Below are 144,179 nucleotides of genomic sequence, written 5' to 3'. Positions count from 1 at the left end.
GTTGAATTATACTAATGAGAGTCCTGAGAGCTGGCCGGCTCCTCCGTGGCTTCTTCACCCACAAAATGAGAGCAATAATAGTACCAAGATTGTGGTACAAAGTTGCTGTGAAGGTGAAATGAGTTAGCACATGAAAAGTGGCAGTTCCTGGCACATAGAGAGTGTTGTTCTCGTGAATATCATTATCATTATTACCATGGAAAAGCACTGATTTTAGATTCAGAATAGACTGGGATCGAACGCCAGCTGCATCACTTACTGGGTGGGTGAATTAGGCAATTAACTTGTGTCCTTATAGATTGTTCAAAGGTTTAAATTAAGGAGTACATGCAAAGCAAATCATTTACATTGGCCCTGTGGTGGACAGAATTCTAAAATGGCCTTTAAGGTTTCTGGTACCAAGTTATTCACTTAAACACTAATCTATAACCTATTACCTATAGTCTATAATGCTTTATAGGTGCTGTTTATAACGCAATTTTGCAAATGTAATTAAAGTCCTAAATCAGTTAACCTTAAAATACAAAGATAACTGGATAGGCATAATCTAATCACACGCCATTTAAAAGTAAAAATTTTCTCTGCTGGTCGAAGAAGAGAAAGTCAGAGAGAATCCAAAAGGGAGAAGGATTCAATATGCAGTTGATGTCTGAAGATGAAGGAGGCCACACGGAAGGACCCGAGAGCAGCCTCCTGGAGCTGAGGTGACCCCAGACCACAGCCAGCAAGAAACCATTCCTACATTCCAATGAACCTACACTCCAAAGAACCGAATTCTCTCAGCAACCCACATAAGCATTGAAGTAGACTTCCCCACATCCCACAGATGAGAGCATAGCTTGGCCTATATCTTGATTTCAGCCTATAAGAAGGCAGCCAAGCTCCCCTCCACCACCACCCTCCCCTGCCACCACCAACTTCTGACCTACAGAACCGTGAGATAATAAATGAGGGTCGTGTTAAGCCACTACATTTGTGGTCATTTACTATGCATCATTAAAAAACTAACACAGTCCATTAGTTACATAGGACGTTTCTTTTTTTACCCCAAACCTCTTTTAACCACTGTCAAACCCAAATCAAAGGTGGATCCAGGGGCAGCTATGTAACACACTTTTTCCTGGGTGCCAATATCCCCTGACCAGAGGTCAAAGTACTACATTATCCCCCAAAGGACACCCTGGACGCACAGGCGGATGTCCTGGTTAAACGTATAGGGCGGCCTCAAGAGTGCCTTTGAAATTATACTTGCTTTTCAAGTCTCAGCACCAGGGCGCTAAAGAGATCAGACTGTTTTCAAAATTGAGAATCACAAGCAAGTCCATTTGTGCCTTTTTATTGACATTTCTGATCTTGCTGGAAAACATGTTATGTTTTGCTATAAAAATTATCAAAGAGTACAGCTTGCTGAGTGATATTTTATATTAAAGGACAGAGCACTCAAGGCCACTCTCCTTGAAGGAGCCCTACTGCCACTAAAAATCTCTAGGATCTTGGTGAGACATTTTTCCCCCTAATGTCAAGTCCACCTTTTTAACTGGGCCTCAGTGTTAGCAAGTAATTCAGTAGATGGAACCATAGTGTGATATTTTCTTGATTGAATCTCTCCAGCAAGCTTAGGTGCAGTTTTAAATCTAAAAGTAAAGTCTTAGGTCTTACAAGAAAAAAAAAGTTATTTATTTTCTAAAAGTTCTTGGTGGATATTGAGGATACCTGTGAACATCGGTTTTGTTTAAATGTTAATTCTTTGGACAAGTCTCAAAACAAAATTAAAATCAAATTAGGATCAAATAAATACAAATCCTCTGGGCTGTACATTATCCTGTTCAGATTTCTTGTGCTAAGATAAAAAAATATTTCCGTTTAGGATAACTGTGCTATATATCCTTTATCTACTCTACTCTACAATGGCAGAATGTCCATGTTGGCCAGTATTCATTCAGAATTCAATTAAGCATTTACTCATATATGTTAGGGACAGTGATAGGTGCTGGAGATACAAGTTTGAAGGAGACATAGTCCATATATTGAAATAGGGAAAGCAGATATTAAACTTTGTAAGGAACTCAAGCTGTCCTTTCATCCTTTCCTATGGATGGATCAAAATAAAAAGCTGTGTTGTGTTTTATTAATAAGACAGTTGGACAACTGGGGGTCAACCCTTCCTTGCCTACCTACTAGCTGTGTAACCTTGGACAGGTCATTTAAGTTCTCCAAACCCCACTAAGGTAGGTTTTTAACCCCTTCATTGGGTGGCCTCAGTAACCGGTTGCTCTGCACCGGGACCACTGTGCCAGGAGGTGTGAAGAAGGCACCCTGCTAAGCCCTCGAAGGAAGAGCTGCTCTCCCTGGGTGGGGTGTGGGGGGATGGTGAGGTGACCCAACCACAGGGCACAGACAAGGCACATAGCACGGCACACAGGATTGGAGAAAGGAAGGCTCTCTGGTAAAATTCTAGTCACTGGGAAATTATTCTTCTAAACACCTGCAGGTCATCCTGGATTTGCACTCTCTCTCTCTCTCTCTCTCTCTCTCTCTAGATCCTTTTGTTTCATCAACGACCAAATACTAAAGATTCTGCCTTCTAAACAAATGGCCTCTCCTCTCTACCTGACTCGGGTTGGACTCTGCAGTGGCTTCCTTCCTTATCTTGCTGCTTTCAGTCTCTGCTCCTTAACATGGTTTACAAAGCCCTTCACTGTCTGTCTCTCGCCTAACTCTCCAGCCTCATTTTCCACAGTGAAGTCTTGCACTTTTTCCTCCAGCACACATGCTGGTCCTTGGTCTAGAATGCTCTCCCCAAACTCTTGCTCATCCTTTGAGAAGAGATAAAGACATTACCTCCACATACGGTGACTAACTTGTCCAGATCTGTGTGGGAATTGCTAGGGTTTACACTGAAAGTCCCACATCCCAGAAAATTCCCCTCAGTCCCCACCTTTTCTAAGCCCTCCTTGCCCCTCGCTGGTCAGGTCAGTACCCCTCCTCTGTGCTCCCAGAGTGCAGGTGTTCTGTCATCACCACACTGTAGTATAATTATATATGCATTTATCTTGACCCACCCTTTGGCTAATTATATATGTATTTATCTTGACCCACCCTTTGGCTCTGAGCTCCTTAAGGACAGGGATTACATTCATTTATTTTCTTCTTGCAACACCACAGGCACTCAGTAGAAAGGAAGGGAGGGAAAGAAGGAGAGAAGGATGGAACAAAAAAAGGAACAAAAGACTGAAGGTATGTTATACTAAAATATGTTGTTGAACTCCAGCAGACAAAGACATCATGGGCTTCTCAGTCACCATGATATGGAATATCTGTTGATTTAGTTTTTCTTCGTGAGTGAACTTCTTTCTATAACAACACATGGAAGTAGAGAGCAATGTACTATTCAACAGTATATCTTTTCCAGGAATATACTGATTGGGGACTATGGATAAATGCTAAAAAGCTGCTATAACAAATAAGCAACAACATTTCAATAGCGGGACATAATAGAAGTTGATTTCTCACTTAGATAGAGTTGAGTTTAGATACAATGGAGTATTACTCAGCCATAAAAAGGAATGAAATTGGGTCATTTATAGAGAAGTGGATAGACCTAGAGACTGTCATTCAGAGAGAAGTAAGTCAGAAAGAGAAAAACAAATATCGTATATTAACACATATATGTGGAATCTGAAAAAAAAATTGGTATAGACAATCTTATTTAGAAAGCAGAAATAGAGACACAGATGTAGAGAACAAAAGTATGGATACCAAGGGAGAAGCGAGGGGGTGGGATGAATTGGGAGATTGGGGTTCACAAATATACACTATTGATGCTATGCATAAAATAGATAACTAATGAGAACCTACTGTATAGCACAGGGAACTCTATTCAATGCTCTGGAGTGATCTAAATGGGAAGGAAATCCAAAAAAGAAGGGATATATGTATATATATAGCTGATTCACTTTGCTGTACAGTAGAAACTAACACAACATTGTAAAGCAGCTATACTCCAATAAAAATTAAAAATAAATAAATAAATAAAGTTTATCCTGTAAGCATCACTTTAAAAAAAATAGAAAGCAAGTGTTTATCACTGTCAGGCTGCTCTCCTCCATGTGGTCACTCAGGGTCTCAGGCTCTTTCGGGCTAGTATCTCTGCCATTCCTTTGAGTTTAGAGTCCTTTAAGCCTAGACAGTGGACAGTAAAAGAGCCTGGAAGATAGATTATGGGAGGCTATATAGGCCAGTCTTGGTGAGCTTTCTGCACATCACTTCCCTCTCATCCCATTGGCTAGAACTTGGTCCATGGCCACACCTACCTGCATGGAAGCTGGGAGATGCAGCATAGCTGTTTGCCAAAGAAGAAGCAAAATCAGGTTTGATGAGTGACTAGTCACCTTCTGCCACTCCACTGAAACAAAATTTTCTCCTACTAGGTGGGCCAACTTGGGCAAGATAGTTAGTCTCTCTCAGACCCAGTTTTCTTACCAGTAAAATCAGGATAATAATGGTGCTTAACTCACAGGGAGGTTGTGAGATGAGGCTTAGATGAGATAATGCATGTAAAATGATAAGCTCAAAGGCTGGGATAATCTATGTGCATTATAATCATAATCATAACTATTATTATTACCTATTACTATTATTACTGGTATTAAAAATACCCACTTTTATGCCAAGGTCATTCTAAGCAAGAAGTTATCATTAAAAAATTTTTTTCTGGATCCCTTGGGTCTCTGAAAATCCGCAGCTGCCTTCATAGTCTGCCATCCCCACCATTAATTCCACCCTCAGTTTCTCTAGCTGCCTTTTAAATCCTAAGCCACTAGGAGGAGAGAAACAAAGAGTTCAGTTCTTTGACCACATATATATTAAATGTCAAGTTTTACAAAAGACAGTATTATCCATCATCAGACAATGATAAACCATAATGAAATATAATTTCACTTGTACTCAACCACGCATTTTATGAGAATACCGTAAAGCTTTACCATTGGCCTCAGAAAGCAATAGCAAACCCCTATGATTCCTTATGTTCTACTTTCCTGGGTGACTTCAACAAAGACAACTATTGATTTTGAGTTGTCTGAAGTACACTCTATAAAAAAATTTTCCTCAGTCCATGGCTTTCTTTTTACCAGACTCAAATAATGGGGAAAAATAGTGGGGGGTACCACAGAAATACACATCCAAGACAGTTGTATGGAATCTTGTGGTTAACGGCAGCCTCCATTGTAATTGTGCTCAAACCTGAATCCAGAAGCCAAAATCCTAGCAGTGCAGATCTGTCTCGAATAGAAATGCACATTCTTTCTAAAACCAAACTGAGTCAAAACAGAGACCATAGAGATGTATTACTTCAATCGCACAGAGGACTCCAACCTTCATAGGTTTTTTAATGATCCATTATTGTATTTGATCCTCACGACACCCCTGGGATAGAGACAATAAGCCCCATTTTACAGATAAGTTTTAAAAAATAAATAAATAAGGCTCTTAATTAAAAGAGATTGCCCAAGGTCATAAAGTTGTGGCATACTTGTGACAAGAGCCCAATTCTTCTCTTCTGATTCCTGGAGCATCGCTCATTCCTAATTGCTGACTTCTCATCATGCACTATCAAAAACCAGGATGCACCCAAGTAGAAGGGAATATATCAAAGGAGCCAACTTAGAAATATGTGGGCTGGGGGAGGAACAAAGAAGCGAGGGGCTGTGAAAAATGTATCACAAACTCAACACAGTCCAAAGTCAATGACCCCGAATGAAGCTGGGAGAGATGAAATCCTTAAAAAGTCAGGAGCATTTAATTCTGGAATGGATGCAGGGATGAGATGCTAGCTCCAGGGGTGGCCCCCTTAGAACCAAGGCGACACAACACCCCGACTGGATCATACTCCAGTGGCCCAAAGGAATATGGGCAGCCATGGAGCCTCCTGCATCCTTAGAGGAGAAAGATTCCCTTAAGTCTTCTGAAGTCCCTGGCCTTCCACCTTCACACAACTGAATGACTACGGTAAACCACCAAGCTGCCTGAGGTGACCATGGCCAGAGGACACGACGGTGTGTATGAAAGGAAGCATTTCAAACAGTGGGGGTTTATTTCCTCTCTTGCTTATTTCCCCAAAATGCCTGCAGAAAAGAAAGATAATCAGCATCTGAGCAGCTGTGGACAGACAGTTCACAAGGAGATGCTTTGTTCTCCCTAACCGACGGGAATTTATTTTCAGATTTTAATTTAAAACGCAGAGCTAACCCCAAACCCATCATTACAGCTGCTTACTAATCCTCTCTAGCTTGTGTATTTCCTTCATCACTGCGTGAATTTTTGTTTTGTTTTGTTTTGTTATGTCATGTTTTTTCCCCGTCTCTGATTGCCCTGCTCAAGCTTGCTGTAAGGTATGCAGGTGGGTGCGGTGGGTACACATGGAGACATTTGCACTGCCTCTGTCCCACCTACAGCACTGTCACCTACAAGCAGAGATTCTACTACAGAGGCAGTAAAACCACCTGCGGGAGGCACAGAGGCTCCAGGGCGTCCTGGAATCATTTGGAAACAAGGTTGCCTTGTGCGTACCCATAATTGCAAAAACTCATCTGTAGCCTCCATTGCCCCCACCAACCTCCACTGCCTCCTCTTCTACCCCAAATCCTCCCCTGAAAATATAAGTTCCTCCCAAGCACATGTTACCCAAAGGGTAAATGCAGTCGCCTTACAGAAGCATTTACGCTTGAAGACAATAATAAGAAATGACTAGAAGAAACCGGTGGTGAGTCAAGAGCTAGTAGCAGCTGATAGCTTTTGTACAACCTGTCTCAAGCAATTGGTAAGGGTGATTTCAACCCACCCATGGGAGACACCCAGCTGGTTAATGGTCTGCCCCAATCTGCATCAGATCTTTCTGACGACAGCCTCCTCTCCAAGTCATCTAAATGAAAAGGCAAGTGAGTACACCTTTGCCATCAGCTGTTTGCTGCACTGCTGTCTTGTCTTAGGTGAACTTCGTCATTTGGAGCCTGACGTTAGGAAAAAAGGATAAAAGGCTGTTTTCACATTTTATCTAGGCTGCTATTGGAGTCTGAAAGGCTTCTGTTCTACACCAAAGCCCTCAGTGGCTTGGCAAATATGACAAGTGTGATTAGGCTGGACCCTTATTCTAACAGTCATCCTCGAGGTAGTGCCGAATTTCATATCAGGACAAACATTAGAGCCTTTCCTCCATCACCAGGTCCTTGAAGAGGGCTGAGTTGGACTGTGATATGCATTCCCAGCAACACCCTACTCAGAGATCTTCCGGGCACAGTGAATGTTTTTTCCAGCTGAATTGAATGCAAAGGAGTTTATATTGAAATAGCCAAAGGATCCCTTTCCTCTCAAAAAGGTCTCCTGGGGGGTGATTTTCATTATCTCCTTGACCTTTTATACACTTTTTTCAGGTTCTCTGACACAAAAACATTTATTACTTTCATAAATCACTTACTTGAAAAGCAGTTGTATAAAAAATGAAGACTCCTTAGAAGCCCTAAGACACTGCCTCTGAAGAGGGTAAATTTCTATTCTGAAAAATAGATAAAATGCCGGCTTCGCATGATCCCTACAACCTTAGCTTTATTGAAATGATCATCTGCACATAGAGTGGAAAAATCTGTGTTGGACCAAGTCTTACACATCTCTGAAGCTACCAGGATACAGATACCGTATACATACGTCATGTACCTCATATACGTATGTGCGTGTACACACACATGTGTAAAAGCTCTGACTACAGCTTCAGGGTTTCAGGTTAGGCATTTAGGTAACATTTATTTTCTGGCTGGAGAGGCAATTTAAGCCCTAGATTCTAGAGAGTGGTTGTAACCTTCTTTCTGGTTAAGTTTTTTAGCACAAAGACTACATGTGTCTTGGGCTTCCCTGGTGGAGCAGTGGTTGAGAGTCTGCCTGCCGATGCAGGGGACACCGGTTCGTGCTCCAGTCCGGGAAGATCCCACATGCCACGGAGCGGCTGGGCCCGTGAGCCATGGCCGCTGAGCCTGCGCGTCCGGAGCCTGTGCTCCGCAACGGGAGAGGCCACAACAGTGAGAGGCCCGCGTACCGCAAAAAAAAAAAAAAAAAAAAAAAAAAAAAAAAAAAAAAAAAAAACTACATATGAAGCTCCAGTTTTCCTCAACCCCCAAAACTTTAGTTTTTTACCACACTGGAAGGGTCAGGGTTGCTGCCACCATCTAAAAGGATTCAAGTGCACTGGAGCAAGCTTTCGCCGAAACCCTGCACTACATTGGAGTGCTTCTCCCAAACGTCTGGGGGCTCCACAAGTCAAGAGGAAAATGTGTACCTCAAATTCAATGGAGAGAAGAGTGTTGATCCCTCCTCTGCTGTGTCTGGACAGTGGCAGGGATGCTGCCTGACTTCTCTCTAAAGTTTCCAAGATTTCTTCCATTTCTCTTTTGATTGGAAACAAAACATGAAGAGAGAAAAATTCACTTGTGCCCTGCCATCCTTTCATTTGCTGAATTGCTAGCTTTGTTCTTGCCTCCCTGTATTCGTCAAAGGCTACTCCAGAAGCACAGACAGGTACCTGGCTCTAACTAGCTTCTTTGAAAGAGCAGGCCACGGAGGCCAGTGGAGGGTGCTGGGGTCACTGATTCAGGTAAATCATGAAGGCAGGGAAAGAGCCTGGGTAAAGGAGACCGAGGGACTCACTGCCTCCAACCCTCGCTCCCTCTCCCAGATCAGCTTCTTTCTGCGTATCAGCTGTGTTTTCTCTTAACTTCGGTACAAAAGGTTGATGACTTTGCTCCTGGAAGCTCTTATACATCACGATGGAGATTAAGGCTTCAGTTTGAAAATCTAGGGAAGGACTCTGACCTCCTGGCTGGGGTTGTTGTGAGGTTAGGATTCCAAAACAATACTACGTTCATTATCTCATTTGAACCCTACAAGAAAACTATTTACAAATATTATCACCTTGTTTCAAAGATGAGGAAACGGAGACTAAACAGGCTTAAGTGGCTTTCCCAGTGTCTCAGAATTCAAGAGTGAGAGCAGAGAGGCCCCTGTAGTAGAAGATAGAAACAGAAGGTAATAAAAAAATATGCTGTAATAGTTAAAATCAATGTATTGTTTTACAATGATTGCTTTACAATCAATAAAAATCAATGTATTTGTTTCTGTTGTTTGGTGCTAAGCGCCCTTTATGCATTACCTCATTTATCCTTCCATGAACCGAACGGTGAAGGTTCTGTTATTATCATCGTTCTACAGAAGAGAAAACCAATAGGTGAGGAGGTTTAATAGCTTGCCCAAGGGTACGTGGTAAGGGGAAAAGAGTCAGCCACATGTGCACTCTGAGCCACTAATCTGCAATGTGGTCCCTCTGCCCAAAGATCTGTTAATCTATTAGCATGAAAAAATCCACTTTGTGAAACAATAATGACAGACAATATATAATTCAATGGTAAATTGTGTAGGATACAGCATGTGTTCTATAGGAATTCAGAGCAGGAAGAAATTAAATCCATGTGACCTAAAGTAGTCAGGAAAGACTTGATGAAAGTTCTGGGGTCCAAAGGATGTAGAGGAGATAGCTGAAAAAGCATTTAAGGAAGGAGGACAGCATAAAAAAGATAGTCAAAAATAACTTTGGTGTTTTTGAGATAGAGAGAAGAAAATGAGTAGAATGGAAAAGCCAGTCTCTGAATCTTCTTTGTTTTCCCATTACTTCACCTTAGGTATTATCATTACATTTTTTAATAATTCAGAGCCCTCCTTCAGAATCTGATAAAGCCTATGGCTTCTCTTTCCTCATTAAAATGTACATATACCCTGATATCACTTATACGTGGAATCTAAGAATACAACAAACTAGTGAATATAACAAAAAAGAAGCAGATTCACACATATGGAGAACAAGCTAGTGGTTACCAGTGGGGAGGGGGGAGGGACAATATAGGGGCGGGGAGTGGGAAGTACAAACAGTTGGGTGTAAGATAGGCCATAGGGACTGTATTGTACAACATGAGGAACATAGTCAATATTTTGTGAAAAAAATGGTAAATTTTGTGTTATGTATATCTAACCACAATAAAACAAGGAATAAAAAAATTATGCCATCCTCAAAATAAATAAAAAGTCAGCATTCTTAAAAGGAAAATTTTTACATGCTCTCTACAAATTGTATTGTGCATAAACGCTACAACTGACAGTCCCCGCACCCAGCCATATAGAACTTCCTTCCCCAAACAAGCCTATCCATGAAATTCTGCTGCAGAACTTCTGCACTAAAATGTCCTAGGTTGGATTGATTTTTTAGGTTACATAGAGCCAGGCACCCGGTTGTATGGGAACTACTTAAGACATGAAAACCTGGACTCTATGTGCTGGTAATTTCAGCCTCAGTCTAGGTCCTCAACGTCCATGTCCTGAAGTACTCTACTTCTTCATTTGGAAAATATTTATGGAATACCAGGCATCTGTGCTGGGCTCTGGCAGGACCCAGTCTCCCAAGAACTCATGACTGACTCCCTTGTGTTGGTTTTCACCCTGACATTTCTGTCCATCATCTAATCTTGCCTTCCTCCTTTCTCCGTGGATTGTAGGATGCTTTAGCATTTGGAAGGGTTCAGGATATACTCCATTACCCTAACGTTTCCTTTCTCCAGCCTACATAGTTGATTCATCTCACATTTGCCTGCTAAACAAATCCTTTATAGATAATTTCACTCTCATCTCTAGGTTTTCTAAAATACAACTCTCTCTTTATAAGTGGAGGCTATTATGTATCTAGAAGGTCGTGTGGCTTCTTGGAAGCCAGGCACTTTAAAGCCAAGTTCAAAATTTGGCTCAACCACTTCCTGGCTGCAATGTCTTAGGGAAGATGAAACTCATTGGCCTTGGTTTTTGGATCTGATAAGTGGGAGTAATAATAATGTCTGATCTCGGATGGCCTCGGCCTGCAGCAGCTTGAAGCAAGATTTCAGTTCCTCAGCCAGCGACTGGAGTCCGGCCATGGCAGTGAGAGCATTGAATCTTAGCCACTAGACCACAGGGCCAGTGGCCAGTGGCCAGTGACAAGGCCCTGGCCCACTGGCTTTGTAGAAATGAAATTTCCAAACAATGATGGAAAGTAGTGAAACAAGTAAAGTGTTTATTAGGAAGAAAAAAGGGTACATGGTACTAGACACACGGGAGGGCTCAGAGAAAGAGTCACACCCTCGTGGTAGCTTGAATCACTTAAGGCATTTCTCTGGGTTTCCTATTGGCCAAATCTTGTTTGTCTGTTCTGAGTCCATAGTTGGTTTATCTCAGGGTCCTCCCATGTTCTGCGTGCATCTCCTAGCCAAGATGGATTACAGCACAGAGGCTTATGGGTAGGTTGATATCACCTACTATGGGGTGGTGCCCCTCCGCCTTTTGACCTCCAAGGAGCCTTTCTGAGCACATATTAGTGAGGAAGTTCTCTTTGACTTCAAGAATGAGGAATATGTAGTCTCTTTATCTTTTATCTGGGCAGGGCTCAGCTCTCTCTGCCCTGCTATAAACTTTATCTTCGAGCATCTGTCCACAGGGGACAGACTCCAGCCTGGGGCCCACCTATCTCCTGCCTCATGTCTACATTTCACAATTATCATACAGGAAAGAAGTAACTGATACCTGGTGTTTGGCATTTAGTAGTTGTTCAGAAAATTAAAGTATATGTATTTTTTCATACTTTTCAACTTGTGTATTGCTTTACCTTTAAACTCTTGGAGAGCAAAACGAATCAACAAAAAAGCTAGAATCATGTGTCATTTAATCTTGAGAGGGTGAGGAAATTTCTTGTGGCGACGTTAAAGAAGTAATCAGAGCTTTCTTTGTGTAACTCAAAGTTTAGAATTATTCCTGAGTTCAGTTATTAGATAGTGTTGCCCAAATCCAGTTTCCTACTTCAAATGAGGTACATGTCCTAATTATTTGGCTAACCATGCAATAAGAGACTTTTTACTTTAAAGCATCAGTTTTGAATCCCTGTGTTGCTAGGGATATATTTCAGTGCCAGGGGACCTTGTTAGACCACTTCTCGTAATCAATTAGTCTGCATATAGGCAAGGCTATAAATTCTTTAACTATCCTCTCCCTATAGGTTTTGATAATCTTCTTTCTTCTTTTTATTGAAGATAAAACACCCAAGAAACATCCTAAGCAGTTGACATCGCATTTCAGATAGTTTAAAAGTTTTATCCTTTTCTGGCTCAGCTTCTCATCCAACAGAAAGCAGGGGTCCACTGCAACCCCTCCCTGTCTCAAGGCGAAAAGCAAGCCCACCCTTGGCTCCCCGAGGATTCCAGACAAAAGCACACAGTGCCTTGGAAAGTAACTGTGGATGCAAAATACCACCATTAAAGGAACTATTTTAAACTAAATTGATTCTTTGTTCTTTCGCCAATTGGCTAATCCTCCTCTTGAGACTTGCTTCCATTTCAGAAAGCTAAAAACACAGTTCTCGGACTGAGACTTAGAGGAGGTGTGGGATGTGCTGACACAGACATTAAGTAGGATTGAGACAACCGGCAACTGCATCTTGATTAGCTACTTGAGTATTTCTCCAGGCTCTGCACTCTTGTGGCAGAAGCATACCTGAGGAAGGGGGAGAAGTTAAGGGAAAACTAGAGCAAGGTCTGGGTGTCTGAGTCAGTGATGATGCTGACCAGGGTGGTCCATTACCTGCACCCGAGCCACTGGATTCCAGCAGTGACCTTCTTCCCTGCTGGGATTTTTAAATAGTTCCAGCTTCCCTGACTTTCATGAGAAAACTCTGGTATCCTGGTCTTCATCTTCACAATATGGTCCTGGGGAGAATCCTTAGGTGTAGGCAACAAAACTATTCAATCTACCACATGGGGTTCCTGTTGCATTCCCCTTAAGGGAGGATCAAGGGTGGGAGGAAGGGGAGACATAAGGGATGGGGGTATGATGGGCTAAGTCTAGGAAGACAGGGGAGTGACCAGAGCCTCATGAAGATCTCTCTTGAACTGAGTATTTATAACAACTTTCTTTTTTTATTTTTAAGCTTTTGCCATTATTTCATCATTACATGGTGTCTATTCAATGTACAAATGTAGATAGACAAAATAGAAAAAAAGAATATTCATAACCCCAAACTCCTTAATCCTTCCAGTCATTTATAAGCATATATATGTATATATACATCCTTTACATAAATGAGATATACTATAAATGTTTACTTAATTATACATCATTCATTCATTTGGGGCTAATATATTATGATGATTAACTTTATATGTCAATTTGACCAACTACCAGGTTCCGAGATATTTGGCTAAATGCTATTTCTGGTGTGTCTTGGAGGGCATTTCCAGATGAGATTAGCATTTGAATTAGTAGATGGAGTAAAGCAGATTGCCCTTCCCAATGTGGGTAGGCATCATCCAATCCCCAAATTCACTCTCTCTGCTTAACTATTTAAGCTGGAACATTGGTCTTCTCCTATACCATCAGCTCCCCTGGTTCTCAGGTCCTTCAAACTGGGACTGGATTATACCAGTGGCTTCCTGAGGCTCCCAGGCTTGCAGAATATATATATATATATATATATATATCATTATATATATATATATCTGGAGAACCCTAAATACATAAACATACATTATGTTAATATTTTTAGTGGTTGCATAGAATTTCATCGTATTAGTAAACATGATTTAATTTTTTAGTTTCCTCACTGGGGCCATTTATATTGTTTTCAAATTTTTAGCTATTATAAGCAACCAAGAAAAGCATTGTTGAACACACATTACTGCACATCGTTCTAAACCTCCTGGTGGACATGTGGCTTAATCATCCATCCCACCCTCCCCAGTTTTCAGTGCCTGGATTACGATAGATGATGTAGGGCCCTGGATTACGATAGATGATGGTGCCTGGGGTAAGGAAAGCACAGCACCGCACACTCCATCCAAAGAACTGACAGGAGCTGGGTCATTTTAGGCCTCCTCAGAGGTTCTGACACCACCGTCATCCTCAAATTATGATTGAACAGTTGCTTTGTGGGGAACACACAGAGCACATATCTCTCAGACAGATCAGCTAATTCAGCCCTACTAAGCACAGCGTGGGGGGCCACCTGATAAGATAAACTCCACCCGAACCTACAAAGAATCTAGGTCAGAAATGACACTTTTCAGTCCCTTAAGGTGTTAAGGGACTTACAACAATAGGATCGTATCGTATAGTCCTTTCATTCTCACTCTGTTTTGAATGGTTTTAGAATAATTTTTAAACATAGCAACTCTAAGATGGATGGAGTTGGGAGGCTGCACTGGGGAAACAGTGAATTGGAGCAGGTAAGTATATCTGTCTCCAATTAGCAGTGCTGTCAGTACACATCATAAAATATTCAAAGGCTTCCCAGGAATGTCAACTTATTCATAATTGACTTAAATGAATCACTGACAAAAGGCCTTTAATCTCTCATATAACACATCTCTAAAAAATTAAAACTGGGATCACAGTTCAGTAAAAAAAAATATCCAGCAAGGGTTCCACTCACCTAGATGGATTTGTCATTTGATGTGCTGGCTTCGTGAAGCATCCCATATTTGAAGCAGCCCAGGACTTGGTCTCAGTGGTCTTTAGTGTAAGACATATCTGGGAGGATATAAATGGTATTGTCCTTCATGTTATCAGTGGAGTCTTAATTTATTTTTCATTTGGAAAAAAAAATCAAAACACGAAAGAAAGGAAGAGAAATCCTCAAACAGCTCACCTTCCCTGTATCTACAATGTTTTAAAGTCCAAATGCAGGTGTTTAGAAGAGCCCCAAATGGAAACAACTTCTGTGTGTCTTCTGTCCCTGAAAACTCTTTAAAGGGATGTGCCATGTTGTACCAGCTGATGAGAGCCAACGGGACACATCCCTTCCCAAATCTGTATGAAATGACATTCACTGGGTAGCTTGAAATTGGTCATAGTGGGAGTTTTTACCATGGAAATTGGCAAATGCTGCTAATCAGGGCATTTTTTTTACCCTGAGAGCCGGTTGTTACACATTTACTAGCATTTCACTGCTTCCTGCCCTTGCCCACAGCCCAATAATCCTCTTTCTCTGACCAAGCATTGCCAGTGCAGAGGTGAGCCTCTGGCTGACCACACACATACTCTTTGGAACATTCAAGAAGTATTTCTTTATTAATTAATAAATAAAGATATTAATTATTTATTAATTATTAATTAATTAATAAATAAAGACTAATCTTAGACTCATGAATAATGGGCATTTTCTTCTACCCTCAGAAAAGACTGAAATTCTACTTACAATTCTCATTTTCACTTTAATATTCCCAAGACACATTGACACCCTGAACTCTCACAGTAGTTAAAATAAGAAATTAAATTAGGAACTCTTGAGCAGCTTATTATAAATTGCTCATATGTCCATTTATCAAACCATTAAAGCTTTCAGAATGGCTGTGACTCTTTCCCGGGTTGTTCTGGCCGGTGAGCAAATTGTACAGGCAAGTGTGTCCCTGAAGCCTGCCCCGGTAAACATTTAGTATTCAAGTGCATTGATCGGTTCATATTCCACAAGCCCCAGAATTGGATCATAAGTGAGAGCTGCTGCCTCTCTGTTATGAATTAGCATCTTTTCACATGAATGCATTAATAGCCATCATTAATAATTATCTGAGCATGAAACTGACAGACAAAAAACTTTCAGGTTATGACTCTATCACACCAATTTCATTTGTTGACTGATTTATTAAAATTTCATGGTTAAGATAATACAAATTTTAGCTATGTTAATGTACACGGATCTTAATTCTTTCTCTACCCGACTGCATTACCAAACAATATCCTTTTCGAATTTTTAAATTTTTTTAGTGGACAAGAAGGATTGAATAGGGACCAAGATATGTAGAAAATGCTTAAAATATCCCATTAGCGACCAATAGCTCATAGATGCTTTAGTGGAATACTAAACTACTCTCTGTGCTGACCATGCATTCTAGTAAAAACTTGGAAACTCCAACTGGCTGCTTGGACTCAAAAAATAAAAGAAGAAGAAAGAAAGAAAGAAAAGGCAATGCCGATGCCACCTTTGTTTCTCTGAGTCCAGATGCTGTTGGGAATCTCTGAACTCAAACTTCTAACTATTTGAACTCCTCAATGGGATGGATCCAACCACTCATTGTAACAAATTACCACATACTGAGTGGCTTAAAACAACACAAATGTATGGTCTTACAGTTCCTAATGTCATAAGTCCAAAATGGGTCTTACAGAGCTTAAATCAAGATGTGGGCAGAGCTGCATTCCTTTTTTAACATTTGCCAGCTTCTAGAGACTGCCTGCATTTCTTGGCTTGTGGCCCTTCAACCATTTCCAAATCCATCAGGGTATCATCTTTCAATCAGTATCTATCTCTCTTCCTCTCTCTCTCTCCTTCCCTCTGCCTATCCTGCCTCCCTCTTCCTTTTCCCTTATAAGGATGCTTATGATTACATCTGGCCCACCCAGATAACCCAGGACAGTTGCCCCTATCTCAAGATACTTAATCACGACTGCAAAGTCCCTTTTGTCAGGTAATGTAATATATTCACAGTTTTTGAGGATTAGGACATGAATCTCTTAAAGGAGTCACTATTCTGTTTATCACAGTGTAAAAGCTGCCTCTGGAGGCTGGGAAGATAGTGGCTCATGGTTTGTAGTAAAGTCAACTGGCAACACTCTTGCCTGTATTAATTTGGAAGATAGAACATAGACTTGTGCATCTCACTAAGGAGACATCCAGACAGAATGTTAAAAGCGCCAACTGGGGGCTTCCCTGTGGTGCAGTGGTTGAGAGTCCGCCTGCCGATGCAGGGGACACGGGTTCGTGCCCCGGTCCAGGAAGATCCCACATGCCACGGAGCGGCTGGGGGCCCGTGACCCATGGCCGCTGACCCTGTGCGTCCGGAGCCTGTGCTCCGCAACGGGAGAGGCCACAACAGTGAGAGGCCCGCATACAGAAAAAAAAAAAAAAAAAAAAAAAAAAAAAACAAGCGCCAACTGGGTCTCTTGTGTAAGGAAGAGAGAGATTAGTTACAGAGCGAACTGTTCAGTTTGTGAGCAGAATTTCAAGGAAATACAGAAGAACCAGGATGTAATGGGTTGAAAAACAAAACTGTTTCACATTTTCACCATCTTTAGTCAGTAAAAGATTCAAAAAGTGAGAAATGACCTCAGGGTTGAGATCAAATCATAAGTTTATTTATAAGACCTTTTGTTAAGACCTCAGAAGGATTTAGCAGAGTGCCTAGTTAGATCCTCTCAACTAGAATAAAGAACTTCTAAAAATCTTAAAGGCAGTGTCCCACAGCACCCTGACACTCAGCCCAAAATAGAGAGAGGTCTGTCTCAAAAAGAATTATGTATGTGACTTTAGGGGCATGAGGTGAACCCAGTCAGATTCATAGAATTCCCACTGAGTGGCCAAATATGAAAGCTTTGTATCAGCTTGGACTAACAGGGGTAGAGACAGTTCAAAATGAATACAGGCTCTACAAGCAGGAAGTAGGTTGAGAGAGCTGCTTAGCTGCAAACATAGGCCAGAGGGTAGAGGCAGAAGCCACAGAGAACAATGGATTAGGAAGACACTCCCAGGGGCAGAACTGGGCCCTCAGCAAGCAACATTCCCTTCTTTGGAATAAGGAGCCCTGACAATTTGTGCCTGGCTGGAGTTCAAAGATGCTCCGGATCCATGACTGCTCGGAGCTGCTCCTACCCCTCTCCTTTTTGTATTTTGCTTCATTTTATCTTGCTTTGTATTCTAAAGAATGGCAGACTGCCACAGGCAGCGCCTCGCTTGGATGTATCTGGAGTTTCAGAAGCTTCATCACCCTACAAATGGACCTTGAGAGCTTGTTTGGAGGGTCTAGCAGGGGAGCTCAGCTACTCATATGCTCTTGACCAAAGAATGATCCTCCTGTCTCAGGGAAGGTCATCCTCTTCCATTGGGCACACAGTTTTGGGATGAATGCACACGGAGCAGTTACAGAAGAAGGGGCCACCGGCCTAGCCAGCCAGATCAGCAGAATCAACCCTGGCGATCGTTGGCGTGACAGATGTCACAGCCATATCACCCTCACATTCTACCTTTCTCTCCTTTTTGAATGAGACTTTTTTTTATTGGATTATAACTGCTTTACAATGTTGTGTTAGTTTCTGCTGTACAATGAAGTGAATCAGCTATATGTATACATATATCATCTCCCTCCAAATGAGATTTTCTACAGTGGTTATCTTAACTCTGTCCTCTGCCTTACCATTGTATATTGGGTAAAGCAGTCAGGTCACATCTCTTTGTACTTCGCACATCTCCAGATTAAGAGGAATGACACCCAAAAGGCTTTATCCACATCTAGACCTGATTCAAATCATGAATTCATAAGTTTCTCCCATGATGTCATAATTAGGTGAGACTCAGGTCTTAAAAGGTATGAGTGTATTTGCATATGGGAGAGAACAGAGAACAGACTATCATATATGGTTAAATTAATCTCCCCAATGAATACCTCCCAGTGTTCACACCAGTGTGGAGTCTCCTTGCATTGACTCTGAACTTGGTTACATGAATTCCTTTGTCCCACAAGACATCAGAAAACGTGACAGAAGTAGAGACTTGAGAGGAGCTTATACATTTGGGGCATGTCCTCTTGTAATGCTGCTCCCACCGTGGCTCACTCTAGCCTCCTTGAGGCTGAAGGACCACGTAGAGAAAGAGGCCCAGCCATCCCAGCTCTTCAGTTGAGCCCAACCTCCAGCCATCCCTCCAGCTTAATGCAGTCATGTGAATCCGCACAGGTAAAACCAACAGAAGACCACATAACCAACCAACAGAAGACCACATAACCAACCAACAGAAGACCACATAACCAACCAACAGAATAATTTCACAGCAGTAGATAACTGATGTAGGAATTTAGTATGAACATGGTCCCAGGAGCTACTGAGAGCAAATGAAGTTAAGTTCCATTTTAATTGCCCTTTTCTAGTATCTGGACCCAGCCTGCCTCCCCATCTACCCTACAAATCAGCCTACCACTGGTACCATTGGCTCCACTGATACCAGATTATCACTCTCAAATTCCATTCCTCAGAATCATAGTCCAACTCTGGCCCTCACTTACCTCCACCCTAAGACTCCCAAAATCATACTTTTAGATTTTGAAGAATATTTGTCAATAGTTTTATGAGATTTTATAATAACATCAGCCCTTATACGATGTCGTAAACGCGTCCTCGGGTCTTCTGTTTTCTAGTAGCCCAGATTATAAAGTTACGTGTCATGAGAATAAACCATCTTCATCAAGAGGAACTGTCATAGCATAGTAGCTTGTTTTAGGAGCCACTTCTCTGCCTCAAAATATTTTATCATTTTTACAAAAATAGCTGGTGTTATTTTAAGTAGCTTCCTTTTAGCCTCCAGGTGGTACCTGAGCCTGGGCTCCCAAGCAAAGTCAGGAAAATTAGAAACTTCTTTACCACATAGATTAATGAGGCAGATCCAAGTACTTCAGCACCTAAGTCCCTCCTGGAAAGTAACTTCTATGCTTAGGAAAGGGCTCTTCCAGGTTGCAGTTCACTGTATCATCTCTGGGAAAATGAAAGAGGGGAATGACCCAAACAGGTTCCTTTACTCATTGCTAAGGACTCGGGAAAGAAACAGGTTTTCACTGTTACATCATTTCACCTGCTTGTATCCTCACACCCATGAGGTGGGCAGAGCTGTATCATCATCACCACTTTACAGATAAGGAAACCGAGGCTCCAGAAGAATAAGTGATGGACACAAGGTCACGGAGCTTGTATGAGGCGTAGCCACAGCTTCAACTTAGGGCCCTCTTTGAAACAGTATTTTGACAATTATTACTTTTTGGAGAAACCTGGACCCAAGCCTTGAATCTGTCTGTTAGAAGCAAGTGAATTTGAGCTCATTTTGTAATTTCCTATTTGAACTGTAGATATTAGTAGTTTCATTTCAGAGTTGTCATGAGGATTAGATGAGATAGAGTGAAGGGGAAACAGAGAGGCAGCAGTTAAATACATAGGAACTGAGCCAGATTGCCTAGGTTCAAATCCCAGTTCTGCCACTTCCTGGCCGAGTGGCCTGGGGCAAGTTGTTTAACTTCTCTGCCTCTGCTTCCGCTACTTTAAAATGGAGATAAAGATAATAGCCTAACATCATAGGATTTGGGGGAAGATTAAGGAATAGCTAATATATGAAAAGCTCATATATATAACAGGATCTGGCTTATAATAAGTATCAGCTCTCATTACCTAAATCTTGGCATATAAGTCACATTCAATTGGCTACAAGTCCTCTGCTCTTTTCACTTCTCCATGCTACTTCAAACCTTTAGCGTTTCCAGGTTCAACTTCAGTGTACCAAATATCCAGTTCACAGACCAAAAGACATAACTCTTCTTAGTTGGCACTGTTTAAAAAAAAATCTTTACCAGAATGAATAGACGGTTTGTCTCTGCTTTGATGAAACAAAAATGAATTTCTTCTGTGTGCCTGACTGTAGCTGACTGTATTAAATAAATTATTCACTATGACAGAGGAAAAGGCTGAACACTTTTGAACAAAAGAGACAGCCCCAGACCACCTAACAAAGCTCCCTGGTCCCCTGCTGAGTTGAGCAGACACTGGTAAGGATCAATGTCCTGGAGAGCCTAGACTGTACATCAGCCATTCAGCAAACTTGCATCACCCTGCACCAGCCTCTCTGACGGACTCTGAGCTCTAGGGATAAAAGAGGACGTCAATCAGAAATGCTAATAAATCCTGAATCTGAAAACAGAGGAATTTAGAAATAATGACAGAGTTCAGTGCATATTCAGGGAAGTTCTATTATATGCAAATTTAATTTTTTAAACTTTAAAGATATGCTCTTAGGTAAAAAAAAAAAAAAGAGAAAGAGAGACAGGAAGATACAGAAATAACCATGCAAGGAATGTAATTAATCCCACCGAAATTCCTGTTCCCTGCTCCTGTGCCTGGGAATGAGAGTGACCGGGCTGTGACTTGGCCACCTCTCAGTAGACTCGTGTGCCTCTCCAGTGTAAGCTCTCACCTCACCACTGTGTGAATGTAGGGCTAAAGGGGAGCTGCTGTTCGTACAACCTTTCCCAAAAACAAGCCAACATCTTCCCCTGGTGCCCGACCAAAGCAAGATCCATCTGCTCCGACACCGGCGGAAAAACAGGCTGTGGTGGATTTCATGACACAAATGACTGCCTCCAGTGAGTTGCCTTCCTAAGGATTTTCAAGGGTAATCTTAACAACAGGAGATGTTCACCTTAGATGCAACGCCGCTGTTCTGTATACTTAGAATGTATACGCCTGCACTTTCTCCCTGGATCATTAATGTAACCTAGAAGAAAGAAACTTCAGTCCTCCTTCTATAACGCAAGGGACCATGCCTTGTAAGTTCACACCCATACATTTAATTGGACTGCATTTTGATGATTTATAGAACTGCAATCTTTTGTAAGAAAAAGGAGAGCAGGGATATTTGTCATTGCTTCACCCATCCTAATAATTAGCATGCTTCATCCTGTACAAGTGCACTACCCCTTCAGCCACTGGGCTTTGGCCACATTCCTGTGACCAAATGTAGTGTTTGCAATAATGAAACTCAGCAGGAGTCATTTCTTTGAAAAATGTGTAGCATAACTGTAGTAATATGCTTTCATCTTCTGCTGTGAAAGTAATACCACTGTCAGGAGGATTTTCTTTAAGTTTATCTGAAACTAATTTATACAGAATGGGTTAAAGTACTGCTTCTCCCTAGAAACTGTGTGTGAGTGAGGAGAGGGGAGGAGACACACTTAAAGAGACTTTTGAAACTGAGCTTTTAACACAGAGGAGATTCTGACAGATAAAATTTCTGTTTTCATTAGAGTTAAAATTTCTTAAATTTGAAGTTTTATTTTAAATATAAAATAAAAATGGAATTATCCTATTTTCTCTTTCTCAGTTTGATTATCAGTATATTCAATTCAAATTTTGCTCTAGATTATTTTATCAAGAAGCAATGCAAAGCCAAAAAAGAAAAAAAAAATCCCAAGTGTTTGAATGATAGCTGCTGAATTGCATCTCATTTAATTGATAAAGTTATTAGTATTATTCTCATTTTAGAGATGAGGAACCTAAGGTTCCAGGAAGTTAGGTAACATACTAGGGTCTCATAAATGATGGAGCTGGGATTGAAGCTAGGTAGGTCTCTTCACACCAAAGTGGATTTTTTCTCATGACTTAAATCTCTGAATCATAGGACCAGGAAAAAGGTAGCTAATTTTACTCTCTTTTTGTAATCAGAGATAATTCTACTACATCCTGGGCCACTGACCAAGAAAATAAAGAATAAAACATCGTCAGGCCCCCTCTCCTTGGCCATGTCTAGCTATGCTAAGACCTCAGATGAATCCAAAAGTTATAGTGTCCTCTCTTCTTCCCTAACAGTTGGTGGAAAAGCACATACAATCTATGGAGATCACAAATCAACCCATCAACCTGCTGACCAAAATCACAGCAAAAGATATTTTTAAACCCATAATAATTCACCTAACTTTAAGGGTGTAAAATGTTTAGAAATGTAAGCATGTGTCATTAAGAAAGGGGTATTTGAGCACTAGTAAAATTGCACCCAGCTGGTGAGCACTCAGCGGAGAAGAACTGGTTCGATGTTTAATGTATCAAGTGCTCTATGTGGTGGCACCTGGGCCTCTCAAGGCGTCCTCCTTCGCTCAGCCTCAGGGAACCAGAGGAGCAGAAGCCACCAAAAAGCACTGGCAACAGCAGAAAAAAGACAAAAAAAAAAACCTGGGTAAGTTGAGATTAACTTTCTATCCCTCAGGCAGATATATGCAGAGGGGGCAAAAGCAAAAAAATAGAAATTCCCCATCACCTTCTTGCAATCTTCCCCCAGGATTCTGAGAGACCGCTGTGCTGTCGACAATAGCAAGATGTATTCCCTCACCCAACCACAGAAGACTGCTTTCTTCAGCAAACACCCTGTTTTTCACACACCTTGATTCTGTCTCTTATATTTAATTTTCTAATCCATTTCTCCCAATAGCTTCCAAGAGAAAAGGGAAAAATGCTTTCAAACTCTAATGTAAAAGCATACAAATGAATAATCCTATGCGTGTGCACTCCTGTATGCATTTAAGTGAGTATTTTGATTCCGTCGACAAAGCACAAAATGAAGTGGATACCAGAAAATAAATTCATTCCCCAGGCACAATTCAGGCCTTCCAAAATCAAGCAGAAGCCCAAATTATTTGATCAAGTGAACCTGATAGTAACCTACTAGGCATTGTCGGTCAATTGAGTGTGGCAACAACTTGGTTGAGCGCCATTGCTTACGACTGTTATCATTGCCATCTACAATGCAGCATTTAGACACTTAAGAAGTTCTGAATAATCATTGCATCTCACCACTTACAATGGTCTTAAAGCATGAATTCTCTGAGGCTTAATTTATTCATCTGTATAATAAAGAGCTTCAAATAAATAAGCTCTGATAGCCGTCCCAGGTATCTCATTTTCTAAAAATAATCTAAGACCCTCAGTATACCTGAAATAAAAGTGTTTCGTAAATTTTAATTTAAACCAAATGAAAGCCGAGAAATTGTTTTAAGAAAGCAATCAAAACAATGGACAAAAGTCAAAGGAACTGAGTTCTAATTACGGTACTTTGATTATCTTGGTTAGCTATTGTGTAATAAAAAACCACATCACACTTAATGCCATACACAGCAGCAATCGGTTATTAGTATTTCCTCTCACAGTTTTGGAAGTTTCAGGGCTTGGAGGTGGGTCCTATTTAGGGTTTCTCATGCAGTTGGAGTCCAAATGTGCCTGGAGCTAGAGTCAGAGACGTCTCAAAGCTGTCCTCATTCATGTGTCTGGCTCTTGACACTGGCAATCAGCTGGGACTTCAACAGGCAACATCGCCCAAATACCTATGCGTAGCCTGCACTTCCTTGAGGCATCGCAGCTAGAATCCAAGAGGGAGTGTTGCAAGGGATAGAGAGAGCGAGATGTGTTGCCTTTTAGGACCTGGGAAGCCGTGTATTTTCACATCCCTGCATTCCTAAATGTTTAGTAGAAGCAAGCCACTACAGCTTTTCCATATTCAAGGAGAAAGGAACTAGGCTCCACTTCCTGATGGGAGGAAAGTCAAAGAACTTACAACATGGTTTTTGAAACCACTGTGCTAAATGCCTTAAATGCATTCTATATTCCTTATGTCGTAAGTATAATGATCATCCCCTTTAACCCTTATAGCTGCACCTTAAATTCAGAGTAATGGGTTAACATTCGAGAAAACTAACAAAATCTATATTTGCAATTCACCACATAAAGAAAGACTGTAAAGAAAGACTCTTTAGAGCTCTGTGACAGTAATGTTATTTTGGTGTAAGACATGTTTTCAGTACACTGATCATTATCAGGGAATGTTACTTATTCTTTATATGGAGAATAAATACAACTGCCTCAAATCCCTTTCCCAAGTTCCCCTGGGCAAATTATTCTGTAGAATAAATCATCCCCAAAAGAGTGTCCTTTAAGCAGAGGACAAATGTATGTTCTGATTCTGCCAGCAGACCCTCCAGAAGGACACTGGAAACCACATTTGAGGATACCTATCCAATAAAGAAAAGTTTCCCCCATCAGAGGAGACACTCGGCACTTATGGCAGGCCAGGCTGCAGGGAAATTCTGAAAGCAGAATTTTATGAGAATACGAGAGCCCAAACCCAAGTATTATTGAGCATGGAAGAAGCCTGCTCCTTCCCCAGAGCAATTTCGTTCAGGCTGGCCTCATTATTTTAAAACACAGTCACAACCTTAACAAGAGGTGCATGTGAAAGGCAGCCCCAGCATAATCAGGGACTCAGCTGAAGAGTGAGTGTGTGCGAACGCCAGGGGTTAAGTTAGACAGAAAAGCCTCCCCCTACCCCCTATTATTGACATATTGACCGAGCAGAACAGTCAGGAAGTCAAGCCATCCCTGAGTCCTCGAAGCCCACACCACTTTATTGAGATGGAAAATAGTCTTGCAAGCTAGCTGGAGAGCACAATGCTGATTATACTAACCCAGTGTTAATCCTTCATCATTTCCAAATGACTAAAATGACCATTTGGAAAACATCAGATTTAATCTGACAGTCGTCCACAGGGAGCCTGGAGTCCATTCTATGTTAGCCTTGGATTAAAAAACATTTTAAAGAAAGTAAAGAAAAAAAGAAAAGTAGAAAACACCTAAAGGAGGAAAGGAAAAGAACAGACACTGTTCAACTTTCCCCTTGGAATTTATTCCATTAAAAAATGTTTCCATGCATAATCAACACTCAAGGGTCTGGGGTTTTATTGTATATCAGTAGAGCATCAAGTATATGCAATAAATGAATCAAAAACCAAAGTTGCTTAAATGAAAATATGCCTGAAAATAAATCAAACTGGCCTCTTGAGATATACAGAAGTCCAGATAAACTTAATAACAGGGTTTATTGAAATGGTTGCCATGCTGTTAGACCTTTACCAGTCTCAAACACCTGGTAAGTAGTTGCTGCTATATTGTGAAATTTCTGTTAAATAATTAGCTTGGAAACATTCCCCTGACTGCTATCATATATGCTCTTCCAGGAATGACTGGGAGGGCTCGGTGACTGTTCTTGCTTATTGCAAAACAAAGGTGTCAGCAGGATCTTTAAGCTGTGGCAATGGCCATGTCAAGGTAAGGACCATACTAAGCCACAAGAACAGGATTTGAACCCAAACTCTGTGGCTTGTTTCTAATAGACCTTGTTCATTACAACCTGAGTACCCAAATTTTCTAATGTTCTTTGGAAACGCAAAGAAATTCCAGAGCAAAGGACATGCCATCAAAAAGCCCAAGTTTCGAGAAATGAGCAATATTTGTGTAAAATTATAAACCACTTTATTTTATACTTTCTCATACAGGGTATGTTACTTTTTTTCCCCTCATAGTAGGTAGTCACTTTTCACTGAGTTCAAAGATTCAGCATTAACTTTAGAATTAACTAATTCATGTTCATAAGTGCCTACTTTGTTCAAGTCGCTTTCAAATACTTCTATCTTCTTTAATCTTTCATTCCTTTTTAAAATTTTCTCCTCTTACTACATGATGTAGGTAAGTTACTTGACATTTTGGAGCCCCAGTCTCCTCACAGGGACAATGGGAATAGCTATTGTACCTACGTCATAGGATTATTGTCAGAATCAAATAAAATAATGATCATGTATGTAAATAAGGATTTTTTTTGTTGTCGCAAACAAGTGAAAAAAGACTCGAAGAAAGAAAAGTTTGGAGAAAATAATGGAGGAAGTAAAAAGATTAATGAGAAAGTTAAAGGACAGGGCTCTCACCAGCTAAAGACTCCCAGGAAGTGTTCATGGCGGGAAGCACGTTACTGTACCACAGTGGAGGCTACAGTAGGGAAAGAATTCTAGCTATAGCTTCCAGTTACTTTGCTCAGTATTTAAGATCCCAAAACCAGAAGGTCTGATTAACCACATCTGATTATATGACTTTCCTTTAGGTATATTGGGTGAAGTAAAGAAAGATCTGGCAAAAAGGACCCCATCAACTCCAAGGTTGAGAAAGGAGACCCCTGGATCTACATTCCCACCAAGAGTACACATACCTGGGGAAGAGGTAAATCTCCCACAGGAAATCAAACGCTACCAGAGGGAAGGAGAATGCATGTCACATATCACACAAGATGAAGGAAGTCCACTACCATATAAAATACACGCTACATGTCAGAACTCAATCAATGTCAATTGTCTATAACTTCCTTTGGATGCAGTTATGGTTATTCCATTTTGCAAAAAAAAGGAAACTAAAGCTCAGAAAGGTTAGGTAATTTTCCCAAGTCACATAAAAAATAAGTCAAACAAACGGTCTGAATTCCAAGACCAAACACTCCCAATGGGAAGAATGAAGGTAAAACGTTGAGAAAAAAACAAAGAGCTGTTTAGTTGGATGAGTAGGGAACAAAATCCGTTTAGGATTTTAGTCCTTAAGCTTGCTTTTCCCTTGGGCACAGAGTAAATTTTCAATGTCACGCTCTTGTGCAGTCTGTTCTGTGATCTCTGGACCCTGTGGAGGTCAGGTCTCATTATTCCCCTTTGGGGAAAGCCTCCTGTTCAACAAAAGAAAAGCCAAACTTCTTCAGAGAGGTTAGAAAGTGTAAGTACAAGCTTTAACCTTCTGTTTTCTGATGAGATGGGTAGCGGATGGTAAACGTTCAGGAAGCCAGGCACACATGAATTTTGCAACTAATCTCCCATGAAGGGAAGGCCACCTGAGGCAGCTGAGATAGCAGAAGGAATTGATATCTTATGAATGTTACCTGGAGAAGTTTTCCTGAACCTCAGACCCCAGTCATTTCTAACTGATAGCAAAGTCTGTTGCCACCAGCCCAAAATGCTAAAACTTGAAGAAAAATACATTCATTTTCAAGGGTTGCTTCCTCATTCCCACCCCACAATTTCCAAGAAAATTCTAAGTGCAGCATATAGCAAAGGTCTGAGTACTTCAGATGAAGTGGGGAAATGCTTATGGTATATATGCTTTCCCAAATTCTAGCATATTAGGACAGTTTACTAAGAGTTCCCTTTGTAAAACTCTAGGGAGAAATGGGAAGAGAACTGAGGGAAGATGGTTAGATCTTCGGACATCAAGATGAACACTCCTGTGAAGGACAAAAATGAGGTCAAAAAGTATATGAAGGGATGTGGGACTTAGAGATGATGAATGGCAGATGTCACCCTAAGGAGAGGAGCATCCAGGTACCCAGAGTCTGTCTAGAGTCACGGGATTTCAGGGTCATCAGTGAGAGACACTTTTTGAGGGTGGTGATGCTTGTTCTAAATACCTGGGCAGCAGGAAGTATGCACCAAAGGTGTCCATTCTCTATAAGAGATGTAGTAACTAGTGAGAGACTCAGGTGGGACAAGAGCAGCCAAAGCTGAGAGCCAAGAAGGTGCAGAGGCAGGAAAAGAAGAGGGTGGCAGACAACCCCAGGGAAAAGAGAAGCCTGTTATCAGTGGGAACAGAAGCAGGAGAATGTTAACAGCCACAAAGAGCACAGGAACAACCAAAGAACCAATGGGAACAGAGGGCATGTAGATCAACTATAGTAAAACTGCTCTTTGTGATGCTGACCACATGTACATAGGGTGCTGACCCTGTGCAGGCTCTCATATTTTCTCATAACAACAAGAAGAAGTATATTATTCTCTCTGTTTTATATGTAAGGAGACTTATCTCAGCAAGGGCAATTAACTTGCCCAAGGTCACACAGTTAGTAGAAACAGGGTCAAAATCTAATCTGTCTGCACAGCCCACATTTTGCTCCAGTGCACTATGCCCATATATTAATCTGGGCATATACCCATATTTCAATATACATGTTGAAAAGACATGTTTCAACATGCAACTGTCATGTGCAGTTTGCTCTACAATTCTTTACAACAATTGCATTCTACCGGACATACTACCTTGAAACTTGCATTTTTCTTCCTTAATATTATATCTGGGATATTCCTTCTTGTCCGTTATCTGTTCCTTTTTGTATTTATATCATGTTCCACAGAATATCACAATGCAGAGTTCAGCAAACTATAGCCCACTGGCCAAATCTGGCTTACCGCCTGTTTCTGTAAATAAAGTTTTATTGGCACCTCAGCTGGCATTCATTTTTTTGTATAGTTTCTATGGCTGCTTTCTTGCTTTAACAACAGAGTTGTATGATACTCAAGGCTAACATTGGTATTTTTTAAAATATTTCTCTGATTACTAGAAAGGCTAAATATCCTTTCGTATGTTTATTGTCCATTACATTTTCTCACCTGTGAATTGCCTCTTCATTTGCTTTGCTCATTTTTGCACTATTGTTAGGAGTATAATGCAGGGTTAAGTGTACTTTCTCTGCGTACTGCTGGAATTACCTAGACTTTTGACCCCAATACTTATTAGCTGTGTGACATGGGGCATGGTACTTGATTTTTCTGTTCCTCAGGTTCTTAATCTATAAGATGAAGTGATAATATTGTCTCCGCCTATTATAATTATTATAAGATCAAGAGATAACTATCCTTGTTATTTATCACTTCTCTTTTTTTCTGTTTTTGCCAATCTGTCTAGTCAAACAATAAGAGCTTTTGCAACAACCCTCTCAAAATTCCCCAAACACAGAACTTTTGAAGCCACTAAAAAGTGTTTTGTTATCCTCCAGGCGAGGTCAGGGAGTCTCATAGCTAATGGGAGCAGAATCCTGGTGATGTGATTCTGGATGATGCAAGAATAAAAATATCTTGTTTCATTTCTTTGCTCGCAAACATTTTCTACATCAGTCCAGTAAACCGTAAGTGAATCTTGCTGTAAGAAATGACGTTCTTGCAGGCCCTCAGGGATCACCCTCTTAACATTAGTTTCATTGTACAGACAGTAGGAGACAGAACCCGAAATCCACCGAGCTTGGGATCTGCCTTGATTGAAAAAAAATTTTCCCCTAAATTCCAGATTTCTTGCAATTTGAAAAAATACTTATATCCCTTTCATTGCTCTTATTACCTGTGCCTTACATTAAACTTATGTCCTCTCTTAGCTATTAAACTGTGAACAGCTTGAGGACAGACTAAGAATTTGTTTTATCTTTCTGTCCCTCACAGCACCCAGCAGAACATGTTACACAACTTTGGTGCTCATTAAACAGTGTGTTACCATATGAATTAATTATTAATGGTTATTACCATTAATAACAGTATGAATAAATATCAAGTATCTCTCCTGGTTTGTTTCTTTCCCCAAAAAACAAAGTTAAAGAAAGGAGTTTTAGTCAGTTTAGGGCTTTGTGTCATTGGGTTCTGACTAATTAAAGTCTTTACAAGTATTGATTTCTCTCTATTAGAAGTTCCCCTTTCATGAGGCAGCATTGGAATTTAGAGAATCTGGAATTCCCTAGAGGGTCCTCATTTGGAATTCGAGCAGATTTAGCCTTGAACTTTCACGACTTTTAGATTATCAAAATAAAGCAGAAAATAATAATAATGATTGGAACTGACACATAGTAAGCATGCTATTTATATCAGTTAATCTTCCCAAAATATTGTAAGGTTGGCATTATTCTTATCCCTGTTTTGTAAAAAAGGAAACTATGGCACAAAATGATTAACTCACCTATGGTCACACAGCTAGGGTATGACACACCAGGATTTAGCCCCATGCAAAACGGTTCCAGAACCAACACACGCCTCTCTATATTGCAATGGGGACACTGCCAGCAAAGTCTCGTAGAAACAAATTTGCCATCAGGAGAGGAGGTCTGATCTTTTAAATCACCAGTGGTAGACTGAGGGGACCTGGGCTTGATTGCTGGTTCCATAATGATCTACTGGCAAAACTTCAAGCAAACAAGCCAACACCTTTCCTGGACTTCAGTTTTCCTTATCTATGGGGATAATGATAGCATGAAGTCTACTTCACAGCTATCTAAAGTAGAATGAGATCTTGTATATAACAAACACTTTCTAAACTATAAAGCAAACTGTCATGACAACGAGCTCAAAGATAAGAGAATCTCAAGGTTTACGTTTAGAGAAGAGGGTAAGAGGATGATATACAGGTTTATTAGGGCTGCCATAACAAAATACCACAGACTGGGTGGCTTAAACATCAGAAGTTTGTTTTTTCACAGTTCCAGAGCTTGGCAAGTCCGAGATCAAATTGTCAGAGGTTTGGTTTCATCTGAGGCCTCCCTCCTTGGCTTCCAGATGGCCTCTGTCTCACTGGGCCCTCACATGGTTTTTCTCCTGTGCATATGTATCCCTGGTGTCTCTTCTTGCATCCAAATTTCCTCTTTTTATCAGGATACGAGTCACATTGGTTTAGGGACCACTCTAAGGCCTCATTTAAACTTAATCACCTTTTTAAACACCCCATCTTCAAATACAGTCACATTCTGAGGTACCGGGGTTAGGGCGTCAACATATGAATTTGTGTGGAGGACACAATTCAGCCTGGAACAAAGAACATCTCTTTAAAGGCAAGTGTAAGCTGTACTCATTGACCCACAGAAAGGGGTACAAGTAGATGATAGAGAAATGAGGATTAATGCCCCAAACTGTAAACAACCCAGGCTTCCAGGCCATCAGGAAACTTGAAGCTGGGTCATAGAGCCAATTTTCTCAACTATCCTCATTTCACTGCCGTGATGGTTTGGGGGCTATGAGTAGTACTGTACAAGAAGATTAATTATAATGGCAAATTTCACCGAAAGGCCTAAAAGTAATTTCAAGTATGTTGCCAACCCTACAGGTTATTAAACATCTTTACACTAGAACAAGCAAAAAAAAGGCACTTCTAAAATTAGAGAACTTTACATCCTGCATGGTGGGAGGGAGAAGAGGATGAATTTGTCTCCACTGTGTGTAATGATGTGAGTTTGTGGTTAATTGATGTTTTCCTAGTCCCATAACTTTACTTAGGCTCATCCCTCTGTTGAAGTCCCCTTCCTTGACCCATTAAAAAATATTGAACCTAAATGTCGCCTTCACCATGAAGCATCCCCTGATCACTGCAGCAGGAAAGGCTCTCTCTCCTCTGAAAGTCACTCTATTTTCTTATATTTCTCAGAATCACTTAGGAGTAAAGACTGAGCTCTGGTAATGACGAGACGCAGAAACAATGTGGCTTGAATAAGATGAAAGTGTATGGGTTTCTGACATAAGATTCCTGAAATGAGCAGTCCAGGTGTGTCCCCATCATTTGGAGACCCAGACTCCTTCCGTCCTTGGTTCTGCCCCATCTTTTTGGTCATTGTCCTTATCTGTATAGTTGAAGTTGGGTCACGGGCACATCCATAAAAGAGCTCAGAGGAAGGAGAAATAGCAGGAATCCAGGGGCAATGATGCTCTTTTAAGCAGGAGAGATAAAATTTGAATATATCATTTCTGATCACATTTTACTGATAAATATTGTGGCATGGCCACACCCAGCTGCATGGAAAGATGGTGTACTAGTCAGGGTTCTCTAGAGAAACAGAATCAATGAGAGAGAGAAAAGGGGGGGATTCATTACAGGAATTGTCTCATTTCAATTATGCAGGCTGAGAAGTCCCATAATCTGCCATCTGTAAATTGGAGAACGAGGTAAGCCAGTGATACAATTCAGTTCAAGTTCAAAGTCCTGAGAACCAGGGAGTCGATGCTCTAGAGCAGGAGAAGATGGATGCTTCCATTCAAGCAAAAAGAGAAAATTCAACCTTCCTCTGCTTTTCTGTGCCACTCAAGTTGTCAGTGAACTGGATGATGCTCACTTGCATTGGTGAGGGTCATGTCTTTCCTCAGTCTACCTATTAAAATGCAAATCTCTTGGAGGAGGACCTTCAAGACGGCAGAGGAATAAGACGTGGAGATCACCTTCCTCCCTACAAATACATCAAAAATACATCTACACATGGAACAACTCTTACAGAACACCTACTGAACACTGGCAGAAGACCTCAGACTTCCCAAAAGGCAAGAAACTCCCCATGTTCCTGGGTAGGACAAAAGAAAAAACAGAGACAAAAGAATAGGGATGGGACCTGCACCAGTGGGAGGGAGCTGTGAAGGAGGAAAACTTTCCACACACTAGGAAGACCCTTCACTCGCAGAGACAGGGGTTGGGTGGGGGTTGGGGGGGCGGTGAAGCTTCGGAGCCACAGAGGAGAGCGCAGCCACAGGGTTGCGGAGGGCAAAGCGGAGAGATTCCCGCACAGAGGATCGGGGCCGACCAGCACTCACCAGCCCAAGAGGCTTGTCTGCTCACCCGCCGGGGGCGGGCGGAGGCTGGGAGCTGAGGCTCGGGCTACGGAGGTCGGATCCCAGGGAGAGGACTGGGGTTGGCTGCGTGAACACAGCCTGAAGGGGCTACTGCTCCACAGCTAGCCGGGAGGGAGTCCGGGAAAAGGTCTGGAGCTGCCAAAGAGGCAAGAGACCATTGTTTCAGGGTGCGCGAGGAGAGGGGATTAAGAGCGCCGCCTAAACAAGCTCCAGAGATGCGGGCAAGCCGCGGCTATCAGCGCGGACCCCAGAGACGGGCATGGGACACTAAGGCTGTTGCTGCCGTCACCAAGAAGCCTGTGTGCGAGCACAGGTCACTCTCCACACCTCCCCTCCTGGGAGCCTGTGCAGCCCACCACTGCCAGGGTCCCATGATCCAGGGACAACTTCCCCGGGAGAACACACAGAGCACCTCAGGCTAGTTCAACATCATGCCCGTCTCTGCTGCTGCAAGCTCGCCCCGCATCCGTACCCCTCTCTCCCCCCGGCCTGAGTGAGCCAGAGTCCCCGAATCAGCTGCCACTTTAACCCCCTCCTGTCTGGGTGAAGAACAGATGCCAGAGGACTACCTACATGCAGAGGTGGGGCTAAATCCAAAGCTGAACCCCAGGAACCGTGCGAACAAAGAAGAGAAAGGGAAATTTCTACGGGCATCCTCAGGAGCAGTGGATTAAGTCTCCACAATCAACTTGATGTGCCCTGCATCTGTGGAATACCTGAATAGACAACAAATCATCCCAAAATTGAGGTGGTGGACTTTGGGAGCAACTGTAGACTTGGGGTTTGCTGTATGCAAATGACTAGTTTCTGATTTATATGGTTATCTTAGTTTAGTTTTTAGCGCTTGTTATCATTGGTGGATTTGTTTATTGGTTTGGTTGCTCTCTTCTTTTATTTTTAATTTTAATAATATTTTTTTAATTTTAATAACTTATTTTATTTTATTTCTTCCTTTCTTTTTTTCCTCCCTTTTCTTCTGAGCTATGTGGCTGACAGGGTCTTGGTGCTCCGGCCGGGTGACAGGCCTGAGCCTCTGAGGTGGTAGAGCCAAGTTCAGGATACTGGACCACCAGAGACCTCCTGGACCCATGGAATATCAATCACCGAGAGCTCTCCCAGAGATCTCCATCTCAACACTAGGACCCAGCTCCACTCAACGACCAGCAAACTCCACTGCTGGACTCCCCATGCCAAAACACTAACAAGACAGGAACACAACCCCACCCATTAGCAGAGAGGCTGCTAAAATCATACTAAGTTCACAGACACCACAAAACACACGGCCGGGTGTGGTCCTGCCCACCAGAAAGACAATATCCAGCCTCATCCACCAGAACACAGGCACCAGTCCCCTCCACCAGGAAGCCTACACAACCCACTGAACCAAACTTACCCACTGGGAGCACTGGAACTTATGGGACTGGATGGTTTGTACCAGGACAGCTCAACTCCCCACACTTAAGTGTTCAATAAGAAAGAGCTGTATGAGTGAAATGTTCATCTTGTTCATACAGAGATCATGGGTGCTCTGATCTTTCGTCTTGTAATACCTCAATTATAATGAATCACTTATAAATGTGTCTTTTTAATATTCATTTCTCCTTGTGTGCACCATATCCCCTTGTGATACTGTATATATAATGAGGATAGGGACCAGGTCTATGGTGTATTCTCTCATGGGGAGTGCACCAAAAATATTTATTAGATAATGAATGAGTGTATTTGTCAAATGGTGGTGATGGGTTCTTAAGAAATGTAGAGGTGAGGTTAGTATCAAGGAGTGATAGAGACTGGTAGGCATTTCCCTTTTCTCCTGGATACACAGCTGGACCTGTTGATGATGAGTGTGGTCTTGAGGGTGGGTTCTGGCCAATGGGATGTATGAGTGTATGGGCAAAAGTGAGGTTCACCACTTCCAGCCCAAGGCCACATAGCACCTCCAGTGCCACCATCTACCTGCACATCCTTTGCCTGCTGACAAGATACAAGAGAAGACACTGGGTCTTGAGTGATGGTGGAACCATCAGATGGAACGATAAAGGTTTCTAAATCACCATGTGAAGTACTGACAGCCAAGGACCTGCAAAGAATGGGAAACAAGTTTCTACAGTCCTGAGCCACTGGTGCTTTGGGTCCTTTTGTTAAAACATTTAACCTACCCTAACTAATACAGGAAGAAAATCCCAGCTAAAATTATCTGGTATTTCTTAATCCTTTTCAGCAAGATGTTCCACTTCTTTCTTCATTTCCAGACATGAAATTTACTCATAGAAGATACTCTACTTGAAATAGTCAACAGCTATAGTTGGGACAAGTCTTACTCCTAGGTGGTACAGATAGACAAGAGCAAAGGATTCTCTGACCAGGATCGTGTCACTCACCAAAACGCCTGAAATTCTCACAACTGAAAATTTCATTATTTTTAGATTTTATAACCTGATTTTTAAAACAGTTTTATTGAGGTTAATGGATATACAATAAACTACACATATCTAAAATGTATAGATGTAATGTTTTTCCACATGTAGAGCATTACCACAATGAAGATAATAAACGTCATCCAACAGTTTCCTTATGGCCTTTTTAAATCCATTCCTCCTTTTCTTCCCCAAATTCTCCTTATTGTACCCCCTTCCCCAGGTAAGAAGTGATCAACTTTCTGTCACTATGCATTAGGTTGTACCTCCTAGACTTTTATGTAAATGAAACCACACAATATTTACTGGGTTTTTTCCTGGCCTGTATCATTCACTGTCAGTATTTTGATATTTTTTATATGGTAGAGTATATCTATAGTCTATTCCTTTTTATTACAGAGTTGTCCTCTATTATACAGATATACCATGGTGTGTTTATCTATCACCTGTTGATGGACATCTGTGTTGTTCTCAGTTTGGAGCTATAACAAATAAAACCATTATGGGACTTCCCTGGTGGCACAGTGGTTGAGAGTCTGCCTGCCGATGCTGGGGACACGGGTTTGTGCCCCAGTCCGGGGAGATCCCACATGCCACGGAGCGGCTGGGCCCGTGAGCCATGGCCGCTGAGCCTCCGCGTCCAGAGCCTGTACTCTGCAACGGGAGATGCCACAACAGTGAGAGGCCCACGTACCGCAAAAAAAAAAAATAATAAGTAAAAACCATTATGAACACTGGTGTACAAGCCTTGGTATGGACATATTTTTTTTTCTCTTGGGTAGATAACAAAGACTGTAAGGGCTGAGTCATAAGGTAGGAATATGCTTAACTTTTAAAGCAAGTGTCAAAGGAAATGTACCACTTTGCCTTCCCACCAGCGATGTATGACAGTTCCATTTCCTTTATATCCTCCCAAACACTTCATATAGTCAGTCTTTTTAATTTTAACCATTTTAGTAAGCATATATGGTATCTCACTTGCCCAAAGCAAAAATTCCAGAAGCTTTTAAAATGCCACTTTGACATTGGGAAAAGAACATGGACATTAATGATAGAAGAACTGGTTACATGTCTTCAAACTATCATTTTTATAGGTACAACTCTGTCAAACAAGAGGGCATTCTAGGGAAGAGCACTTGCTAAGACTTAGAAGTATGAAAGAACCTGTGGAACAAATGACAACCATTCAATAATGCTAGAGTTCAGAGTGAGAAGTCCAGACTGGCAAGAGATAACTCTATGAAAACAAGCAGTGGCCATTTCATAAAAGGTATGACATGCTTAAGAGTCCGATCCTTGAAAAAGGGGCTCCATGATGGAGGAGAGTGCCATAATCAGGTTTGTAAATTAGAACTGGCAGTTCTGTAAGGAACAAGCAGAGGAGAGGTGAGCCCATAAGGAGAGAGTCCTCTAAGAAGATTACTGCATGAGTGCAGTCCAGAGACAATGAGGACCTGATCTAGGAGAGCGGCAGCAGAGAGAGGATGAGAACCAAGATACAGAGGAAAGAATTAGCCAGATTTGGGGAGGATTCCCTGGATTGTCAGTGACTTGCAGGTTTTTGCTTTGGGCAGATAGATAAGCAGGGTGTCTTCTTATAAAATAAGGAACAAAAGTTGGAAAGCAGATTTGTAAGGGAAAATGATAAATTCATTCCAGGACCCTGAGATCTCTGAATATCAAAATGGAGGTATATGGAAGTCAACTTTTGCTTCATTTATTTGAAACAAAAGTATTAATTATTGTCTGTGTGCCAGGCATTGTAGGGAGATGGCATAATGTGGGGCTGGAAATAAGCCTAGACTAGGAACTAGACATCTTGGTTTCAACACAGGTCAGGCAGCCAGTCAGTTAGTTTTCATTTATTTTGGATAAGTCTCTTAAATTCTTACCTATAAAATTGAGGTAATAATACCAGTTTTGGCCACTTGCAATATAGTAAAGAGCAGAATTATATGAGATATAAGATGATAATTCAAAGTAGAAAGTGTTAAGAACCGTGCAAGAGATTTATAGGATTCTGCATACCCAGAAGGGTGTTTACTTCCAATTGGCTCTAGCCTCACATTGTAATATATGACTATTTATGCCCACACTATTTACAGCCATAAGTGAGAGGAGGGTCTTGAAGGAGTAAGTCATAAATACAATTTGATGAGGCAGAGAGAAGGCCAGGTCAAAACATTCCAGCTGTGGTTCAGGTAGCAGGAGGGCTGGAGAAATTCATACTATTCCTCCCAGAGGCCAGTGTGAAGGGGTGTCCAAGGGAAAACATATAAAGCAGCTCAGGACCACTATATGTGATTTTGCAGGATAGCAGAAAAATGTTTGTAGGTTCATAGGCTGTTCCCCAGTTGCAAGGGTGCTCGCAATGAGAAGAAAAATTCTCTAGAAATCAGAAGACTAGAAAACCAGTCTGAACACCACTACATAATAGCTATGTGACCTTTTTTTTTTTTTTTTGCTGTATGCGGGCCTGTCACTGCTGTGGCCTATCGCGCCGTGGAGCACAGGCTCCGGACGCGCAGGCTCAGCGTCCATGGCTCACGGGCCCAGCCGCTCCGCGGCACATGGGATTCTCCCGGACCAGGGCACGAACCCGCATCCCCTGCATCGGCAGGTGGACCCCCAACCACTGCGCCACCAGGGAAGCCAGCTATGTGACCTTTGACGTAACTTACCATCTCTGATTCTGTAAAGGAGGGGTTTAAATGATCTCTTCCAATCCTGCCAGCTCTCACAATGAATGTCTTTATGAAGCCTTTCTGGACACACTGGTCCTTGAAAAGGAAGCTCCTTTCCTTGGCTCATAAATCTAGATCTGTTTACTCAGCAAGATTAAAGAACATAATAAATATTCAAGCCAGGCACTGTTTGGACTGTGACACAGTTTAACAATGCTAATCTGCTGCGTGGCAGTCAAAGTCTGCATCAGCTTCACATGTTCTTGAAGATGTCCTTATCATCCAGGGTTTGAATCAGTCATAAACTCAAATTTGCATTGGTGACTTCATTTAGCCATCTGCCTGCCACTGGTTCCTTAGCTGGGGTCTTCAGCATATAACAGAGGTCATCCATGCAGAGTGAAAGTAAATCTCTCCATATATTTTCAGAATCTAAGTACTATTTCAGAACTACTACAAAGTCATCCAACGTATCACCTTGGGGATCTGGATTTTCTGAGGATAGTTTAATTGCTGCCCTGGTCTTGGCTAGTTTTTGCTAATTGCTCAGGACCTTGGACAGGTATACTGCACTGAATACGCTGGTAGGTGCAATGTGAAACTCTGAGAATTTATTTGTTGGATTGGAGAAAGCTGCTTTCGAACTTAAATAGGGCAGACTATCTTTGCAGGCAACATGGTGGAAAACTACCTTAGTCAAAATGTGCATGCTCTTCAAATGAGAGGCTGCTATTTTCCAAAGAAGTAATCAAAAAGGGGAGCAGGGAGGGCGCTCATGCAACTCTCACCAGTGTCTATTACTGTAAAATGCCAGAAGCAATTATGATGTCATGTGTTGTCTAAAACTGGAGCAGTGAGACAGATTGAGATGCAGTCAGAGATAATAAACCAAATAAAATCTGCAGAGTTTTACTGCTTAATATTGTTTCTTTCCAGAGTTATAAGCAGCAAGAAAAGCATCTGCCACATTACATTCGATTTATTCCTTCTTTACTTTCTCTCTTCTTTCCCCCCTTTGTTAAAAAGAAATTATGTAAAGTTGAATTGGTTAGGGATAAATTTCAAAGGTTACAGCAGGAAAAAGAGGTGCTGTATTAAGAAAAACGTCTTCCTGGAGCCATCCTATGTAACTTACTGTTGCAAGCCTTGCAAATATCCCCCTAATTAAAATACGCTTTCCTGTTTTCTACTTGCTTTACCAACAAGCATCTGAGAAAGGGGCAAAGAGCTTCCCACCTTAAATGGGAAAAAGAAAATAAGAGATGCCTGCCACTCAGGATCCTTCTAATAAATTCTACCTAATAAGGTCCAGTGCTAGGGGCTAATTTCCAAGGTATTTCCTTAACTGGATTCCTAAAGCCAAATATATGCTTCTTTTAATTTCCTTTGGATCTGACAGCATTAAGTTGAGAAAAGTCAAGAGCTTATTTTTTCATTTTCTGTGTGATAAAAATGTTCCTCCTTTCCATGTGATTTTCAGATCAGATCAATTGTTTAATTTCTCTCAAAGGCTATCAGCAAGAGTATAGCAAGAGAAACGTAGAGACACAGAAGCCACTAGGTTCCTCTGACCTTGTTCCCTGCCAGCCAGACAAGCTATTTCCTTAGAGTCTGATGGAGGAATTTATTCAGAAAAAGGTTTTTTGTTTCGTATTTGCGTTATCTTCCATCACAAGCTGTAAAATCCTTCACATCTCACTGATTAAAGAAAAGAATACATCGCAAGATATCAGAATGTACACCATCATTTCAACTGGACCCAGACAACCTTCAAGGTCACTTATTTCTACTAATCTCAGCCTCCCTTGTTTTCTCTATCCATCTCTCATCAGCCCTATATATCGTGAAGAAAATCTTCATGCAGGAAGCAAACATCACATTAATTATGTGAACCGCATCTGCATGCAGATTGCAGGAGCTCTCAGACCACATATGTTGAATTCCAGGCAAAAAACACCCAACTCCACTGGGATGTTGTTTGCTAAGCCCTTTTGGTCATTGGTAGATTGATTTTCATGTTCTGGCTAAACAAATAGTTACCAATGCTGAGCACTGTTCTTTGCTTTGCACTGAAGACCCAATTAGCAAACACAGTCAATGGACAGGTCAAGAGTTAAGGTTCAGACGGACTCCTCAAGGCCAAACCTCTCTGTTTGAACAGTTTTCCACTGACCTTTGTCCTCATCACAGGTGATCTCCTGTGAAACATGTCACTAAGCTCCATGTGAAAGGCCAGAGAAGAAATAAATAGCAGTTTATTCAAATGTCATATGTCACTGCACAGACAGATCAAACAGCTCCGGAAAGATCATTACTGATAAAGAATGAACTGCTGGCACAGAAAGGTAAAGATGTGGGTCAGGAAAAGCTCTAAGCTACAGAGGTAAATAAATACATGGTGAATATTTAGGGCTGGTCTGGGTTAAGAGCAGTTTAAACTAAAAATGTTACTTTTAACTCGTAATAGACCAGCTCTGTGGGTTTGGGTATGGTCAGCGATCCCGTTAGTAAGTGATGGCTACATCTTGAAATTGGCTACACTTCAGTCTGCTGCTATAAATTCACATCAAATTTACAGCTTTCTGAACCTTCTTGGCAGAGTTACAGGCCTATAGCACATCAGGAATGGCAATCTCGCTAGCTGTCTTACCCAACACATTTTACAGACTATAGTCTTCAAGACACCAAAGGACTATAAGACCCAGATAATAAATTCACCAGGGGTCAGAGCTACAGAGATCATGTTAGACATCTGACCCATAAAACACATTCGTGCTGACAGGATTTGTCTATTTGTGTCCTGTGAGATGCTGTTGTATAGAAGACCCATTTCTACAGAGGCTGCCCCACAGGCAGAACAAATTAACCACCAGTCCATACACCTAGTTCCTCTGTAAGCCAACAGCAGGAGTGGTCTGGGGTCCTTTGTCACAGTAGGTGCCCCAGGAGTCATCAGCCAGCTGACACCACCTTGTCCACGTGCTGATGGGAGCAGGAGATTCCCAAACACCAAGGAGTTGACTCTCTAGGAGTCTTTACAACCTCCATACTCATTAAGCTGACTCCTCTCAGGGACTGGAACAGAGAGATGGTGATTAGAACAATGGAGCGAGTGGCCATCCATGGACGGCCCTTTCATAAAAGGGCAAATATTTTCCAAAAGCTAGACTTACTCAACCAGAAGCATTCATGACCGGTTTCAGGCATTGCAAATGAAAAAACAAAACAAACCCAAACAAAACTAACAGTTGCCTTTGAATTCACAGCACTCACACTCTAGTGAGGTAGGCAAGCCATTAAGTGATGCCTGACACCACCACCAACCACTGGGCTAAGACAAGCCCTGGGGCTGATCTGAAATTCCAACAGCTGTTGATTTGAACTCTTTTTTTTTTTTTTTTTTTTTTTATAAACATCTTTATTGGGGTATAATTGCTTTACAATGGTGTGTTAGTTTCTGCTTTACAACAAAGTGAATCAGCTATACATATACATATGTTCCCATATGTCTTCCCTCTTGCGTCTCCCTCCCTCCCACTCTCCCCATCCCACCCTTCCAGGCTGTCACAAAGCACCGAGCTAATATCCCTGTGCCTTGCGGCTGCTTCCCCCCAGCTATCTACCTTACTACGTTTGTTAGTGTGTATATGTCCATGACTCTCTCTCGCCCTGTCAAAACTCACCCTTCCCCCTCCCCATATCCTTAAGTCCGTTCTCCAGTAGGTCTGCGTCTTTATTCCTATCTTACCCCTAGGTTCTTCATGACATTTTTTTCCCTTAAATTCCATATATATGTGTTAGCATACGGTATTTGTCTTTTCTTTCTGACTTACTTCACTCTGTATGACAGATTCTAGGTCTATCCATCTCATTACAAATAGCTCAATTTCATTTCTTTTTAAGGCTGAGTAATATTCCATTGTGTATATGTGCCACATCTTCTTTATCCATTCATCCGATGATGGGCGCTTAGGTTGTTTCCATGTCCTGGCTATTGTAAATAGAGCTGCAATGAACATTTTGGTACATGACTCTCTTTGAATTTTGGTTTTCTCAGGGTATATGCCAAGTAGTGGGATTGCTGGGTCATATGGTAATTCTATTTGTAGTTTTTTAAGGAACCTCCATACTGTTCTCCACAGTGGCTGAACCAATTCACATTCCCACCAGCAGTGCAAGAGTGTCCCCTTTTCTCCACACCCTCTCCAGCATTTATTGTTTCTTGATTTTTTGATGATGGCCATTCTGACTGGTGTGAGATGATATCTCATTGTAGTTTTGATTTGCATTTCTCTAATGATTAATGATGTTGAGCATTCTTTCATGTGTTTGTTGGCATTCTGTATATCTTCTTTGGAGAAATGTCTATTTAGGTCTTCTGCCCATTTTTGGATGGGGTTGTTTGTTTTTTTGTTATTGAGCTGCATGAGCTGCTTGTAAATTTTGGAGATTAATCCTTTGTCAGTTGCTTCATTTGCAAATGTTTTCTCCCATTCTGAGGGTTGTCTTTTGGTCTTGGTTATGGTTTCCTTTGCTGTGCAAAAGCTTTGAAGTTTCATTAGGTCCCATTTGTTTATTTTTGTTTTTATTTCCATTACTCTAGGAGGTGGGTCAGAAAGGATCTTGCTGTGATTTATGTCATAGAGTGTTCTTCCTATGTTTTCTTCTAAGAGTTTGATAGTTTCTGGCCTTACATTTAGGTCTTTAATCCATTTTGAGCTTATTTTTGTGTATGGTGTTAGGGAGTGATCTAATCTCATACTTTTACATGTACCTGTCCAGTTTTCCCAGCACCATTTATTGAAGAGGCTGTTCTTTCTCCACTGTACATTCCTGCCTCCTTTATCAAAGATAAGGTGTCCATATGTGCGTGGGTTTATCTCTGGGCTTTCTATCCTGTTCCACTGATCTGTCTTTCTGTTTTTGTGCCAGTACCATACTGTCTTGATTACTGTTGCTTTGTAATATAGTCTGAAGTCAGGGAGCCTTATTCCTCCAGCTCCTTTTTTCGTTCTAAAGATTGCTTTGGCTATTCGGGGTCTTTTGTGTTTCCATACAAATTGCGAAATTTTTTGTTCTAGTTCTGTGAAAAATGCCAGTGGTAGTTTGATAGGGATTGCATTGAATCTGTAGATTGCTTTGGGTAGTAGAGTCATTTTCACAATGTTGATTCTTCCCATCCAAGAACATGGTATATCTCTCCATCTATTTGTATCATCTTTAATTTCTTTCATCAGTGTCTTATAATTTTCTGCATACAGGTCTTTCGTATCCTTAGGTAGGTTTATTCCTAGATATTTTATTCTTTTTGTTGCAATGGTAAATGGGAGTGTTTTCTTGATTTCACTTTCAGATTTTTCATCATTAGTATATAGGAATGCCAGAGATTTCTGTGCATTAATTTTGTATCCTGCTACTTTACCAAATTCATTGATTAGCTCTAGTAGTTTTCTGGTAGCATCTTTAGGATTCTCTATGTATAGTATCATGTCATCTGCAAACAGTGACAGCTTTACTTCTTCTTTTCCGATTTGGATTCCTTTTATTTCCTTTTCTTCTCTGATTGCTGTGGCTAAAACTTCCAAAACTATGTTGAATAAGAGTGGTGAGAGTGGGCAACCTTGTCTTGTTCCTGATCTTAGTGGAAATGCTTTCAGTTTTTCACCATTGAGGATGATGTTTGCTGTGGGCTTGTCATATATGGCTTTTATTATGTTTAGGAAAGTTCCCTCTATGCCTACTTTCTGGAGGGTTTTTATCATAAATGGGTGTTGAATTTTGTCGAAAGCTTTCTCTGCATCTATTGAGATGATCATATGGTTTTTCTCCTTCAATTTGTTAATATAGTTTATCACATTGATAGATTTGCGTATATTGAAGAATCCTTGCATTCCTGGAATAAACCCCACTTGATCATGGTGTATGATCCTTTTAATGTGCTGTTGGATTCTGTTTGCTAGTATTTTGTTGAGGATTTTTGCATCTATGTTCATCAGTGATATTGGCCTGTAGTTTTCTTTCTTTGTGACATCCTTGTCTGGTTTTGGTATCAAGGTGATGGTGGCTTCGTAGAAGGAATTTGGGAGTGTTCCTCCCTCTGCTATATTTTGGAAGAGTTTGAGAAGGATAGGTGTTAGCTCTTCTCTAAACGTTTGATAGAATTCACCTGTGAAGCCATCTGGTCCTGGGCTTTTGTTTGTTGGAAGGTTTTTAATCACAGTTTCAATTTCAGTGCTTGTGATTGGTCTGTTCATATTTTCTATTTCTTCCTGATTCAGTCTTGGCAGGTTGTGCATTTCTAAGAATTTGTCCATTTCTTCCAGATTGTCCATTTTATTGGCATAGAGTTGCTTGTAGTAATCTCTCATGATTTTTTTTATTTCTGCAGTGTCAGTTGTTACTTCTCCTTTTTCATTTCTAATTCTATTGATTTGAGTCTTCTCCCTTTTTTTCTTGATGAGTCTGGCTAGTGGTTTATCTATTTTGTTTATCTTCTCAAAGAACCAGCTTTTAGTTTTATTGATCTTTGCTATTGTTTCCTTCATTTCTTTTTCATTTATTTCTGATCTGATTTTTATGATTTCTTTCCTTCTGCTAGCTTTGGGGTTTTTTTGTTCTTCTTTCTCTAATTGCTTGAGGTGCAAGGTTAGGTTGTTTATTCGAGATGTTTCCTGCTTCTTAAGGTGGGCTTGTATTGCTATAAACTTCCCCCTTAGAACTGCTTTTGCTGCATCCCATAGGTTTTGGGTCGTTGTGTCTCCATTGTCATTTGTTTCTAGGTATTTTTTTATTTCCTCTTTGATTTCTTCAGTGATCACTTCATTATTAAGTAGTGTATTGTTTAGCCTCCATGTGTTTGTATTTTTTACAGATCTTTTCCTGTAATTGATATCTAGTCTCATGGCGTTGTGGTCGGAAAAGATACTTGATACAATTTCAGTTTTCTTAAATTTACCAAGGCTTGATTTGTGACCCAAGATATGATCTATCCTGGAGAATGTTCCATGAGCACTTGAGAAAAATGTGTATTCTGTTGTTTTTGGATGGAGTGTCCTATAAACATCAATTAAGTCCATCTTGTTTAATGTATCATTTAAAGCTTGTGTTTCCTTATTTATTTTCATTTTGGATGATCTGTCCATGGGTGAAAGTGGGGTGTTAAAGTCCCCTACTATGAATGTGTTACTGTTGATCTCCCCTTTTATGGTTGTTAGTATTTGCCTTATGTATTGAGGTGCTCCTATGTTGGGTGCATAAATATTTACAATTGTTATATCTTCTTCTTGGATCGATCCCTTGATCATTATGTAGTGTCCTTCTTTGTCCCTTTTAATAGTCCTTATTTTAAAGTCTATTTTGTCTGATATGAGAATTGCTACTCCAGCTTTCTTTTGGTTTCCATTTGCATGGAATATCTTTTTCCATCCCCTTACTTTCAGTCTGTATGTGTCTCTAGTTCTGAAGTGGGTCTCTTGTAGACAGCATATATAAGGGTCTTGTTTTTGTATCCATTCAGCCAATCTGTGTCTTTTGGTGGGAGCATTTAGTCCATTTACATTTAAGGTAATTATTGATATGTATGTTCCTATTTCCATTTTATATATTGTTTTGGGTTCGCTACTATAGGTCATTTCCTTCTCTTGTGTTTCGTGTCTAGAGAAGTTCCTTTAGCATTTGTTGTAAAGCTGGTTTGGTGGTGCTGAACTCTCTCAGCTTTTGCTTGTCTGTAAAGGTTTTAATTTCTCCATCAAATGTGAATGAGATCCTTGCTGGGTAGAGTAGTCTTGGTTTCAGGCTATTCTCCTTCATCACTTTCAGTATGTCCTGCCACTCCCTTCTGGCTTGTAGGGTTTCTGCTGAGAGATCAGCTGTTAACCTTATGGGGATTCCCTTGTGTGTTATTTGTTGTTTTTCCCTTGCTGCTTTTAATATGCTTTCTTTGTATTTAATTTTTGACAGTTTGATTAATATGTGTCTTGGCGTGTTTCTCCTTGTATTTATCCTGTATGGGACCCTCTGTGCTTCCTGGACTTGATTAACTATTTCCTTTCCCATATTAGGGAAGTTTTCAACTATAATCTCTTCAAATATTTTCTCAGTCCCTTTCTTTCTTTCTTCTTCTTCTGGAACCCCTATAATTCGAATGTTGGTGCGTTTCATGTTGTCCCAGAGGTCTCTGAGACTGTCCTCAGTTCTTTTCATTCTTTTTTCTTTATTCTGCTCTGCAGTAGTTATTTCCACTACTTTATCTTCCAGGTCACTTATCCGTTCTTCTGCCTCAGTTATTCTGCTATTGATCCTATCTAGAGTGATTTTAATTTCATTTATTGCATTGTTCATCGTTGCTTGTTTCATCTTTAGTTCTTGTAGGTCCTTGTTAACTGTTTCTTGCATTTTGTCCATTCTACTTCCAAGATTTCGGATCATCCTTACTATCATTATTCTGAATTCTTTTTCAGGTAGATTGCCTATTTCCTCTTCATTTGTTAGGTCTGGTGGGTTTTTATCTTGCTCCTTCATCTGCTGTGTGTTTTTCTGTCTTCTCATTTTGCTTATCTTACTGTGTTTGGGGTCTCCTTTTTGCAGGCTGCAGGTTTGTAGTTCCCGTTGTTTTTGATGTCTGTCTCCAGTGGCTAAGGTTGTTTCAGTGGGTTGTGTAGGCTTCCTGGTGGAGGGGACTAGTGCCTGTGTTGTGCTGGATGAGGCTGGATCTTGTCTCTCTAGTGGGCAGGTTCACGTCTGGTGGTGTGTTTTGGGGTGTCTGTGGCCTTATTATGATTTTAGGCAGCCTCTCTGCTAATGGGTGGGGTTGTGTTCCTGTTTTGCTAGTTGTTTGGCATAGGTTGTCCAGCACTGTGGCTTGCTGGTCGTTGAGTGAAGCTGGGTGCTGGTGTTAAGATGGAGGTCTCTGGGAGATTTCCGCTGTTTAATATTATGTGGAACTGGGAGGTCTCTTGTTGACCAGTGACCTGAAGTTGGCTCTCCTACCTCAGAGGCAGAGCCCTGACTCCTGGCTGGAGCACCAAGAGCCTTTCATCCACACGGCTCAGAATAAAAGGGAGAAAAAGTAGAGAGAATTAGTAGAAGTATGAGGAAAGAAAGAAGGAAAGGAGGAAAGGAAGGAAGGAAGAAAGAAGCAAAGAAGGAAAGAAAGGAGGGAGGAAGGGAGGGAGGGAGGAAGGAAGGAAGGAAGGAGGGAAAGAAGGAAAAAAAGACAGAAAGAAAGATGATACAGTAAAAATAAAATAAAGTATAATATAGTTATTGAATTAAAAAATATTTAGAAAAAAAAAAAGGGACGGATAGAACCTTAGGACAACTGTTGGAAGCAAAGCTATACAGAGAAAATCTTACACAGAAGCATACACATACACCTTCACAAAAAGAGGTAAAGGGGGAAAAATCATAAATCCTGCTCCCTGAGACCACCTCCTCAATTTGGGGTGATTCGTTGTCTAAAGGAGGGAGGGAAGGAAGGAAAGAAAGAACGAAGGTAAAGTATAATAAAGTTATTACAATTAAACTTAATTATTAAGAAAAAGAATTTTTTAAAAAAAGTCATGGACGGATAGAGCCCTAGGACAAATGGTGGAAGCTAGAGTATACAGACTAGATGTCACACAGGAGCATACACGTACACCTTCACAAAAAGAGGAAAAGGGAAAAAAATCATAGATTTCGCTCCTAAATTCCACCTGTTCAATTTGGGATCATTCCTTGTCTATTCAGGTATTCCACAGATGCAGGGTATATCAAGTTGATTGTGGAGCTTTAATCCGCTGCTTCTGTGGCTGCTGGGAGAGATCTCCCTTTCTCTTCTTTGTTTTCACAGCTCACAGGAGCTCAGCTTTGGATTTGGCCCTGCCTCTGCGTGTAGGTCGCTGGAGGGCGTCTGTTTTTTCGCTCAGACAGGACGGGGTTAAAGGAGCCGCTGATTCGGGGCCTCCGGCTCACTCTGGCGGGGGGTTGGGGGTGGGGGGAAGGAGGGGCACTGCGTGCGGGGCCGGCCTGCGGCGGCAGAGGCAGCGTGACGTTGCGGCAGAGGCCGGCGTGACGTTGCACCAGCCTGAGGCCCGCCGTGCGCTGTCCCGGGGAAGTTGTCCCTGGATCCCGGGAACCTGGCAGTGGCGGGCTGCACAGGCTCCGCGGAAGAGGGGTGTGGAGAGTGACCTGTGCTCGCACACAGGCCCCTTGGTGGCGGCAGCAGCAGCCTTCGCGTCTCCCGCCCGTCTCTGGGGTCCGCGGTTTTAGCCGCGGCTCGCGCCCGTCTCGGGGGCTCGCGCCCTCAGCCGCGGCTCGCGCCCGTCTCTGGGGTTTGCGCTTTCAGCCGCGGCTCGCGCCCGTCTCGGGGGCTCGCGCCCTCAGCCGCGGCTCGCGCCCGTCTCTGGGGTTCGCGCTTTTAGCCGCGGCTCGCGCCCGTCTCCGGAGTTCCTTCAAGCAGCGCTCCCAGACCCCTCTCCTCGCGCACCAGGAGACAAAGAGGGAAGAAAAAGTCTCCTGCCTCTTCGGCCGGTGCAGGCTTTTCCCCGAACTCCCTCCCGGCTAGTCGTGGTGCACCAACCCCTTCAGGCCATGTTCAAGCCGCCAACCCCAGTCCTCCCCCTGAGCTCCGTCCAAAACCAAAACCTTAGCCTCAGCTCGCAGCCCCGCCCGCCCCGGTGGGCGAGCAGCAAGCCTCTCGGGTTGGTGAGCGCTGGTCGGCACCGATCCTCTGTGCAGGAATCTCCCCGCTTCGCCCTCCGCACCCGTCGCTGTGCACCACTCCGCGGTCCCGAAACTCCCCCCTCTGCCTCCCGCAGTCTCCGCCCGCGGAGGGGCTTCCTAGTGTGTGGAAACCCTTCCTCCTTCACAGCTCCCTCCCACTGGTGCAGGTGCCGTCCTTATTCTTTTGTCTCTGTTTTTTCTTTTGCCCTACCCAGTTACGTGGGGAGTTTCTTGCCTTTTGGGAGGTCTGAGGTCTTCTGCCAGCCTTCAGTAGGAGTTCTGTAGGAGTTGTTCCACGTGTGGATGTATTTCTGGTGTATCCGTGGGGAGGAAGGCGATCTCCGCGTCTTACTCTTCCGCCATCTTCAAGGTCCCCCCCCCTGAACTCTTTAATGTTCTTCTAATCACTGTTCTCTTCGTTTCTCACTGCTGGTAGTTTAGAGTCACCAACCCTCCATCAGTTCCCTCCAGTGCAGATGAACTGAGTACAATGAAGCTAAATGACATTGACTGAAACCTACCCAAAGTGAGGCAAAGGCCAAGACCCCTTCACCCAATGTTCTAGCAACTTAGTTACTAACTTGCTTAGTAACTAACTTGGTTAGTGACTTAGAGCACACTTGGTTTATTACAGTCCGCAACAGGGGCTCCAGATCTTCAGGAACATAGTACTAAATAAGACTGCCAAACAATTCTGAAATTAGAGTAGCTTTGGCAAAAGTTACATCCTATTTTTTCAACCACTTCCTATCTGCCTGCTCCCCTTTTGCCTATTGATCCTACTTCCCAAGCCCACACCCCCTGCTCAGTCAGTGGACACACCAGGTCTAACCTATTCCTTTGCATCACATGTGGTGAACCACACGTCTTACTTTCTGGTGTTTTCATGGTCCTGCCTAGAAATCAGATTCATCTTCATATTAGGCAAACAGGAAGAAACACATAGAGTCTAATCTAAGGGAAGTTTAGAATGCCTTTTGAACACAAGTATCCCTCTGTCTCTAATCCCACCATTAGAGATCCATTGGTTGAATCTTGAAGAAAAATAGCTTTTGTGTAGTTGTTTATCAAAATTATTCAGTTAAAAATAAATATCTAGTGGGAACTTCAATTGCAATCCATGTAGTAGGAGAGGGTTCCCTCTCCATCTTGTCCCATCCAAGCATGAAGCTTGACTTTTATTTCCACAGCATCTCTGCCTCCCTGGGTATAATGACCTCTATTCTGTATTTTGGAACTCTTATGTATGTCTCAGGCCATGGAAAAAGGTGGATGTCCCCCCAGAGCAGTTAGATGGCCTCAGTGAAGTCTCATAACAGGTGTCTTCCTTCTAGACAATCCATGAGCTACTTACAGGGAACTCTCCATGAAAAGTACACATCTCACGAGGGCAATGAGACTAATAGCCTTACTAGCATGGTTTCTCTGCCCACCTGTAAATGAACCTTAACAGCAACTGCCAGGGATCAGTTCTAGGACACCCTACGGATACCAAAATCTGCAGATGCTCAAGTCCCTTATATAAAATGGCATAGTATTTGCATATAACCTCATTCACATCTTCCCATATACTTTAAATCATCTCTAGATTCCTTATACTACCTAAAACAGTATAAATGTTATGTAAATAGTTGTAAATACAATGGAAATTCTATGTAAATTGTTGCCGGCATGAAGTAAATCCAAGTTTTGTTTGGGGGAACTTTCTGGAAACTTTTTTCTGAGTATTTTTGATCCGAGGTTTGTTAACTCTGCACGTGCAGAGTCCATGGATATGGAAGGCCAAACATGCTCTCCACTGACAACAAGTGGTCTGCCTATGATGGCTGGGTTCCAGGGTACTCTCTTGTGATCTGCTTGGCTATTCTTATTCTTTGCCCCATACCATCTCTCTACCTGGTTTACACCACCTTCCCCCATTCACTCATCTCCCTCCTACTTCCCCCACACTAAGATCACCCATCCTCCCTGCTCTTCTCCTTCATGCAGAGACCTGCCTTTAGTGAGGTGAGGAGAGGAACAGCCTGACTTTCTAGTTCTTATGCTATCCTCTCTCCAGTTTTCTGTTTATAGCCCTGCTTCCTTAGGACCCACTTTGGAGGTCAGAAAATCAGAGTTGACTGTTTCTTGTGTTTCCTAAAAGCAATGTGTATGCCTCTCATTACAGGGTGAGGTGATCATATAAAGAGAGTGGGAATAAAAGATACACAGACATTAATACTTCAAAATAATATGTGGCTTCACCAAGTATTGGCATTTAACACTTGAAGAGGGAATTCCCTGGTGGCCCAGTGGTTATGACTCTGTGCTTCCACTGCAGGGGGCACGGATTCGATCCCCGGTCCGGGAAGATCCTGCAAGTCATGCAACATGGCCAAAAAACAAAAAACCTACATGTCCATCAGCAGAGGAATGGATCTTCCAAAATATAGCAGACAGAGGAACACTCCCAAACTCATTCTACGGGGCCACCATCACCCTGATACCAAACCAGAAAAAGACGTCACAGAGAAAGAAAACTACAGGCTAATATCACTGATGAACATACATGCAAAAATCCTCAACAGAATACTAGCAAACAGAATCCGGCAGTACATTTAAAGGATCATACACCATGATCAAGTGGGGTTTATCCCAGGAATACAAGGATTCTTCAATATATGCAAATCAATCTATGTGATACACCATATTAACAAATTGAATATGATAATCTCAGTAGATCCAGGAAAAGTTTCGACAAAATTCAACATCCATTTATGATAAAAACTCTCCAGAAAGTACGCATAGAGGGAACTTAGCTCAACATAATAATGGCCGTGTATGACAAACCCACAGCCATCCTTCTCAATGGTGAAAAACTGAAACCATTTCCTCTAAGATCAGAAACAAGACAAGGTTGTCCACTCTCACCACTATTATTCAACATAGTTTTGGAAGTTTTAGCCACAGCAATCAGAAAAGAAAAAGAAATAAAAGGAACCCAAATTGGAAGAGAAGTAAAGCTGTCACTGTTTGCAGATGACATGATACCATACACAGAGAATCCTAAAGATACTACCAGAAAACTACTATAGCCAACCAATGAATTTGGTAAAGTAGCAGGATACAAAATGAATGCACAGAAATCTCTTGCATTCCTAATAAACTAATGATGAAAAATCTGAAAGAGAAATTAAGGAAACACTCCCATTTACCACTGCAACAAAAAGAATAAAATACCCAGGAATAAACCTACCTAAGGACACAAAAGACCTGTATGCAGAAAACTGATGGCTGGGTTAAAAATTAAAGAAATTAGAAATTAAAGATGACACAAACAGATGGAGAGATATACCAAATTCTTGGACTGGAAGAATCAACATTGTGAAAATGACTATACTACCTAAAGCAATCTACAGATTCAATGCAATCCCTATCAAACTACCAATGACATTTTTCACAGAACTAGAACAAAAAAATTCACAATTTGTATGGAAACACAAAAGACCCCGAATAGCCAAAGCAATCTTGAGAAAGAAAAACAGCTGGAGGAATCAGGCTCCTGGACTTCAGAGTATACTACAAAGCTACAGTAATCAAGGCAGTATGGTACTGGCACAAAAACAGAAATATAGATCAATGGAACAGGATAGAAAGCCCAGAGATAAACCCACGCACATATGATCCTCTAATATGTGACAAAGGAGGTAAGGATATACAATGGAGAAAAGACGTTCTCTTCAATAAGTGGTGCTGTTAAAACTGGACAGCTACATGTAAAAGAATGAAATTAGAACACTCCCTAACACCATACACAAAAATAAACTCAAAACAGATTAAAGACCTAAATGTAAGGTCAGACACTTTAAAACTCTTAGAGAAAAACACAGGCAGAACACTCTATGACATAAATCACTGCAAGATCCTTTCTGGCCCACCTCCTAGAGAAATGGAAATAAAAATAAACAAATGGGGCCTAATGAAACTTCAAAGCTTTTGCACAGCAAAGGAAACCATAAACAAGACCAAAAGACAACCCTCAGAATGGGAGAAAATATTTGCAAATGAAGCAACTGACAAGGGATTAATCTCTAAAATATACAAGCAGCTCATGGAGCTCAATATCAAAAAACAAACCACCCAATCCAAAAATGGATGGAAGACCTAAATAGACATTTCTCCAAAGAAGATATACAGATTGCCAACAAACACATGAAAGGATGCTCAACATCACTAATCATTAGAGAAATGCACATCAAAACTACAATGAGGTATCACCTCACACCAGTTAGAATGGCCATTATCAAAAAATCTACAAATAATAAATGCTGGAGAGGGTGTGGAGAAAAGGGAACCCTTTTGCACTGTCAGTGGGAATGTAAATTGATACAGCCACTATGGAGAACAGTATGGAGGTTCCTTAAAAAACTAAGAATAGAATTACCATAGGACCCAACAATCCCTCTACTGGGCATATACCCTGAGAAAACTATAATTCAAAAAGAGTCATGTACCAGAATGTTCATTGCAGCTCTATTTACAATAGCCCGGAGATGGAAACAACCTAAGCGCCCATCATCGGATGAATGGATAAAGAAGATGTGGCACATATATACAATGGAATATTACTCAGCCATAAAAAGAAATGAAATTGAGTTATTTGTAATGAGGTGGATAGACCCAGAATCTGTCATACAGAGTGAAGTAAGTCAGAAAGAAAAAGACAAATACCGCATGCTAACACATATATATGGAATTTAAGAAAAAAAAAATGTCATGAAGAACCTAGGGGTAAGACAGGAATAAAGACACAGACCTACTGGAGAACGGACTTGAGGATATGGGGAGGGGGAAGGGTGAGCTGTGACAGGGCGAGAGAGAGTCATGGACATATACACACTAACAAACGTAAGGTAGGTAGCTAGTGGGAAGCAGCCGCATGGCACAGGGATATTGGCTCCGTGCTTTGTGACCGCCTGGAGGGGTGGGATAGGGAGGGTGGGAGGGAGGGAGATGCAAGAGGGAAGAGGTATGGGAACATATGTATATGTATAACTGATTCATTTTGTTATAAAGTAGAAACTGACATACCATTGTAAAGCAATTATACTCCAGTAAAGATGTAAAAAAAAAAAAAAAAAAGAGACATGTACCACAATGTTCATTGCAGCTCTATTTACAATAGCCAGGACATGGAAGCCACCTAAGTGTCCATCGACAGACGAATGGATAAAGAAGATGTGGCACATATATACAATGGAATATTACTCAGCCATAAAAAGAAATGAAATTGAGTTATTTGTAGTGAGGTGGATGGACCTAGAATCTGTCATACAGAGTGAAGTAAGTCAGAAAGAGAAAAACAAATACTGTATGCTAACACAAACATATATATGGAATCTAAATAATTTATTAAAAAAAAAGTTTCTGAAGAACCTAGGGGCAGGACAGGAATAAAGATACAGATGTAGAGAATGGACTTGAGGACACAGGGAGGGGGAAGGGTAAGCTGGGACAAAGTGAGAGAGTGGCATGGACTTATATATACTACCAAATGTAAAATAGATAGCTAGTGGGAAGAAGCTGCATAGCACAGGGAGATCAGCTCAGTGCTTTGTGACCACCTAGAGGGGTGGGATAGGGAGGGTGGGAGGGAGGTGCAAGAGGGAGGAGATATGGGAATATATGTATATGTATAGTTGATTCACTTTGTTATAAAGCAGAAGCTAACACACCATTGTAAAGCAATTATACTCCAATAAAGATGTTAAAAAAATTAAAAATAAATTAAAAAAAACAGAGGAATGGATAAAGAAAATGTGGTACATCTATACATGGAATATTACTCAGCCGTAAGAAAGAATGAAATTGGATCATTTGTAGAGATGTGGGTGCACCGAGAGACTGTCATACAGAGTGAAGTAAGTCAGAAAGAGAAAAACAAATATATATTAATGCATATATATGGAATCTGAAAAAATTGGTATAGATGCTCTTATTTACAAAGCAGAAATAGAGATACAGACATAGAGAACAAATGTTCTCTATGGTGGTGGGCTGAATTGGGAGATCGGGATTGACATATGTAAACTGTGATACTATGTATAAAATAGATTAATAATGATAGATATTTATCTATCTATCTAGATAAATAGATAAATGTGCTACTACATAGCACAGGGAAGTCTACTCAGTGCTCTGTGGTGACTTAAATGAGAAGGAAATCCAAAAAAGAGGGGATATATGTATACGTACGGATGATTCACTTTGCTGTACAATATAAAGTAGCACAATGAAAATTAAAAAAAAAAAGACATTAAACACTGAGTCAACCTCTATAGCTCAAAACAACAACAACAAAAAAACACTTGAAAAAAGGACTTTGAGTTGACAGTGCTAGATACTAGAGTACCCCCTTCCTCATAGGCCTGTTAAAATTCTAAGATAATGTATGTAGAGTATTTAACACAGTACCTGACACATAGTAAGTGCTTGATAAATGTTAGCTATGTTATTATTATCAAGAAGGGGGAAAAAATGAGCTGGAAGTACCCTAGGATAGGATAAAAAACAGGGAAAAACTCCACTACTGCTCAATGTAATGAGAGCCAAGAAGACAAGCCTGCCATCTTGGTTTCTCCTCCCTTCCAGATTCTTTGACACAACTTTTCTCTCATGGCAGCTAGGAAGCTTCATCCTACTCACCTGCCACCAATTACTAGACCCCAAGAAAGCCCACTTTATCAACACTGACTCAAACTCTGAGGTAATTTTTGACTTATTTTGAAATTTTCCAGCAAGGATTTTGTTGTACCTGTAATTATATCAAAACACTCTTACAGAAATTCAGTAACAGCCTGATATTGTGGCAGATAATTCTCTTTCAGAGTGGCATCATTATGTCTCCAGTGACAAGATGCTGAGTGAAGTGGTCCCCCCCAAGCCCCAACAGAGACCCTCTAACAACAGGTAAATACTACAAAACTATTCATTAGAACCTTAATATAACACACCATCACCACAGGGAAAGCCAGTTTAAAATCATAAATGTCAAGACATAATTAGCTTAAAGGTCAGGTTTAATTACAGCTGTTGAAACTGAAATACACTGATTATTGAAACTATGTTGGAAAATTATTTTAATGGTGTAGAATGTTTTTTCAGTGCCTTTGTTTCTACAGAAAGATAGTTCTTGTTGCTTGTTGAAAAAAATGGTGACGGGCATTTATTTCCCTGGGTGGATGGAAGCAGAAGACAAAACAGATGATGGGGCTGGTAAAAAAGCCTACAACTCCAAACAGCTCCACAGAGAAGTTACTCCATGTTATTGTATTATTAATCATTTTCTTATAGTCGGAGCTTTAGATATAATTTTAATGAAGCTTCAAGGAAAGCTCAATATATTACATTGTAACAACAAAGGAAGCACATTTATCACTGGGTTCATAGGTTTAATGGTAAAACAAATAAATAAATAAACAACTGGTGAGACAATAACTCAATAACTATAAAAAGTTGTCTTACCTGTAGGACTTCTAAGATTTCTACCAGGAATATTTATTGACTCACCTAAATATTTTTGTTGAGGTTTTTTTTATCATCTTTCTCCTTTGGGTTTCCAAAGATGAGAACATTTGAGAAATCTTTAATTTTATTTTGTTTTGTCCCCTGTTTTGTTTAAAAAAATAAGGGATAATACCTCTCAAAGTTTGGCTCTGTTTGAAAAAGCAAATTAAAGGAAAAAACTCCACAAGAAATGTAAGTGATAAGTGACCACGAGTTAACAGAAGCTTCTTACAATTGGTAAGACAAGTCCTTTGGAAGATTTGGTCTGAATACTGATATATCGCCATAGGGAAAAAGGAAGTTTTATGCAGTGTAGTTCTCATATGGAGATTAGCACTCTGAAGAGAACTGAAATATCAATTTCCAAAGGAAAAAAATTGTTAATATGACGCAAAACCCTACGGACTGTATTTTGTCAAAATGGAGAACAAAGGACTAGGGAAACAGTGTTTTACTATCTGAAAGACACATTGAGGGAGACAGTTTTAGTTAAGAGAGGAGAAACTGCATGACAGACACCAAAGCATTTAAAATAGCTCCAAAGAACCCATTTGTGACAAAGCAAGAGCTGCACTATTCACCAGTAAGCCATAGACAATGCCAGAGTCTGCACTCTGCTCTACTTCAATAATGGAAAAAGAAAATGACATTTAATTAAGAGTTGCCTGCCTTCCAGGTACTAATGACATTGAAATCAGTGTGGACATAAGGCACTAAAGCTGACATCAACATAGTTTACCCTAGAAGTCATTTACTTAAGATTTACAGCTGACTGTAAGAGAAAAGTGAAAATTTATGAAAGGTTTCCATCTGGCAGGCTATAACATAAGTATTCACACTGATAGCAGCAATGATTTAAATTTCATAATCTAAGTGAAGATATGCATCAAAAAATCCTCCTAAAATATGTCTAATAGCTCTAACTGACTGCTTTATTAGAGTCTGCCTATGAAAAATATGTCAGATATCAACAAAGAAGTCATCAAATGTTAATTTCAGTCTATTCAACTAATATTCATAAAAAGGGATATCCTTGTGGCTGAAACCCCACCCAAACTCTCTGAAAGAGACACAATAAACTAACTTTCATTGCTTTAAGAAATAAAAGCTGATTGCCTTGTTTGATCTGGTTATAGCAAGCATTTCAAGTCATAACAATGATTATTTATTAAATATTAATGACTCTTTTGGAGGATGGGGAGAGGAAAAAATGCAGCCTTTGGCATGTGTTGTTGAGGGCCTATGAATAAATCCTGTTAACAGAGAGGAGGAAATAAGTATAAATCTCCTATTGCAGAAGAATCACTGTGCCATCCATTTCTTTGAATTAAAGCACACTGTCACTGCAAAATGTCCTTATGTTGTCAGAATAGGACTGTGTAAGAAGATAAACCCTTGACACCCTCTCTTAAAACTGTAGATAGACATATGTTTTAAAACAAAAAGAAATGCGGTTACATAGCAGGAGACAAAATTAGAGTACCCTCAGATGATAGTGGGTACAGATTAAAATATGTTTAACTTTAAAAGAGGTTCATATAATTCCAGGGGTTTCATGTAAGATGCTGTGGGAATAAAGAAAAGAGCAAGAATTCCAGAGTCACAAGGCAGGCTGGTATTAAATTTGGTTCTACCACATTTTAGCTCTGTGACCTTGAACAAGATATTTATCCTCTCTGGTCTTCAGTTTCCCCATCTGGAAAATAATGCCTAGCTCATAGGGTTGTTGGACTGTAGGTAGGTTTTATATAGGAAGTTCCCAAAGCAATGGTTCACAAAGAGGTTTCAGCTATGAAAAGCTTATCATGACTGTAAAAATTTTATAAACAGAGATCTCAATTAAATAGAGTTGGGAGACCAGAAGGGGGAGCTCTCATGCCCTGCAATGGTAGCAGTGTTTAACAGGAAGAAGAAAGACTCCTTTCCTGGCAAGAACTCAGCCACAGCAATGAAAAGCCATGGACTCTGTTTACTAGAGCCCTCCTAACTTCCTTTTCTCCTCTATAAAAGCATTCTCTTTTCCTGGTGATGGAGGGATTCATACATGGTTCACCATTGTTGCAGACCCTGAATTGCAATTCTGTGATAATCACGAATAAACCCATCTTTGCTAGAGAAATATATGGAAGTCTATTTGTTCCAGGGCAACATGGCTCTCCATGGAACTGAAAATATGGTGTGCTCTGTGGAGCTCCTAGACCCTTCCAACTCCAGAGGTTAGATGCAGGAGTTGAAGGAATAACGTATGAGAGACACTGTTGGTTATCTACCCAACCACCACTCTTCCCTTCTCATTGTTAAGGACACGTCAGTTGCATCCAGATATGTCATATGAACATGCCCAGGAAAACAGGCCCCTTTCAGAACTCCAGGGGATAACCATGAGTGGTTTTATTTGGGGCATATATGATCATAAATCGTGCTATTCACCTAATATTTCTGTCTCTCTGCCACACATGCACAAGGTAGTCTTGTACTTCCTGGCTTTTTTATGTTTGGATGGAATCATTTTAATACTTATAATTAATCGATCAGGAATACAAGTAACATTGGGATTCGATGACTTATGTGTAATCTTCTCTTTTCTCTCTGGCACAATACCAGTTATTTTTAAGAAGGTGGCTGCTCACTCATCCTAAGTCTCTGAATGATGGTGTAGAAAGAGACCCCAGGCAATCCATGATAGACACAGAGCATAAGTAATAAATAGACCTTTGCTGTTGCAGCCCACTGACACTCTGGGGTTGTTTGTTCCCATAGTAGGCCCTGAGGTATCCTGACTCATGCAATAGATACTTTCTACTGGGACCTGATGAAATGAAGGAGAAATGAAAGAGAGGGATGCGCAAGGAAAAGACCTCATACTTCTAGTTTTTGTGCAATTGTATAAACACTCAATTCTGCTAGAGGCTGAGAGAGAGTATCAAGGTAGACTTCGTAGAGGAAGTAATGCTTGAATGAACTGTGATCTTAAAATATTTGAGGCACTTACCAAATTGATTGAGGGGGAGGGTGAAAAATATTTCAGAGAAAGAGAGAGTACATTGAACAAGTAGATGGGGGTGTGGTACTCTCGAAGGTTTGTCTAAAGAGATAAATAAACTATTATATAATCTTTATGGAATTTGGACATTATTTGGTGGGTTAGAGTCATTTCTACTGTAAAATCTATGATAATTGATGATGAAATTCAGGACACATATCCCTGGACAGTCCCAGAATTTGAGTGAAATAACAATGACATCATCACAATCATTGCTGACAGTTGCCACATGATGTATCCCATGACATAGAAAAAGATTACACACAAACTCATTTCTTTCTATTCCATTGAGGAAAGATATTGGAGTTCAAAACTGCAAAATTCACGTTAAAAATTAAAGTATTAGTAGCAGACATTCAGTTCACACTTCACAAACTATCCTAATGCACTGGTAAGTCCTTACAAAGAACTTCTACTGTGGGTATTGGGAGCCATCAAAGGATTTTAAGCAGAGGAATAAGAGAGCTGGAGATGTACATTTTAGAAAAATGTTTCTAGAAACATGGGATGGATGGAATGAATGGAGCAATATGATGGCTAGGATATCATTTAGGAGACTTAGCTGTTAGCTGTTACAACTTACAAAGGAAGACCAAACAAAAGTATGTGTCTATATGACAAAATTCAAGAGAGAGAAAATTTGCCCTTCTTGATGTCTGTGCTTAATTGAAAACTATCTTCAAATAAGTATCTTTTTTTCTCCCAGTAATTTCTGTGTGACAGTACTTATCCACTTGCTTCTACCTTATGTCTCTCCTTGAGTGCTCGCTCTCTCTCTCTCTCTCTCTCTCTTCTCTCACCATTGCTTCATCCCTCCCTTGGGAGAATTCGTAAGTGTTTCAAGACCTTGGTCAGCTGTGCAGTAGGTAGAATGGAGTGGTTTCCTTCTTTCCCTAAAAAAACCATGATGATACAGCTCAGGTCATGATAATGAGGGCCTGAACTGAGACAATAACAAATGAAAGGAAGAGGAAGAGATAGAACAAGTGGATGGTAAGCTACAGAACTTGGTACACCCTGTACATTGTCAGTGGAACCCACTTTTCTGATTGAATAGTCAGATTCCTGGAATGTTGTAGGCATTCAACAAACATTTGCTGAATAAATAAATAAGTTTGAGAAACAAAATGCAAAACACCAAATGTATAGGATGACTCAAGATGAGTCAACAATGACTCCCGTTCTAAAAGATTTTCTACCATTGCCATTAACCTGAAATCTTAAGACAGGGATAGCAAATATCCCTTCATTTTAAGCACTCATAGGACTCACTTGAAGTTGACCATTTTAAATTTTCACTGTTGAACCTATACACACCATGAGACCCAAGACTTCAGAAGACAGTGCTCCAGAAAGTCATTGCCAGTTGATCCAGATTGGGAAGGGAAATGGAACCCAGTCGCCTATTTCTCAGATTTACCAATACATTTAATGAATTTAAAAGGAATCAAGCAGCAAACTGAAAAAGAAAGAACTATATTCTGTGTTTTGTTCCTTTGTTCTTTGTAATTATATTTCTTGGCATTCTTTCCTAATGGAGGAAAACTAGAGCATTTGAGATCACCAGATGCCAGCTGACAAGTCTTCAGTCTCAAGAGGAGTAACAATGAAGGGCAGGCCTGTGTGGCTTGAGAAAGGATGGAGTGAGTGGGTTGCGCTATGCAAAGTGCTTATTTTGAGAGAAAAAGAAGAAATTTGGGTCTATTTATTTGTTAACATAAAATCTGCAAAAAATGCCTCCTACACAGATCTTCTCAGTGTAAACCATCTAAGACAAATAAGGGTTATGAAAACCACATCAGACAGGAAGTCAAGAACTAGAAAATTTATCCCTGCCCTCACAATGAATTCATAGAGTAAGCAGAGATATCAGCCACCCTTCAATTTCCCTACTAGTTAACAGGGGCTCAGAATTTCTTCCAATAATGATAACAACCACTTATTGAATATCTAATGTATACTAGACATTCTAAGCATTTTGCATATATTATCAAAGCCAGAAGCATATCCCCCTTGGAAGCAGGAATGGTGAAAAGGCATTCCCCTTTTACTTTATTTGTATTATTACTCCCACTAGGTACATGACAGAAACCAAGGCTCAGTAAGATTAAGGCACTCATGCTCACATCATATAAAAAACAAAGTCTGTCAGGTCCCAAAGCTAATCAGAGTAACCACTCTGTTATACAGAAACTGCTAAATGTCATTTTTCAAATCACAGCCAGGCAGTTAGTTGGACTAAGACTGAGACTTCAGAAAACAGTACAATCCCCAAGTGTCGTGGCAACACTTCTGTTTATGAACGTAACGCTGACAAGACTGAAAATGAGCACAATTCAGCAGACACAACCTGCTTAATGGCTACCAGTATCATGCTATGTGCGGGCTGACGTTGGCATATAAAGCACTATATGAGACCTTTATTGACCTGTTAATGTCACTCCCAGTGCTAATGGAGTAATACATTATCCACGATGGATCTATGGAAACCTGTATCCAATGGCAATCACTAGGACTAACTCAGAAACATACAGTTAACCTGGGCTGCCTGCCATCAGATAAATGAAGAACTTTGGCTGCCCTGTCTTCCTAGGACAACACAGGTAACAGTAATGCCCTGGTGAACAGGCTGGCTCTCTTTTCAAGTAGTAAACATCCCCTTAGCATTCACAATTACCAGACGATTTTACATTGTTGCCAGGCAAGAAATAGGACTTTCTGGAAATGTGTTCTCTAAACATTTGACACCTAAAACCTAGGGGAAGAAAAAAACTGACAAAATTATTTAGAAGGATGAAACAGTAAGTGCCACTATGAAACCCTTCGCCAGTGGTAAATAACCAAGCTTTTATTGGGTGGATGTAATTAGAGACACATTTCAGTGCAGCTTGGATACAGCTGTTTCTGTCCTCCCGGCGTCAGGCTATTGCTGGATCATTCTGTGGGCCATCAGAAATTTAGCCAATCAGTTCCACCTTGGTGCACCCAGCTGGACCTCCTTCTTCACTGAGATGATGAACCTGCTTATTAAGACTGCTCAGAACTCCAAAACGAGGTCCCCAAATCTCAAAGTCACCTTGAAATATGAGCCTCCCAATGGCACACCTGTCAAGTTTATCTTATAGTAGTGTTCGTTCTGGGTGTGTTTGTGTTTTAGGAAAGCCCTTGGGAAAAAATTCCTACGATCAGCCTGATGCCTCCCTGTCAATGCCAGGCAAAGGGTTTTGCTTCTCCTGGAGATCACAGGAATTAAAGGACAATGTCAATTGTCCATTTTTCTGAAGGAAGAAATGCAAAGGCCTCTGTATACTGTTAAGAGAGAGAGTGTCTGCGGCAGAGATACATGTAGATGGTCAAGCCTCCTTTTTTTAAAAACTATGATTGCTTGCTCTTTATAGATATGTAAAATTAGGGAAAAGATTGTCTCTCTCGATGTCCTAAATATGAGAATATAAGACAGTGATTGGGAGTCAGGATAAACTCAAAGTTTCTGTGCTTTGAATGAAGCAGCAAAGGGGGTAAGAACATCCGTGGTCTTAGATAAGTCACCAGTTACCTGTATGTGGACTTGGTTAAAAGCTTCAGATTAACCCCCTCAGCACCCACCTTAACAACAGGAAAGCCTTATCAACTCCTGGGCCCAACACTCTTCAGACGGAAAAAAGTTCCAGTTTCTATATAGGTCAGGAAACAATACAAATAGTACTTGCGTTGGCTAGGAAACAAAGAAAGGGAAAACCCTTAGACTAGTCTGTCTTTGGTGTTCTGCAATTTGAATCTCCTTGTCATTCGTAGGAATCAATGGCCATCTGGTTAAGAGAAGAGAGATGCTGCCAATTTGCACAGAGCCTAAAATAATCTACCTCCGCCCTAGATGGTGAGCAACTAGAGTACAGGAACTGTTACTCCAGTCGTAGTACTTGCCGCACAACGCTGAACACGGAACTGTTCTTCAAAGTTACTCTACAAATGTTCATTGGATTGAAATCGAGTAGACGTCAATACTCTAAATGTCCTTTCTCAGTCTGTAACTGAAGAGAGGAACACTATTTTATTAAAGCTCTAAATGTAGTTCTATCTTGGTTTTCAAGGCAACTGCAAATAGGATGACTTCTTCATTCTGTTGGTACTTGAGTCCTAAACACAAGAAGACTGAATATATCATTGTCTACAGGGAAGCAGTCCAGCAAACAGTCACTGAACAGCAATCTCAAGAGGTTAACTGGTCAACCTCCAAGCCAGTGATAGTCACCAGGACCCCCTCTTTCCCTTGGCTCAAAAAGGCATTGTATTTAGATAAAATCAAATTCCGATCCTATTGATACATAACAAATGACCTCAAATTTAGCATTTAGAAACAGCAATTTATTATCTCACACAATTTCTAAGGGTCAGAAATCTGGAAGTGGTTTGCTCAGTGGTTCCAGCACAGTGTAAGCTTATGAGATTGCAGTCGAGTTGTTGGCTGGAGCTGCAGTGATCTGATGGCTTGACTGGGACTGGAGGATCCACTTCCACGCTTACTGATGTGGCTGTAGACAAGAGGCTACATGTGAGCCTCTTCACAAGATTGTTCACAAGATGGCAACTGGTTTCCCCCCAGAGCAGATGATCCAATGAGGAGAGAAAAAGAAAAAGAGAAATAGAGGGAGAATACGCACACAAAATGCAACCCATGGTATTATTCATAACCTAATCTCAGATGTCACCATATTCTATTAGTCACACAGACCAACCCTAGTACAATGTGTGAAAGGAGTATCACTGAGCACCATCTTGGCTTCCACAGTTACCAAGACCCATAATGTCCTACACGGTCCCCTCTCTGCCTATGCCTCCACATTCACCTCATGCCATTCTGCCCCATGCAAACTCTGCTGTAGTGACATGGTCTTTTGACAGTTCCTAGACAGTTCCTTGAAACATTTCCTTCCTCAGTTTTTTTTTTTTCACTCTTTCCTCTATCTAGAATGCTTTTCATCAGTTCTCTGAATAGGTAAATATTTCTCATCAGTTTAAACATCCCCTCATCAGATAGGTCTTCTCAAACTACCTACTTTAAAGAATCTCTTCTGTTATGTGTTACCCTATTGTTTTATTTCTTTCATAGCACATTTGGACTTACTCACTTTATTCCTATATCTACTTGCTTATTGCCTTTTTCTAAACATAATAAGCATATGAAGACAGGGAGTCTGTCTGCCATGCTCACAGTTGCATCTCCAGTGGCTGGTACCAAATTGGTGCTTGATAATATTGTCTAAATAAAAAAGGTACAGTCAACAGTTCTTCCCAGTCAGCATCTTGTACTCTAACCGCCCTGACCTGAACTGCACAGGGGCCAGAGGGCATTTTCCTAAGTCAAGTATCAAAGCAAACCCCAGGACGCCCTATTCTTTCCATATTCTCATCTCATGACTCAGCTTCCTCTAAACAGTCACAGGCAAAGGGTCCAACTGGTTTAGCACCTTAAGATTTCCCTCCCCACCTTCAGGTGTGGCATTAGGCTTGTCTTTGAAAGTCCCTAGAATGGTCAACCCATAATCAACTCATAATCTTCCAGCTAACCTAGGCTTTCTTGTTCTGCTGTACCAAGTTTTCAGTCAGTTGCCTCATATTCAATTCTGCTGCTCAGACCAGTATCGTCAGTTTAGCTGCTTTAGTGTATTCTGTCCGCATGTCTCTCAGCATCACCCAAGGATATTAAATTCCTGACCTCTCTCAGCTCTTCATTGTACAGACTGTGTTAAGCCTGGCTCCAACACCCACACTCAGCCAGAACTCCCCGAATCCCATGCTTGGGTCCAGCAATCAAGCATCAGACTGAATTTGAGCGATATAAGAAGTTCAGACAACTGCTTACTCCTTGTTTTTCTATGGCCTCTTGTTCTCTAGAGATCTTGTTATCATTTGAGCTCCCCACATATAAGGTTTTCACATGCTGAGAAATTGTTTGAGTTTATTTTTCTACCATTGGTTTTAGTTAGAACATAATTGCCAATCTTAACCGGGTACAATATTTGCAGAAACACTTTATTGAATGTTTCTACTTCCTTTAATCCTAATTCTGCATTGCAAAGTGAAATCTTCCAGTAGATCTAGATTCTAGGCCAAACTCTAAATTTATCCTCAGTTTCCTGACCTGTAAAGTAATACAGATGTTCTGAGATGTTCTCCAGAAGCCTTCCTAAGTTTTATAAGTGTAATATACAATATCAAGGCACAAGCAGGTTTTCCTAGTTTTTTATCTCTGATCCTTTAGGTACTTCTGAAACCAGATGCCAGTTCCCCCAGCAACAGGCATGAGATCCAAAGCCCCAGTTCCCCCTCTGCATGCGCTCTCTCAATCCACATACTAGCTCTGCCTGAATCCTTCATTCTCCTTTCCTCAGAGATGTCTTAGAAGCAGCTTCCACAAAGGTGACTGGGTCCCCATCCCGAGACTTGTACTAACCTCCAGAGCCCTTTGTACAAATCACCTCCACCAAGGTTGTCCCCACTATTATTAGCACAGCTCGATTTTCTAATCAACTGAGACACAAACTCTGTCACATTCAGAGAAGACTGAAGGATTTCTCTGTTAATTCCCCAGATGTTTCTAGGGACAGAAAGAAAGAAGTGGAAAAAGAAGTAAGAAATCTAAACTGTTTAAACCTGAAGGCCAAGGTACTCTGTCCCCTTTTAATTCATCATTGGAAGACATTACAAAGCAGACTCTTAAAATCAGTTTATACAAAATGTTTTCAATTTCTTGCTTTCAGTGTCAATAAACAAGAACACTTGTGCGAGTTTTGGACTCTCAGAATGAGAGTTGAAGTCACACTCAAGACTTGTTAAATATTTGTTGAGTTAAAAAGCAAATCATAAAATAATATTCTGTGCATATTGCATTCTGTGTTTCCAGCCACATTCCCTGAGCCTCCCCCATTTCTCTCTTTTATATTTTGGGTATACAAAGAATCAAAAGAAGAGACTATATTGTCTTTACCTGTAAGCAAAGTCTCTTATCTTTCTGATAATTTTTAATTCAATAATGGTGCCTAAATCCCAGTCTTTTCATCTCTTTACACACACACACCAGACAACCTTCCAGGAAAAATTTCCAGCTAATAATTATCATGACACATTAAAACACATCTACTTTTATTACTGAACAATGACTTATAAACAAAACTACAGTTATTCTGCTCAGGCTCTGGGTACCTCAGGAAACTTTTCAAGTTTGTGAGAGTGATAAGAGATTGGTGTTCCTCAGTCGGAACCCAGTTTCTCCACACTCTCTTAAAACAACTTGTGTCAGAAAATAAATTTTTCTAATCATCTTCTTTTTAAACCCTTACTGATATTTTCCTACAGAAAAACCAAGAGATAGAGTTCAGTGTCTGTGGTTAAAGAAGTCCACTTATGCATTCCTATCAGAGGCTTTAAACTAAGAGGATTTCTTCAAAGTCCATCATGAAAGAGTCTTTCAGTTATGCAACACACCAAGAAAAATAAACTGCCTCAGAATTATCTCCTCCGAGTACCAGTCCCTTCTGCTTCCTACTGCACACATCTTAGCTACAGTGCCATCTGTTAAAATTCATTATTAATTATTTGACTTTTCCTCGGGGGTTGGTAACTGTTGTTAACCGGCCTTCAAGACAGGTTACAGTCATGCAAGCAAATGAACAACTCAAGGCAGGAAATATATTTCACAGGCCTGATTCATTGTCATAGTTCATCCAATTATTTTCAATAAAATGATGATTATTTTAAAAACTGGCTAGAAAGAACCATGTAACTTTGGGAAAATTAAAAATGGTTCCTTTCATAATCTGTTAAATAAGTATACAAAATGTGATTTCCCTAGCAGTATTAGGTATCTATTGTTTTATATAGATATGTAGACGAAGGCATAGGTTATAGATCAAGGATCTATAAAATAACCACTTACTCTAGGGGTAAAAGAATAAGGAAATCACTGTATTACTTTATTGACTATATCAAATTAAATGCCAACTGCTTTGCCCTGAAAAATGAACAGGTGTCATGTATCATGTAGCCCTAATGTTAAAATTTTTTTTAAAAGATATCAATAAAAAGGAAGGATTAAAATGGCAAAATAAATTTTAAAATCTTAATTTATCGAAATCATTCTCATCTTATTTCTGATTTTCCTATACGCAGAACCTATGACATGCCATATGTGTTTTTGCATTGCCCAAGAATATTCTTCAAAACTTGGTTCTAAAATTCTTTCTTTCTCCCTCTATAGTTCTGCCTTCATCTGCTTCTATGGTATTCACCTGCTTCCATGGCTTGAATTACCACTGATATGGCTTCCAGACACTTCTCCAAGCATCCCCAGGACTGTTCTGCTTGGAATTCAAGCCAATATATCAAAAACCAATCTCATCATCTTGGATTCCCAGAAATACAGCTCTTCTCAAGTTTCCTACCATTGACATAGAAATCACCATCTTTATGTCTATCCAGGTTGGCATTCTTGAAAAAAATGTATCACTTACCCATCTCTTTTGTTTACAGATCAGTTTCCAAATACTGTAGACTCTCAGACTCTCATGTAGTTGTTCTTAATCCATTTCTTCTTTCTCAGTACTTAGCCAGCATCATAGTCCTAGCTATTGTTATATTAAACTCAAATTATTTCTACTACTGCTTTCTGATGTCTAACCACTGACTTCAGAAGGATCCCGATCAATAGATTAGGACTTATAGAAAGATGTCAAAGCCACACACTAGCTGTCCAAGAGGAATGTCTTCTTCCTGAGTTTTTCCCAGATTCCTGAGTTTTCTTTTTCCGTGATTATGGCGGTCACCCATTGTTTTCACTTCCAGAACATCCAGAAAAATGACACTTTCCAACCTCCTTTGCAGTTGGGTTGAGGCTATGTGACTGAGTTCCAGTCAGTGGAATGGGAGTGCTATAATCCTGATGCTTAAAAACATCTCACACGATATCCCCTATCTCTCTGTGATTACTTTGGTAGCCACCTATTCCAGAAGGTATAGCTAAAAGATTGAAAAGAGCCACCCTACACTAGAGTGTAGGTGAAGAAAGAAAGAAATGTAAATAGTGTTCAACCCCTACAATTCAAGGGTTTCTTGACCCAGAAGTAACATTAGTACCTACTGCCTTATTCTACCTCCCGATACCCAGGCCCTCAGGTGAGGTAGCCGAAGACTGAGAGCACAAAGTGAGTAACTTTCTTAATCTATATTCTTTCAAAATGAGAGATAAAAACTAAATTATTTTTAATTTAAATGAAGCAAGCCATAAAAATGGATCCAGAAGAAAATATTATAGGGATATGCGATATAGTCAGGACACTGCAAAGCAAGACGTGAGACGTAGTACTCCACTGAATTGTTGACAATAAGGGTTAGTTCAGGTCTAAACCTGCTTGATTTTTCAGCGACAACAGGACAGACAGCAGTTATCTCACCCAAATTGACTGTTCTATTCTGCAAAGACTAAGAAAATCTCCCCAGCATTCTTCTCAACTTACAATTGAAGTAAAATGTCCACATTCTATCCCTCCATGGCTTACCTTGTTTTCCACTCTCTTCTAATTCCCTTCAGACTATCTTGTTGGTTTGGACCCTTCTCCAGGAAACACTTCCCTTTAGGTCTTCTTGGGCTCCAGGCTCGACAGCATGTGGGCCAGCCCAGGACTTGCTCTTCAGCCGGTCCAGGCTTTGGGAACTCCAGCCTGGACTTCGAGGCCCAGGGCACAGCAGCTTCTCCTCGTTGGTTCTGAGATACTTCAGTCCTTCTTGTTGGGACCCTTAACCCTGCCCACATGTCTATAAATAACCTGTCATTAAATCATATTTAAAGTACCAATTGAGACCTCTTTTGTTCTCTGACAAGAACTTAGAAAGAAAGGAAGGAAGGGAAAAAAAGGAAGAAAGAAAGAAAAGAAACAATGGAAGCATCACAGTCTTTGTAGATTTGGCCATTATAAACCTGGAGACTTGTGTGGTTCATTCAGAACACCCCATCCAAGAAAAAAACAGCACAACTACTAAAGTAGTTCAAAGCCATTTGTAATTCACCACGCCAGATACAAATCTTAGTGGAAGCAAGGGGCTACACAGGATGGGTCCAGTTGCAGGACATTTGGCATGGGCTCTTCCCCTGTTATCTGCCAATGACATTCTTTATGTTAGAAAATAATAATAATTAAAAATAAACACTTTGCTCTGCTGCTTCCATTGACATTTCAAAAGAACTAACTATCCTTACAAGGGATTATTTATAAACACTGGGCTTTCCTGGTTCTTGAACTAAACCCAACAGCATCTAAAGCTGGGAAAGGCCATATCTTTAATGAGGGAGTGAACAATACCTCCATCTTTAGCCTTCCAGAAACCCTGAACACCCTCCTCCCAGCAGACATTTTTTTTTTTTTTTGCAATTAACACCAGGGTTGGGCTTAAGTATGTTATTTGCCCTGGAAACAAAGAAGGGTTTGCATTTTTTGAAATACAGTGTGCTCCATACAGAAGAGACAGGGATCAGATTTTTCTACTTTAAAGCACATTGTTTCTCTGCCAAGCAAAGGATAATGAACCATTACCAATAACTATCTGTAAGGTGCAGGGTTAAAGTATTTTTCTGCATGTAGTTAAAACCAGGCAATGAGTCACTGAAAAGAAAAAGAAATCCCCATGAATTGGCTTTTAGATGTACTTGTTCATTGTTCATACAAGCATTTATCTTAAAAGGATATGCTCATTTGTTCCACTCATTAACACTTATACCTATCCAAGCCACAATTAAACCCTATTGAAATTTTTGGTTTCATTATTATGAAATAATTTGGATTATTATGGAACTTAATCATAAATATGGACAAAACCAGTTTAGTCATTTGAACCGGGCATTTCTTGCAGAGCAGTCCACATCATCATGGACAGACCACAAAACACCTTCTAGATGAATGCTCCCCACAATCTGTCCCCAGAGCTATGTGAACTCAATGTTCTATGAATGAAGGGGAAGGGTAGGGGGGTCTTCCCAAATATTTTTATTCTCTGAGACATGTGTGTGCACCTGTGGGTATGAATACTATATAACATCACAATACTGTTGGAATATATATATATATTTCAACCTGTAGCCAAAATATACCAGAAGGTTTTCTACAAAAACGTGATCTTGGGACTTCCCTGGTGGTACAGTGGTTAAGAATCTGCCTGACAATGCAGGGGACATGGGCTTGAGCCCTGGTGCGCAAAGATCCCACATGCCATGGAGCAACTAAGCCCGTGCACCACAGCTACTGAGACTGTGCTCTAGAGCCTGCGCACCACAACTACTGAGCCCATGCACCACTACTACTGAAGCCTGTGCGCTCTAGGGCCCACGTGCCACAACTACTGAACCCGCGTGCTGCAACTACTGAAGCCTGTGCACCTAGAGCCCATGCTCCGTCTGCAAAAAGAGAAGCCACCGCAATGAGAAGCCCATGCACCACAATGAAGACCAACACAGCCAAAAAAATCACAAACAAACATGTGATCTTTGTAGACGTAGCCCTTATAAATCTACAGCCTTTACGTGGTTCAATCAGAACACTCTATTCAAAGAAAAATACCACAACTACCAAAGTAGTTAAAAAGGACTTCAAACCCATTTGTAATCCATCACAATCTCTCCCTTTCTCTACAATTTTCTCTCACCTGTATCTGCAACCAACAGTGATTTTTTTTCAAATGGCCCAAAACTCTCTCCCTCACATAGCCTCTGTGGCTTCTACATATATCGCTAATGTAGATTGACCTAATACCTCTCTCAGCCAACAATAATCTTCCTTCTTGTTGGGAGCAGAGAGAGAAGAAGCTGGAAAATTGAGGATAATAATACATGTGAACAGTTTTTCTTTAACACAATGCTAATACTTAAATAAATGTTATCCTAAGGTTGTGAATTTTTTTACTATAGTCAACTTTCTATTGTGAGAAACAGAAACTCAAACTAGCTCAGGAAAACTAGGGTGGGGGAAGGGGAGGGAGGGTGTCCCTACAATTATACAATAGGCAATTGGGCATCCAAAGGCAGGAAATTAAATAAAGCTGAGCCTTCCTGGAAACTGTAAATACAGAAACTGAGTCTTCTCTTTCTGTTTCTCAGGGGCCTAACTCCATCTCCGTTTATGTGCTCCGTTCCCTTTATTCTTCTTCTTGAGTTTCTCCGTTTACTCATCCTACACTTTGCCCATAAGACAGAGGTCAGCCTCTGATCTTTCAGATTGGGTCTTCTTAGTCAAACCACCTTCTATGTGTCTTAGTTCAAATTCCAGAATGAAAGATTCCAATTAGCTACTGGTTAAACAATGGATTCACTGCCTTGGGTTAGGGATTCTTCCCTGGCCCAATAAGCCAGAGATGGGAGATGAGGCCCCATGGGACGTAATACTTCCACTTGCAAAGAAAATAGTCTACTCTGCAGTCACACCTTTGGGATTCTGAAATCCAGGTGAGAACCAGCAGTATAATCCTGACGTTTGACGTGGGCTTGTGATGGGTTCTGGCACATCAGCTCATTCACCATCTCTTCCAAATTCCTTCTTAAACTGTGGACAGCTAAGACCTATATTTCCTAGACTTCCTTGAAGAGAGATTTGGGATATAAACCAGTTTCCACTAAACTAGAAGTACTGTCATGAGATTTTAGAAGGTGATCATGAGGCAGAGGTCTTCCTTCTGCTTTGTTTTTTGTCAGTGCAAATGCGGTCATGTAAATATTGGGGTTTACCGTATGTAACAGCATTTAATGTCCAACGCTTAGCTTCACGTGAGTGTGATAGAGAAAGTCAGGAAGCTGGCCTTGAATCACAGGCAAGGGGATGTGTTCCTGAGGACAGTTCCAGTGACAGCCTCCTGACCCCCACATTCCTGGCAAAGGGAGCAGCTTCTGTGACAGCAGGTCTAATAGGCTTGTCTTGAGGTCTTTCGCAGGGGCTAACCCACGTCTGAAACCTATAACCCTCCCAAAGATTTTGTAAGCACTAGAGACTTATATTAAACCTCATTCTCCTAAAAGTAGTCACAGTGGTTTCTGTTGCCTGCAACTGAAAGAGTCATTGGGCCCAGATCAATAAGATTCAGCGTACCAATCAAAATCTAGAGCAGAAAGAAAGATGGACAGTCAAGAAGTGTCTCCCAAGAACTGGAAAATTACTGGGAAGTAATCAAGAAGTTTATTCTCTGTTCTAGTTGACTAAATGTAGAGGATCCTTTGGATACAACCATAAAATATCTTCTGTTAAAGAAAAAACAACTAGACAGTATTTAAAGTGGTAAGAACAGATTTTATTCAGGAACTATAGCAATAAGGGAGAAGAAACCTAAGTGTAGAATCGGCCTTAATTCTGAATATAACAAGGAAAAGTAGAGATTTATAGCCCAGGAGGAGGGTGGGGTGTCAGTGGATGAAGAAATACTAAGAGGAAACATCAGGGACAAGGAGGATTCTAGCTAAACATATTTATTAAGATTCTTGCTGAAGGCAAACCAAGGTGATGAGATATCACCTGAGGGAACAGGTAAGATGAGGAATTTGGTCAGAAGATCAAAGATTGAGGGTGGAGAATTCTCTCTAAACTGATTTAGCAGGATTTTTGCTAAAATTGGGCGATGCAAAGATGGACATGGATGTCCAAAGGTCAAGGCCTAGTTAAGAAGAGGGTTCAGAGGAATCAGTCTAAAGTTTGGTCAAGGAGAGACTCTTTGTCACCTCTACTCCAACCCAAAAGGTACAGATCTGGATTCTTATAGTGGGGGTTCTAAGGAAATGAAAGAGTGAGCCCAATCTCTTGGTAATTAATTAAAATGATTGTCACATTTTGAGACCTACAAGAAATTGAGAGAATAAGGTTAACATTGATGAGAAAAAAATTATTCCCCTTGAACTATCAAGATGACCACCATGTTGAGAACAACTTTAGCAGGCACAGAAAAAACAGGAATAGATAAAAACCAGACAGGTGAATGGAGACTAGCCAGAGTAACTGCAGCAGGTGAACTTTAGCAGAGGTCAAATCATGAGACACTCAGAATAAGTAGGCAAAATGTCTACTCTCTCATCAATCAGTGGTGAAGCTTAGCCCTAGCCTGAGTCTCACGGTCATTCCTCCTGATATCACTGATGCCATATTCCTGACCTCACAGGTGAACAGACTCTCTTTATTTTCCTTGACAAAAGTAACACAAATCTAAAGGAGGATTCAATCAGATACTTTCTTATCAGGGTTGTAGCATGATGTTAAGAGGTAAAGGCAACACATATGTGGATTTGAAAAACTGGAAAAACATGCATGAACACGAACATATTTAAGATTAAGAAAAGGATAAAAGGACTTAAAGACCAATATAAGAAAAATAAGAAAGATCAACCTCAGAAGGAAAGAGAATAAGAATGGTAATGGTAAAAAAGGAATTTAGTAAACAAAATCTATTGAGTGCCTACTATGCCCCAGGCATTGTTCTAAGGGCTGGAGATATGGCAATGAATAATAAATACAAGGAGAAAAGACATGGTAGGTGATGAGACTTAAGGGATTCTGAAGGTCAGTTAGGATAAAAAATCAATGATGGGCTTTTGTAAAGCAGTTTTGACATTGTCCTTTAGAAAATAAGGAGTCATAGAATTTTAATTTTTTTAATATCAGAAAAATAATTCTGGTTCCTATTAGAAATAGATTAGAAAGAGATAACACTCTAATCTATCTACTCTTGCAGTAGATAAAAGAGTTAAGGGGCTATTGGAATAGTCCAAGCAAAACTCATTATCAGGGCTTCCCTGGTGGCACAGTGGTTGAGAGTCCACCTGCCGATGCAGGAGACACGGGTTCGTGCCGCAGTCCGGGAAGATCCCACATGCCTCAGAGCGGCTGGGCCCGTGAGCCATGGCCGCTGAGCCTGCGCGTCCGGAGCCTGTGCTCTGCAACGGGAGAGGCCACAACAGTGAGAGGCCCGCGTACCGCAAAAAAAAAAAAAAAACTCATTATCATCTTCATCACCACCATCATCAGTAGAGCTTGTATAATTACTTTCTAATTGCTTTCATTACTTTCTATCTTGAATAATTAGATAGCATTGATCACATTGGTAAATGCAGAATAGGAAATATTTCCTGTTTCGGTTTGGGTGTGGAAGGGAATTCATAGTACTACTTGTGGCCTGTTGAATTTGAGGTACCTATATCATAACTAAGTTAAGGTTAGCTCAATAGATCCATAATAATAGTTTGAGAATTATGCCTTCCTGCTGGTCTTAATGGAAATGTTTTCCAGATCAAGAGAAAGCAAACTGTCAGTTTCTTCAGAGTACACACCACTGGGGGCTTGGAGCTTCCCCTGGTTTTAGGTACTACTCCAATTGTACTAACCCCATCTTGTCTCTCCAAGAGTTTTCTCCAAGGATGAATTCCCTGTAGCTATCGCAAGGAGTTTTCATAATCTTGGAGGATGTTATCAAGTCACTGGTTTCTGAGATAAGGAAGCCTCCAAACAGGTTTTAAGTCAAATCTAAGTAAACCTGGTGTCTGTGTCCAAAGGTAGCCAGTATAGAATCAGGACCTAGTACCAAGCTCAAGGGACTGGTGTCTAAAATGAGTTTGAGGGGACTTCCCTGGTGGCTCAGTGATTAAGAATCTGCCTGCCAATGCAGGGGACACGGGTTCGAGCCCTGGTCCTGGAAGATCCCATGTGCCGCGGAGCAACTAAGACCGTGTGCCACAACAACTGAGCCTGTGCTCTAGAGCCCATGAGCCACAACTACTGAGCCCATGTGCCACAACTACTGAAGCCCGCGTGCCTAGAGACCGTGCTCCACAACAAAGAGAAGTCACCACAGTGAGAAGCCCGTGCACCTCAATGAAGAGTAGCCCCCGCTCACCACAACCAGAGGAAGCCCACAGGCAGCAACAAAGAAACAACACAGCCAAAACTTAATTAATTAATTAAAAAATAAAGTGAGTTTGAAATAATTATTTTACTTTACAGAAGTTTAAATATGTCCTCTAGACTGGGTATACCACATTACTTACGTCCCCTCACACCCGTCCTTCACCTCGCCAAGCCTACCAGCTATATTATGTCCTAATGCACGTGCCACATGACCCCTGCCCCCTCTGACTATAGCGTATGGGACCAGAAGTAAGTGCCTGAACCAAACTGGGCTATTAGATTCTCTCTCGGGAATCACTTAATTAAGGCAGTTCATTCTAAAAGGTCATAAAAACTCAAGGGTTGATGCTGCCCTTTTTAGGCGGTCCTTGTGAAGGATCAAATATAGGCAGATGAATGACAGAGAACCTGGACTTCTGTCAGAGAAAAGCCAAACAGATCTACAGCACAAATGATAGACTGCCCAAGAACAAGAGAGATGAAGCAATAGTTGTCTGACATTTTTCCAATTCCTGAGAGCTTCCCAGCGACCCGAGGGCATCAGGGACAGGAAGTATTAATGTGTGGTTGCTCCTAGCCCTCCCCTTCATCTCCCCCATCTCTTCTGATGACAAACTGAAATTTTAATGGAGTATCCCAGTTCAGGTGTACAAAAATGGAGAAGGCAGCCATTAAGGATCTGGTCTCAGACACATCTCTGCACCACTGAGAACATGAACTTTCTGTAAACTGTACCTCGCCAAGGATACCAGCAGTTTTTAAAACAACCTCCGCTAGCTGCAACTTTGTGTCTCAAGGGCTCCGTTTGTAAATATGCAACCATGTCTGATCCAATTTATCCTTACTTAACAAGCACCCTTACTTCTTTCCAGCTCCAACTGTAATTCTTGATAAACAACTCATGATAAACAAGTAAACTTGCTGTTTTTGCTTTTTATCAGCCTTCCCCATTTTGAAGTCTGGGGGAACACAATACAAGTGCTTCTTGAGTCTGTGTCTCCTGGGCTGCAGGCCTAACAAACCCCAAATAAACACCTTTTATTTCAATCAGTTCTCCATTTCTGACATTTTGTTTAACACTTCCAATCATCTTACCTCCTTCGTACTTCAAGGAAGTTTATCTCTTTGCTAACTAGTTGTTTGTTTTCAATTGAAAGCATAGGAAAAATTCTGGCAAGGGAGAAGAAAAATGAGATGAATTCCCGCTTGAATCAGAAAGGAAAAAAGTCAGAAAACATGGATCAATATGAAAAAAAAAATGTCTGGCAGCACAAAACATCAGAAAGAGTTCTAGAAGTAGTTTGTTGAAGTGAAAGATTCTGGAGAGGTCTGGGAATCAAGACACATAGAACAGCGATTTGTGAAAGCGTTGCTATACTTTACAAATTTGGTTATTTTAAATCATCTTCAAATGACCCAAGAAAACAATATTCTTATTTAATATATTTTGGATGCTAGCCTATACTGGCACAGACATGTCTGGATACTGAGACACAGGACATGAGGTCCTGGATTTATATGGGGCGAGCCTATATTAAATTTTCCATTTTTTAAGCTAAATTGAGTGAAGTCCCATTTCTTGTTTCTGAATCCTTCTTTAGATACCTTCTTAAAAATTTTAAGATTGAATGCCAAACTTATCTCATCTATCGAAACATCTCTCCACCCTTTGTTGTAATACAGGGCTAGGTGTCCTTGTTCTTATTTTAGAGAGAAAAAACGGAGCTCTGAAGTTCTCTTTGGAATGGAGAAATATGGAATTTGACTATCTTTTCCATCAGCCTGATCTCCTTATAATTTAGATGGCGTTTTAATATTTGTAGAAAATAAAAATAAATGGATAAATGTTAAATAATAAAACAAGTATTAAAACTTCTGTCTCTGGCTTTTAATTCCCAGTCTTCTAGCAGACTGCCCCACCTCCCCGCCACTATTCAATGTCACCTAAATTTAATGATATCAAGTTCACTGCCATTTAAGTCTTTCTTCATTCACTAGCTGGAGAAATTGTCTTTGGTAGGCAGACTGGTCTCAGGCAAGGAACATTACTCTTTAATCTCCTAATTTTAATTGGCGTGTCATCACGCCAACTGGGCCTGCTAATAGCCTAGTTGTAGATTAAGACCAGCAGACCTGAACTGCAGTATGTCATTAGTTACAAATAAAAAGAGGAAAAACACTGAACAATGATAAAAGAGGCCATTCCAAATCAGAGAGGAGATGATTCTTCCTCATCTTCTCCAAGGTTCATGACACTATTTCAAAGTCCATTTGTAACAGGATTCAGATTAATGCTTTCTGCTTGGTCAGATAATTTCAGAACAGTTGGTAAATTGAAATGATTTGCTGTGTGTATACCAATGTTATTGGCTGGCCCAGGAAATGTTGATGAATCATGTGTTCACAAATGCATTGTTTCAACTGATAGAGCTGTTCCTTTCACTAGGAAATAAATATTTTAAATAAAAAGAATCTTTCACTATTTAAAAAAAGCACATTTTTCTTCAACAGAATTAACTATCATTATGACTTCTAGTGTCTTTCTACCCTCCAGTGAGTAGAGAATCTAATACATGCTAATCTTTCCCAGAGTTCATGCATATATCTGTCACCAGTGAAGAAAAGTTCCAAGTGAAAAAAGAAATGTACGTTTAGATAGATAATAGATACATAATACATAAACACATAGATACATAGATAGATAGATAGGTAGATACTTAAGATAAGGGAGACAGACAGACATCCGGTACTATAAAACAGGAGTAGAGTAGTCTGGTTTCCTAACCTTGGCAGTGGTTCTTATTTGCTTCTTCTGGGAAGTTAAATAAGAACCACTGCCAAGGTTAGGAAAGTAGACATAAAGAAAAGAAGGTCACATTACTCTGAAAACAAAACTAAGGAAATAAAATATAATAATATATTAACGCCTGTTAAGGGTTGAGTTGTGTCCCCTGAAAAGATATAATGAAGTTCTAACTCTCAGTACCTATAAACATGATCTTATTTGAACATAGAATCTTTGCAGATGGTCAAGCTATGATAGGGTCATTAGAGTGGATCCTGATCCAAGATGACTGATATCCTTATAAAAGAGGGAAATTTGGACGCAGAGATGGACAGGCACAGTGGGAAGATGATGTAAAGACACATGGGAAGAAGACAGCCACGTGACTGGAGTGATGTATCTACAAGCTAAGGAACACTGAAGATTGTCAGCAAATACCAAAAATTAGAAGAAGCAAGGGAAGATACTCCCCTAGAGCCTTCAGAGACAGCATAGCCATGCTGACACCTTGATCTTGGACTTTTAACCTCCAGAACTGTGAAAAACTAAATGTCTGAGTTTACCCAGTTTGTGGTACTTTGTTACAACAGCCCTAGCAAATTAATACAACACCCATCTTGATTCTGCACAAGCATACCTCATATTATTGTGCTTCGCAAATATTGCTCTTTTTTATGAATTGAAGGTTTGTGGCAACCCTGAGTTTTCAGATGATGGTTAGGATTTTTTAGCTACAAGGTATTTTTTAATTAAAGTACATGCATCGTTTTTCAGACATAAGCTCTTGCACACTTAATAGACTACTTAATAACTTGTATATGCACTAGGAAACCAAAAAGAATTATGTGACTTGCTTTAATGCAATATTTGCTGTATTGCAATATTCGCTTTATTGCCGTGGTCTGGAGCCAAACGGGCAATCTCTTGGGGGTATGCCTGTACTCACTTCCCCACTGCCATTATTCTAGCCTTCCCATGTTCCCTCCTTTTCTGAAGTACTTGGTTGTACAGGTCATAGAGAAATAGCAGAAAGTAACTAATATTTCTGAGAACCTTCATAAACCATGTTATTTAATCCTTAAACAATCCTGAAGGCACATATTATCACTGGAGCTCTGAGATGTTGAGTATCTTGCCCAAGGAAACACAGCTAGAAAGAAATAGAGCTGGGATTTGAGCCAATGCCAAAGCATGCTACTATACTAAGCATGCTACCATATCACACTGCAGCTACTAATTTTTTCAGGGTGAGTAAAACAAAACAAAAAAATTCTGGTCTCTGGCAAATAACTGCCTCATTTCAGAGCCAATGTTGCTACAAGTTAGAATGGAAGGTTCTGGGGACTGGAGAGGAGGGTAGGTGTGGGGAATTTGTGAGGTGAGGGGATGGGATTGTTCCCAAGGTCCTGTTCCTCCTTGCTCTCTGGAGCCGGGGCACAGGATCCCTGGGCATTCACCCACCTGGTCTGGGAAAAAGCACAGGGAGGGCAGACTTGCTCCTCTGCTACAAAAGTCATGATATGCTTCACTCTACTCCAGAGATCCAGCTTTGCAATGGAAAAAAAAAAAAAAAAAAAAGGCTGTTTTTTGCAGAGATTGGCCTCTAAGCAGATGTCTGGGCCCATTTTTGGAGCTGGCATTAAAAATAGAGCAGGATGTCCAGAAACCAGCCCCTGAGTGTGCAAAGTGGCTGAAGGCATCTGGGGAGGACAAAGGTAGTGTGGGGAGAACAGAGGCCAGGAAGCCTACTCCTTTCCTTTGTCAGATGAGAGAAGCTTTCTGCCCTTAAGGGGTGGGGAGCGGAGCAACCTGCGACTCCTCCTGTCACAGGAGGCTATTTGAAGCACTTCAATTGCACCGGGATCCACAAGAGAATAAGGGTTCTGCTGGCCCCTCTCTCTCCTTTTCATAGCCACAGTGACTGAAAATAAGTATCAGCCTGGGAGCCTGCTGGGATGCTTTGCTGTTGTTTTGTTTTGTTTTGTGCCAATGATAATATTTTCAAGCCTGTGCCTCTGAGACACTCTACAAAAATAACTGACAACTGGCACAACAAAAACAACTAACTTTCCATACAAGTACAATAATAGTAACTTCTTAAATAATAATAATAACCATCATATAGTTCATGATTATTATATGCCAGGCTCTGAAGTAAGTGTTTTGCAAGCATTAAATCATTGAATCCTCTCAGCAATACAGGAAAGTAGTTGTTATTATCCCCAATTTATAGATGGAGAGACTGAGGCTCAAAGAGGACAAATTAACTTGCTCAAGGCCAAACAGCTAGAAAGGGACGAAGCCCAGGATACAATTCAAGGTTCACTTTGACCCTAAAGTTTGTGTTCCTTCCCCTAGGAATGAAGACTGGCCTTTGGATGGGGAGGTTCAACTGAAGGGGGCTAATTCACCCTGAATGAATCAAGGTCCCTATTCCAGCCAACATATTGCAGGCTCCTTGGCCTCCAGGCATGCATCAGAGCTGGGCAGGTAAGAAGGGAGGACCAGTAACCTGGACCATTAGCAGAAGAATCCTTATTTTTAGCAATGGACTTAACAACTCCACAGCAGGGAGGCTCAGGGAGCAGCAATGTCTTGCAACAAACAGGAGGCTCTTCAAGTTGCTCCCCACAAAAGCCCCGCATCCAGCAGGGGCACACATGTGATTGCCTGGCCTGACCAAAAAAGGTGAGAGATTCCCCTCTCATCCTTCCCACTCGGGCCAAGGTAACAGATGATGAATGTAAGGCTCCCAATCAGCAGGTCATGCATTTTCTGAAGGAGCATCACTACTGAAGACAAATGGTTCTCAGCCCTCTCTCCCAATCCAGACAAGAGCTATCGCACACCCCACTAGTGACAATGACTTCCAGAAAGTTATAGGGAGACGGTGGATTCGGTTCATTCTCTGACAGGCACACTCATTAGAAGCCAAGGCTAAATCCAAGGCATCCACAGGAAATGAGCTTGAAGAAGGAAACTGTTTCTTACTCACTTTAGACTCTTAGCACAGTTCAGTACACAAAGATACACCCAGAAAATATTTGTTGTAGAGCTGGATAAATGAATGGATGGTGAAGAGAAATTATTAAACTTTTGGTAAGAGAAAAATTACCAAACGTCATAGGTGGAGGGAAAGCACTGGAGGAAAGCAAGAAATTGGAGAGGGGGTGAACTGTCAAGAGGACAGGAAACAGGAGCACCATTCATTCATTCAACAAATATAGAATCAACTATACTGCAGTTAAAACTTTTTTACTGGGCTCCTACCATATGCCAGGCACTGTCTAAGCATTGAGGGCACAGCGTCAAAAATCTCTGCCCTCATGGAGCCTGTATTCTAGTGGGTGAAAGATAGTGAATAATATAAAAAAATAGTAAATATAGTACATTGCTATGGAAGCAAAGACAAGCAAGGAAGATCAGAAATGTAATGTTATAAAGTATGGTAACAAAAGGCTTTACTGAAATGATATTTGAGCAGAGTCTGGAAAAGTTGAGGGAGCAAGTCATGTGATATTGGAGGAAGATAACTAATGTCAAGGAGAACTGCTGTGAAAACACCTGGAGCACGGAGGAACAAAGAGCGGGCAAGTATATTTGAAAGAGTGACAGAGGGAGAAAGATTCGGGAAATGAGATTGGAAAGGTTAAGATAAAGGGGCAGAAAGTAGGGCTTCGGCAATTCTACTGAGTGAAGAGGAAAACCAAGGGAAGGTTTTGAACAGAAGATTGGTTTGGTCTGATTTCCACACCCTTACTTCTTTGTCCAGACATGAGGTAGGAGAAAAGGATGGGATCTAGAGGCCACCTAGAAGACTACTGTGACTTATTGTTGAAAGGTGAAAGATGATGTTGGTTTGGTGATGGCAGCACACATAGTAATAATTGTCATATTCTTGGTTCATTTTCCACAAAAAGCCTCCAGAATTTCCCAACCAGCTGAATATGGCTATGAAGACATAAAAGGAGTCACAGAGGATTCTTTATATTATTGGCCTAAGCAATTAGACTTATCATAAACTCAGATGGGAAGACTGGCAATGGATCAATTGTGGAGGGAAGAAGAGCAGTCAGGTATAGACAGGTAATGTTTGAGGTGTCTTTTCAATGGTGATGCAAAGTGGTGGAGTTGTATGCATGAATATGGAGCACAAGGAAGAAGTCTGGGTTAGAGATAGAAACTTAGGGGGTCACCATTTATACGTGCTATTTAAAGTCTTGAGACTAGATAAGATCATCAAGGAAGTGGGTGTAGATGGAGAAGAGAAGAGGATGAAGAACTGAGTCCTGGCATGCTCCAACATTTGGAAATCAAGAAGAAAATGTTTTGTTGAAGAGAGCCCAGTGAGGGCCTCCCAAGTTGGAATGGTGCCCAGAAACTAAGAGAAGCAAGAGTTTCCAGGAGGAAGAGGTGAGCAGGAGTGATAAACGTTGCTGAAAGGTCAAGTAAAACAAGAACTGACAATCAACAGTCAGAACTAGCAGCTGCAAGGTGACCTCGACGTGAGCTAATTGGATGAAGTGGTTGGAGTTGAAGTCTGGCTGGTGGAGCCTTCAGAGAGAATGGGAAGAGAGACGAAGAAGACAGTGAGAATAAACCAATACTGTAAAGGAAGGAGAATGAGAAAAGAAGAAAGGAGGAAGAGAATGAGTGGCATACCAAGGAGTAGGGGACATAGGAGAAGCCCACCTTGGTACAAGCAATAAGGTGGTTCACTATCTACAGAGAATTTTAAAACAATTTTTTAAACTGACTAAAAGTCAGTCTGCTTTGTATTATTACCATGGGACAGGTGCTCTAAACAATATCAGCATAAAATACTCCTACTCATTAAAGCAGGCTTCTCTCTCTTGCCACCTTCACCCTTTGGGTTAACCACTACAAGGAAGAAGGGAAGGAAAAGAGTGCTTTTGAAAAAACCTGATTTTGACTACCACATAAAATCCCTCTCTATAAATTGTGGTTGGTGGGTTAAATGTAACATAACAACAGTCGTTAGCCCCTTCCTGGCAACAGGTACAATGGCACATTGGATCATTTCCCAACCTCTTGATTTGGGGTCTTGAATCATTCCCTTTTGTCTCATGAGGGCTATAAATTCCCCAGACATGACTCTAACAGAGTAGAACAGACCTTCAGCAGCGTCTTTCCTATATCATGTTGAGGAAGGCATCATCGGGCAGGTGCCATCAGTGGATCTTTACCCGTCACCATAAGTAAATGAGATAGCCCTCAAGCCTCATCCTGGGTGTATCAATCTATTAGTCAATTAATGAGCCAATAATTATTGATGGAATGCCTACCACATAGACAGCTCTCTGCTAGACGCTACAGAGAATACTATTAAAAAAATCAGAATTTTCTTTCTAAAACATATATCTGATTATTTTCCTGTCATGACTAGGTGTCCACAAAAGTCACCCTAATAATAGAATTGCAGCCAGATCTTGGCTATTCAGCCCAACTGCAGTTAGCTGTGGCCACAAGACTACGTTATTGTCAAAGGAAAGTGAGTAGCACTGACATGTGCCACTTCTATGCCTGGGACTTCAGTCAACAGGCATACTTTCTCTACATTCTCTTTCCTCTTCCCTGGAACCCAGAAGGCAACAGCAATGCAGCTTTGAGGATGCAAAAGACAATGCTCAGGGGATGAAAAAGATGACTTAGCAAGAGCTGAGATGATCACATAGAACAAGCTGCCCTCCTAGATGTGAAAAACGAGAAGAAATAAACTCTTGTAAACTTTAAGTCACTATTCTGAGGGCCTATTTGGGATGGAACTTTGCATCTGCCCTGACTAATATGCTTGCCCATCCCCAAAACTGTCCACAGCTCTTCAATGCCTAGAACACAGAGTGCTGGTTACTCAATACAGCACACAGGGCCCTTCACTGTGCAGCCCCACCTTACATCATCCTGCATTCCCAGCCTCATTGTGAGTCACATTGAATGAGTTAATGCTCTCGGAGACCCAGCACAGAGCTGGTACATTAAAAAAAAAATGTTTAATTGATACTAATCTGAAGAAGCTAAGACCCTAAAAGGACGAAAGAATGATGTCTCTTTTTTTTTTTTTTTCTGACTCCTTCAGTGAGTAAAAGAGAACACAATTTCAAGATTGCATCCCTTCTCCTTAATGGAAGGGAAGAAAAAAATAATTCTGAACTGTGTAGTGTAGGGGCGACCAAGTTTGCAGGCATTTTGAACACATGGATTTTTAAAATGTGACCAACACATTTCTCCCTTTTTCCTCAAGAGAAATTCATTCCTGAACTATTCATTCATTCTAGGGGCAGCCAGAGTTGCAGCAATTTTTTCAGTTCTGATTATGAACTAAAAGATGTACATGGACCCATAATTAAGAATCTATTTCTATCTCTTTAACAACTAGAAAGTCTGCAGCTACATGAAGTTAGGGAAAATTCATAACATCTTAGAGTCATGTTTCATAGTTTCTGAAATTCTTCCACATCCATAGATTCATTTGCTTTTGTACATGTCTTCCTACCCACCCCCCACCCACTAGAGTTTTTGCTCCATGTGAGGAGGAACATGGTAGTGTTTATTTCTGTGTCTCTATTTTTATATCAATTTATCGTTAAGTCCTAAGCAAATCTTCTATACATTTCATTGAACTTGATCCTTATAGCAACTTGGGAAAGGCGAGCAAATGGTAGCATGACTATCAGACTGGTGAGGAAACTAAGGCTCAGAGAAGTAAAAGGACCTTCTCATGTAAGGTCACTTCTTAGACACATCTTATACAAGTTGCAGTTTGCTTATTCCTCCCTTGTCATTGAACTTCTTTCAGGAGAAAACTTTAAGCCAAATCAGAATCTTAACACATCATTTCCATTTATATGTCATTTATCTAAGTCCTTGCTGGATTTCTTTAAGCATCAAAGTATTACAATGACTAGAGAGGAGAAGTACTTTTAACGATAACCTTATAAAATGTCACAGGTACTTGATTTTTACAAATGCAAGCAATACCCAGCACACAGAGTGAAGGGTACATTGTCCCTCCATTTTTCATCCAGGGCCCCCAGAGTGGCACTTTGAGCTTTCAGTTCTTCCTTTAGTAAATTAGACTCAGTCCTTGGTTTTCTCAGCCTCAGCAAAAATGCCCACGTCCTCGCATGACATAAAAATGAGCAAATGCCTGACATCAAGGGACCACAATGATTTGTTGACTGAGGCAAGTGGGGAATCCTCGGAAATCAGCTTTGTGTGAAACCCCCATGATCTCTGTGTTATTCAAAAAGGCTAATCTAATGATAAAAGAAAATTATGGTATTTGAGACCAAAAAAAAATAGAAATGTATTGCTTGCTCAAGTCTATCTGGATGGTCCCAATCAGCCTTCCCCCAACCCAAGCTCCTTCCCTCTTATGGCGGCACTCTCCTCTCAGACTCAGTGGCCTCTTGATTCAAACAGCAGAGAGGGAGGAGGATTGGGAGACCCTGGCCTGGAAGCAGCACACATCACCTCCACTCATTTTCCAAAAGCCAAAACTCAGTGACTCAGCCATAGCCACTTGCCAGCGAGCCTGGGAAATTCTATGTGTCCCAGGGGAAGAGGAAGCAGACTTGGCCAATACTTTAACTACATGGGAGGAGGGGTGAGAGGGAAATCTCTCAGCCTAACTGTCATTGAATTCTTACCAAATTGGCAGCATAGATATTGTAGTTTGATTTCATTAGATTCGAAGAAAGAAAATGGGACATTTCTCACATACTAGGATTTTTGGAATATGACTCATATTTGCTACATGCTACTGCCTTTATTTTGTGATTTATCAACCCTGGATAGCACCTGTTAGCTCCCTGCTGTGAGGATTGAAGAATTCAGTTCATCTACACTGCCTTCCACCTTCCCTCCCTGCCTTGCTCTTCAAGTTTTGTTGGTTATGTTGTTATATTTGTTTCTTTTATGACTTGAAATATGACAAATAAACTCTGTTTTCTGGATTTTCAAATTTAACCAGTATCTGTTGACTGCTTGCTATGAAATATGAGAAAATAACTTTCTTTGCTTCTTTTTTTTAACCTCTCTTTTCTTCTCTATTTCTCTTCTTTAATTGCTATTTTAAATTGTCTACGTTTATGACCTTTACATTCTGTTCTATAATTCTAATACCAAGTGTACCAGCTTTTACCTATACATTAATGCACAAACTAAAAATTATAAAACAACATTTTCACTACTATGCTTATGTATTATTTAACGTAGAACCATATAGTGTAGTTCCAAGCACAGAGAAGGAAATGTAACCCTATGCTACCGAAGCATTGTGGGTAAAGGGAAAATCTTTTTAATATCTTACTTTAAAGCGATGTTTCTCAAACCTGAATTTGTACCAAATCACCCAGAATTTTGTGAAAACGCAGTTGGTCTCAGGTGACGCCCAAGACTCTGCATTTTTAACAAGCTCCCAGGTGATGCCAACAGTGCTGGTCCAGGGATCACTCTCAGATATCAAGACCCTCTTTTAATACCTTTTCAACTTTCATCATTTCTTCTGGGTCATAGTGAACCCCTAGGGTTTTGAAATCTATTATTGTCTTCCTTTCTTGAATTCCTATTTCCACCACTCTAATTCCATATCATCTCTGTTTTCCATTTTCAAGTCCCTACAAAAGAATGTTAATCACTTATCCGGGGCCCATGTTTAAGTCAACAGTAAGTTTTGAGGTTTTTAGGTGAATGCATTTTGACTCAGTTTAGTACTCTGTGATCAATCCACACCCATCGCTGAATCCATTCACTCCTATTTCCCTGCTTAGAACTTCAGAATTAAAAGATTCCAACCGAGTTCCAATGAAACCAGTTCCAAACAAGTGACCAGAAGCTTTTTGAAACACGTTCATCAACCAAGTCAACCACCTCCAAATCACCATCTCTATCAAAATATACCAATTTGAGGTTTTATTTCAAACTATTTCCTCCTTGAAATTTGGTAATTAGACTTGGCCCCTTGAAAGCATAATCCACATCATTTCCAAGAATATATCTTAGTTTCTTACCCAGAAAAATCATTTTAAAGTTTTCTTCATCCCTGTGACACTAACAAATGGCACAGGGGAGAAATCATCATCTAGTCATTTTTAAAAGTCCCTCTGAAAAGGTCTATAATTCATTCTCATGTCACAAACTACAACATTTAGAGAAAAGTGATAAATAAATCTATTCTAATGAGAAATACTGTTACGAGAAAGAAGAAAAGCATGCAGTAAATACACTTTTAAATAATCCTAAAATAATGCTGAAGTATACTTTGGATTCCACATCTTGAGATATGATTAGTCATTTTTTTTCTTTATCCCACAAACCCTGCTTACACAAAAGCAATTATGAGAAAATGTGTAATAAAACAGCAGGTGATAACAAATGGAATTCAGAAAACTGTCTAAGGGGAGAAAAAAAGAGATTCATTCGTTGCTAAGCATCCCTAAACACTACACTTTAGGAAGAGTAGTGAATGTTGGTTTCAAATATTTAGAAACTCGGGGTATGTTGAATACATATCACCCCCTCCCCTCCATTCTCAGCTTGGGAAAACTGAGTCAGTAATCCTCAATGGCCCCAAACTTCTGCAGGATTTAACCTCAGAAGGGCACTCAGAGTACAATTTGATTTAGAAGGGTAATTAGGAACTCTTCTCTTACTTAGCTGAGTCACCTGGTGTCTTATTGCACACTTCCACTCAAATTAAATCCCTTAATTTTTAAAAATTGAGTCAGGGAGAGTCCCATCTGCAGTGTAATCAAGGCAAATTATATTATTATATTATTAAGTGTCAGAAGGTCCAAGACACAAAATAAAATAAAATAAATATGTATAAAAGACTAACAGAGCCCTAGGCAAAGAGCTAGGAAACTGTTCATCATATTATTTGAAGCAATTCCCAGCACTAGACTATAAAGGCTGAGGCAAAGGCTTCAAATACTATTTTTTCTAGTAGATCATTTTCTCCAGTGAGAAAGAAAACATACTAAAAATAAAATTGCTGGTTGGCTATTTGCTGAGATCCTGAAATAAGTACTTAACTCTTTAAACTATAATTTAAGTCTCGTGGGGATCATTTGTAAGACTCTACATTGTCACCAGGTGGCTTTTGGCTTCAGGAAACTTCACATCCTTGGGTCTGCTCCCCTAATGGGGTAAAGCGCTCCACTAGCCTTGCTCCCTAAATTCTGTTTATATCAATAAAGATATCTTGTAAGACAGGAATAAAGACACAGACCTACTAGAGAACGGACTTGAGGATATGGGGAGGGGGAAGGGGGAGCTGTGACAAAGCGAGAGAGAGGCATGGACATATATACACTACCAAACGTAAGGTAGATAGCTAGTGGGAAGCAGCCGCATAGCACAGGGAGATCAGCTCGGTGCTTTGTGACCACCTGGAGGGGTGGGATAGGGAGGGTGGGAGGGAGGGAGATGCAAGAGGGAAGAGATATGGGAACATATGTATATGTATAACTGATTCACTTTGTTATAAAGCAGAAACTAACACACCATTGTGAAGCAATTATACCCCAATAAAGATGTTAAAAAAAAATAAAAATAGAGACATCTTCCAAAATTAGAGCTCACTAGGGTCCAGGGCTCACTCTTAATTTTAGGAAAGTTGCATGATGATCCCTTGCCTAGGGGGTTTCCTGGAGTTTGCATGCATTCTGTTCAGAAATGGGGGAACTTACGACTTTATGGAATTCCCAGGAACCATGGGCCCTTTCCATCTAAGGGAACGTAATGGATATTATGCAAAGTTGTCAACAACCTGAAAAATGCTGGGCCTAGGGCAAGGAAGTTGATAAGAACAGGAAAGGACTCAGGCAGAAAAAAGAAACTTCAAGCCAGAATACAACAGGGTGAAAGTCCAAAGGGAAATGCAAGGAAGCATTCCTTCCACCAAGTACAAAAAAGTTGTCCAAGGCACAAGGAGTGACGATGGCTGAACACATTCAAGAGGTATCTTCGGGGCATGAGGACCCTGGAAAAATATATCAACCTTTGCTGCTTCTATTGCTCAAAATGGCTTTTGCTCCATCTTTTGGTTCAGTGACTTATGAGATCCCAAAAAAGCAAGTAACTCTAACTTTTATAAAATTAAGAATCCCTTGGTACATCTGTGGGCCCACAGTGATTCAGGCCAGGAGTTAGCAAACAATATCACATAGGCTAAATCCAGCCTACTGCCTGTTTCTGTAAATAAAGTTGTATTGGAACACAGCCATGCCCATTCATTTAACTCTTACCTATGGCTACTTTTATGCTACAGCAGCAGAGTTGAATTGCTGCAACAGAGACCATGTGGCCCACAATATTTAAAGTGTTCCATGGCTTCTTACAGAAAGTGTTCTGCTGACCCCAATATAGATAGCAGACCCCTCAGCCCCCAAAGCACGTAACTGACTTTCGGATAGGGCAGTGTGACTCTGGATTTGGCCCATCGTCTCTAGTCCAAAGAGGTTTTAAGACATAGTTGCTGATAACATTTTATCTGCTATGCATAGTGAGCACGGTTGCATACATCTTAAAAGCACAGGCCCTGGAGTTGACTAGCCATGTTCTAATCCTAACTCTGCCACTTACTAGCTGTGTGGCTTTGGGAAAGTTGTCTACCTTTTCCATGCTTCTGTTTGCTCATCTGTGGTAGACAGCCACTACTCTCACCTTCTGGTATTCATACCCTTCTGTAATCCCTTCCTGTCAAGTATGGCCCAGACCTAGTAACTCGCATCTAATCAACAGAACATGCAAAGTGACGGGACATCACCTCTGAAATTGGATTATAAAGATAGACTTCTGTCTTGCTCTCCCCTCTATTCTCTCTTGCTTGCTCGGATGAAAGCCAGCTGCCATGTGGAGAGATGCCACATGAGAGCTGCACATGGCAAGGAACTGAGGAAGGCCTCTAGCCAACACCCAGCAAGGACCTGGGACCCTCAGTACAATAAGCTAAATCTTCCCAACAACCATTTGAGTGAGCTTGATCTCAGAGAGACAGCAGTGAGCAGTCCTGAAGAGAGATCTTAGTTCCCAGGAACTGAATCTGTGTAGCCTGGGTGAAAACCAAGGAATCCTAGCCACTAGACCACCAGGGGCTAGAGGCTAGAAGCAAAGTGGCCCTGGTTCTTGCCCTTGTTTGAAAGCAAGAATGTTTAAAGAAGTCAAAAACTGTAAAAACAGGTACAAAGTTTATTATAAGAGACAGCACGACAAGTGGGAGCACACAGAGAAACAGCTTGTTTATTTAAGACTGAAACAAGGCAGAAATACAATGAGGAAAGAAAGGGTGTGGGCGTCCTTTCAAATGAGGAGTGCAGTAAAGAGGTAATTTAAATCACTTATATAAGACAGTCCTTCCGCTTGCTGGTTTACCTTTGGCCAGTTATCTTGTTTCTTTTTCCACATCTGACCTGTCCTAGGACCCTCCCCAGCATTCATGTGCAACATTTTGCTAAGATGGATTCCACCACAGAGACCTATGGGGGTCTTGGCATCACCTATTATGGGGTAGCGCCCCCTTCTTTTTGACCTCCAAGGAGCCTTCCCATACATGTGCAGACAGGGAAGTTTTCCTTGACTCAGAAGTGGTCATCTTATCTCTTTACTCCAGCAGAGCTCAGCTTCTGCCACTAGCTTTGTCCTTGGAGTGTCTGGGGGAAAGCAAAGCTTCAATTTTACTCCACTTCATAAACACTAGCATCCAGCCCAGGGGCCCATCTGTCTCCTGCCTCAAGCTTGGACTCAGTCAGGCCCTGTGATGACCACAGTTACAGCTGACACCTTGAATGCAGCTTTGTGAGAGACAGTGAGTCAGAGGGTCCCCAGCCATGATGTGACTGGATTCCTGGACCACAAAAACTGTGAGATATTTAATGTTTTGTTGTAGTAAGCAGCTGTATTTCACGATATTTTGTTACACAGAAATAGCTGACAACTACTGTTAAAAAAATGCACACATATAAAGTGTACACAATTGTGCCTGCCAAATGTCCTACAACTGTTACCTATTATTAGGTGAAAGCCTTGTTTTCTTACTTCATTTCTACTTTCATTGCTTCAATTAAAGTACCATGAGCTAAATGTATCAATTTGGCAACTCACTTCACCTCACTGAAATCAGTATCCTCCCCTATAAATGTGGAAAAGAAAATAGTACCAAACTCATAGGATTTTCATATGTATTACATGATGCATTAGTTTGCTAGGGCTGTCATTAACTATATACCACAGGTTGAGTGGCTTATTAGACAACATAAATATATTTTCTCATAGTTTTGGAGGATAGAGGTCCAAGATTAAGGTGTCAGCAGGTTTGGTCTCTTCCTGAGGCCTCTCTTCTTTGCTTTCAGGTGGCCGCCTTCTCACTGTGTCCTCACATGGTCATTTCTGTATGTGTACATGTGTCTAGCATCTCTCCTCTCACTCTTTCTCTCTATCCTAATCTCTTGTTATAAGGACACTAGTCATATTGGATTAAGATTCACCCCAACATACCCATTTTAACGGCCTCCCCTCCAAATATATAGTCACATTCTGAGGTACTGGGGATTAGGGCTTTAACATATGAATTTGGGGTAGGGGGACACAAATTGGCCCATAACAAATGGATAATCCAAAGAAATAACTTGGAAAAGTAGGAAGCCCATAAAAGGCACAAAATCCGAGTTAGCTCTTATTAGTGTTCTTTTCAGCATATGCTGAATTTTAAGCTATGAAGGGGGCTTCCCTGGTGGCGCAGTGGTTGAGAGTCTGCCTGCCGATGCGGGGGACATAGGTTCGTGCCCCGGTACGGGAAGATCCCACATGCCGCGGTGCAGCTGGGCCCGTGAGCCATGGCCGCTGAGCCTGCACATCCAGAGCCTGTGCTCCGCAACGGGAGAGGCCACAGCAGTGAGAGGCCCACGTACCACAAAAAAAAAAAAAAAAAACTATGAAGGGCTGTAGAGGCCTAAAAGTCAAAACCCCTTACTTCAGAGATGAAGAACCACCTATAGAATTCCATGTTAATCATAGCAGGGAAAGAGAAATCCAGAGCATTTTTCAAACTTCCCTAGAAATGTGCTCAGTATTTTCTCTGTCTCAGCTCTCTTCTTTTGCTCATGTTAATCCTTTCAACCTTGAGCATGGTCATTGCCAGATCATGACCCTGCCAGCCTTCAGATTTTAGTTCTAGAGCCCCCTGCCCAGAGAAGGAAAGAAGAAGGGGTAGAAATCACGAGTGCTGTACTGTTCGCTAACTATTTCTGACTGTCTTCCCAGCCCCTTGTGATTGGTGGGGTCACATGACTAGTTCTGGCCAATGAGTTGTAAGGAAAAGCATATGTCATTTCTGAGCCAATGTGAGATTCTCCTGCATTCTGTTTAACTGTGCCAGTTTCTGACAACATTTAAGATAGTAATCTCTTAAGAGACCAAGATGGGCAGATCTCCCACTTTCCCTCCCATCCAGAAACCCACAATAGACATGTGTACTGAATGAGAAATAAGCCTTTATATTTTAAGACACCGAGTTTTGGAGATGTTACCACAGCAAACGTGGTCTATCCCACCAATAAAAAGAGCGATTTTTTCTGGACTACTCAAGTATTGTTCAACGTGTTTCTTTGTTTACTTTTGCAAAAAAAATTTTTAAACCTAATTTAACAGAGAAAAAAACAGTTGACAACAGTACTGTAAGCCTGACCTTAATTTGTACAATTGTTAATATTAGCATCTGTTCCTTTTTTTTTTTTTTTTTTTTTTGCGCCACGCGGGCCTGTCACTGCTGTGGCCTCTCCCGTTGCGGAGCACAGTCTCAGTGGCTGTGGCTCACTGGCCTAGCCGCTCCGCAGCATGTGGGATCTTCCCGGACCGGGGCACAAACCCGTGTCCCCTGCATCGGCAGGCAGACTCCCAACGACTGCGCCACCAGGGAAGCCCTGTTCATTTTTAATAATTACAACAATGCTACTTTCATCTATAAGAGGGTTTTATTCTCTTATTAACACTCCTTTCTAATTCTGAAAGTAAAATATGTTTATTGAAGAAAATATGAAAATATAAAAAGCATAATTATATAAAACTAAGTCATTCATAATGATATAAAACTAATAGATAACCATTATTAGTTTTGCACATATCTCTTTCCTGTCCTTAAAGTAGGGACAACATTTTCTGTTTAGCTTTCTGACCTTCTACTTTACCTAACAATGTGCTGTCAGCACTTCTCCTTACCATTAAATATTCTCCATCATTTTTATGGCTGAATAGTATTCCATCACATGGCTGCATAGAGATTTGTTTGATTGACCCCTTATTGATAAATTGCTTCTAATCATTTTCTACAAAATCAACATTTTCCTACATCTATAAAAATTTTCTAAGACCAGTTTCTAGAAATTAAACTGCTACACCAAATACTATGTAAAATTTGAAACCTTTTGATCTATTTTTGCCAAACTGCACTTTAGCAATGTAAGTACATTTCACAATCCATCCAGCAATATATGAGAGTATCTATTTCTTACATGCTCACCAAACTAGAAATTCACCATCATTGTCTCAAACATGAAAATCAGTTTCAAATTTCTTTCATTAAGTGCTAAATGCCTTTCTTACCCCACCATCAAAAATATATTTACCTATATTTTCTTCTAGACCTTTTATTGTTTCATTTGTTAACATTTCTTTAGATAAGCCAACTGGGTTTTTGTTTGGTTTTGGTGTGGCTTTTTTGTTTGTTTTTAGTGTAGAATGTGAAAGATAGATTTAACTTACTTGTTCTAACAGATAGCCATTTTTTTTTCCAAGACATCTATGAGATAAACTATCCATACTCTCTTTATATTAAACTATCCATACTCTCTATATATTTAGATCTGTTTCTTGGCTTGTATGAGTTAGATAGTATTTTAATTACAGAGACTTTTGTAGTATTTTCTTAACATCTAAAAATGCATACATACACATGCGTACACCCTAAGTACAGTCATTATTTTTCTTTCTCAAATTCATCTTTCAGTTCTTCAGAGTACTTTGATTTTTATTCTCCTCTTTTGATGCTCACATGAGGTGGGAAAACAAAGACATAGGGCTTTTATGTTAGGGGCAACCCCTGAGCTGGTGCAAGAAGAACTATCAGTGCACGAAGCTTTAGACAAGGTCTGCAGGGCAGCTGACGGCATGATCAGGGCTATCATATAGAGCTTCTTCTTCCCAAATGACGTTTCATTCTTTCAGTCTGAAAGATATTTGTTTAGTTCCCTAATATTAGCCTGTACAGTGGACAGCATGCTGTCCCTGTCATTCCCATGACAGAGTGGGAGAAACAGAAAAATAAAGAGGCAATTGCTACCTACTGTGTTCCACTGCTACAATAGAGGCGAGCACATGACTTCCTGAGAGCAGGTACTTTTAACAAGCAAAAAGACTGACTCGACTAATCACAAATAGCCAGGCCACACTTTGGGAAGCCACAAACAAATGTAATGAAAGTCTCTGTCCCTTCCACAGGAGAGTCAGGATTTTTCATCCACCAAGTCCCACAACAGGGCAGCAGGTCTAGACTCTAGGTGATGCCAATAACATACTATAATTATTTGTTTTCACCACTGATTTTATTAGGCATGCACCACTACCAAATATAAATACTAAATAATTTACTTAAAGCACTTTTTTTCCACTGGAAATACCATGCATGACTAATTTTGTCCTTGAGAGTGAGATGCAAGCTAAATTGTTTCTATCTAATTGGCAGTTCCTTTCAACAGCTTATTTTCATTAGTAAGCACTTGTCATTGCTTTTCTTGATGCAAAGTAAACATCATAATGATTCCAAATGTTTTTAGGAATGAGATGAGATTTGCTGCCTCTGACTCCATAGAAAGGCAATTTCATAGAGAGCCCCTTGAGGAATATGAACTAGGACCTTGCTATTCATAAAATGGTCAGCTTCCCTCAAGAACTTGTTAGAAATACAGAAACTCAGACCCCATACCGGACCTATTATATCAGAATCTTTAACAAAAACCCCAGTGATTGTGTACACATTGAATATGAGAAGTTCTGACCTAGAAGACATAGGAAAAACTCACGGCCCCAGATATCTTCCCCCCCCTCATTATTCCATCACAATAGATTGTCGGCTTAGCCACTGGATTATAGTATTCAACACAGAGAAAGGATTTGACCAAAAAATGAAGATACCCACTCTCAGTTTTGCCTGAATGTATACTGCTCTGAGAAGCTGTCCTTGAAGTTCCACCAGTCCACTGTTGTTAGCATGTCTCCCAAGGAAAGGGACCAACTCAGGTCTAATGTTTTTTAATGTAGAAAATTAAAATACCCAATATTAGGTATTTGATAAAAATTTTTTGGATTCTCCCACATAATGGAATACTCTCCAGCTATGAAAAAATATTATAGTAGATGATATAAAATAAATGGTCATCACACTGTAGTAAGATACTTTATTAGAGACACTCTTGCTTCCTCTCATGTTTGTAGAATTCTAAAATTTCAGGGTTGAAAGAGACCTCATAGGTCTTCTGGGCCTTCCACTAACTACTCATCCAGTCTTTGCTTGAGCACCTTTGATGATGGTGAGCTCACTACCTAAGCAAGGTGGCCCATTCATATTATGAAAGTGCGAATGGTCAGAGAGCACCTTCTTCCTTTTGCTTAATAAGCATGTCTCTCTATAGCTCCTTTCCTGTGAGTTGGTGTTCTAGTCTTTGGAATCCATGAGTAACTTCACCTCCTACTTCCACAAAGTAGTCCTTCAAATATCTGAAGCCACTCACTATGTCTTGTCTTCTGCAGACTCAGCATCCACATATGTTATAAGTTGTAAGGGGAAAACTGACTACAATTAGAATCAACAATAATTTCTTATGGTTTGGAATTCTCTGATCTGGCTACTTTCCCCTGAGTACACCTCAGTTTATATCCAACAGCATCCATGTGTTAATACTTTCATTCATTTATTCTGCCAATATTTATTGAGTGACTGCATGCTTATCGGCAGCTAGGCACCGTTCTAGGCACTAGAGATACAGTAGTGAATGTAATCAACAAAATTGTAGCCCTCATGGAGCTTACATTCTAGCTGTGGAAGTTAACAACCAAATAATATAACAATAACAATAATAGTAAAATGTTAGACTAGAGAATAATAATATATGTTAAACTAAGCAATGATAATTGCTATGGAAAAAACTAAAGCTGTGTAGGAGGGGTAGAGAATTGCTATTTTATACAGGGTAGCCAGAAAAGCCAATATTTGAGCTGAGACCAGAAGGAAGTGAGAAAGTAAACCACATGGTTATAGTAAAGAGCATTCCCAGAGAGAGGAAGGAGCAAGTACAAACCTCTGAGGAGGGAGAACACTTGGTGTGGTCATGGAACAGCAAAACAGCTGGTATGGCTGGAATGAGTGACCACAGAGGTGTGGAGTCAGGGGCTGATTGCAGAGACCTATAAATATTGAAAAGACTTTGGCTTTTTTCCTTTGCAATAGAAAGCCAGTGGTAGGTTATAAGTAAATGAAGGACATAATCTGATTTAGTATTAGATGGACCCCTCTGACTGCTGTTTAGAGAATAACTGGGCTAGTTGAGGAGGCCAGTCAGGGAGAAAAGAGCATAGAAGAAAGCAGGGAGACACTAAGAGGATATGGCAATACCCCAGAAGAAAGATAATGGATCAGATGAGAGTGGTAATGGTGAGGCTTTGAGCAAAAGTCATTCAGCAAATAATCTTTTAAGGTGGTGGGAAGGGGAGTACATGAATAAACCTTTTGTCAGCCATTGAAGTTATCATCTTAAAATAGATTGTTATAACCATAAGAAGTTTTATGTAAAGTCCATGGTAACCACAAATAAAATACCTACAGAAGACAAGAAAGAAAATAAGAAAGGAATCAGAGAAGCATGTCACTATAAAAAAAAATCAACAAAACACAAATAAGACATCAGAAGAGGAAAAGAGTAACAAAAAAGCTATAAGAAACCAGAAAATAATTAACAAAATGAAAATAGTAAGTATTTCCCTATCAGTAATTACTTTAAAAGTAAATGGATTAATCTCTCCTATCAAAATAAGTAGAATGGATGAATGGATTTTTTAAAAACCTAGTTATAAGAATTTAGATCCAAAATTCTCAACAAAAAACTGGCAAACTAAATTCAACAACACATTAAAAGGGTTATACATCATGACCAAGTGGGATTTATCCCTGAGATGCAAAGATGTTTCATATGAAAATCAATGTGATACACCTCATTAACAGAATAAAGGATAAAAATTATGTGATCATCTCAATAAATGCAAAAAAAGCAATTGAGAAAATTCAACACACTTTCATAATTAAAAAAAAAAAAAACCCAACAAATTGGGTAAAAAGGAATGTACCTCAACATAATAAAGGCCATATATGAAACTCCCACAGCTAATATCAATTCTCAATGGTGAAACGTTGAAGGATTTTCCCCTAAGATCAGGAACAGGGCAGGGATGCTCACTCTCATAACTTGTATTCAATATAGTACTGGAAATCATAGATAAAGAAATAGACGGCTTCCCTGGTGGTTCAGTGGTTGAGAGTCCGCCTGCCGATGCAGGGGACACGGGTTCGTGCCCCGGTCCGGGAGGATACCACGTGCCGTGGAGCAGCTGGGCCCATGGGCCATGGCCGCTGGGAGAGGCCGCAGCAGTGAGAGGCCTGTGTACTGCAAAAAAAAAAAAAAAAAAGAAAGAAAGAAAGAAATAGAACAAGAAAAGGAAATGAAAGTCATCCTAATCAGAAAGGAAGAAGTAAAATTGTCCATATTCATAGATGCCATGAATTCATATGCAGAAATCTAAAGGGTCTACATAGAACTAATAAATTTAGCAAAGTAGACACAAAGACAACAAAACTACAGTAATGAAAAAAGTATGACTGTAGTTGTTCTACAGAAAGTGGAGATACAGAACCTATTCTAATTACAAAAAAAAAAAGCTATGATAAAAAAATCAAAGCAGGGATTTATTGTCTGTCTTTAAAGTTTATGAACTACTGATTATGTTAAAAATAGAAAATGTCCTCAATTTTCAATTTAAAAACTTATTTTGAAACAGACATTTGGTTTGGTTGTCTTCAAATAAAATGTGAATGGGAAAAAAAAAAAAAGTATGGTACTGGCATAAAGACAAACGTATAGACCAATGAAACAGAATAGAGTCCAGAAATAAACCCACGCATACATGGTCAGCTGATCTTTGACAAGGGTGCCAAGAATATACAATGGGGAAAGGACAGTGTTCAACAATTGCTGTTGACAAAACTGGGTATCCACATGCAAAAGAAAACAAATCAGACCCTCATCTTACACCATATACAAAATCAACTCAAAATGATTAAAGACTGAAACATAAGACCTGAAACTACAATATCCCTAAAAGAAAACACAGAAGAAAGCTTCATAACATTGACCTCGGCAATGATTTCTTGGGTATAATACCAAAAGCACAGGCAGAAAAAGCAAATATAGATAAATGGGACTACCTCAAACTAAAAACTTCTGCGCAGCAAAGGAAACAATCAACAGAGCAAAAAGGCAACCTATGGAATAGGTGAAAATATCTGCAAACAATGTATCTGATAAGGGGTTAATCTCCAAAATTTATAAGGAACTATTACAATCAACAGCCAAAAAAAAAAAAAAAAAAAAGAAATAACCCAATTAAGAAATGGGCAAAAGTCTTGAATAGACATTTCTCTAAAGAAGAAATACAAATGGCCAATAGGTATATGTAAATATGCTCAACATCACTAATCATCAGGGAAATACAAAACAAAACCACAATGAGATATCACCTCATATATGTTACGATGGCCATTATATATATGGCAAGTGTTGGCAAGGATGTGAAGAAACTAGAACACTTGTGCACTGTTAGTGGGAATGTAAAATGGTGCAATTGCTATGGAAAACAATATGGATGATCCTTTAAAAATTAAAAATAGAACAACCATATGATCCAGCAATCCCACTTCTGGGTATTTATCCAAAATAATTGAAAACAGGATCTAGAAGAGGTATTTCTACTCCCATGTTCAGTGCAGCATTAATTACAATAGCTAAGGCTTAGCAACAACCTAAATGTCCATTGACAGTTGAATGGATAAAGAAACTGTACATACATACTATGGAATGTTATTCAGTCTGAAAAAGGAAGGAAATTCTGACACCTGTTACAACAAGAATGAACCTTGGGTCATTATGCTCAGTGAAATAAGTCAGCTACAGAAGGACAAATACTTCATGATTCTATTTATATGAGGTATCTAAAGTAGTCAAACTCATAGAAGCAGAAAGTAGAATGGTGGTCACAAGGGATTAGAGGGAGCGGGGACTGGTGTTCAATGGGCATAGAGTTTTAATCATGCAAGATGAAAAAGTTCTAGAGATCTGCTGTCCAACAATATTCATAGAGTTAATAACACTATACACTTAAAATTTTGATAAGGGACTAGATCTCATGCTATGTGTTTTTCACCACAATTAAAAATAAGCAAAAACAAGGTAAAAAAAAAAAAAAAAGACAAAACATGCCAGCAGCAGTCACGAACGCATATGCGTGAAATATCTTTATAAAATTGGATAAACCGTTTTGGATGAAGCTTGCACCATCTATCTGGAATGCCTATTCCTTTCTTCTAGTTTTATTATCGATGACTTTCATAACCATGAGCAAGTCTCTTACCTTCTCTGAGCCTCAGTTTCCTCAGTAAAATGATTAAAATAAATGAACTCTAAAGTTCATCCTATGTCTGTGGGTCCATGGGTACCAAAGGGGGAAGGGGGGATAAATTAGGAGTTTGGGATTAACATATACACACTACTATATATAAAATAGATAACCGACCAGGTCCTACTCTATAGCGTAGGGAACTATACTCAATAACCCATAAGAGAAAATAATCTGAAAAAGAATATATATATATGCGTGTGTGTGTGTGTGTGTGTGTGTGTATAAATATAACTGAATCACTGTTCTGTACACCTGAAACGAACATGACATTGTAAATCAAATATACTTCAATTTAAAAAACTATATAATTAAGTTCATCCTAACTTAAAGGCTTAGGATTCTGAGTTTCTCACTTACTCAGTGTAATCTTAATGATAAAAGCCACAAATGATCAAGTAACTAATTTCATATTTTCAAGAAGCTCATGGAGGCAATTTCTTTCCTAGCCTATTCTGTGCTGAATTTTATAAGTTTGGAACTCTATATTTGCCTCAAGCAAAATGGTGGACAGAAACCCATGAACCTATCATGCCCTGAGTCATATGATGTAATTGCTGATAATCCTAATTCTGGTTCACAGTTGATTGTCCATAATTATGGCTGCAGTCAAATGCTTTTAGCATTAGCATCAGACTGGAGTTGCCAAGCTCCCTCCCTATCTTAGGGAAATGGAACTGTGAGTACATTTCAAAGCAAGGCTTGCTGCTTTTTTGCCCGGAACACTTTAATTGGGTATCATTTGGAGATTTCTAGATCCCATTTTGGAGCTTCTGGTCACTGCGTTAGTTAGCAAAGCCCAAAAAGCTGGTTATGAGACATGCCTAAACTGTGCAAATGTCAAAACAAACATTATTATCATCCTTGATTTCTTCACAAAATGAAAAGAGGCATCATCTTGACCCTTTTTAATATACACTGATAGAAACCAAAGATAGCAAAGCTGTAAGAGAAAGCACTCATGAATTTGGAATGGAAATTGCATTTCTAATTTAAGAGTTTTCCCTCTAGTTAGCAGGGTTTAAAATCATTGGGTTTTTCAGAAACCCACAGACTCTGTAAATGTCCAATTTGAGTATATTCACCCAAGGGCCTATCTAGAAACCTTAGTCATCTTTACCTTTGCCCTCTCCTCCCTACCCACATCTAGTGAGTCAACAAACCCTACCCTTTACCTCTCTAGTGATTTTGAAATCTACTCCCCTGCCTCCAGCCCCCATTACTGCTGAGAAGGCAATTAAGGATTTAATTACCTCTTAAATGGATAAGTGGTTGGCTTGACCTCAGGCCTTCCCCACTTCTAAACTCTCCTCCACAGAGACCCAAGAGATGGTTTTACCAAAGCACAAATTGGAGCCTGCTCTATTACTTTAAAAAACATTATGGTTCCCTGTAGCACAAGATAATCTAAAGCCTTAGCTTGGTACTTCCTACCTCTTTAGTTCATCTCTCAGACTTCCCCTCATCCCTAGCCTTCTAGAGCTCACTCCAAGGCCTATTATTTGTGAGCCTCTAAATCCCCAAATGCTCCACGCTTTCACAAACATTCCTCTTGTTAGCTCTCTTCTCTTCCAGGACCTCCCAACTTTATACACTGACATCTTACTCATCTTTTAGTATGAAGCTCAACCATCACTTCCTACAAAACCTTCCCTAACCTTTTTAGAATAGTTCTTTCTAACATGCTTCCCTAGAACAATGATTTATTCATTAGTTCTTTTTTTTTTTTCATTCAGCAAATCTAAGAGACAACTAAGTTCTGGGGATACGGCTATAAATAATATAATCATGCTTCCCGTCCATGAAGTCTACCTTCTTGTGGGCTGTTTCTAACACATGTATGCCAGCCCATTGTCTTTTGGCCGATATTTTAATTAGGGCTCTGTTTCTTTCATTAGACCACAGACTCCTTGAGAGGGGGTTATGTTTCATTTAATGCCCAGCACAATGAGTGAGTCCCAGCTTATATTTATTGAATTTTATTTAAATTGAATTGGCTTATCACTTGAGTACATATTTGTGTATATTTGTACCCAAACCAAGTAGCTTATAAAACCTTGTAATTTAGAAGCCTTACGCTGTCCTAAACATCCCCTAAGTGCCCCTATCTATCTCAAAACAAAACAGACACTAGCATAAACACCTCACAAGCATTATCGCAGATAATGTACAGGAAGCACTTGCCAGTGACTGGCATCGAAAAAATGCTTAATCAACACAAACTCCTCTTCAGCTTAATTTGAGTAGCCCTTCATTTTTCAGATTGATAATAAGCTAGTATTTGTTTAAGTTTGATGGACTTTTCGAATAAGAATTTCCAACAAAGCAAGAATTTTCTTCAGACCCATCTCATCAAATGGTTACAATTCAATTAGTAATATTAGAGGAGCTTGCAAGCACTAGCAGAAAAGGTGAATGTTTGAATTCCTGGTCCTCATATAACACTTGGTAAACAAGGGCTGGGTGATGCAAGACCTGGGTCCTAGGACCAGCTCTGACCTGAATAAGTTCTGAAAAATCACCTCATTTCTCTGTTGCTCCATTTTCTTACCTGTCGAAGATGGGGATATTAATACCATTTTTACCTTCCTTGAAGAGCTTTGTGGATAAAAATATAATACCTGTGAAATTACCCTGAAAAAAAGGTAAAAGCTTATCAAATGTGAGGTGGTATTTGTAATAGTGAGAACTTAACAGCACACTCTTATGACAGGACCATCTCTCAGGGATGTCCCGAAGCAGATGTGAGGCTGCCTGGCAAATTGATTCACATATGGCCAGGGATTTAGTGGGAAGGGATAATAAATCCTTCCCGAGTCCTCCTGGGCAGATAAGGAACAAGTATAGCCAACCCTCAGTGACCTGTGATAACAAGGCCAGAGATAATATGGATAAACGGATTTCACAGATTATCCAAAAATATACCTTTCACCACTTACAACCTCTAAACTTTTGCAGAAATTCCTTAAAAGGAGCCAAATTACCTTAACCTAGATTCATAACCTATGTGAGTTTCACCGCCAGTTCCGACTTCTATCGGTGCCCAGACCCAACTGCAAAAAACAAAGAACAGCCAGTGGAAATACTGGAGCAGCTGCCATAAAAATTGCTGATCTACCCGAAAGAGCTCAGTACCTTTTGTCCTGAGACCTATGAGGTGCTGGCCGTGTCCACACTTTCCTGGGGCAAGGAAGAAGCAACCAGGGCCTGCCAACCCAAAAAATTCTGATAGTGACCTCAAACCACGGCGATTTCCCCAAGTCACCTGAAGGAACTTGTCCCTTCAACTGATCCCTCCCCAGGCAGCAATGAAATCAGGTCTTGGATAAATCCTAGTCCAGAGCTATTCTACAGATGTCTCCAAAGCTGGGATGGGAAATGGCTTAGAAATAAGTAAATCTGTTATTTGAATTATTCAACAGTTCTCTCCCTGACAACCCCTATGAGGGAGTTGCCTTCCTGTCACTTCTCATTATGATAGCTTTTCTTTCCCTTCTTTTTGCCACTTTTCCTGAAATATTGGCAAGATGATTCAAAATCATTGTGAAAAACACCTAGGGAAGAACCATCTGCAAAACAGCGGCCCTGTAGGTTACACACGGCTTCCTCTTACCAAGTAACTCAAGATCGAAATCTGGGCAAGTTAAAAAGCAGAAAATCCTTGATAGCTCTGGATGGGAATTAAAGTAACAATGAAAAAAACAGACTAGTGATGCTCCTACTTCAAGGAGCTTGCATCCACTCATTCATTGATTTGACAAATGTCTGTTGAGAGTTTGCTCCATACCAGAGGCTCAAATAGAACTCTTGGGATCTATCTAGTGTCTAGAATACCACCAATAACTGCAATGTGTGATTCCCTTCGAGCTCTGTCCATTTTGTACTAACGCCAGTGAAATAAGTAACTGACACCTTGGAGAGAGCGGAAGGTAGGTGACCAGCTATCACCGTTAGCCCAGAACTACAGGGGGTTCTAGTACATAAGACTTTCTATTTTAAACCTGGGAAAGTCCTGGGCAAACAGGAATAAATTCGCCACTCTAGCACGCAACCCAGACCGAGACCTAAGACTGAGTTTCAAACTTCCCATTAATGGCTAGATTCGACCTTTGACAATCTTTGTATGAGCTTTGATGATTTTTAAAAAATATTTAGACCTCAGTTTCCACTTCTGTAAAATAAAGTTGCAAGACTAGATTATTTCTAAGGATTACCTTCCAGCTTTAATATTCTAAGAGTGAATTTAACATCCTTTTGGGATTAAAATGGATCTCAGGGTGCTACAAAGCTATAGAGAGCTCCCTGCAAATCTCTGTCCACAAGTAAAGATAACAACAAGTTGAAATCCTGTTAGATTCCCAACAATTACAAGGATCTAATCTAAACTCAAGCCACTCCTCTAAATTAAGCATCAGAGTTCATTGCCTCAGTGCCTGGGTAGACTTAGCCCAGAGCGGAGAAAGTTCTATTCAGAAACTGGCAGAAAGCCTTAGAGTCTGTTTTGGAGAGATACAGTTCAGAATTATATTTAGCTGGGTTACTTTAGAAATTAGACAGAGTCATGACCTCAGAGTATTTATGGTGAAACAGCCCTTTGTTGCTATTAGGTGCCTTGGTTTCTTAAGATTGCAGGAGGAATAAAGGTGCACACAACACATGAAAAATCACTTCTTTGGAAGAATCATAAGTAAAAAAAAAAAAAAGTGTTGGGGGAAGCATGATCTCAACTTTAAGACTAGCTTGTAGAAGTAGCTTGCTTTACTTTAGTAGCCTCATCTGTAAAATGGGCAGATGACATACTTCTCAGGGTCATGTGAAGGTAAACTTGTTCTCTTTTATTAAAATTGTGTGTGTATATATATAATCTTACATTCATCCATCCTTATATTTTATATATATGGATTTATATATGAATGGATTTTATTTTATATATCCACCCTTATACTTTATATATAGTGTATATATTTATATATAAAGTATCTATATATTATATATAATATATATAATACATATATATACCTGCTATGTGCTTGTCACATTCTTAGATATAAAAAGCATTTCAAATGTCATAAATGCTAGGCGAATCTAGAGGAATATGTTGTGGAAAAGTGAGTTTCAGCTCCTTCAAATGCTATCCGATCACGTTTTTGGCTAACCCAACACAGTCACCCAGATTAAAGTAGGAAGTAAGTTGTCAATGAGATCACCTCTCTGTCTCTGAGTAGCATTTACCCTTAAATTGTTGTGAACAAAAAGCAATGTAAGAATATCCCATAATCCATAGAACGTCATGCTTTAAAAGGTCTCAAGAGTCCCCTTATCTGAGGATGCCTTCTCCAAGCTGGACGAATGCTCACCCAGTCCCTGCTTGAGCATGGTCAGAAGCTGAGAATCATATGCTCTGAAAACAGTCTTTGTGCCTTTAGTTAGTGCATCTTCACAGATTCTGCTCCTATCGATCCACCTGATTGCATCCTTTGGGACTCCTGAAGTTGTACAACTAACCCTCTCTTAATTATTAGCACACACACAATAGGCACTCAGTAAATGACAGCGAGTGTCCTTCCTCCCTTACTCTTTCTCCTTCCTAAATAATTGCTAGCTCAAGTTAGGTCATGTTTAGCATTCTTTAGAAAACAATTTTCCCGATGTCCCTGAAGACATGTTCTGGGCTGTTGACCAGGATGTTCCTCTGGAAATTACCTGTGAAAATTCACGAGCAAGACAGGCAAGGGAGGCGGCAGCCTGGTGTGGGGAATATGCATTGTATTTGCAACCAAATGAGGCTCTCTCGGGCTTCCCTGGTGGCGCAGTGGTTGAGAGTCCGCCTGCCGATGCAGAGGACACAGGTTCGTCCCCCGGTCCGGGAAGATCCCACACGCCGCGGAGCGGCTGGGCCCGTGAGCCATGGCCGCAGAGCCTGTGCTCCGCAACGGGAGACGCCACAACAGTGAGAGGCCTGCGTGAGTCTCTCTCGCCTTTAGATTGGCAAATAGTCAAGAACTGCTGAAATTCCCATTCAGTGGTGAAAGTCCATTGCTCTCCCAGTCCTTATACCAGTGGCATCGCAATGCTGTCCTGAGTTTGATTTAACTTCTTTGCCAATACACGGGAACAGGTTGTTAGAAAACAATTATTGAACAATTATCTCAGGACCTCCCTCAAAACTGCGCTGTTTTTCAACCCCATTAGGGTTGAGATAGAAGCGTACAATTGCAGGATGATACATCTCTCAATACTGATCTGCTGCTACATTACTGGACATTTCCTCCACCGCCTATTCCATCAATCATGCAGTCATCTGAGCGGTTCTGCGGCCCTTGCTCCTCTGACAGGGCCGCACTTGCTATTTAACTTACATGTCTTCTCTCACTCTTGTCAGTGTTAATTCTGCTCTGTCCTCATTCTCTTCTCCTGTCCCCTGAGGGCTCTGTCTGGGATATATCATTATTCAGTATTTACAGGAATGTCACTTGAAAAATGTCACCATTGCAAATGACAAAAATTCAGAGGTTTGCACAGAATCATCTGTGCCCCAGCCACCATTTTGAATTGTCATACCAGGATGTAAATTCCACAGCTATCCATGAATCTTTCAAACCACTGACCTGGTTCAAAGGAAGTCTTAGGGCAGGAGTATGACACTTGCTAAAATCCTAATTTAATTGTAAAGTTTCCATTTTTGAGGAGGATGTATTCAGTTCTCTATTTTTAGAAAAAATATAATTTAAAAACACTCCCACCATTATTGACATTGTAACACAAGTCAAGGTGCAAGGTTTATCCTTAAGCCTCTATAGTTTATAATTATGAGTTGTCCCACCTCATTGTTAAATGTCTATCTCTTTTAATGATGAAATTGAAATGCTTATTTTAGCTAACACCCATGTAACATTTCTGATGTTCCACAATCTGTTCTAAGCATATATACTCACATATGTTAATCCTTAAATCAAACCTAGGTTCCTCATTACTGTCAAAGAGGATATTTGGACAAACTATTTAAATAGAAGGGGAAATCAAATTTATTCAACACATACTATATGCTCAGCTTTTTGGCAGACATTGTCTTTCAAATGCTGAGCACAGTTCTGGAAGATAAATATAATTATCTACATATTCATAGATGAGAAATCTGAAGTGTCAAAAGGTTTGCAGGCTCAGTGCAGTCACTAAGCCAGCGTTTTAACCCGTATCTGTCTGATTCCAAATGTTCCACAGTGTCAATCGCTATCCCTGCTTTTAGAAAGACACCTGATGATATTCTAGGTTACTGTCAAAAATTCTTCTTTGAAGTTTGTACTCAGTCGTTGGACTGGTGTAACATCTTATTGGTCATAGGCCAGTCATCTTTTTATATCAGCCTTGGTGGTAATTCACTTTGTCCAGATTCATTATGAAGGAGACAGAAAATGTGCTTGCCTTTTCCCCAGATTGGACTAGAATGATCAAAATTCTGGAGTGGTCTGCAAATTGGGCCTGCCTTGGTGCCAGGCCACGTAAGCTGATCCAGTTTAAGAAAGAAGGCATCCACTTATTATGGACTGTGATCCACAGTGAAAAGCACTAGTCCAAGCACTTGTTTTAACCTGTAAAACTTTTACAACAATCCCATGAGATAGTGTGTTAGCTGGTCGGCATTTGGTCGGGAAAACAAAAGCTACTTTGAATGTTCCAAGTATCAATAATTCCAATGCAGGGAATTTTAGGGGCTTATACAGTCTTTTGGAAAAGCTGGGCAATGGATCTTAGGGAAGCCACTAAGACCTGATACATCTATGCAAATGAGCTCAACACCCATCCTGAGACCACTGCATGTCCTAAGGACCTCTGGGAAGCTCTCACTGTCTATCTTGGCTGGCAGCTCTGGACAGATGATTCTCAGTAGCCCCACCTGAAAGTCACTCTTCCTACCCACACATCTGCCTGTAGCTACTGCCTTTGGGACATAATGGCCACTTCTCTTCTGCCAGGAAAATCTCACACCAGTGCCTCTCCTAGGCAGATGATACCCAAAGCCATACGTGAAAGGATATTCTGGGAACGGCAGTTCCTGCCTTCTTCACAGTGCATGGGAGACTCAGAATGCGGTACAGATGCAGCAAGCTAATGACAGATAATCTGGTAGAGTTAGGTATAATTGTTATTCCCATTTTACAGTTGATGCAACTGAGGCACAGAGAGGTTAATTGATTTGTTCCAAATCACAAAACTAGTAAGTGATAGAGTCAAGATTCAAATCCAGAGTCTGGCTCTAGAACCCATGCTCTTGTCATTGAATGAAACTGAGTTCATTAAAGACTTAGCCCAGTAAAGCTTGGCACAGATTATACATATTACATTAAGCTGTTGTTATTATTATTATATGGTAGTACTATGTTTATTTTTCTCATAATTATCACACTGGGATTGCCCAGCTACGAGCTAACTATGTTGACTACCCCCACCAACAGTCTATCCCCCATTAGCGATCTTCCAAGGCAACCAAGGTGGATTTTCTGGCCCTGATGAATGTACCATTATGATTTAGTCCCAGATTTCTATACAATTACTAACTCTTTAAAAAACCAATGTCCTTAAAAAGAAACAAAACTGAGTTATTTGTAGTGAGGTGGATGGACCTGGAGTCTGTCATACAGAGTGAAGTAAGTCAGAAAGAGAAAAACAAATACTGTATGCTAACACATATATATGGAATCTAAAAAAAAAAAAAAAAAGTGGTTCTGAAGAACCTAGGGGCAAGACAGGAATAAAGACGCAGTTGTAGAGAATGGACTTGAGGACACAGGGAGGGGGAAGGGTAAGCTGGGACGAAGTGAGAGAGTGGCATTGACATATATGCACTACCAGATGTAAAATATCTAGCTAGTGGGACGCAGCCTCATAGCACAGGGAGATCAGCTTGGTGCTCTGTGACCACCTAGAGGGGTGGGATAGGGAGTGTGGGAGGGAGACGCAAGAGGAAGGGGATGGGGGATATAAGTATACATATAGCTGATTCACTTTGTTATATAACAGAAACTAACACAACATTATAAAGCAATTATACTCCAATAAAGATGTTAAAAAAAAAAGTGTCTTGAGTAGCTACAGATGGCATTCCCTTCTCAATCAGAATATAATACTGTATACCTGTTCAGAGTGAGGTGATTTCCTCACTCTGTGGATACGAGTGGATACGAGCACACATGCACACACGTGTGCACAAATGCATGCATGCGCATGTGTATACACACGCACACAGACTTTGTGAACAACAGCAACATAACGATTTCAATTGATGCAACTGACGTTGGTGAGTTCCAGGAGCTTTACACGGGCAATCCCAGTCAGCCAATTATTGCAGGCAACCTACTCCCACATATTCGCCACACAGAAAACATGTCAAATGAATTTGGAAACAACCCTAGACTGCCGCACACTGAGAGAGGCTGGGCATTGGGACTTACCGGCTTTGGGCTGCCTGGTGCAGCCCAGAACGCATGCATGGTCTCTGATTCCATCTCCAGATACTGCAGGCAAGCCTGTGTAATTGGAAAAGTCTGCCCAAACAGAAAGTCTGCCTTGTTTAATAAAGTGACCTCTGAAGAAGTTTAAAATTTACCAGGAGAAACGCAGCCTCTCGTGTTACCGTCAGTGTTTTAGAACTAGCTGAAACGGATGTTAGGTTTCAGCTGCGTTCTTTCTCTTACAGCTCATTTACCCACGCAGTTAAGCAGCTAAGCAGATGCAAAACATTTAGAATTACACATGCTTCTCATCAATCCAGTGGTCAGAACTTTTTGCTTTAAGGTAAATGATCAATTTGTTCTTTCTTTATCTCTTTTCCTTTATTACTACCATCTCCAATCATGCTTAGGAGAAAAAAAAGAGGAAGAAAGAAACAGACGGTGTTTATCTTAACTCAGCAATTTCATGATTTCTATCAGACGGTAGGAGCAAAAATAATACGTTGGAAGATTTCAAATGAAAAGGCTACAGAGCAGAGCCAGGGCAAGACCACGTGGCTGCTAATGTATTTTGTAAATGTAGGGGAGAAAATTATGCATGAATAACAAATTTCCAAGACAGGAAGGTGAACAGCCCATTTAAGGACTGCAGATTCAATGCTGGAAATCACCTCACTCTGAACAGGTATACAGTATTATATTCTGATTGAGAAGGGAATGCCATATGAATGCACTACCTCTTTAGGTAGCAGAGGAATATTGCATCTTTAATAGGATTTTTGATTCAAATGTGCTGAGCCAAATGATTTTAAATTGTGTTGGAAGAGTAAACAGATGACATCATCATTTTAAAAAAAAACAGCTGCACATTTGTGCCAGATCAACATAGAGCCCTCAAAATAAAGACAGGGAGAAGGAGGTAACAGCTCTGAACAGGAAATAAAATTAGATATGACTTCTCGGCCATTGAAAAGGTAAAGCAAGGTGAACACAATCCTTTGTCAGCACAACTCGAAGAAGATTTCAGAGTTGGCAAGTTCTTCCTCTTCAAAGTATCATTCTCAAAGGCGGATTTAATTTGGGTGGAGATTTATCTTACTTCTTCCAACAAACTGATTTATTTTTATTTGTCAATTTGCACTATTGGTGTTGAGTATGGGATATCAGGGAAAAGGGAAGGAGAGCATGCAATCAGGAAGGGACCCCACAGCATTAAAATGCCCGTGATTCAAATACAGAAAACACCTGAGCAAGCCCAAGAAACCACAGGAACCACCACCCCTGCTAGCAAAGCCTCTGTTTCCTAGAATCCTCCCAAATGAATTCTTTTGTTTAGACAAGTTTCTCCCTAACTGAAAGCTAGCCCTTTCGGTGTGCTGACTCTCCAACAGCCTAAACTTTCCAAAAATCTTTTTTAAAACATCATTTCCCCATATAAAATATACAGACCAATGCTCTGGGGCTTTTGTCTACTTGAATTAACATTCTTCAGGAGAAATTCGTATAGAATAGAAAGAATTCCTTGCATACGTGAAAGCATAGATGGCTGTAAACGGAGAAATTCCTCAGATTTTTAACAGAATTTCTGAGCCCACGGTTTTCTGATCTGCCCACTAGGCAATGTCATTTTTCTCTTCTCTGCTTTGAGTATCTCACTGGCCTGCCATCAAGGCTTCTGTCCTTGAGAAAAGCATCACCGTTAAGGGGTTGGAAATTTACACCTAGAAAGGCTGATTTGGAAGTCTCTTGTGTATCCCAGGCAGAAGAGCCACAGTCTGAAGCTTCAGGAAAACTATGGCTTGCCCATGAAGCACACAGAGACATGATCAGAATTGACATGGCAGAAACACTAGGTCATGTTTTGCTTACATGATTGTAACAGGGAAGAACAAAACTGACTCCACATTGGATCTACATCTTTTACTTTAATCTTTGTTTTCTATCGCTTTTGCTGCAAGTTGATCACTAAAGGGATAGTGCCTATTGCTTAAAGTATACATAATGGCCCATCTCTGGGAACCCTCTTCCCATGTCTGAGCATTAAGCTAAAATACCTTTGCTAAGCTCACAGAAAACATCCTGACTAGGCCCACCTGTGAATGGCTGTAGGAAAGAAGAAATTAATACATCCTCTCAGGAGTCTGGCTGGAACCAGGATATATTTGCAGCAAATTACCACCTTTTTACCTCCTTACTTCCCCCCTCTTTGTTCTATAAAAGAAACTAGCATCCAAACCAGGGCAAGATGGTTCTTTGAGACGCTAGTCCACCATCTTTTCAGGTTGCTGGCTTTCTTAATAAAGTCCGTATTCCTTGCCCCAACAACTAGTCTCTCGACTTATTGGCCTGCTATGCAGGCGATATGATGACTTGATAACATGAAGGACTCGGTAACATGATGACTTAAAGGATTTTTCTGTCATAGACCAATAACTTTTAAATTTTTATTTATAAATTTTAAATAGTTAAGAATGACTGAAATATCAAAAATATAAAAAGGTATTCAAAAAAACTTTCTCACTGTTGTTCCTGTTGTTATCCCTTTAGATAGATGACCATCTCTTATTTTACTATTTATCTTTCCAGAGTTATTTTGTTTTGTTTTTTTTTTTTTGCTTTAAATCTTTATTTTCACAGAAATAAAATGGTATAGATACAATTAAAGTCCTTGTGTAAATTTCCCTGATTCATTTCTCTCTCTCCCCAGAAGAAGCCACTGGCCTCAAGTTAACATTTATCATTCCTAAGCATATTATTTTCATGTTTTTACTATATATGTGTTGATAAGGAATATGTAATATTAGATTTTTTTTTACATTTACTTTTTTTTTTTTTTTGGCGGTACACGGGCCTCTCACTGTTGTGGCCTCTCCCGTTGTGGAGCACAGGCTCCGGACATGCAGGGTCAGCAGCTATGGCTCACGGGCCCAGCCACTCCACGGCATGTGGGATCTTCCCGGACTGGGGCACCAACCCGTGTCCCCTGCATCAGCAGGCGGACTCTCAACCACTGCACCACCAGGGAAGCCCTACATTTACATTTTTTATATTTAAATACCAGACATTAGATGCTAGACAGTTTGTTATAAAAAGTTGTAGGTGAAATCCTCTAATCCAATTACAAAGAAAATCTTCCCATCTACTTCAGATTCCAGAGTTTTTACTATGTGTCCAATTCATCCCTTCCTGGATTCATCCAGTGTCTTCTAAGATGTGACCTTCTTGACCTCTCAGATCCTAATTTGCTTTAAGTGTCAGGCTTCTCAAGTTTTACACTGTTCATCTTGCAAGAGGAGAAAGATCCTCTTCTCATTCTAACTCAGGAATCAGCAACAGAAGATGATAAACATATTTTCAGACACAAACTCAGTTTGCTAGGGTAAGTTCAATCATTGTTTTAGAATAGGAAAATTTTGTTTTCCTCAGGTAAATCCATGATTCTGAAATTATCTTTCACTAATGACAATAAAAGGAGTTTAAAACCAGCCTTACTCACCCAGACATTAATAAATTCTATTAGAATTAAAGGTAGATTTTATTATCTCAGAAAATTCACAGTTGATGATATTTATTACTATTTTAAGGTATCTATGGTGAACAACTACAGGATTTGTTTTCCCAGCCGTAATTTCCCCTACTTTTGGCAACTGTGCCCTATTTTCACTTGAAGAACTATCTCTGTTCTAAGCCCATGCATTTCAGGTTGAGCTGACACAAACACCAACACAAGAACAGATGTATGACTCTTGCCAGGCCAAACTCAAATTATCCCTGGCTACAGTGATTTTCCCTGGAACCATCACATGACCTAAGCAGGCCATTGAGAACCTGTTCTGGCCCTTTCGTTGGCCTTCTAGAGAAGGGGAAACTCTCTGTGCCCTGGGGTTGCTGTCAGTAGGTTTGTCAAACCAGAGCTGCTGGAGGCCATCTTTCTCCACCTTTAGGGGACCCAGCCTAAGAAGAAAGCCACTGCTAAGGAAAACAGAACTGAAAATTAGAAAAATAATCTATGTTTGATACCTGGATCCAAATCTCTCCTTTGCAAAAATGTGAACAAACTATTTTACATTTTCACCCCTTTTTGAGTAAGTCATTGGAATTAATTTTGTCACTAGTAACTAAACAAGTCCTTACATAGTATTTAACTATAACAGTGGTTGACCTATACTTATTCTATTCAAAGCTGAGAATTGGGACTTCTCTGGTGGTCCAGTGGGTAAGACTCTGTGTTTCCAATGCAGAGGGCCTAGGTTCAATCCCTGGTCAGGGAACTAGATCCCGCATGCATGCCACAACTAAGAGTCCTCATGCCGCAATGAAAATCCCACGTGCCACAACTAAGGCCCAGCGCAGCCTAAAGAAATAATAAATATATTTTTTAAAAGATCTTTCGGGCTTCCCTGGTGGCACAGTGGTTGAGAGTCCGCCTGCCGATGCTGGGGACGGGGGTTCATGCCCCGGTCTGGGAATATCGCACATGCTGCGGAGCGGCTGGGCCCGTGAGCCATGGCCACTGAGCCTGCGCACCCAGAGCCTGTGCTCCGCAATGGGAGAGGCCACAACAGTGAGAGGCCCGTGTACTGCAAATAAATAAATAAAAAGATCTTTCAATACTTGTATATTAAAAAAAAAAAGCTGAGATTTTTTTCATACCACCTATACTTCTGTAACATGTAATACACACATAGAAAAAAACTCTCCAAATAGTATTGGTGGGACTTACCTGGTGGTCCAGTGGTTAAGAATCTGCCTTCCGGGGCTTCCCTGGTGGCGCAGTGGTTGAGAGTCCGCCTGCCGATGCAGGGGACACGGGTTCGTGCCCCGGTCTGGGAAGATCCCACATGCCGCGGAGCGGCTGGGCCCATGAGCCATGGCCGCTGAGCCTGCGCGTCCGGAGCCTGTCCTCCGCAACGGGAGAGGCCACAACAGTGAGAGGCCCGCGTAACGCATAAAAAAAAAAAAAAAAAAAAAAAAAAAAAAGAATCTGCCTTCCAATGCACAGGGGCCCAGGTTCAATCCCTGGTCGGGGAACTAAGATCCCACATGCCGCAGGGCAACTAAGCCCAGGCGCCACAACTAGAGAGAAGCCCTGTGCACTGCAGTGAAAGATCCTACATGCCGCACAGAAGATCCCACGTGCTGCATCTAAGCCCCAACATAGCCAAATAAATAAATAAATATTTTAAAAAATAGTATTGCTTACCGCATTTTACATACACTAAGCGTCAAAATGTCCTCTGATCTAGCCCATCTCCTAATTATCAAATAAACCCCAACAGTTGAGCCCTAGCCTTGCTTTCATGAAGCCAAAAGATAATTCTTCCTAATATCTAAATTCCTACCGTTAGCATTTTACTGTTCTGTCCAACAAACATACAAGCTTCATTTGCAAGGAAGAACATATCACAGACAAACTGCTTCAGCCTACTAACCATCACCAGTGATCAGTGAATTAGTAGATGCCTCCTACTTTTACTAATACTTCTATTTGCATTTAAATGTTGGTTATTTTAAGCCACTCATTAATAACTTTTACCAAACACCCAATGGTTAGACTGGAGGACCAGAAGAAGATTCTCAAGATCAAATTCATCACTGTGCTTGGTTTACGATGCAGTGTTTCATTGGTGTCGTGACCTAGCATTAGAGTAAGTTTCAATCAATATTTGTTGAGCACAAACACCTACCAGTTAAGTAAGGAAATTCACTAGATCATGACCAGGACACATCCTCAATTATTTCTTTTCTGAATTAAAAAGCACCCATCCTGCATTCACCTAAGGAAATAATTGAAGAAAATGGCCACTCCACAGCTCAACATAGAAGCCCATAGCTATCTAGCTCAGGTATCTCAGGCAAGTGGCCTGCTTTCAAAGCCCTTAGAGGTCTCAGAGCTTATTTTTATTCCAAATAGATCAGAGACTGCAAACATAAATGTCCACATGGGCCAGGCACATAAAGGAGTAAAGAAGAGGTGGTATAGGATTATGCTGTTCCAATTTTGTCATATATATTTTATTTTCAGTCCCACTAAACATATTGAGGCTCCGTGCTGAAGAACCATAGGGTTTAGAGCAGCATGTGTGTTCCACGGGGTGATATCATTCCCAAGGGGGCAAAAATTTGTTCGTAAGAACACAAAATCCTTAGATATTACAGCAGTTTGTGATCCTCCAAAGGGCCACAGTACCTAAACAGATACATAGCGTATCCATAGTCTTAAAATTTTATGGAGATGGGGAAGCAATTAGGAAGAAAAAGAATGTCTCCAAAGTCTTCTTAGAAGAGCAAAACGATTAAAATATTTTAAAATATCAGGAAACTGAAGAACTTGGGTAACAAAAAAGGCAGCCATTTCTTAACTCCAACTAAGTTGTGCCTATGTGAAAATATGGTATGGCCATATTTTTCAAGACAAGGCATAAATCTAGGTATTTAGTTACAATTTCCCAATTTTTAAATGTTGGTTTATTTTTTAAAAATATCAACAAGAGCCCTCTGTAAGCCAAACAAAATATATCTCCAGGGCCATGTGGCCCACTAGCTGCCAGTGTACAGTCAACATCCTCAGGGGAAATTTGAAGGAATGGTTATATCCTTAGAGCGCTTGGTTCTTACTAATCAGTTAAATTAGACAAAGAGCAAAAACATTATTCATGTTGCACTCTTTTAAGAAAAACATTCACCATTTAATCCAAAAGTAAAACCATTTGCCCATTGGCAAATCTGAGAAACACTTTTCTGGCTCTTCAATATTTACCAAGGTATCCATAATCCTTTGCCAAGGGGCCTCAGTCATCCAAAGCCATTTTAAAATGAATAGAACAATTATCCTGTGGGAAGCATGCCTGTGATACATTCAGGCTTTGAAAGTTCTGCTTTTCAAACTAGCAAACCCAGCTCCTGCATAAGAAGAGATTTGTTTATTATGCTTATCTCAAGCCACAGAGAATACTGTCCCCGTCTTTAAATGGTCAGATTTCTGCCTACGGTATCTTAATTCTGCCTTAGAAAGATAACTCCAAAAAGTTAGAGACTGTTTACTGAAGTTGTTATATTACACAAAAGGATACTAAATATTTGATGATAATCTTTCCCTTTTTGAATTAATATGAGTGCCAATCTAAACAGCACATGCTGAACAAAAATGTTATTTTAATTGCATTTTCCCCTCCCTTCACATATATTCTCAGAATAAAAAGTATGCTCTATAAAGTATGTCTTTCCTCCTCTAAATGACACGAAGACATTAGTTTTGCCTTGATCACTCTTCATTTGAGCAGCTTAGGAAGGCTCAGCATGAATTTTTTATGTGTCAGATATCTTCCTCTACCTCCTCAATCCCCTCCTGCTGTTTTCTGCGTTTCTCCCCCACCATCCTTTGACTTTGGATAATCTATTTCCTCCAACGTATTTGGTGGGTTTTATAAAGTACTTTTACCCCTAGTTAGTTGGGACAATACTGAGTATATAGGAATATTGGTAAACTCCGTAATTCAACAGGCAAAAATAGAAAGCAAGCGTCAAAGTCATGGAGGACTTGGGGGACTCCCCTGAGGCATTACTACTGGGCTCCAAGAGGCCCTAACAGGTCTGGGGAGCACTGTCATTCCCAAAATAAGAACTTCTTTGTCTTGTCCAAAGACAAGAACTTTGTTATTTCCTCTCTGTGCTCACCTAGAGGAGTTAAGTTTGAGAATTAAAATTTAATAAAGAATCAAGTTTGAAATTCTGTACCATGCCCAATGCTTATAAATACAACACACAGATACTACCTGGGTATTATAAATAATACATGTAATGTTGATTAAAATTTTGATGTAAGTTTCTAAAAACTTTATTAAAGTTGTAAAATAACTGACATAGGTTGTTTACAGCTGGGTGACAACTTAATTAATCAACTGCTGTCCCCACCGCAATAAAGATGAGAGGTGCATATTCTCCAATTTATTTTTATCCCTGAAGAATGAGCCAGAAAACACAAAATTATCTCTGTTTCAAAACACCAAATTATCTTTCTTTCAAAGCAGTCTGAGTATTGATTGTGAAGCATGACAGCACATAGTCTTTGCCTAGACTAATAATTAATCCAGAAATTACAAATCTCTGACATTAGACTGGTGAAGAACTAAAGTGCTAACCACGGAACATTTATTCACACTCAGTCCAGAAATGATCCTTTTTTTCTGGATACAGAGAAAATTTTCAATTTTCAGGTTACTAAACAATTTAATTCTGTGTTAGAGATAAAAATTAAGGGCACAAAGCATCACCACATGGAAGAAATATATATATATATATATATATATATATATATATATATATACACACACAAATACATTGCACACTGCTTGTTTTAAGATTCTTGCTTAATGAGACTTTTTCCTTTTTAAATGAGGACTCTTAGAGCAATATTGAAAATAAATAAGATGATGTCGAAACTAATATTTTAGATAGTCGGTTGTTTATTACTCTATTATTTTCCAAGAGTTTTGTTACAGATAAAATGCCAATTTAGAAATTACAAGATACTAGTTCTTAAGGGAAAGTGTAATTGTTGATACAGGCTCTATTCATTCATTCATTCATCCAACAAACTTACTACCTGCAAGACACAGTGGTAGGCATCACAGGGTTATCAGGGTCAACTAGATGCAATTCCACTGAAAGGGGTTTACAGAGTAACAGGCAAGATGCATCGTGGACACAGATAACTTTGTAGCATAGAGACTGAGCCAAATACACCTGGATTCAAATCCCCACTCCATTTGACCTCTCTGATGCTCAATTTCCTCATCTATGAAGTATGAATAGCAATATTACTTACATTGAAAATGTGTTATGAGGACTCAGTGAGATAATTCATGATAAGTATGTAGCTCAATGTCAAATATATATTAAGGGGCTTCCCTGGTGGCGCAGTGGTTGAGAGTCCACCTGCCGATGCAGAGGACACGGGTTTGTGCCCCGGTCTGGGAAGATCCCACACGCCGCAGAGCGGCTGGGCCCACGAGCCATGGCCTCTGAGCCTGCACATCCAGAGCCTGTGCTCTGCAATGGGAGAGGTCACAGCAGTGAGAGGCCCGCATACCGAAAAAAAAGAAAAAAAAAAACAAAAAAACTTTCAACAAACTGGGTATAGAAGGAGCATACTTTAACATAATAAAGGCTGTATATGACAAGCCCACAACTAATACCATGCTCAATGGTCCACTAAGATCACAAATAAGAAAAGGATGCTCACTCTCACCACTTTTATTCAACATATTGCCAGAAGTCCTAGCCAGAGCAGTTAGCCAAGAAAAAAAAAAATGTATCCAAACCAAAAAGAAAGAAAGAAAACTCTCTATTTGCAGATGACATGATATGCTATATAGAAAACCCTAAAGACTCCACTGAAAAAAACTATTAGAACTAATAAACAAACTTCAGTAAAGTTACAGGATTTGAAGTTAATATACAAAAATCAGTTGTGTTTCCACACTGCTTAGATACTGACAAATTTTCACAAACCCTAAACCCACCTGGTCCCAACTTCTTCTTCTTTCTGGTCTGTCTGCTACTGAGTTCCCAGCAAGCTTTACAGCTGAAACTGTCATTTCAGTTTGCTATGGACTGAATGTTTGATCCGCCCACAAAAAATCATACAGTGAAGCCTAAATTCCCAGTGTGATGATATTTGGAGATGGGATCTTTGGAAAATAATTAGGTCAAAAGGGTGGAGCCCAAATAAATGAGATTGGTGCCCTTTTATGAAGAAACATGAGAAAGATGATGTCTCTCTCTCTCTCTTCTCCCTCCACCATGTGAGAACACAGTGAGAAGATGGCTCTCTGCAAACTAAGAAGAGGGCTCTCATCAGACACCATATCTACCATTGCCTTGATCTTTGACTTCTTAGCCTCCAAAGCTGTGAAAAATAAATTTCTATTGTTTAAGCCACCCAGACTATGGTGTTGTGTTATAGCAGCCCAAACAGACTAACACACAGTTATGAGTTCTCACATAGCTTTATTAGAGATTTTCTAATTCCTCCCTCCTTTCAGGTTATTGTTGGTATCATTAGGCCCATGTTTGTTGCTCTCCTGATGTATGGCTTCTATTGTGTTGTGACTGGCACATAATACTAGGTCACTGCAGTTGTTCGAATTACATAAATGTAAATACACTCCAAATCCCTGATGTAAGTAAAGAAACACTGTCAGAGGTTGCATAATAACTATAGTCCAACACAGTGCTAACTAGTGACAGAAAGATAAATAATTAACAATAGCAGATATTTACTGAGCTATGTCTACCATTTTAACTATAGCATCTCTTTTAGACATAGTATTATTCATTATACAGGTAATTTGCCCAGGGTCATTAAGCTAGTAAGTGGTAGAACTGAGATTCAAATTTTGGGTAATCTAACTCAAAATCCTTTGCTCTTTCAACTGGGCCACACCACACCGCCTGCTGCTCCCCTAGGAGATCAAGATGTGCTTACAGAGAACATCCCAGGTGAGGGAAACTGGTGGAAATGGACTAAAAATTGGAGTACAGGTGAGGAGTTGGCTGAGGAGAGAACAGAGAATTAAAGAAGCAAGAGGAAGAAGAATGAACTAAGCAAGATTGGTTCGGACAAAGTAGGCAGTGGTGATCAGAACAGAGAGAGAGACCATCACAGTCCCCAAACTATAAATGCTCACTGAGAGAAAATTGTCTCCTGCCTTAGGCTATGTCCCTCAAATAAATATAATGTTGTCCATGATCAGATAGACCACAACTTTTTTTTAATCAAGATATAATTAACATATAACATTATATTAGTTTTATAACCTCTTAACCAGTGTGAAACCTAACAGAATCTTAATCCCTTTGGTCCTCAAGGGTGGAGCCTGGGAGGCCAGAACCTCCAGCAAGATTAGTTCATTTATCCCCGTGTGCCTGAGCAGTGCAAGTATTATCACGATGTGGAAGAGACTGGGAAGCCTGAGGTAGGCGATTCCCATCCCTTGCCATTCTCTTCTTACCTCCAGGGGCTCTGCTGCCTTCAGAGTATGGGACTTCTACAATCTGAACACTGTAGCTGGCAAGAAAGCCTAAATTGGAGTGTCAAGAACTGAGAAAATATACATGAAATAAGATGACTCAAGCAGTTGCCAACATCTGAAAGGATCCAATAGGGTAGCAAGTAACAAAACAAATGCTTCCACTAAAAATAATGTTGGTGGTTAGAGCAGGTTCCTGATGATCTGTTGATTCACAGGACTCCCAGTCAGAGGCTGGCAATACAACAAACAGGTCTGTCAGAGGGAGTGAGGGAGGGCTTATCCTTTATGCTTATGATCTGTGTCCAAAACAGCAAGTTGCATTCCAGATCCCACCAGGTAGAGAAGCTGAGGTTGCTGATACATTTCCTACCCAGGTCTGATGAGCTCAGAAATTGAGTGGGACTGAGGGTTGGGGAGGGAGATCACCTACTGAATCTGGTAGACTCTCAGGAAGCCTCAGGTGAACGTAATACTTCTTTCTATGGCCCAGCATCTTGAAACTTGTGACCCTGCTGAAAGAAGGTGGGATCTCCCTTGAAAGGAACACAGTTAGTACATGCAAACAGGGGACAACACCTCTTTTCATCCCACTGGAGTGGGCATTTCTCCACTACACAGAGAAGAGAACAGAAGCATAATATTCACCTCTCTCTTCCACTAAACAAAACCCAAACCTGTAGCTTAGTTTGAAGGTCCCTTCAAGACTAGAACCCTCTGTCACTACAGGCATCTTCCTCACCAACACAGCGCTTTCCACTGCCTCTAATTTGCATTAATCCATCTTGGCCCCAGTGCGAGTCATGAAGCCACGAATTCCAGAGATTTTCACCACACTTTCAGGCTGGCAATCATCCTGCCTCTGTGGGTAATTCTACTTTTGTAATTCTGCCAACCTCATCTCTGCAGCCTTTTGCAGGAACCCACACCTCATTTGGTCCTCATTAATGGCAAATATAAAACCCAGAAGATGTGTTGGCAAGTCTCACTGGATTTCTGGCTCCATGCAAAACCACTCATTCCCACAGTGCTCAGGTATCGTCTGCAGGTGCCAACCACATTATCTCAATGGAACCCATCATGGACTCTAAGTCTAGGGGTAACAATGGCCAAGAACTGAGGCAGCATTTTGCAGCCCAGTGTTTATCTGACCCATTCTAAGGTATCATCTGCCTGCTCTTCCCTCCTATTCCGGGTCTCAGTTTATTTTTAAAAGAAGCCTCTTGTCCTCTGCCCTCCCTTCTTTATTAATAGCTGAGAATGTCACCCTTAAAACTTTTTTCCCACCCCTGCTTTGACCAAATAATGCACCCTCCCAACATCCTCCCTTGGCATGCAATATATCAAATTCAAAAAAATCACAGCTGACTTTAAAACCCTCCAGCAATTCATGTCTGTCTACATCAACTCCCACACCCTTCAGTTGCTCTTGTTACATAAACCATCTCACGGCCTCTTTCCTCTACTACTTGCAATTCTTTCCCTTCCTTCCTTGCTCTCTCACCCACCTGAATCAACCTCCCATCATGAACTATTGAACTATTTATTTTAGAGGAAGCAGAAAAGGTTGAATAAGGTATCTTGGATCGTATTCTTACCCTGCTAATTCCTAACTATGTGACTTTGTCAAACAGCAATGATAGTAACGAGAACAGCACAAGCATTTATCCAACACTTTTAGGTGTTCATCCAATTAAACCTCACAACAACCCTATGAGGGAAAGGGTAGCGTTTTCCTCATTTTAAGGATGCAGAAAATCACCCAATTTTTCTAAGCACAAGTTTTCTCATTTAAAAACTAGAAATAATAATATTTACTCTTCAAGGATAAAAAATAAAGACAATTATGAAAAGCACAGCACACAATTTATGCCAATTTCCTTCCGTCCTGGCCCCATTGCCATACTCACCTTATTCACTATTTTCCACAATTTCCGTCTCTCAGGAATCTTCAGTCAGTCGAATAAAAGGAAGAATAGAGCTCTTCTCCAGCAACTCAGTATTTATTGTCCCTTCCTTCTCTCCTTCACAATGCGTAAGCGCTAAACACCAGGAAACAGAGGTTGTATCTGCTGTGCCGCAGAAACGTAATGACCTTCAACTCAGCACACTGCTCCATGACACTTGCTTGGAATGAGAAATAGGACTTTACCTTTAAGAAGGGCAGCTAATTCCTACTACGTGTGAACTGAGGTTTTTCCCCTCTGCAGGCTCCCTCTGGAGAGAAAACACCATTCCCACCTGTTTACTGAAATTCCTTCATCAGTCCACAAAGCTTTTCATTCCACAAAGCCAAGCTTAAAATGCAAATACCATTGGATGAGCTAATACGTTGATATGCCTCCAAGTTACTGGTTTCATATCTTTTCTTGCCAGCAGGAGTTGGCAGAGATGTTGAGAATACCAGAAAGAGAAAGAGGGCACAGAGACAATGGTGTCCACTTAGCTATTTGGCCCGAAATAACAGCCTTTGTCACCATGCCCAGTATATGAAGAAACTACTGTAATAATCAAGCTGAAAGATACGAGTTTTCATGTGACTCCTGAACAAAGTGAAGATTGATAACCTATGATCACAAGCTACCTGTAGCCAAAAAACAAGACTTAAGGGGGCCCATCTTTGCTTCTCCTTTATACCCTTGATATTTGGTAACTAATTTTCATACATCTACAGTCCTCTAAAGTCACTGAAATTACCAATATTTCACATATTTCAAGGTAGAGCTGGAATTTACCTACCCTAAATAAGTGGCATCTACTGTGTAAAGATTATTGTTTTCCTCCAGTGAGAGACAGAGAATAATCACTTTCTATATCCATAACCATTGTCCTGAAGTAAACCAGGTGGAGGAATATTTAATGTTGTGGTAGACCCTAGAATGACCCCAGTGATCCCCATCTCCTGGTTTAAGAGCCTTACATAATCCCCTCCCATTAAGGGCAAATTGAAATTATTGACATGTTTCTAATTAATGTAGGAAAGTAATGGGATGTCCCTATTGAGATCAGGTTACAGAAAAGCTGTAGCTGCTGTCCTGGATGTTCATTTTCTTTCACTTCCTCACTCACCTTGAGGAATTCAGCTGCCATGTTTTGAGCTGCCCTATGAAGTTCACAGTGCAAAGAATTGAGAAAGGAGACTTCCTTTTTTTTTAAAAAAACATCTTTATTGCAATATAATTGCTTTACAATGGTGTGTTAGTTTCTGTTTTATAACAAAGTGAATCAGCTATACATATACATATATCCCCATATCTCCTCCCTCTTGCTTCTCCCTCCCACCCTCCCTATCCCACCCCTTTAGGTGGACACAAAGCATGGAGATGATCTCCCTGTGCTATGTGGCTGCTTCCCACTAGCTATCTATTTTACATTTGGTAGTGTATATATGTCCATGTCACTCTCTCACTTCGTCCCAGGTTACCCTTCCCCCTCCCCGTGTCCTCAAGTCCATTCTCTATGTCTGTGTCTTTATTCCTGTCCTGCCCCTAGGTTCTTCAGAACCACTTTTTTTTTTAGATTCCATATATATGTGTTAGCATACAGTATTTGTTTTTCTCTTTCTGACTTACTTCACTCTCTATGACACTCTCTAGGTCCATCCACCTCACTACAAATAACTCAATTTTGTTTCTTTTTATGGCTGAGTAATATTCCATTGTATACATGTACCACATCTTCTTTAGCCATTCATCTGTTGATGGACACTTAGGTTGTTTCCATCTCCGGGCTATTGGAGATAGAGCTGCAATGAACATTGTGCTACATGACTCTTTTTGAATTATGGTTTTCTCAGGGTATATGCCCAGCAGTGGGATTGCTGGGTCATATGGTAGCTCTATTTTTAATTTTTTAAGGAACCTCCATACTGTTCTCTATAGTGGCTGTATCAATTTACATTCCCACCAACAGTGCAAGAGGGTTCCAAGAAAGGAGACTTTTAAACAGCAGGAAATTGAGGCCCTCATTTCAACAGGCTACAATGTACTACATCTTCCTACAACCACATAAGAGGTCCTGGACGTGAACCTTCCACGGTTGAACCTTCACATGAGACTGTGGCTCCAGAAGGCAGCGTGACTGAAACCACACAACCTTGAACCAGAGACACTCAGATAAGTCTCATCCAGATTCCTGATCCACTCCGACTGTGAAATAATCAATGTTTGTACTTGAAGCCACTAAGTTTTGGGTTGATTTGTTACACAGGAATACATAATCAAACCAAGTATCTTTTACTAATAAGGCCCTACTGTATAGAACAGGGAACTCTACTCAATACTCTGTAATGGCCCATATGGGAAAATAATCTAAAAAAGAGTGGATATATGTGTACATATAACTGATTCACTTTGCGGTACACCTGAAACTAACACAGCATTGTAAATCAACTATACTTTAATAAAAATTTAAAAATTAAAAATAAAAAAAGCAAGTATCTTCTGAACTCCTCTTCTTGTAAAGCTCCAAAGAATTTAACAGTAGCTTCCAGAATAATAAAAAAATAACCAATTTGATTTTAATATTTTATTTAATTTTTAATGGGATTCAAAGCATCAGACAAGCTATAGCTTCCTTGTCCTCCGATACTTCTTCTTATACTAAAATGAAAACAAGTATTTGAACATTCTGGTTTTTAGAGCAGAAACTTCAGGGATTTTTTTTTAAATGAATGTTAGATTGTAAGGATTATGTGATATAGTAGATTTTAAAATATCAGTTTAACTATCTCTCTGGTAGGCACTCATAAGTTTTCTTTGAGAATCACAGCATTGTAGAGTATATAGATAGCATCTAGACCAGTTGAAATTTAAGCAAACTGACCTGAGAGGGGTAGTGACTTTCATTGGTCGCAGAATTAGCATGTGGCAGAGTTCAAACCAAAATCCACATTCTCTGACTCCGGATCATTGCTCTCTCCTTCTCACTACTTTGAAAAACCAAGAAAGCATGGCCAGCTGTAATAATCTTGTCCATCTTACCCAAATAAAAATGGAACATCATTGGAGAAAAATTTAAATGCCCCACAGCATCACAGCACTGCCGGGTTTGTTGTCATTATTTTCAACTTGAAGTCTGCATCTCAACAGCAAATAGCTAATTGATTGACCAGTTTATAAACACTCTTGATTTCACAGGTAGATTTCATGGGGTAAGAGCTCTCCTTGGGTTTAACTTGCTCTTCACCTAGGTTAATTTAAATAGCAGTGAAAATTTAGCTTGAAAGGATAATTACAATATTTCACCTCCTTTTATCTCAGGTTATGTAAATGGAGCTTTCATCTTCTCACAGTTCATATTATATTAATACAAGGAATAAAAAGATCTCGATATATTGTGTGCTGTCAATCACTTTAGAAGAATATGCTCCTACAGTCCTAGTGGGGACAAATCGAGCAAATGCCCGTAATCATGAGCTGTGCCTATTAACAACAAGGAGGAACTTATAGCTTTCGCAGAGTTCTCACTTGAGCAGTGTAAGGTGCCATTTTTATCAGATTGCAAATTTGGGGGGGTGGTTTTGACATTTATCCAGTAACAAGCATATTTACTGGGTAACTAGGGATTGCCCTGAAGAAGCAAATTCAACTTCTACCCCCTTTTAACCTATAATTTTCACATCCTGCTGAAGGTGGTGAAAGCACTAACCCTGAGTGACAGCCTCTGAACTGGAGCCTTATCCACCCCTTTGCACCACAGCTCTTATGGGAGATGCTGTTGTTCACAGTATTAAATAGTGAAATGTGATGGTTAGAGAAACACAGCATCATCAAGTTGAATAAATATACTGTTCACTATCCTCATAACATTAACACAACACCATATGTTTAAACTAGAGTTTAAAGAGAAATAATAACTAAAGCTTTTCTGTTATACCTTAAGGCCAGGCTCAAGGTCTAATTCCTCCAGGAAGCCTTCCATGAGTATCCCAACTCTAAATAATTACTCCTTCACGTACGGGACCACGGGACATGACTTGTTCCAGTGAAAGGCAATATATAATAGTGGTGAAGAATATAAGTTCTATGACTAGACCACTTGGCTTCAAATTTCAATGCCCCTGCTCACTAGCTATGGAGCTGGAGCAAACAACTTAACCTCCATAAGTCAGTTTCATCAATAAAATGGGGATAGTATCTGTGCCACAGATTGCTTGAGATAATCATGTAGAGAGATTGGAACTGCATGGGCACTCTATAAACATTAGCTCTCAAGCAATTACTGTATGCCAGCTAGAAACATTCACCTATTGTATTTTTGTATCTCTGCTGTATTGTAAAAATCCTCTGAGTTAAATTTGGTTACCTCCATTTTACAGTGGGAAACTAAGGGTCACAGAGGTTAGGTAACCAGCTCACACACACACAGTAAGTTGTAGAGGTAGTATCTGAACCATGCATTTGGGGTCCAAAGCCCACCCTTATAAAATACCACAACTCTTGTACTTCTGGAAAGTACTATCTTTGGTCTTCAGTAATTTAGTACACCTGAATACATACATATCTATTTCCCTCACTGCATTATTGAGTTACCTTGGGGCAAGCATTGTTTCTTTTTCTTCTTAGGATTCCCAATACCTAGCATAACTCTTAACACATAATAGAAGCTCGTTACATTTTCTTGAAATAAAATAAGTTGGGAAGGTTGCAGCTTCCCTATAGGAACTGTAACCTTTCTTTAAGGAAAAAGTTTTACCGAAAAAGAAAAGCCACAAATTTTCTTGAGCCAAGAAAATTATTGAAAGATGAACAGACACAGTCATGGGCCCTGAGCTGTCAAAATCAAAATGGGACTGAGATTCTGCCAGAGGCATCTCTCCTCAAGCCCATCAATCAGTATATACTTATTGATTATTTTCTGGATGCTAAAATATCCCCATGATATCAGTGGCTTCCAAACAACCCAGTCAACCTTATTTCTGACATCTGAAGAAACTGTACAGGTGACTATCTAACCCTAAAGGACCTTGGAAAACCTCTACTTCAAGTTATTTATAAAAGTTTATAGTTCCAAAACAAACAAAAAAAAGGTTATAGCTCCATAACAAACTGTCTGTCACACGTTAGTCCCCTCAGAAAATAAAGTTGCAATTTTCAGGTCCTACTGAGAAAAAGCAGTCTGTGGATGCTGCTCCTCTCTAAACAAAAAATGTCAGAAATGGAGCTAACCCTTAAAATGTGAGGTAATGAGAAGTTTATTTTGTCTTATTTTTATGTGATGGTTAAGATGAATTCTTAAACTTTTAAAGATATTGACAAGAAAGAAAAAAACATTTGTGAGAGGAGTAAAGAATCAGTGATAGGGACAATTAGATTTCCACATGCAAAAGAATTAAGTTGAACCCCTACCTCACATCATATACAAAAATTAATTCAAAATGGATCAAAGACGTAAATATAGAAGCTAAAACTATAAAACTCTTAGAAGACAACATAAGGGTAAATCTGACTGACTTTGGATTTGGAAATGAATTCTTAGATATACAAACAAAAGTAAGAGCAACAAAAGAAAAAGAAGATGAATTGGACTTCACAAAAATAAAAAACTTCGGTGCATCAAATGACATTATCAAAGAAGTGAAAAGAAAATATACAGAGTGGGGGAAAGTGTTTGCAAATAATATATTTCATGAAAGTTTAATTCCAGAATATGTAAAGAACTCCTACAACTCAAGAACAAAACCACAAATAACCTAATTAAAAATGGGCAGAATATTTTAACAGACATTTCTCCAAAGAAAAAGATATACAAATGGCCAACAAGCACATGAAACGATGCTCAGCACTGTTGGTCATTTGAGAAATGCAAATCAAAACCCAAAACCACAGTGAGATATCACTTCACATCTACTTTGGCCATAATCCAGGAAAAAACAAAAAAACAGAAAGTAACAAGCACTGGTAATGATGTGGAGAGATCAGAATCCTTGTACATTGCTGGTAGAACCTTCTGTGGAAATAGTTTGGCATTTCCTCAAAAAGCTAAACATAGAATTATATGACTTAGCAATTCTCACTCCTAGTTATATACCCAAAAGAACTGAAAAGAAAAACCCAATCATAGTTATTCACTGCAGCATTATTTTCAATAACCAAAAGGTAGAAACAACACAAATATCCATCAACAGATGAACAGATAAATAAAATGTGCTCTATAGATACAATGGGATATTATTCAGCCATCCAACGGAATGTAGTTCTAACAGATTTTAAAACTGGATGAACCTTGAAAACATAATGCTAAGTGAAACAAGCCAGTCACAGAAGGACAAATATTGTATGAATATACTTGTATCAAACATCTAGAACAGGCATATTCATAGAGACAGGAAGAATATTAGAGGTTACCAGGGTCTAGGAAGAGGGGAAAATGGGGGATTACTGCTTAACAGAGTATCTGTGGCAGGTGTGGGACGGAATTTGATGAAAATGTTTTGGAAACAGTAGTGATGGCTGTGCAACATTGTGAATATAATTAATGTCATGAAGTTGTGCACATCACAAAAAAATCTACAAACAATAAATGCTGTAGAGGGTGTGGAGAAAAGGGAACCCTCTTACACTGTTGGTAGGAATATAAACTGATACAGCCACTATGGAAAAGAGTATGGACGTTCCTGACAAAACTACAAATAGAACTACCATATGACCCAGCAATCCCACTACTGGGCATATACCCTGAGAAAACCATAATTCAAAAAGAGTCATGTACCACAATGTTCATTGCAGCTCTATTTACAATAGCCCGGAGATGGAAACAATCTAAGTGTCCATCATCCGATGAATGGATAATGAAGATGTGGCAATATATACAATGGAATATTACTCAGCCATAAAAGGAAACAAAATTGAGCTATTTGTAATGAGGTGAATAGACCTAGAGTCTCTCATACAGAGTGAAGTAAGTCAGAAAGAGAAAGACAAATACCGTATGCTAACACATATATATGGAATTTAAGAAAAAAAAATGTCATGAAGAACCTAGGGGTAAGACAGAAATAAAGACACAGACCTACTGGAGAACGGACTTGAGGATATGGGGAGGGGGAAGGGTGAGCTGTGACAGGGCGAGAGACGGGCATGGACATATACACACTAACAAACGTAAGGTAGATAGCTAGTGGGAAGCAGCCGCATGGCACAGGGATATTGGCTCGGTGCTTTGTGACCGCCTGGAGGGGTGGGATAGGGAGGGTGGGAGGGAGGGAGACGCAAGAGGGAAGACATATGGGAACATATGTATATGTATAAATGATTCATTTTGTTATAAAGCAGAAACTAACACACGATTGTAAAGCAATTATACCCCAATAAAGATGTTAAAAAAAAAAAAGAGTCATGTACCACAATGTTCACTGCAGCACTATTTACAATAACCAGGATGTGGAAGCCACCTAAATGTCCATCGACAGATGAATGGATAAAGAAGATGTGGCACATATATACAATGGAATATTACTCAGCCATAAAAAGGAACGAAATTGGGTCATTTGTAGAGAAGTGGATGGACCTAGAGAGTGTCACAGAGAGTGAAGTAAGTCAAAAAGAGAAAAACAAATATTGTATATTAACACATATATGTCAAACCTAGAAAAATGGTATAGATGACCTTATTTGCAAAGCAGAAACAGAGACACAGACATAGAGAACAAATGTATGGATACCAAGGGGGAAGGGGGTGGGTGGGAGGAATTGGGAGATTGGGATTGACACATATACACTATTGATACTATGTATAAAATAGACGACTGAGGGGAACATACTGTATAGCACAGGGAACTCTACTTAATGCACTGTGATGACCTAAATGGGAGGGAAATCCAAAAGGGAGGGGATATATGTATATGCATGGCTGATTCATTTTGCTGTGCAGTAGAAGCTAACACAACATTGTAAAGCAACTCTACTCCAATAAAAATCAATTTTAAAAATGGTTAAAATGGTAAATTTTATGTTACATTTTAGCACAATAAAAGAAAATTTTTGTAATCAATAACTGTTTCCTTCTCCAATTCTAACAGCTCTTTGAGTCAACTTTCTCTAGCCAGTGGAAGCATATCACCATAGTGATGTGGGACCTCCATGAATCCCTGTGGTCTTACATACACCCTCTTCAGCACTACACTTCCTCCTGCCCCATGTAAAACACAGCATCATGGCACTCAGCCAGAAATCACTTCCTTTTGTAAATTTTCTCCGTGAAGAAGGCATACAACTTAGCTCGAATGAGATTATCTCATGAAATAACAAATACCAAGTTATAATGAGTATAGTCTAAATTCATTCAAGAATCTAACACCCCAAGGTTTGCAGTGAAACTGGTTTACAGCAAAATGTTATTTTCCTCTTGGGGATCAGTCCGCTGTTCTTTTTTTTTTTTTTTTTTTTTTTTGCCGTACGCCAGCCTCTCACTATTGTGGCCTCTCCCGTTGCGGAGCACAGGCTCCGGACACGCAGGTTCAGTGGCCACGGGCCCAGCCGCTCCGCGGCATGTGGGATTCTCCCGGACCGGGGCACGAACCCGTGTCCCCTGCATCGGCAGGCGGACTCTCAACCACTGCGCCACCAGGGAAGCCCCTGCCGTTCTTATCTTACATAAACTTTCCCCAAGTAATAAAGTGGCAATTGTAATAAGTAAAAGCATATATTTAGACTCGTGTCTTCTCAAAATGACAAAATCTTGACTTCCTCAAAAGAAAATAGTGAGTGATTAAAAATGGCTTGTTGATGAGACTTTTGAACCCAACATTTTACCTTACACATCCCACATGGCAGTGAACAAGTAATGGCTATAAAGTTAAACCCTGAAAACAACAGAGCATACATAGATGTTGGCAAGCATTTTGCTGAACATGTTGAAAGAAGCGATGACTTTAATTCTGCTGCCCCAGACTGGGTAAGCAGCACCCCTTAAACAAAGAACATTGAGTCAGAAAGACTTCCTTCTGATAAGTGAACTTTACATATAGATCTCAAAATCCATATTTTAAAACAAAAAACAAGATTGACAACAACAGGCAAGTCAAACTGGTATTTATGTTTGCAGTTTTTACAAAGAAGCATTTTGAGAATCTTCTTGACCTCGCTTTTCATTTACCCTTGACCGTGATAGTTAAAGCCTCTCAGGAGAGAGAATTTTTAATAAGAGTTCTCGATGCCACCATTACCCGTGCAGCATACCTTCAATGGGATTGGGAAGCAGTGCAATGATATAAGCCTGTGGGGAACATTTTTGGAGAGGAACCAATTCTTGACAAAATTTGTTTATTCAACAAATAATTTTTGAATGTCTGTTATATGTGAGGCAGGTTGAAGGAAAGAGTGCATTTTGGTGTCTCCATCTTTCCTTGCAACATCTGCCCTTTCTCTATGACACCATCCCCTCATCAGGCTCTCCATGTCCATCCCTTACCTCATCATGGTCACTTACTGTCTCCTGTCTCAAAGCTTGAGTTCAAGAAAAACTCTAACACCCACACATTCTTCACTCTATCTCCAGTACCTAGAACAGGGCATGGCTCACAGCTAAAAGTTTATAACTTATTTATTAAGATAGAGTGATCAATGCATATTTTTCTGATGAGTGAGTAAATAAATGACTGAATGAACTTTACTGGGTATATTTGATTAAACAAATAAACTTTATCCTGTCCATATGTTCTCAAAATAACTAGCAAGAATAGGCTCTTTCCTCTTTAGAAAGGAGTCATACATGAAGATGGAGGGATTCTGAGGATGTGAGATAAGAAAATCTAGAGCCAAACAAAATTATGTTTCTCTCATCTGTTTTTGGTTTGTCGTGGTGTGCTTTGCTTAACTTTGGCCATCTAAATTTCGTCTACTAAATGCTGGAAGATATACACTGGAAGAAGTGCTTACTGCATAACACACTTGCTTAATAATAGATGATACCATCATTGGTGGAGGAGGTCATTGGGAGGATGTGACCACCAGGTGACCTGCAAGCTGGACCCCGGCAATCAGAAGTCCCTCGCCCCTTTCTCTGACCTTAGAATGTACTTTCTGTTGTAGAGGAACAAAATCTGTCACCCCAAGATGTATCTCTTTGGCATGAGGAGTAATTTAGGCTGATTATTTTTAAGAATCAGAAGACTCAGGAAGTCTTTCTTTTTATAATACCTCCTCCTAAGTTACCTAAAGAATTTAGATAAAAGGCCTGTTCCCAGAATAGAGCCATCACCAGAGATAGTATATGGGCTGGATGTGGTGGTGGAGATCCGAGACCACTCTATGTCCATTGCCTGTGCTTGGCTAAGCAAACATTTATTTACCAAATATTTGCTTTTCCATCTCCATGTGAATTACCTTCCTCCCCTTTGAAGCCTCAAACTACTACCCTCAACATCCTCACTTGTCTTTAGCTGAAGATGGTATTCAAGGTGAGGGCTTTGGCCATTTTGGTGAGTTACTCAGTTTTCCTGGGTCTCTCCCATGTACACATGTTATAAAAAATTTGTTTGATTTTCTCCTGTTAATCTGTCTTATGTCAACTTAATTCTTAGACCAGCCAGAAGAACCTAGAAGGGTAGAGGAAAATTTCTTCCTCCCTGACAATGCCCACTGTTGCCACAGTGGGAGCCATTTTCAAGGATGCAGGCTTGAGAGAGCATGTGTTAAGACCATCTGTATGGTATAAGGGACTGGTCCCATTTAAGGCCACTACATAAACATTTAAGATTCTGGAGGATGGGTGTGGAGATTTACTCGTCTTGCACAGGACCAGCCTCGTATGTCAGTTCCCTGGCCTATCAAATGTGCCACCTACTAATCTGGAGAGGCTGCTTCTTTCTTCAGTCTCTCCTTGGTTCCAGGTCAGGAAGCCAGTTTGCAAACCAACAATCATACACTCACTAAACAGGGAAGAATCTAGCACAGCCTTTTATCCTTACTTTTTGAAGTAATATTTAAAGAGAAGAGCTTATGCTAGTTACTATATAAACTAAGTACTAAAGCTTGGCTTGAATATAGTATAATTTGAACTCTCATCCTAATTGAGGTATTTTATGTTCATAACAGTTAATTTATGTGTCACTTTCTCAATAAAAAATTTAATCTCATAAGATGACATACCCTTTCTTCTTTCTGTAGTTTTCAGCAGAAAGGACTCAGCTGAGCCCCAAGACACACTGGCCCCAGCCAATCACGGGGCAGCTGCTCCCTAAATGCAGGCAAAATTCTTCAGAGAAATTGACCTGCAATTTCAGAACCTTTTTGGTAACCACTGTTTCAGAGAACTGAAGTCAATGGATTATTGCTATTAATGTGTTTGATGAAAGGTTCATATGCTTTGGAGTCAGACAGATGAACTTTTGCATTTCTGTTTTATTTCTTTCTAATTACATGTAGGAATAACAATTTCTCTAGGCAAGTTATTTAACCTCTCTAAACCCTGATGTCCTGATTGTCCAACAGATTGTTCGAGGAGATAAGAGTACAGTATCTGGCGCAGAGTAAACACTCAATAGATGTTAGCTACCAGGAAAACGATGGTGGAAGTAGCAGTCAGCAGAGGTGGAAGCGGTCAGGAAATTCAGGTGTTCACGTGTAACAAATGGTGGCCTGGAAAACAATGGGGAGCAAGGAGGGAAGCCACGAGAAGTATGTGATTTCGAGCACTTATTCATGCCCAGGCGCACCCCAAATTCTATTCACACGTGACTTCACAGCAGATAGCTACCTTCATCTCCATTTCCAAGATGAGAAAATGAGGCCCAGGAAGGTTTTATATAATTCACAAAAGTCACTTACCAGGGAAGGGGAAAAGTTGGAATTCAAACCTATGTCTTTGTGACTTCAAAATCAAGGCTCGGGCTTCCCTGGTGGCGCAGTGGTTGAGAGTCTGCCTGCCGATGCAGGGGACACCGGTTCGTGCTCCGGTCCGGGAAGATCCCACATGCCGCGGAGCGGCTGGGCCCGTGAGCCATGGCTGCTGAGCCTGCGCGTCCGGAGCCTGTGCTCCGCAAGGGGAGAGGCCACAACAGTGAGAGGCCCGCGTACCGCAAAAAAAAAAAGAAATCTATTTCCTTAGTTGTATTAGCCATATTTTAGGTGCTCAATAGCCACATGTGGACAGCATAGGTCTAAATGAAAGAGCTTGTCTAGGTCTATCTAGAGGAGTAACACAGAGTACAGTGTCTTCAGCAATTGCCCTACAAAACTTTGATTTCTTCAGGACATCCCTCAATGTAAGCTGAGGGCACAAAGTCCAACTCAGTGTCAAGCAGAAAGTCAAAGCTAGGAGGTCCACTCACCACCCTCTCTGATGATTTGGAACGAAAGGACCTCTCAAATGCCCTTCAGTCTACTCTGTCTACATTACCTCCCTTGACTGAATTTTTGATTCACAGACCAAAGGAGATAATATTCATAGGCAAGAGTTTGAAGTTCAAGTAACGAGTTTCTTTTTTTTTTTAAGTACCTATTTTTTTAAAATTTCTTATTATTTTGTGGGCCACTCCCCATGGCTTGCAGGATCTTAGTTCCTCGACCAGGGACTGAACCCGGGACCACTGCAGTGAAAGTGCCAAGTCCTAGCCGCAGGACTGCCAGGGAAGTTCCAAGTAATATTTTTCTTGATTAAGAATAATCCGTATTTTTAAACTAAATTTATAAGAAAGAATAATCCATATGTTTTGAAAGTACCATGGTGAAAAATTAGTTAGTACATCCAAGAACAAAATACACAAAGTTCTTTTGAGAATTAAAAAGATTACTTTTTAAAAGCTCATGAATCAAATGGAAATATGTAATTTTAATACTATTTAAGTACTGTTTAAAGAGAAAAGAATATAGAAAGCATCCTCATTTATTTTTGTCAAACCACCATAACCCTTATAACAAAGCCTAAAAAAAGAATTTCTTAGATTAAAAATGAACACAAATTAAATTTAAAATGCCTATTTCTTTTATGACTAGGTGCAGGGATTCACTGATGAAATTTGAAAATCCTTTTAAACTGTTTTACTCTTCTCAATTCCCTCATCTCACTAGTCCAGTTAAGGAAATAGATGAGTTCAAGTATATTTATGTCAAGGGTTAGGTGATAGAGAAATGACAACATGTAGGCATAATAGTAAGCACAAAAAAAAAGGGGGAGAAGAAGAAGACTTAATCAGAGCTCCTCAAGTGAAAATATAAAGAAAATGTCCCCATTTTTCTAATTTGCCTGTCTTGTCCACAAATCAGTTTTGTGAGGAACTTTCCATTTAAATCAACATATCCATCTCTTGAGAAGAATCCCGTTAGGAAGGGGTCCTGAGGTTCCATATTGACTCTAGCAGGTCTCCTCCTCTGGCAGCCAGAGATGATTATCTACACCACAGGGTGCACAGAATAAATAAAGATTAAACGATTATCAAAATGTGACCAACATCTGAGCAAACAGCATGTACCTTGGCAGGAGGGATACCAGAATTAAGGCAAATCACATCCAACTGTGGAAATAAACTTGTCAGATGCAGGCTGCGGCTGCAGTCCAGGCTACAGACCTTCTCCTGAGCTGCCTGGCTCCTGAGAATCATTCCAAAGTGGTTCAACAGTACCGGGCCAGCCTCCCATGTCCACCTAGGTCTTCCCTCTGCTGGCTGCCTTGACTCCCTGTCAGTCAAGCAGTCCAGGCTACAGACCTTCTCCTGAGCTGCCTGGCTCCTGAGAATCATTCCAAAGTGGTTCAACAGTACCGGGCCAGCCTCCCATGTCCACCTAGGTCTTCCCTCTGCTGGCTGCCTTGACTCCCTGTCAGTCAATTTCATGGCTCTAAGTGTTAGAGATCCTAATGTTTGAACTTGCAAGTCCTCACTGGAGGGAACTGGGCATAGGAAATGACAATATTTGTGTAATTTAGGTGTGAGGTCTAGGGAGGAAAGAAATTTTGATCTGCTGGTCTCCACAGTTAGGCCTGGTAAGAAATATATATCGGGCAGACAACCCTGAAAGGAATGAGATCTCTCTCAAAGGGAATTCAGGCGCAGGCTTACTGGGTCCCAAGCACTGTGTGAAGGGCATTATCTCATTTAATCCATACCACGGCCCTGTGGAGTAGGCTCTATTATTATCCCCATGTTTCAAATAAAGAAACTAAGATACAGGGAAAGTAAGCAACTTTCCCAAGGTCACACAGCTAGGAAATGGGGGAGCTGAGATGTTATCCCCGGGTGGTGACTCTGGAAACTTCCCTCTTAACAGCAATGCTACAGTGCCACCCCATGGGCCTGCTGGGAAAATCCACTTGCCAAAAAAATCCGGTCAGAGTTTCATCAGATATAAATTTCAAGCATGCAAGAACACATTAGAAAGGACTGATGGTAGGTAGGGACTCCATTTAAAAGCAAATACTTGACAACTGCATGAATTACATATACAAAAGAAAAAGTAAACTGTGAACATTATTTAAAAAAATAATATAAATTTAAAAATTGGGAAAGAGGGAATGCGAGAATACTAATCTTTTATGGTAGAAACTCAAATTCCAACTGTATTTTTAAAAAAATGATAGTGATTCCAACTTGTTAATATTTTGCATAATCTCTTTAATGGAATGTTTTAGGAAATAACCTCTCTTACAGTAAAAAAAATCCATTTAAAATTTCACCTTTTATCTTCATTTTTTTCTTCTGTTCAATTCAAATGAAATTAAAGTTAAAATTCTCTTAAAAGAGCACTGATAGTTGTATCCTATTTTAATAGAAGTATATGTAGAACAATATCTGAAATGAGATGGGTTCCTCATGTGAATGGTGTTTATTTCTGGATGAGAGTATTTGGGAAGTTTATCTTATTATTAATATGATTTCTATTATTAGTATTTCATTTATTTGATTTTTATATTTTTATTGAGCACTTACAATATACCAAGAATTGTTCCTGGCTCTGGGGATACAGCAGTGAACAGAACAAACCCAGTCCTTCTTCTGTTCCACAGGGAAAACAGATGATAAACAAATAAACACCTACCCTTATGCCAGTATTGAAGAAAAAGTTGACAGAGTGATGACAGTTAGAGATATTTTTAAGAGGGTGATGAAAGAACCTCCCCATGGTGGGAACACTTAAATCAAGAATCAAAAGAAGTTCAAGAAGGAGTGACTGCAAACACCTGAAGAAAAACTTCAATGTAGAAAGAAAAGTTGATACAAATGTCCTGAGGCAGGAAGGATATAATAAGGTACAAAAGGATGTCAGTAAACTGTAATGCTGAAGTTTTCAAGTTTGAGCCAAGTATTTGGTAAGTCAAATGGCATGCTTAGTTTCATGCTATGTAATACACGAGTAATGTTCAAGCTCGATCTAGCTTTTATTCATTTTCACTTTTCTATCACCTCCTCCCCTTTCCCCGGCCTCACAGAGTAACCTCTCTACATTTGGAACCAAGTTCTTGGCCCCGTGGAGCCCTGAATTTAGCAGATAGCCTGCCTGGGTCTTTTCCCAGAGCAATCATCCCCCAAGTGGAGTTGTTAAATGCTTTCCTAACTAAACTAATGGCAACATTGAAACTTTTATTGACATTAAACCCTTTCAAAGGTATCTGACAACCTGGCTAAAAGCGTTTGTACTATGTGAATCTCCCTCATTAATGAGGCAGTTAATCCTGAGAATTAGCCAACTTCATTGAGGACCAAGAGAGCTGCTGTAACGATGTGATTCTGAGCATCTCCGGAAACCCCCAGTCAAGAAAGGCAGCCCCTCACAGGTGAGGAGGCCTAGGGTGATTGACAGCTCTGCTTATTGATTTTAGATTTTGAGAACAACTCCCAGGGGGCTGGTATCAGCCAGTCTGAGGCAGAATTTGATGAGGCAGATGGGACTCTGAGGGAAAACGTTGCAAGGCAGAGCAGCGAAGTGCCCCTTCCCTGACCCTCTCAAGCATGATAAGAGATGGTCTGGTTCTCATTTTTACAGGATTCATTCCCACCAGGCTGCATCTGAAGAAGATGACAGCCCGGAAGAGTCTTGCTCTTTGGAAAGAAAACAAAAATTTAGCTTCTTAAGTACAAACTTTTAAACCGCCACCAACTGGCATGTGCTTCAGGGAAGAAGGTAGGAGCAAAACATCTGGTGCCCAAGCCCACCCTGCCTCCAGTTTGGATTGTGTTGTAGGTATTAAAGCAAGTGTATGTACGTGTGTGTGTGTGTGTGTGTGTGTGTGTGTGTCTTCTCTTCCACTTGAGAACAGATTCTAGCAGCGTTTCTCAGGATATATCCTTGAAAGGGAGGCCCCTCACCTCGCACCCCATATCACCTGCCATCAGAGGCAGTTGGTGGGTTTATTCTAAGCAAATGAAACAGCAGGTCGTTCGTGTCTTCTAAACAAACAGTTCTCAGACACACTCAAGTGGAGGAGTGCCTGGGAACCGCTAAGGTTTTGCCACACACGCAAAATAATGATGAGCTTCATTTCAGTTTACAGGATAGGAAACGCGTCCGCTGGCAGGAAACATGATTGCACGATGTGTATGTGGAGTGAAATCCCAAGTAGAAATAAAATAAAATGTGAACCGAGAGGGTTGTGTCCTGCTGGGAAAGCTCTTCGCATCAACATCCTCTTGATATGTCACGTGTTCGTTTACTTTCTCATCTCTTCACATTATCTGCATTTAAGCCTTAACAGGTGCCAAAGTTTTAATGAAAAATTACCAGAAGACAATTTTAAGTTGTAAACATTCCAATCTAACTGCTAACTTTGTTGTTTCTACAAATTAGAAAAAGTCTCCTTTTATCATTTGATTCTAGAAGTAGAATGGCTCTGTCCAGTGTGGTCAGTGGGAACATACAGTGTGAGCGTCACACCCCAGCATTAGATTCTGTGAAGGATCTTTTCTCCTCTTGCCTGCCACACACTCCTCCCTGCTCCCAGAAAGCCCACAGTCACTCCCAACAAGCTTTAAAAGGAGTGGAGGAAATCACTGGGAAGGCAGCGAGACTGCAGGTCACCCAAAAAATCCATTCTCTCAACCTGCCAAGTTGAATGGAATGGAATTGAAGGTAAGCACGTGACAGCCTAGCTAGACTACATGCCCAGCCTCATTTTGTCCCTTTGACCTGGGTTGTGAGACATGGGATGTGCCTCATCCATGTTCCCCGCACCCCTTTCCAATGGCTGGAACCTGAATGTGGCATCAAACCAGCTTCAACCATGCAGAAAATGGCAGTGCCCCAGGGGATGGCAGACCAACCAAACTGGACTGTTCACATCAGGACTGTTTCATAAGAGAGAAATAAACTTCTTTGTTCATTAAGTCATTGTATTGTCGGGTCTCTGTTGCAGCAGCTTAGTTCTTATTCTCTCTATTACAGGAATTAATCACAAAACCTGTGCTGTGAATACACAAGAAATGCAACCATTAATGCTACATGGCTCTTAGCTCCTTGGTTAGCACTTTTCCTGGTTTGCTAATTTGTCCTTTCACCTATTTAAATCCCCCTCCTTCCAGGTTAATCTCAAATGCCACCTCCTCCAGGATGGGAGCCAGCCACACCAGCAGTCTGTTCCACAGAATCTCATGATCATATCACTTAAATGCCTCATACAGAGCCCGGCCCATGGAAAGAACACAATTGGTTTCCTTTCTGGCAATTGTTTGACATCTTCCAACACAACAAATCAAGTTCTTCTTGTGGATGTAAATATATCTTTGAGAATTCTGGCTTGAACCAGCACCTGGCTGGTATACCAGCTAACTAAGATGAAGAACAAAACTACCGAGACAAAAAGAAGGTGGGCTGGAGAGGAAAGTTTGGTCACCTAGGCAGTCCTCCAGGAAACTAGCCAGTTCTAGGAGAGAAATTGAAAGATGCTCTAAAAGAAAAATCAAAAAGGAAAAAATGTAAATATCAAATGTGAAAACCAAGACTAATTGGGTCAAATAGAACTAGAAAGAAGAGATAAGGAGAAAGAGAGAGAGAGGCCACCAACCCCATCGTCTTTAATGTAATGATGCAACTTGCAGACAATTGTAATTGACTCTCTGAACAAAAGATTTAATTCCAAATACAACCACTCTCTCCTGGCCTGAGACCCCCAGCTGATCACCTTTACCTCTCTATATTTGCTTTTCATCTGAAAAATGGGAATAATTTTCATCTGAAAAATGGGAATAATGAGATAACTAAATAGAATAATACACATGAAAGTAACACATAAAAAAGAAAGCACCATATATGTGTGAGTTATTATGCTTTACATTGCATTCAGAATGAGTGGGAATATGGGTAGTATCTCTGGAGATAGGACGGTGCAGGCTGGGGAATGGGTTAAAAATAAGTTTAGGATGTTGAATAGGATAGGGTGAGGTGCTAAAATAGGAACGTAGAAAAGTAGAACAGTAGGAAAGCAGGTATTTTTTATCAAGCACACCTCTTACTTCTTTTGTCCCCCACGGCTCTCCCCCCAGCTCTGCCACACACACACACACTCTCATGCATGCATGACCCAGTCTCACTTGTACCCATGATGGGACTTAGAGAGAGACCCCGCAAGGAGTAGAAGTCAAGCTGACAAACTGCACACTTCAGACAGAAGGTGAACAGAGATGGTTTATGAGATCAGACAGCTTAGCAGGCACTATGGGATCTAGAACGGATTTTCACAAATGGAGGATATAGGCTTGGCAAAAATGGAAATTTGTTGTTCAAGGGACATGAAGCTTCAGTCATGCTAAATGAGTAAGTCCTGGAGAGCTGCTCTACAACGCAGTGCCTGCAGTTAACAACACAGTATCGTGCACTCCAGAAGTAGTTAACAGAGGACATCTCATAGTAAGTATTCTTACCACCAGAAAAAAAATATTTACTCAGGGAAAAGAGGACACAGAAAGCTTTGGGAGCTGTTAGATCTGTTTATTACCTTGATTGCAGTGATGATATCACAGGTATTTCATACGTCCACACTTAACAAATTGTACATATTAAATAGAGGCAGTTATTTATATATTGATTATACCTCAATAAATCAGTATTTTTTTAAAGTAAATTTTTATGAAATTAAAATGGTTTCCTTAATCATGCCACCTAGCCTACATACCAGATCCAGCTGTTGTAGATTTCAGACTCAGCGGCTTATTTGTTAATTCAGTTACTAAATATTTATGAAAACACAAATTATGTACCAGATACTGTGCTTGACATTAATATAGCTTAGTAGGTTTACTTTTAAATTCATGAAATTGGAAGTTTAGTCAGGGAAGGACAAAACAGACTTAAGTCCACCTATTTGAAAAACCTTCAGAAAATTACGTTCTAATAACTCATTTATTCATTCATCAAATATCCAGTATCTGTTGGATATGTCATTTCCAAAGCACAGTGCTAAGCATTATAGGTAAGACAAAAGATATAGAATCTTACCTCTGAATCCCTTATATGTGGCTGATGGTTTAAATGAATTCATCAAATGCATACACTAATCCTATGTGATAGATATGATTATCACTGGTGTGATGATGAGAAAACTGAGGTCTATGAGCATACAGCCGAGAAGGAAGGCAGAGGCCCGACTGATGCCAAAGCCTGACTCCCTGCACTTCATAGAATATACCTTTCTAGTTTATAAGGAGAACCACAGCTCAGAATATCAAGACAGACAGACAGACAGCCAGACAGACAGACACACACACACACACACACACACACACACACACACACACACTACACTTCACCTGCGGTGGCTCCACGGCTCTCAGGATAATATTTGAGACACCACTGCAAGTCGGCAGAATTATGTGATTCTGTTGCCAGCATCCGTATTGATTTACTTCCTGCCCTAAGAGAAGCTCTATAACCTCCCAGGGACATAATCCCCCATTTTCACTAAAGGAAAGGCCCTTCTTGACAGAGGCCTGGGGAGAGCCTATTAGCTCACTGTTGCAAGCCAGGGCTTCAGACCAAACACAGACAGCTTAGTTTTCAGCCTTTAGTTCCCAACTAATGAGTCTGAAGCCTCAACCTCAGGCTTAAGTTCTTCACCCCTGGTTTAACAGGACTCAGACAGCTGAGCCCCGCCCCCAGGGCTCTAAGATGAAATGCAGTTCAGGTTCCTTGCAGCTTAGTTAACGCTTAACTTCTCTGAGTTTCTGTGCTGCTCTTTCACTGAGTCAGAAAAATGTGGTGCTCTGTTATATATCCCTTTCCTTGTTCCAGAAGGAAACTCTACTTTGGATCAATAGACACACCCACTCTTGAATATTGTCTATTACAGAAGCCAAAACTCCTTGCCCAGTCTCTCTTCTCTCACAGCACTTATGCCTAATTTAGAGTCCCTTCCACACTCTGCTTTTGACTGAGGCTGTTTGGGAATTCCCTGCCTCCTCCGCCAGACTATCATTCCTATCTGGGTCCAGTGAGGCTCCTGAATTTCAGCTGGCAGTGGGGACTAGGATTGATAATCTCATTAAAAAGAGAGGCTAGGGGTCTTCCCTGGTGGCGCAGTGGTTGAGAGTCCGCCTGCCAATGCAGGGGACACGGGTTCGTGCCTCGGTCTGGGAAGATCCCACATGCCGCGGAGCGGCTGGGCCCGTGAGCCATGGCCGCTGAGCCTGCGCGTCCGGAGCCTGTGCTCCGCAACGGAAGAGGCCACAACAGTGAGAGGCCCGCGTACCAAAAAAAAAAAAAAAACAAAAAAGAGAGGCTAGGGATTTACCTTGAAGCTCCATTTGCGCAGCAAGCGCACTGGCTCTCCTTCCATTTTGTATATTCCTATGGAGTTGTATGAAGCTGATTGCATGGCAAGCTCCCAGTTTTTACTACCACTCTGATGGTTATTTTTATGTGTCAACTTAGCTGGCCATGGGACACCCATATATAACACATTACTTCTGAATGTGCCTGTGAGGGTGTTTGCAGATGAGAATAGCATTGGAATCTGGGCTCAGTAAATTGCCCTCCCCTATGCAGGTAGGCATCATCCATTCTGTTGAGGGCCTGAACACAACAAAACATAGAGGACAGAGGAGTTTGCCCTTTTTTGCTTCCTGCCTGTCTGCTTGAGCTCTCATCTCATCTTCTCAGCCTTCAGACTGGGGTTTAAACTGTTGGCTCCCCGAGTTCTTGGACCTCCAGACTCAGACTGAATTACACCTCTTACTTTCCTGGGTTTCCAGCTTGTAGATGGAAAATCATGGGACTTCTCAGCCTCCACAGTCCCATGAACCAATTTCTCATAATAATCTTTTTTTTGATAGATTAGGTAGATAGATAGATAGGAAGAAGGAAAGAAAGAGAGAGAGAAAGAAAGGAAGGAAGGAAGGAAGGAAGAAAGAAAGAAAGAAAAAGGAAGGAAGAAGGAAAAGAAGGAAGGAAGAGAGAGAGAGGAAGGAAGGGAGGAAGAAAGGAGGAAAGAAAGAAAGAAAGAAAGAAAGAAAGAAAGAAAGAAAGAAAGAAAGAAAGAAAGAAAGAAAAAGAAAGGAAGAAAAGAAAGAAAGAAAGGGGACTTCCCTGGTGGTCCAGTGGTAAGAATCCACCTTCCAATGCAGGGGATGCACATCCTATCCCTGGTTAGGGAACTAATATCCCACATGATGCGGGGCAACTAAGCCTGCACGCCACAACTACTGAGCTCACATGCCTTAACGAGAGAGCCCACCTGCTGCAAACTACAGAGCCCATGCACCCTTGGAGCCCACGCACCACAACTAGAGAGAGAAAACCCGCGTGCAACAACTAGAGAGAAGCCTACGTGCTGCAATGAAGGGCCCACGCACCGCAACTAAAAAGATCCCGCATGCCTCAACAAAGATCCCACATGCCGCAACTAAGACCCTACACAGCCAAAAATATAAATAGAAAGAAAGAAAGAAAGAAAGAGAGAGAGAGAGAGAGAGAGGGAGGGAGGGAGGGAGGAAGGAAGGAAGGAAGGAAAGAAGGTAGATAGTTATCCAGTTCTGTTTCTCTAGAG

This window comes from Phocoena sinus, chromosome 5 (assembly GCF_008692025.1).
Source record: "Phocoena sinus isolate mPhoSin1 chromosome 5, mPhoSin1.pri, whole genome shotgun sequence".
Lineage (NCBI taxonomy): Eukaryota > Metazoa > Chordata > Mammalia > Artiodactyla > Phocoenidae > Phocoena > Phocoena sinus.
Note: the sequence above shows the minus strand (reverse complement) of the source record.